This window comes from Phaseolus vulgaris, chromosome 8, assembly GCF_000499845.2.
Source record: "Phaseolus vulgaris cultivar G19833 chromosome 8, P. vulgaris v2.0, whole genome shotgun sequence".
Lineage (NCBI taxonomy): Eukaryota > Viridiplantae > Streptophyta > Magnoliopsida > Fabales > Fabaceae > Phaseolus > Phaseolus vulgaris.
In genome coordinates this window covers 62583626-62721905 of record NC_023752.2, presented here as the reverse complement: position 1 = coordinate 62721905, position 138280 = coordinate 62583626, and the positions used below count along the sequence as shown (strand labels likewise).

General features: G+C 32.1%; 23 protein-coding genes across 33 annotated transcripts in view; 13 read left to right on the top strand and 10 right to left on the bottom strand.

Annotated features, from left to right (window-relative positions):
* The window catches only part of LOC137825873 (protein ACTIVITY OF BC1 COMPLEX KINASE 7, chloroplastic-like), a 7769-nt gene extending 2339 nt beyond the window's left edge, over nt 1-5430 (top strand). The window contains exons 4-18 of the mRNA XM_068631671.1: nt 390-515; nt 734-821; nt 1416-1509; nt 1842-1935; nt 2024-2078; nt 2243-2334; nt 2477-2647; nt 3113-3169; nt 3254-3337; nt 3670-3754; nt 3836-3897; nt 3983-4057; nt 4619-4723; nt 4884-5025; nt 5107-5430. Of these exons, the coding sequence (XP_068487772.1) occupies nt 390-515; nt 734-821; nt 1416-1509; nt 1842-1935; nt 2024-2078; nt 2243-2334; nt 2477-2647; nt 3113-3169; nt 3254-3337; nt 3670-3754; nt 3836-3897; nt 3983-4057; nt 4619-4723; nt 4884-5025; nt 5107-5180 (1404 nt within the window). The 3' untranslated portion in view covers nt 5181-5430. The remainder of the gene's footprint in view (nt 1-389; nt 516-733; nt 822-1415; nt 1510-1841; nt 1936-2023; nt 2079-2242; nt 2335-2476; nt 2648-3112; nt 3170-3253; nt 3338-3669; nt 3755-3835; nt 3898-3982; nt 4058-4618; nt 4724-4883; nt 5026-5106) is intronic.
* Nucleotides 5431-8261: 2831 nt separating this feature from the next.
* Nucleotides 8262-12806, top strand: LOC137825872 (acetyl-CoA acetyltransferase 2). The gene is made up of 13 exons (XM_068631670.1): nt 8262-8451; nt 8831-8896; nt 9108-9206; nt 9282-9455; nt 9546-9651; nt 9731-9869; nt 9952-10095; nt 10459-10544; nt 11212-11311; nt 11461-11571; nt 11654-11695; nt 12029-12115; nt 12509-12806. The coding sequence occupies exons 2-13, from the start codon at nt 8851-8853 to the stop codon at nt 12596-12598; spliced, it is 1224 nt and encodes a 407-aa protein (XP_068487771.1). The 5' UTR covers nt 8262-8451; nt 8831-8850; the 3' UTR covers nt 12599-12806.
* Nucleotides 12807-14792: 1986 nt separating this feature from the next.
* On the top strand, nt 14793-17206 carry LOC137823530 (mitochondrial import inner membrane translocase subunit TIM10). Of its 2 annotated transcripts, none has more exons than XM_068628717.1 (6): nt 14793-14898; nt 15999-16046; nt 16223-16275; nt 16406-16444; nt 16641-16710; nt 16950-17206. In XM_068628717.1, the coding sequence occupies exons 2-6, from the start codon at nt 16005-16007 to the stop codon at nt 16998-17000; spliced, it is 255 nt and encodes an 84-aa protein (XP_068484818.1). In that variant the 5' UTR covers nt 14793-14898; nt 15999-16004; the 3' UTR covers nt 17001-17206. The 2 variants fall into 2 exon arrangements, with proteins under 2 accessions (XP_068484818.1, XP_068484819.1); XM_068628718.1 differs by having other exon boundaries at nt 14864-14994.
* Nucleotides 17207-18211: 1005 nt separating this feature from the next.
* On the top strand, nt 18212-18690 carry LOC137823529 (uncharacterized). The gene has a single exon (XM_068628716.1). The coding sequence runs from the start codon at nt 18212-18214 to the stop codon at nt 18419-18421; it is 210 nt and encodes a 69-aa protein (XP_068484817.1). The 3' UTR covers nt 18422-18690.
* A 250-nt stretch (nt 18691-18940) lies between these two features.
* On the top strand, nt 18941-21213 carry LOC137823528 (protein NOI4-like). Its single transcript, XM_068628715.1, has 3 exons — nt 18941-19517; nt 19622-19810; nt 20862-21213. Exons 1-3 carry the CDS (start codon nt 19512-19514, stop codon nt 20901-20903), a joined length of 237 nt encoding a protein of 78 aa, XP_068484816.1. The 5' UTR covers nt 18941-19511; the 3' UTR covers nt 20904-21213.
* Nucleotides 21214-21796: 583 nt separating this feature from the next.
* On the bottom strand, nt 21797-24368 carry LOC137823527 (transmembrane emp24 domain-containing protein p24beta2). The gene is made up of 5 exons (XM_068628713.1): nt 24232-24368; nt 23937-24149; nt 22503-22689; nt 22260-22367; nt 21797-22101 (listed from the first exon to the last, which is right to left on the bottom strand). Exons 2-5 carry the CDS (start codon nt 24147-24149, stop codon nt 21968-21970), a joined length of 642 nt encoding a protein of 213 aa, XP_068484814.1. The 5' UTR covers nt 24232-24368; the 3' UTR covers nt 21797-21967.
* Nucleotides 24369-31046: 6678 nt separating this feature from the next.
* On the top strand, nt 31047-35423 carry LOC137827231 (uncharacterized). Its single transcript, XM_068633489.1, has 7 exons — nt 31047-32443; nt 33222-33338; nt 34125-34303; nt 34387-34480; nt 34558-34635; nt 34887-34988; nt 35103-35423. The coding sequence occupies exons 1-7, from the start codon at nt 31961-31963 to the stop codon at nt 35235-35237; spliced, it is 1188 nt and encodes a 395-aa protein (XP_068489590.1). The 5' UTR covers nt 31047-31960; the 3' UTR covers nt 35238-35423.
* Nucleotides 35424-36789: 1366 nt separating this feature from the next.
* On the bottom strand, nt 36790-42021 carry LOC137827230 (fimbrin-5). Of its 2 annotated transcripts, none has more exons than XM_068633487.1 (15): nt 41728-42021; nt 41444-41572; nt 41182-41352; nt 40605-40843; nt 40343-40514; nt 40191-40229; nt 39967-40035; nt 39726-39842; nt 39180-39391; nt 38895-39053; nt 38557-38756; nt 38150-38307; nt 37792-37888; nt 37552-37643; nt 36790-37228 (listed from the first exon to the last, which is right to left on the bottom strand). In XM_068633487.1, exons 2-15 carry the CDS (start codon nt 41528-41530, stop codon nt 37070-37072), a joined length of 1971 nt encoding a protein of 656 aa, XP_068489588.1. In that variant the 5' UTR covers nt 41531-41572; nt 41728-42021; the 3' UTR covers nt 36790-37069. The 2 variants fall into 2 exon arrangements, with proteins under 2 accessions (XP_068489588.1, XP_068489589.1); XM_068633488.1 differs by having other exon boundaries at nt 41444-41561; nt 41728-41950.
* Nucleotides 42022-45718: 3697 nt separating this feature from the next.
* Nucleotides 45719-48080, bottom strand: LOC137823737 (fasciclin-like arabinogalactan protein 7). Of its 2 annotated transcripts, none has more exons than XM_068628986.1 (2): nt 47748-48080; nt 45719-46796 (listed from the first exon to the last, which is right to left on the bottom strand). In XM_068628986.1, the coding sequence occupies exon 2, from the start codon at nt 46741-46743 to the stop codon at nt 45970-45972; it is 774 nt and encodes a 257-aa protein (XP_068485087.1). In that variant the 5' UTR covers nt 46744-46796; nt 47748-48080; the 3' UTR covers nt 45719-45969. The 2 variants fall into 2 exon arrangements, with proteins under 2 accessions (XP_068485087.1, XP_068485088.1); XM_068628987.1 differs by having other exon boundaries at nt 47634-47836.
* Nucleotides 48081-52426: 4346 nt separating this feature from the next.
* Nucleotides 52427-54726, bottom strand: LOC137824465 (rho GDP-dissociation inhibitor 1). The gene is made up of 5 exons (XM_068630116.1): nt 54073-54726; nt 53904-53970; nt 53239-53457; nt 53041-53165; nt 52427-52724 (listed from the first exon to the last, which is right to left on the bottom strand). Exons 1-5 carry the CDS (start codon nt 54271-54273, stop codon nt 52653-52655), a joined length of 684 nt encoding a protein of 227 aa, XP_068486217.1. The 5' UTR covers nt 54274-54726; the 3' UTR covers nt 52427-52652.
* A 3477-nt stretch (nt 54727-58203) lies between these two features.
* LOC137826453 (major latex allergen Hev b 5-like) lies at nt 58204-59954 on the top strand. The gene is made up of 2 exons (XM_068632421.1): nt 58204-58434; nt 59036-59954. Exons 1-2 carry the CDS (start codon nt 58234-58236, stop codon nt 59594-59596), a joined length of 762 nt encoding a protein of 253 aa, XP_068488522.1. The 5' UTR covers nt 58204-58233; the 3' UTR covers nt 59597-59954.
* A 769-nt stretch (nt 59955-60723) lies between these two features.
* LOC137826525 (uncharacterized) lies at nt 60724-63325 on the top strand. Its single transcript, XM_068632515.1, has 4 exons — nt 60724-61037; nt 61829-61910; nt 62426-62584; nt 62966-63325. The coding sequence occupies exons 1-4, from the start codon at nt 60858-60860 to the stop codon at nt 63028-63030; spliced, it is 486 nt and encodes a 161-aa protein (XP_068488616.1). The 5' UTR covers nt 60724-60857; the 3' UTR covers nt 63031-63325.
* Nucleotides 63326-69533: 6208 nt separating this feature from the next.
* LOC137826452 (NAD(P)H-dependent 6'-deoxychalcone synthase-like) lies at nt 69534-71101 on the top strand. The gene is made up of 3 exons (XM_068632420.1): nt 69534-69954; nt 70251-70494; nt 70586-71101. The coding sequence occupies exons 1-3, from the start codon at nt 69635-69637 to the stop codon at nt 70964-70966; spliced, it is 945 nt and encodes a 314-aa protein (XP_068488521.1). The 5' UTR covers nt 69534-69634; the 3' UTR covers nt 70967-71101.
* Nucleotides 71102-75396: 4295 nt separating this feature from the next.
* On the top strand, nt 75397-77285 carry LOC137826451 (NAD(P)H-dependent 6'-deoxychalcone synthase). Its single transcript, XM_068632419.1, has 3 exons — nt 75397-75909; nt 76403-76646; nt 76747-77285. The coding sequence occupies exons 1-3, from the start codon at nt 75590-75592 to the stop codon at nt 77125-77127; spliced, it is 945 nt and encodes a 314-aa protein (XP_068488520.1). The 5' UTR covers nt 75397-75589; the 3' UTR covers nt 77128-77285.
* An 821-nt stretch (nt 77286-78106) lies between these two features.
* LOC137826450 (nuclear pore complex protein NUP96) lies at nt 78107-84496 on the bottom strand. 4 transcript variants are annotated; one of them, XM_068632415.1, is made up of 6 exons: nt 84406-84496; nt 81396-83961; nt 80610-80733; nt 79561-79709; nt 79005-79102; nt 78107-78623 (listed from the first exon to the last, which is right to left on the bottom strand). In XM_068632415.1, the coding sequence occupies exons 2-6, from the start codon at nt 83895-83897 to the stop codon at nt 78428-78430; spliced, it is 3069 nt and encodes a 1022-aa protein (XP_068488516.1). In that variant the 5' UTR covers nt 83898-83961; nt 84406-84496; the 3' UTR covers nt 78107-78427. The 4 variants fall into 4 exon arrangements, with proteins under 4 accessions (XP_068488516.1, XP_068488515.1, XP_068488517.1 ...); XM_068632414.1 differs by having other exon boundaries at nt 84422-84496; XM_068632416.1 differs by having other exon boundaries at nt 84261-84448.
* Nucleotides 84497-85127: 631 nt separating this feature from the next.
* Nucleotides 85128-89963, top strand: LOC137824098 (uncharacterized WD repeat-containing protein C17D11.16-like). Its single transcript, XM_068629555.1, has 16 exons — nt 85128-85394; nt 85477-85631; nt 85721-85800; nt 85872-85967; nt 86085-86208; nt 86687-86745; nt 86842-86907; nt 87328-87398; nt 87739-87835; nt 88241-88315; nt 88506-88604; nt 88900-89043; nt 89133-89162; nt 89247-89309; nt 89417-89494; nt 89585-89963. Exons 1-16 carry the CDS (start codon nt 85279-85281, stop codon nt 89663-89665), a joined length of 1434 nt encoding a protein of 477 aa, XP_068485656.1. The 5' UTR covers nt 85128-85278; the 3' UTR covers nt 89666-89963.
* An 839-nt stretch (nt 89964-90802) lies between these two features.
* On the bottom strand, nt 90803-92608 carry LOC137825459 (polygalacturonase-like). The gene is made up of 5 exons (XM_068631122.1): nt 92507-92608; nt 92191-92416; nt 91803-91888; nt 91170-91688; nt 90803-91021 (listed from the first exon to the last, which is right to left on the bottom strand). Exons 1-5 carry the CDS (start codon nt 92606-92608, stop codon nt 90803-90805), a joined length of 1152 nt encoding a protein of 383 aa, XP_068487223.1.
* Nucleotides 92609-107547: 14939 nt separating this feature from the next.
* LOC137826391 (uncharacterized) lies at nt 107548-108749 on the bottom strand. The gene is made up of 2 exons (XM_068632349.1): nt 108623-108749; nt 107548-108057 (listed from the first exon to the last, which is right to left on the bottom strand). The coding sequence occupies exon 2, from the start codon at nt 108053-108055 to the stop codon at nt 107711-107713; it is 345 nt and encodes a 114-aa protein (XP_068488450.1). The 5' UTR covers nt 108056-108057; nt 108623-108749; the 3' UTR covers nt 107548-107710.
* A 2016-nt stretch (nt 108750-110765) lies between these two features.
* LOC137826554 (putative MO25-like protein At5g47540) lies at nt 110766-114147 on the top strand. The gene is made up of 11 exons (XM_068632556.1): nt 110766-110946; nt 111107-111268; nt 111446-111564; nt 111656-111733; nt 111880-111973; nt 112488-112547; nt 113024-113092; nt 113382-113480; nt 113569-113613; nt 113706-113808; nt 113893-114147. The coding sequence occupies exons 1-11, from the start codon at nt 110824-110826 to the stop codon at nt 114000-114002; spliced, it is 1062 nt and encodes a 353-aa protein (XP_068488657.1). The 5' UTR covers nt 110766-110823; the 3' UTR covers nt 114003-114147.
* Nucleotides 114148-114534: 387 nt separating this feature from the next.
* LOC137826553 (cytochrome b561 and DOMON domain-containing protein At2g04850) lies at nt 114535-116454 on the top strand. Its single transcript, XM_068632555.1, has 2 exons — nt 114535-115469; nt 115836-116454. Exons 1-2 carry the CDS (start codon nt 114722-114724, stop codon nt 116288-116290), a joined length of 1203 nt encoding a protein of 400 aa, XP_068488656.1. The 5' UTR covers nt 114535-114721; the 3' UTR covers nt 116291-116454.
* A 2595-nt stretch (nt 116455-119049) lies between these two features.
* Nucleotides 119050-124008, bottom strand: LOC137823979 (heterogeneous nuclear ribonucleoprotein 1). Of its 3 annotated transcripts, none has more exons than XM_068629381.1 (5): nt 123686-124008; nt 123456-123579; nt 122869-123095; nt 121366-122569; nt 119050-119609 (listed from the first exon to the last, which is right to left on the bottom strand). In XM_068629381.1, exons 3-5 carry the CDS (start codon nt 123088-123090, stop codon nt 119596-119598), a joined length of 1440 nt encoding a protein of 479 aa, XP_068485482.1. In that variant the 5' UTR covers nt 123091-123095; nt 123456-123579; nt 123686-124008; the 3' UTR covers nt 119050-119595. The 3 variants fall into 3 exon arrangements, with proteins under 3 accessions (XP_068485482.1, XP_068485483.1, XP_068485484.1); XM_068629382.1 differs by having other exon boundaries at nt 122869-123252; nt 123686-123940; XM_068629383.1 differs by having other exon boundaries at nt 122869-123200; nt 123686-123940.
* A 5855-nt stretch (nt 124009-129863) lies between these two features.
* Nucleotides 129864-133213, bottom strand: LOC137826902 (BTB/POZ domain-containing protein At5g48130). The gene is made up of 4 exons (XM_068633058.1): nt 132816-133213; nt 132473-132542; nt 131146-132297; nt 129864-130630 (listed from the first exon to the last, which is right to left on the bottom strand). Exons 1-4 carry the CDS (start codon nt 132908-132910, stop codon nt 129938-129940), a joined length of 2010 nt encoding a protein of 669 aa, XP_068489159.1. The 5' UTR covers nt 132911-133213; the 3' UTR covers nt 129864-129937.
* Nucleotides 133214-135628: 2415 nt separating this feature from the next.
* On the bottom strand, nt 135629-138011 carry LOC137826276 (probable serine/threonine-protein kinase WNK11). 3 transcript variants are annotated; one of them, XM_068632183.1, is made up of 4 exons: nt 137574-138011; nt 136849-137376; nt 136308-136374; nt 135629-136145 (listed from the first exon to the last, which is right to left on the bottom strand). In XM_068632183.1, the coding sequence occupies exons 2-4, from the start codon at nt 137350-137352 to the stop codon at nt 135823-135825; spliced, it is 894 nt and encodes a 297-aa protein (XP_068488284.1). In that variant the 5' UTR covers nt 137353-137376; nt 137574-138011; the 3' UTR covers nt 135629-135822. The 3 variants fall into 3 exon arrangements, with proteins under 3 accessions (XP_068488284.1, XP_068488286.1, XP_068488285.1); XM_068632185.1 differs by having other exon boundaries at nt 136849-137366; XM_068632184.1 differs by having other exon boundaries at nt 136849-137371; nt 137574-138008.
* Nucleotides 138012-138280: the final 269 nt, after the last annotated feature.

Below are 138280 nucleotides of genomic sequence, written 5' to 3'. Positions count from 1 at the left end.
TGACTATTATCCTCGAGAGAAACAAATATTGTAATCCTATTTCACAGTGGAGACATTTTCTAAATTATGTTTCGTGGGTTTTATTTCTCAACTAGAGAAGGTTTTCCCACATTAAAATTCTCTCGTTGTCATTATTCTCTTTTATTCTATTTTCTTCTATTTGCTCATTGCTTCTGCAAGTGCTTTGTTTTGTATCTACATTAAAGAGGGAGAATTAGTTATGATTTTCCGAACAAAAGTGCTACATTTTGATGTCAGGTTTGACATTACTATAATAAAGAGTGTTTTTGAAAATTATCTCACTAAATAGATTGAATCTAATAAGATTTATTTATATTTTGGAGTAGTATACAAAGAGTTTTATTTAATAACAGTATAACATTGTACAGGACATGGTTCCTGCCTTCTCTCCAAAGAAAGCAAGAAAATTTATTGAGAGTGAATTGGGAGCTCCCATTGACATGTTATTTAAAGAGTTTGAAGATCGACCAATTGCTGCTGCTAGTCTCGGGCAGGTGTTTGATTCTACTCCTGCAGATTTATATTTTGGTTAAACTAAAAAATTGTCATACACTTCATATTACTCATTTTGATTCGTACATAAAAAATACAAATATCCATTATTATCTCAAACTAGAACGTTTCTTCCATCTTGTAGCTAAACTGATGAGCTTTTAAATTACTGTTGTTATTAATATTGTAACATCAATTTTTGTGCCACATGAGTTTGTAGGTTCATCGTGCTATTCTGCATAATGGAGAAAAAGTAGTGGTCAAAGTTCAAAGGCCAGGTCTGAAGAAGCTTTTTGACATTGATTTGAGTAAGTTGTGGCCATTTTGTTTCTGCCATTAACAACACCTTGAGGTTTTGATTAAGAGGTGGACTTTAAGTCTAACTCAACCTCTAGAGAGTAGCATGATAAGCACAACAAACAATCGTTAGGATAAACTCAAAATGATTTTGATATCAAAGTGGACTTTAGGCCTAATTCAACCTCATAAAACCATCTTATAATGTGAGGTTTGCATCCACTTATATATTATGAAATGTCTTAATCTTTAGTCGATGTGAGATCTCCAACAATGTTACCAACTATCAATAATTAATCCAAAAGCCTGGACTGTTAGGCGCAGACTTTACCGTTTGGTATCAAAGACTTTGATTTCATTGCTTCTACTCGCTTTCAATGTATTCCTAAAAAATTGGTTGAAGTGTAAGTAAACTCTACAAATACTAATCTATTATAATTTTGGTTCTATATATATGATAGATGTGGAATCTGCAACAGTATTTGTTTGACACACTTCTTTGTTTGAAGACACTCTAAGCTGAATAAGGGTATATAAAGTTTAAGGATTACAATTTAGTGAATTATTTTGTTTGTGATTCTCACATGTTTGCTTGCTCTATCCAGAAAACTTAAAGCTGATTGCAGAGTATTTCCAGAGAAATGAAACTTTCGGGGGTCCACTTAGAGATTGGATTGGAATATATGAGGAATGTGCAACGTAAGTAATAAGCGTGCAAGTATACTGTTATGGAGATTTCGTGCAGTAAAGCATATGTTAAACTGTGTTCATTGCATTTCAGTAATTTCACCTTCTATTCATTACTATATCTTCCAATGTTTCCTATAATTTATAGTGTTTCTGTTTGAGAACTCACCTTATAAACCGGTTTTATAAGGTTGAATTAGGTTTAAAGTTCATTTTCTGATATGGTATCAGAATCATCTAGAATTTATCGTTGATCACTCTATCGGATCACTCACTATATAGTCTCAAGTACGATAGTTAAACTTAAAGTTCACTTGTTAATAGTTTCATATTCCATTTTGCAGTATTCTGTATCAAGAAATTGATTATATAAATGAAGGAAAGAATGCTGACAGGTTCCGACGAGATTTTAGAAACATAAAGTGGGTTCGAATTCCTGTAAGTTTCTTGCCTGTGAAAAATTTTAATGTCTAATAATTCTATTTTATTTTTAATTTTGACCACATCTCCATTTCTTTTGTTGTAGTTGGTATATTGGGATTATACTGCCTTAAAGGTGTTGACCATGGAGTATGTACCAGGTTTTCATCTTCACTAATGCATGTTCCCTTGTTTCTCTTTTTATGACATTGGTGTTAAGAGAGTTATGCATGAGAACTTGTTGGATACACGTCAATTAGAGATTAGAACATTTCATAATATCTTATAAGTCGGTTTTATAAAGTTGAGTTAAATTTTATGACAGGTATCAAAATAGACCAGGTGGATACATTAACTTCGCGTGGTTATGATCGATTACGAATCTCTTCACGTGCTACTGAGGCATACCTGATTCAGGTGCACAATCTAATAGTAACATCTGCTATGTTGAATATGGTTTTCTTTTTGGTTACTCTTTCTCTAGAAGATAGGTGTTGCTAGCACTCATGTAACTGAAAACATTGAGTTAATAAACTGTCACTTTGTTTTTGTCTTACAGATATTGAGAACAGGTTTCTTTCATGCGGATCCTCATCCTGGAAATCTTGCAATTGATGTGGACGAAGCAATTATTTATTATGACTTTGGCATGATGGGAGAGATCAAATCTTTTAACCGAGAGAGACTGCTTGAACTTTTCTATGCTATGTATGAAAAGGATGCCAAAAAGGTCTTCATTTTGTACTACCCTTGGATAATTTAAATTTAGAACATTGTTTTTTCCTAAAAACTAACAAGAAATCACAACTTGCTATCATGATAAGCTCTTTTGATAGAGTGTTGATATCCATTTGTTTAATTTTCTGATGACTTTGCCTCAATGGCTTAAAATGACTCTTTCTTGCCTCCACCTAGAAAAGATACTCTGATGCTCAAGTCAGTAAGAACATAAAAATATAGTGATTATAATGTAAAATATGAGTTGGAATTACTCCCTGTGAGTTGTTGTTCTCATGTTGTTGTTATGTCTCAGAGTTGTTCCTCTTGTCTGAGTTCTAATTGTATTTGCTTTGAATACAACTACAAATTTCAATCCAGCTAACCAGTGATTATCTACAGCATAAAGGAATTTGCGATTGGCATAACTTTAACTGAGAAACTTTACTATCCATCTTCACACTTCACAATGATGCAGGTTATGCAACGCCTTATAGAGCTGGGAGCCCTCCAACCTACTGGGGACCTGTCTTCAGTAAGAATGTGAACTACTTGCTGTTCAAATATTCCAATTCTTGTCTTCACACTTGGCTTCATAAATGATAAGTTTGCCTTCCAGGTGAGGAGATCTGTGCAATTTTTCCTTGACCATTTGCAAAGCCAGGCACCAGATCAGCAGCAGACCCTTTCTGCAATTGGGGAGGTTGGTCAACATTGTTATATTTGATCAGTGAATTCATAATATTTTGGCTGTTTGTTTCAATGGAGTGAAACCATGGATATAAGCTGAAGATGGATCATTATTGTTTTTCACTTGGTTACAACAAATTATCTAGAGAATCTTCAGTCCACAAGTTATTATTTATTAAGAACTGTACTATGCCTAACTCAACCTCATAAAACCGACTTATGAGATAAAGTTTGCATCCACTTAAATATTATGAAATCTTACCTCATAAGTCAATTTTAGTTTTATGAGATTGAGTTAGACTTAAAAGTTCATTTCTTAATATTATTCAATGTTTTCTGTGTCAGGATTTATTTGCAATAGCACAAGACCAGCCATTCCGTTTTCCATCTACCTTTGCCTTTGTTCTGAGGGCGTTTTCAACACTTGAAGGTGTGCACTTCCCAAAGAGCTTATTTTCAAAACATCAACTTAAAGTAAGTTTCAGTAATGATTCTTTCATTTTTCTGACAGGTATAGGTTACACACTCAATCCAAATTTCTCCTTTGCAAATATTGCTGCACCCTATGCACAGGTTCAAAGTTCAGATACTCCATGAACAATTATTGTTCTCATACTGCATTAAAATGCAGTGCTCACACTTTCTTCCTACGTTACAGGAACTTTTAGATATAAGGCAAAAACAGATTACTGCGCCACAGCTTGTGGAGGAGATAAGAAAGCAAGCAGATGATGTACCACACCCCTATAGTTTCTTTATAGTTTTTTTTTCTACCATGATTTTACACTTACTGTCTATGAGGCTTAGACAAGCCTCTTAAATGGCGTGTCTGTGTCGGATACGCGTATCGGATACTGACACTCGTAAGATACTCGTAGGACACTTATCCATGAAGTGTCTAATTCAAAAAATATTTGTGAGATTTCTAACAATTCTAGTACGATTTTAACACAATCTTAAAAACGAATACATCAATTTTCTAAGAACTTAAACATATTGTATAAATTTTTATTATGATTATAAAAATACAGAACAAATCAGTAATCAAAAACATCTTTCTATTAAAAAAAAACTGAAACATACTTGTACACATAAATCTTTATTGTCAATTTATATCATATTTATATACATATTGTATAAACTATATAATATATAGATATGTGTCTCAGTATCCTACATTTTAAAGATTATACGTATCTTTGTGTTCGTATTTGTGTCCTATCAGTATATGTAGCTTATGACATTGTGCAGTGTGCTTTCACTTGAATTGATATCCCTGGTGCAATGCTTTTAGGCTAGATCCTATACCATGTCAATGCCATACAGAGTCCAAAGAATAGAAGAGTTTACAAAGCAACTTGAAGCAGGGGATCTAAAACTTCGAGTCCGAGTGCTAGAGGTCAGTTTATTCACTTTTTGTTACATTATTTATATAGCTTTTCTCATTCTAAAATGACTTATAGTAGTTTCACACTATCACAAAGTTTTCTCTGGTGTTAACAAAAGGGACTAGAACATAACTTTTATGAACTGTGAGATCATTGAACTTGTTTTGGTAGTCTGAAAGAGCTGCAAGAAAAGCAACAACTCTACAAATGGCAACAATGTATACTGTATTAGGAGGAACTCTGCTAAATCTTGGTATCACTATGAGCAACCAAGGCAATGCAGCTATGGGAAATGGCTCTTTCATTGCTGCAGGTGATTGTGTTATGAAGCTTATTGTGGAATCATGTTCAAATTTCTTCATATGGCTGATAGGTGCAGCATTTGAATGTGCAGGTATTTTTATGACACTGTTTGTGAGATCCATGCAAAGGGTAAAGATGCTTGATAAGTTTGAAGAAATGATATAAAATTGCTTACCATTAAATTCCATTCTTTTAGGCTTGTGTAAACTTCCCCTCGTCTCCATTTTCTTACATGTAAACATTCAGTTTTTTTCTTTTAACTACACAAACGTATTGCAAACTTCACGATATCGGACACACCTCTTAAATGGTGTGTTCGTGTCGGACATAAGTATTGGAAACGATACTCGTACGACACTTGTAAAACATAGATCAGTGAAGTATCAAATTTAAAAAATATTTGTTGGATTTCTAACCATTCTAATACGGTTCTAAGACAATTTAAAAAAAAATACATTAATTTTCTAAACATTCAAATTTACTGTATAAATTTTTATTATGATTATAAAAATAAGGAACAAATCCTTTTGAACCATTCATGAGAAACATTTGCTAAAAAAACTGAAATATACTTATGCACATAAATTTTTATTGTCAATTTATATAATTAATAATTATATAATATATAGATTCGTATATTCGTGTCCTACATTTTAGTAATTATACGTATATTTATGTTTGTGTCCATGTCGTATCCATGTTTATACTACAGAGATGATGATTATGCCAAGCAAATAATTTAATAGCTAAAACAAAAAAATAAATCTCACCAGATCAATTTTGTAAAGTTAACTTAAGTATATTAAGATGATTCTAAAGGTATTTAGAGTTTAATTTTATCAAATTCATTAAAAATGTGTTGAGAAATATATATTGACTATAATATAAAAGTAAATGTAAATATAATTTTACTGTGAGATTGAATTACTCTTAAATTTCACTTTGTTAGTATAATAAATTTATTTATAATTTTTCTTTCAAACCCAATAATCTGATAGAAAAAATCATTTTTAACTAAACAAATTTTGTTTTCATTACAATTCTCACCTATTTCTCCTATGTCGTTTCTAATCCACCTATTACTTGTCTCTTGTGGAAAGAAAAATCAAGAAAAAGACGTATATATGGTTGGCAAATAATATTATTAATTATTTATTGACTTAAGAAACTCCTATTTAATGTAATATACTACATTAAATGACTAATGCATTAATTCTTTATTGACTTAATGCAGAATAATACAGTATTAAGAACTCGTGGTGATATATCTTTTCAATCAAGGCATTTTTATTTATTTTACTTAATTTAATATTTGAGTTGTTCATCATAAGCTTACAGTGCTATGAACACCTTCCAAATAGGGAGAATATGATATAAAAAATTATTACTTTTTTTTGTTAAAAGGAATATTATTTTTGTTTCCTATTTAAAGGTATTATGTAATTCTTGTTTATTAAACATTTTTAACAAAAATACATTCCATTTCTTGGTTCTAATTTATCATATTTTTTTAAAAAAAATCACTTTTATAGTTTAACCACGAATCCTACAATTAGCATAGAGAACTATTAGAGGTAGATTTGGAGAGACTTCGAGAAAACCAAGCTTTAATCGAATGAATACTTTAAAGAATTGCAGTCAAACTTGTTTAGAAAACACGAGCTTAGTTTACCTGCATAAATTTTTTCGATACTCAAATTAGTAAGAGTTAGAAAACTTTTTAAAAATATTTGATGAGTAATAAAAGAGCAGATGAGTGAGAACAATTATATACTCGTCTAAGTTAATATTCAAAGATAAATTGTTATCTAGCTTATTAAGAATAGGAAAGAAGATACATTTATTATGCAATTTTTAAGGTTTATTCGTCTCGATTCCCCGATTCCTTTTTGAAAATTAGAACATTTAGTTTATTATAACAAAATCAATTTTCATGTTATTTCGAATTATTCAAATTCGTATATACTTGGAAGTACATCTATCATTAACTCAAATATTTCAAAACTCTACCAATTTTAAAAGCAAAAGATTATACAAATAACATTAAACACTATTTAAAAAATAATAATTGTAATGTCTCCATCAATGTAGAAGAGGGATAGAACATCTAAAAGGTTGTTAGAAATTAGTTAGGTAGGTGAAGTAAAATGCATTGGCTGAGGGCGTTGGATGCTACGCTCAACTATACACTTCATAATCAATTTATTTTGTACACTATCCTCCATGCACATCTATAGACATGCATGCATGTTCTTTAAACTAAATCTTTATTATTTTTGTTAGAAATAAAATTTTATCAAATTTTATGCATTTTCAAGAAGTTAAGATAGATTAATTTTAATAGAATATTATGCGGATAAAAGAAAATTGTTTAATTTATTGGTAGCTGAATGTGAGGTGGCACGTGTGTCTTTACATGACATTAAAAAAGTAATAAATGTGCATGGCATGGAACGCATGCTAAATTTTATTATTCAAAAATAGTCTTTAATTTATCACACTATCTAAATCATTCTTCAATGCTAAATTACCTTCAATTAATTATTTTTAAGAGACCATTATTGTAATTGTGTTTATTTTTCATGTCTATAAGATGATATTGTCCTAATTAAAAAAAATATCAAAATTAATGTTGTATCAAAACATTTTCACACATTCTAATCATCATGTTATCTAACACTTATTGAACGAAATTGGAACCAAAAGAACGATTGTCCTTCTTTTCGGTCAGTTGGTCTACTATTTCCTCCTTCTTTGCTCCTCCCACCTCTCCACTTCTCGTCTCTGCAAACTCCGAGCTTGAACGGTACATGCAAAAGGCAAAGATTTAGGCGTTCGATACTTGGTACTATTAGTACTGAATGACGACGCACTTGATTCTTGGAATGTGTGCTTATTTGTATGATTATTATAGAACATTTGTTATTAGATTAGATTAAATATTTGAATCGTGATCTAATATTTGATTACTGATTAATTTCACTAATCTTTTATTTGAATATAATGATTCTGATAGATATATCGATTGGTCGACCTAATCGATAGAATAATAATGAGTTATTTGGATTTCTATCATCTAAAGTAATCATCCATAACTTAACACACTCTCTTAATGAATTTTTATATTATTAATTTATGAATAGTTCTTTGAAAATTTATTATACTAACAATTAATTTGAGTTAGTAATAATAAAATAATAATAATAATCAATAGTACAAAATTTCACCTAACAAACCCATGGAGTTGAAGTAGATGAATGAGAAAGTTGATGCCCAGCAAAACGTTGAGATGCATTGAAAGGCGCGTGTAACTCGTGGCCTCCTCCACCACGCCATATATAAGCACTCGCATCACCCATTTTCATTCGCTCTTCTTCACTCCTCTTTCGTCTTCTCTCACTCTTTCTTCTTCACCAACAACACATCGCAGTCAAAGGTACCTCTTCCAACCTTTCTTTCCTCAATTTTCCTCAGATCCGCACTTCGCTTACCATATTTGATGCATGCATCACCGTTTATCTGTTTCCTCATCGTTTGTTATTCACTCCCAATTCTCTCCTAGATCTCCATTTTCCCCTCGCTTCCTCTTCATCGTCATTGCATTTTGTTTGCTTAATCTCGCTTTGCTTTCTTGTGTTTTCCAATTTCTGAATTGTTCAATGTTAAGAGGTTAATTTGTGCCATGATATATCATTTCTGATGATTCTTGATTCTTGCATCCACCTCACTTGAATTCGGTTTTCAAATATTATGTATGTATGTTCGTTTACTAATTAGGCCTGAATCTCTGTGTATTTAATGTTTTTGGATTGCAGATTTTATTTTTCATCAATCAATGGCGCCAGCAGCTGCAGCATCTTCAGATGATATAAAACCCAGAGGTCGTTCATCAAATATTTTGGATTATATGCACTTTCGAAATAGAGTATATTGATGTTTCACGGTGTTTATATACGCTTTATTTGACCTTGTTAAGTTTTTTTTCTGTATAACCGTTCATTTCGTCCGTCAGGCACAATCATAAAGAAAATAATTAAAGCATTAAGTTTCATATATTTTCGTTAGTTGATCTCTTATGTTTGATTTCTATAGATGTTTGCATTGTTGGTGTTGCTCGTACCCCGATGGGGGGATTTCTTGGTACTCTGTCATCTCTATCTGCCACCAAACTAGGCTCCATAGCTATTGAAGGTAAAGCCTATTTCAGTGCTCATTACATTGCATATGAAACTTAGTATGTTTACATGTTTTTTTATTGATATGCAGCTGCTCTTAAAAGGGCCAATGTTGATCCATCCCTTGTGGAGGAAGTAATTTTTGGGAATGTTCTTAGTGCTAATTTGGGGCAAGCTCCTGCAAGACAAGCTGCTCTCGGAGCAGGAATACCTAATTCAGTGGTCTGCACTACTGTTAACAAAGTTTGTGCATCAGGAATGAAAGGTGGGCTTATTATTAAGAGGATTCTATTTGTTTCATTATATGTTTTTAAGATATAGAAAAGGGATATTAAATTTGTTCTGGTTATTGCAGCTGCAATGCTTGCAGCACAGAGTATTCAATTAGGCACAAACAATGTCGTTGTGGCTGGTGGTATGGAATGCATGTCTAATGTACCTAAGTACCTGGCTGAAGCAAGGTCAATATTGAATTTGATTTGACATTCTTTAAGATTGGTTCTAGTTGTGGCAGAAACTGATTCAATAGTAAAACTTCAGGAAAGGATCGCGCCTTGGACATGATTCACTTGTTGATGGGATGTTGAAAGATGGGTTGTGGGATGTCTATAAGGATGTTGGGATGGGAGTGTGTGCTGAGCTATGTGCAGATAACCATTCATTAACAAGAGAAGACCAGGTATTTAGGATTATCTTTTTTAGAAAGATTTTCGCAGGATTATTGTAATAAATTTTTTTGATGTCTCTGTATTTCCCCTCAGGACAACTATGCGATTCAGAGTTTTGAACGTGGAATTGCTGCCCAAGAAAGTGGTGCCTTTAAATGGGAAATTGTTCCCGTTGAAGTCTCCGGTGGAAGGGGAAAACCTTCAACAGTTGTTGATAGGGATGAAGGCATAGGAAAGGTAACCACATAAATCAGTTGAATCACGGTAATAATTGTATGAATAGGTTAGCCAACAAAAGCACTTGTTTACCCATTAATATTTGCCAGTTTCATGAGTATCAAATATGTTAGAAGGCTATAGGTATCTAAGCACGGGTTATGTGGATATTGGATAATATTGTGAATATGTCCATGTCTATTAAGGGAAACAATTAATCAGGAGTTGGGATTGGAATTTATAGTTTTTTTTCTGTTCTCATAAACAACAATTTTATGCAACTTCTAGCTGCAAATTTAGTAAGTTTATAGTCAATAAATTTTTTTATACTCGCCGTGGAATGCAAGTCAATATATTGTTATATTTTTCCTTTTCCTATGCCAGTTTGATGCTGCCAAGTTACGCAAACTTCGTCCAAGTTTCAAGGAGACTGGAGGTTCTGTTACTGCTGGCAATGCTTCCAGCATAAGGTTAATATATCATCAAAAATAGCTCAATTTTTTCATGCATAACGATTTCTAGTTGAATCCTCTTTTCAGTTATTTATTGTTATAAAATAATAAATTTATTATATATATATGTATGTATATATATATGTGTGTGTGTGTGTGTGTGTATGTATGGTGGGAGAGGAGACTTTTTTATGTGTGACTGAAAGGGATAAGTACTCACCATTAGATGTTATTATGAATGATAAAAGTTTGTGAGTAGTTTTAAACAGTCAAATGACTTTTTTAATTGGCTATGTGAACTTAAAAAACTTTTAATATTGACCATCCATATATGGTTGTATGGTCCAAATTAGCTTATCTTATTCTTATAAAAAAAATGGATTTTCCACTATATAAATCTCTTATATGCATGCTGGCTCAGGGTGTAGTTTGGGGGAAAAAAATGCTTGTAAATCTGCCACGTGTTCCTGGTAGTATAGATAGCAAAGAATGTCATAGGAAGACAAGTTTTTTTTCCTATATTATGTTTGAGCCACAAGTGATTCAGTTAGAGTTGTATTTATAACATATTTAATATTTTATATGTTTCTTTGAGTGTTCATTTATCATTAATTTAATCAAATGATAATTAACACCAATCATTAGTTTAATATTTTAATGCAAATGAAAATGCTCTTTCTAACAGTGATGGTGCTGCTGCACTAGTTTTGGTGAGTGGAGAGATGGCAGTGAAGCTTGGGCTTCAAGTTCTAGCAAAAATCACTGGATTTGCTGATGCTGCTCAGGTACATAAAAATATTTTAAATATGAACTACATCTTCAGACCATAAGAAATAAGAAATAGAAAAAATCATATTGGTATTCACATGATTTCTAGTATTTGGTATTATATTATTAGTATAATTTCATACTTATATGAGGTTTGGCTGTGCAGGAACCGGAGTTATTTACAACGGCTCCATCCCTTGCCATTCCCAAAGCCATTTCCAATGCAGGGTTGGAGGCTTCCCAAATTGACTTTTATGAAATTAATGAAGCCTTTGCGGTAGGATTTAATGCGGAATTATTGTAGTACTTTTTCAATTCATGATGCCATGGATTTTAACTGTTCATATTACTGTCTGTAGGTTGTGGCTCTTGCAAACCAAAAACTTCTTGGACTAAATTCGGTAAGTTCTTCTCCGTGTCATCGAGTGAAAGTTGTAATCCTTTAGTGTATGTGTAATAAACTATTTCCACTTCACTGTCTTGAAGAGTGGATGCTATTGTAGAGTGCAGAGCATGTTACAATTTGTCTATAATCCATCATTTAACATCACCGTGGCCATTAATGGCCGTATCCTTAATTATCTTAAAGAGTGCATGCAGTCGTAGGTTCCAAACCCATCTTTGTACAGAACATGTTGGATGTTTTTTCTAAAATCTATTATTTAACGTCACCGCTCATTAATGGCTGTTCCCTTCCATTTATTCCTTTTACTCAAGTAACTATTATTTTGCAGGAAAAAGTAAATGTACATGGTGGAGCCGTTGCACTGGGCCATCCTCTTGGTTGCAGTGGTGCTCGCATTCTGGTCACACTCTTGGGGGTACATGTTCTGTTCAAAACTTATTATTTTACAATTTATAATAGCGTGTTTGCTATGCGTTTGAAGAAAAAATTCTATCTTAGCGCTCCTCTTAAATTCTTTGTTTAATTATTTAAATCGATATGCTCAATTATTCAAAAAAGTTAATAATTTAGAAAATAATAGCAACGTGATCATTTGTCCTTTTTTATTCTATTTTTTGAATAAATTACATTGGCAATCTAGTGAGAGTAGCATATTACGAGACTGAAATGAACAGATCTTGATCATCTTAGATTTTTTTTAAGTGATGGTGTCCTATCTAACTTATAATTCTGAGCATCTATGTATGGCCTTTCCATAATATTGAATGTTCCTTTTGGATTCAGTTAATCTAAAAGTTATGACCTGCAGGTACTGAAGCAGAAGAATGGGAAGTATGGAGTGGGTGGCATTTGCAATGGAGGAGGTGGTGCATCTGCCCTTGTTGTTGAGCTTCTGTAATTTTTCATGTTCCCTAAATGTTGTTTCAGAGTCAGCCTTCCTTTAGCACCCTACATGCATATTTCAAATGTATTACAAGGACCAGACTTGAAGGGTGGACACAAATTTAGCCACATATTTGTTAGGTTTTAATCTTAGATACTGTGAAACTGAAGTTTTCTTAGTATCCAAGTTGACCATTAAGCAATAAAAAAAAGGCTTTCTGTTATATGTTACTGGCGTACTTTGATTTATGGTTTTGACTTAGTGAATCATTTCAACCCTCTTATTCCAACCACAACATTACACAAATTCTTGTTGTGCTTGCTCTTGTGTTTGCCACTTTATTATCAATGTGGTTATTGTTGGATAAAGCTGATCCAAATCAGTATTCAGACTATGATTTTTTAAATATATATATACTAATCAATCAGCGTTTTATATGGTTTTTATTGCACTCATGATTTTCAGTACAAATTTTCTTTTAAGTTGTATCTTGAAGACACTGGGAAACAACACCATCAAACTTAATTGAAGAAGCACAAAAGACGCAGAAACTGCAAAACCTTACTTCTAAAAACTACAATAACTGATCTATTATTTTTTATCTAAGAAGGAAGAATGTAAAAAAAAAACATAAATTAATGAACTATGTTTATTCTTGTTAGATTATAGTATAAAATTATATAGTTATTTTCCTATTTTCATTTTATAATTATTAAAATATAAATTAATCATTTTGATCTTTATATAATTAAAATTATAAGAACAATTAAAATCACAAATGTCTTAGAATTTAATTTGATTTTTAAATATAATTTAATGGCACAAATGACTCCAAACTCATGCTAATAATGTATTTTCAACTTAGTTCGGTGAAATGTAAATCCTTTTTAGAAAATGAGTAGTTAATCGAGCAATAAACATAACTTGATTTTCTATAACTGAGATCAAAGAGAAGTATAATAGAAATATTATATTTATAAGTGTATTTGATAAAAAAAAATAGTAAAGACGGAATATTTTTCATGGGATCCACCAAAAAATATTATTCTTAAAGTGGAATGAAATATGATGAAATATCTCTTTATTATATTTTCCCCTTACTTGTTTATTTCACTCCTCCTATCCAATCCAATGATCATGGTTGATAGTGAAATAGCATGGGATCACCTCCGTTTTTTCACATAAAAATACGTGTTCTTTTATTCATCACCACATATCCAATCATAAACAAAAATAATAAAATATGTTTATCCAATCATATATGTATGCATATAAAATAATACATTAAAAATTATAATAAATAGTTGTACGAAATTGTTATTGTGTAGGCCAGAAATGTTATATCTTCATAGTTGCACGTATTCTTGGGTCCTTTTTGGCTTCTAATAATCTTCTATCTCAATTTTTCGATACTCAAGTTAGTATTCGATAATAGAGATAATAAATGTTAATGAATGTTAATGTGTATTTTGATTTGACATTGATCAACCTATTTATAAATATACATTGGATTCTTATGTTAGTGGGCCTAAATTAACAAAATATCATAATTAATCTTAAATTAGTTTCACATACTTTAAATTGCCAAGATGAACGCAACTATAGTAATTAATCACTACATTATTTCAGAGTATGTTCTCTCATGCTTAGGACATCTAGGTCGTGTAAACTTAACAAGTTTTACTTAGAGAGATTTTAATGACTTCTTCCATCGAGGTCGACACATATTTTTTTACAAGTAAATTTACTATTTTTATAATGTCAAAATAGAATTGCATAATGTTTAGACTTGTCTTATTTTGTTTTCTATGATTAAAGAGTTTGGTTGATGAGATCATTTCTCATATTTCTTTTTTATATATTGAATAGAGGCAAGATACCAAAACTTCTCATACCCTCCACATATAAATCATGGATATTATTTGGATGAGAAATTGTAAATAGAAAATAAAAAATATAATTTGTAAAAAAATTTAAAGTTTGAAAGCTTAATTTGTTTATGGTGTAAAAGTATTATTTCTGAAGGAAAATTATTAATTTAATAATTTTTAGAGTTATATATAACTTTTGATAGGATGATTTAAAAATAAATATATATAATAAATTTATAATTAAATGACATAAAAAATATTAAAATAATAATATTATGAATTATAATATAAAAATGTGAATTGTAAATATATAATTCCTATTTCTGAATTTAAAAATTAAGGTATGATTGTTATTTGGGTAATTTAGTTTAAAATGTGATATGCTGTACCCCTTCTCCTTTAGAAAGATCGAACCCTACCCTAGCCGCGTTTCTTCATCAACTAGTACGTTTCTCTCTCTCTCTTTTCCTTCTTTCTCAACTCAAATTTCTTACAAACCTACGGGATTTGGGATTCAAGCCCGAATCGTTTTGTTGTGTTGTGAGTTTTATTGTTTTCTACATTTAGTCCAATAAGAATCTCCCTTACACACTGCTATTTTTCTGAATTTTGTGTCACTTAATCACCTCTGCATGTGCTTAACTTGTTACGATTTTAATGATTATAGTTTTGAAATAGTGTCTATGATAATGGAGTTGTATGATTTCCCCAAGTTAATTTGAAGTTAGTTGGGGATTTTAGCCACTAAATTGGGTTGCTCACACGAGCTTTGGTCATTGATCTTTTTGAAAACCTATTTATTTCATTCACATTGTTTCTGTTGGACTAAATTTCGCATATAGGCTACACCGTGTAAGATTGAAATAACCCATTGTTCAGAGAATTCCGCTTTTTATCTAGAGATGTCATTTTTTGTTCTGTGAATCGTAGGGAGGAGGGGAGAGAGATTTGGCTGGTTGCAGATTTATGCTTATACTTGAGACTGGTCATTATAATTGATGTGAACCACAAGAAGGATTAAATTGATTAGAAACCTGGGAAATTTTTGGACTTCGTAGGTAGTAGAAGCATGGGGTATACGGACTTACAGAGAAAAATCATTTGATGAAGTGATGAACGAATCTAGCTGAACATTATGACCATGATTTGTTTGTTTCTCAATCATGTTGTTCCAAGGGATTTGTAGTTAGGGTTTTAAGGAATTCTACATGTTATGTAGTTCAGTGTTCTTTTATTTGGTTTATTCTGCAAACTTTTACCCCAAAATTTAGACATGAGTTTCTCTCAGCATCTGTTGATCCAGTTCATATACTTTTGGTTCTCGAATTATTCAAATCTTAGTGTACAAGGATCGCCTGTGTGCTTCTTAACATGACTTGTATGAAATATAATAAGACTATTCTGGGTGAACATGATGCATCATGCATAAATTTGGTTAGAAATAAATAGAGGACATTTTGTTTGGTTGTAAATGGTTGCAATTAGAAATAACGAAATCTACATCAACACCAATCCAATTCTAATAGTCGGTTATCTTATTTCAGGCTACAATGGCTGCCAATATCTCACCTTCTGCCTTTGAAAAAGAACAGGTAGGTATTCCTTTCTATTCCTCCAATTTTGGAAAAACTAATCTGGTTATTGATGTTGTTACCTGATAATTTGAAAATGATTTCAACTTTAACTTTGTGTTTTTTTGGAATTATTTGATTATTTAGTTTTTCTTGTTTTTTGATGTGTTTCAATGATTCGTGTGATAATGAAACAGATATTTGGAATGGCTGAAAAGGAGATGGAGTATAGGGTCGAATTATTCAACAAGTAGGTTTCCCTGTTCTTGCTCGCCTTGATAGTTTTGCTGTTATCAGCAAGTATAACGTAGAGTCTAGCTGCTTTTTGTTTGAGAAGATTTATTTCATTTGGCTAACGCTTTGGTATTTTTACTATTCAGGATGACCCAGACCTGTTTCAAAAAGTGTGTTGACAATAGGTGGGGAAACTCTTGTCTAATTTTATTAACTGCTTGAGAAACTGTCATGTTTGATGCTCTTCAAATGCCATCCAGTCCAGTCCTGACAATTTGGAAATTACTCTCTGATTTCTCAGTTATCCGCTGTTGCATTCTTTTGATGATGGCTCAATGTGAATGTTATTATAATATTTGTTTTAACACCTTTTCTTCTCAGGTACAAGGAGTCTGAGCTAAATATGGGTGAAAATAGTTGCATTGACCGATGTGTTTCAAAATACTGGCATGTAAGATTTTGCTTATCACTGACACTTTTTTGAGTTGTCTGTGACCTGTTTCTTTTTTTCTCGTCAAACTTAATATTATGCTATAAGATATTTTTCTCATAGGATGTTTTATGATGAAATCTTAGTGGGGTAAGGCAAATAAAGTGTTTGTGGGTGATGGAATTTCTGGCTTCAAAATGGTTTTTGCTTTAGATGTAATAGGAAACTGCAAATAGTGATTGTCTGTTTTGTCTAAGCAGGTGAATAATCTAGTTGGTCAGCTGCTTGGTTCTGGGAAGCCTCCGATGTAATCCAAGTCTATGGTGTTTTCTTTTGCGAGTGAGCTACATGTAGGCATCAATTGCAAAACATAAATTTAATACTTTTGCAAGTTTTTTTTGTCCATGACTATTTTTAGGTCAATCTGCTTTGTTAAGAGAAAGATTGATTAGCTTTTGAGTTGAGATAGCCATTGGTGAACAATAAAAATAATTTATAGTTCATTTTTTGTTTCTAATTTATGTCTTTTTGGTTCTACCCTTAATTTATCAGTGTTTTTCTATTACATTTGTTTCAACTTATCATCTTGCAACAGCATTGATCTTTCTCCCCATGCGACATTTGCAGTTTTTCGTTTTCATTTTTAAACAATTTTTTCGAATAAATCTAATTTCTTCGAATATAAGTTCATTGTCATATTTTTTTATAATTTAAAAAATATACATTATATAACAAACTTAAAACTATACAGTCAACTAAAAAATATAGTTCTTAATTTATTATTTTATAAATTGTTTAAATTAAAATTCAAATATAATTAACAACTAATGTATGATTAGTCTGAAAATATGTGTAAATTAAATTGTAAAAAATGGAATGACAAGTTACTTGCCGATTTATCTGATACAATTGAAGAGGATTAAATTTTAAATTTAAGTTATATAAATTTTAAGTTATTTAGACACCTTATATTGATTGAGTACGCATTATTCTATCATAAAATGCTCATTTATCAGTGTTACGTTAGATATAAGAAACAAGAAAGAAAAAAATGTTCAAAAAACAGGGAGAGAAGAGAAGAGAAAATAAGTACAAATACATTTTCAGGTGCTTTGAATTAAATGCGAAAAATATAATAAAAAAAGTTAAGTTATACATCTAATTGTTTGGTTGAATAAAATAATAAAGAAAGTGTGTCTCTAAATAATAAACCTTTGGAGTGAGAGCTAATTTATATTAGAATCTATATATTATATTAAGAGTTGTTAAACTATATTTATTTTTATAGTAAAGACAAAAGTGAAGTGGAAGAGAGAGAGGGGTAGTGTTGTAGGGACAGAAAGGTATCCGTTGGAAAATTGAACGTTAAGGGGTTCATGACAGAACAGAAGAGAATCCAATACCAGAGCCACTTGTATGAATAAATGCTCCCTCTTATTCCTTCTCCACTCAACTCAACAACACTTCATTTTTTACTCTCACCCTCTCAATTCAGAAAACAAGAAGAAGAAGAATATCAAAGATGGGCATGGTGGTGGTGATCTCTCTCCCTTTCATAATCTTCTGCTTCATTCTTGGCTTTGGATGTTACTTCTTTGGAAGAGCAAGAGGAAGAAGAGACATGCAGACCAACCCTCAAGTTTATGGCATGCCAGCTCCACCACCAGGTGCTTCTGCTTCTGCTGCCAATCTTGATTCCCACTCCAAGCCAGACAACACTCATAATGTTTGACTCAGATTCCACACACATCGATTAGAGATCAGAGTCTTTTGCAGTTATATTTACACGTCTTTTGCAGTTATATCTGCAAATCTCTTTCATAAACCAGTTTTATGAGATTGAGTTAAATTTAAAGTTTACTACACAACATACCATTTCAGCTTCTCTCTTCTATTGCAAAAATATACCTCATATGTATCTTCTTTACTTTGCTTTCCTTTTTCTCTCTGTGTTGTTGTTGTTTCCATCTTCAAACATCAATCAACTTTCCTTTTGTTTCATTATCTAAATTCAATTTTCTAGTTCAGTCAGAGCCCTGTGGTATTAGTTTTGCATTATACAATGTGCCTTTACCATGTTGCCAATTCTTCAAGCAGATCCATTCTTTGTTAACACTGCAGATCTATTGAACACCTGACAAGAAAAAAAAAAGGTAAAAGAAAAGAATCATAAATGTGATGGGTGATTCATATTATGTAATCAGAAGAAAAAAAATTAAAATTTCGTAAATATATATGATTAAGAGTTGGATTCCTAATTCGTATATGTAAAAAACACATGGGATCCAATTTCTATGGATCAAATTCCCATGCTTAATGTGAATCATTTATGAAGTTATTATTAATTTAAGATCCCACAAAAAAACATTAAATACTTTTTTAAATTACTGTTCTAATTAATTTAAATATTATTTTTTTGTGAAAAATGGTTTAAAAAAATACAAGAGGTTTCTTTCTTGTTAACAATGTAAAACTAACTAGAATGATGAACATTATCATCATAAATCTTTAGAATTAACTAAAAAATAATTTAAAAAATATAATCTATATTAAGAGGAAGATTTTGATGGTTGAGCGTGGTTGGCTGAAAATGGTGGAAATGTAGGCCTCACAAATTTGATTGACATTGGCCCAATCTCTCTGTTTCCTTTCAGTTGCTCTGTTTCTCTGTTTTTCTGATTCTTTCTTCTTTCTTCTTTCTCCTTGGAAACTCAATATCAAGGAAAAGAAGAAGGTTGAATCAACAACACTACATTGCATCAAATATATATAAATATATTCAGTTCAAGGTCCCATCCATCCTCCAACTTCATCTATCGACCATGGCGGTAACTATGCAACCCAATTTCATCTCCTTTTTTGTTACATTTCAATTTCAATTTCAATTTCAATTTGATTATGAACATGAATTGCAATGCATAATTATGAACAGGAGAAGGGTAGAACATTGCCTAAGTTTGGGGAATGGGATGTGAGTGATCCATCATCAGGTGCTGATTTCTCAGTAATCTTCAACAAAGCCAGGACCGAGAGGAAGCAATGTGCTAAGGTCCACTTACCCCCTACTGCTTGCAATTCACCACAATACAACCCTCAACTCGCTCTTCGCAAGTCCCATTATGTAAGTTTTTTTCTTTTCTTTACTTTTATGCATTAATGATTCAAGTTGGTATCTACTTAGCATAGACACTGACATACGTATCATCTCTAAAATGTATGACATAGGTACACAAATCTATATATTATATAATTATTAATTATATAAATTGACAATAAAAATTTATGTGCACAAGTGTGTTTCAGTTTTTCTTTTAGTAGAAATATATTTTTATGACGGGTTCAAAAATATTTGTTTCTTATTTTTATAATCATAATAAATAAGTTTGAGTTATTAAAAAATTAATGTATTTCTCATTTTTTAAATTGTGTTAGAATTGTGCTAGAATTGTCAGAAATTCAAATTGGACACTTCACCGGTACGTGTCTGACAAGTGTCGGTATCCGATACATGTATTCGACACGGACACACCATTTAAGAGGCGAATGAAAGCCTCATAGGTTGGTATGCATGCATTGGTAGAAATTTAACCGTTTGTGTCATCGTCCTATTCTCAAATGGGGACACCCTCTTGAATCATAGAAAACTACTTTCATGTCTTTTGTTTATGTTTATGCTTGATTAGGAGGAACTGGTATCTGTTCAAGTAAGGTCTCGTTGAAACCATAATATAATATATTTGAAAATTTTGGATTTTGATAGAGCTATACATCCATGTAACACTGACACCAATCTAGGGTGATAATGAGACGATGTTGTTACATTTAATTTGATGCGTTGTGATTCTATGTTTGGATTATTCTCTTCTTAATGCAATAAAAGATACTCGATAAAAAGATACATAGTTGCATTTGATCCTTTGTTCCATACAGTTGTTGTTTTTATTTCTGCAATTGTAAATTGATGTGCTCTTGTATCTTGTTATGATATGTTATTGTAGCTAATATGTTGGTTGGATACTCAGCTGATTAGGTGATGAAAATTTTGTGTTGGATTATTTGTATAAGGATTGAGATACTCCTGAAGTGTCTCATTTTATTTTATTTGTTTTTGCTGATAAATAAAAACAGTTTCTTTGTGAGTACTAACTTCTGAATAAAATTATTTTTTGCAGAAAAGATGGCTCTGCTGCATAAAGGTATCTGCTGAGCCCTGAGGGAAATCTTGAGCTTCATTTAAGCTATGATGGGTCCTGCTGAAATCTTAGATATATATATACGTAGTGTAGATTTGGGCTTGATTAGGAAACAAATATAGCATGATACATGCAATTTCTGGGGTTTCTTAATGTTCAAAACTAGTTGGTTTCACACCTCATTCACTCCACAATTTTTCATTTAATTCAAGTTTCCCTCCATTGTTTATAAACAGGAACTTGATATTTGATGTAACTGTTCTGATTAGTGGACTTCGCTTGCATCGTTGTCAAATGGAAAACAAATCATAATAACACAACAATTCAAGAACTTCATTTGTGTTTTAGACAGTTTCATTCACACAAAAGTAGAGATGAGCAAAATGAATAATCCTTTTCTGAAATCTGAAAATCGATTGTACCCTTATGCAGATCATGGTCAACAACCAATTTTCCTACGTTCTATTGAAAAATACGTACATCCAAGGGGATTTATACTGAAAGTGTGTTTACATTAAGAAAGATATACCTATCCTCAGTTAAAATTAAATGTACATGGTAATTTGATCCAAAATGAGAAATAATGCCCCTTGACACATACTTTATCAATTTATACAATAGTGAAAGTTTCTGCCGTGTTATTGAAGTTGGTATGACACTGATACAACACGAACACGAAAATACCTATAATTTCTAAAATATAAGACACGAAAACATTTAGGTACATAAGTATGTTAAATTTTTTTGAATGGTTCCAAAAGATTTGTTCTTTATTTTTGTAATTTATACAATACGTTTGAGTTTATAGAAAATTAACGTATGATGTGAGGTTAGCACTGCAAACCTGCCACAAAGTACATAACAAATTCTCTAACGCCGTAGCAGCTTAAGCAGGGTAAATAAAGTGAAAAGTATGCCAACTGAAATGAACTATAATTAACATTAAACAACATCTTTCCACATGTATTATGAGCAGAGGTGAACAACTAGTTATATAAATATCCATGTGATGAAAACAGAAGAAGAAAAAGGTTGAAATATCATTCTCGTCTGTACTGTTACAGGTTCTCAAACATTTGGAAGCTCTAAACTCTTGAGGTACCCAATTTTCTTTCAAACAATCGCTGTAGAAGGTACACTTGGAGCGCACTAGCCCCAATCAGTGCAGCTGATTCAAAAATTGCCTTGTGTATTGCTCTTCTGCTCATTGCATCGTTCACTGCATACATAAAAACAATATTTTTATACAAGATTGCATACAAAAACAAGGTTTTTATCTTTTAACACAAGCATATCTTTAACTGATGAACATAAAAATTGTATTCAGAGAAACTGTGAATAGTAAGATAAACATAAAATTAAACCTAAAATAATTACCTATTGCTTGGCGATCAGTCTGAGCCTCTAACCAGTGCTGTTCAAACTGAATGTTGTATAGAGCTTCCTCCAACTTCCCTATCTGCTCCAGCAAAGGGGTAAAATGCTCTGCAAAGACAGTCACAAAAGTTTCAATAAAAATTCTCTCATTGTATAGACTTTCCATGCAGCTTAAACATCAATGTTTTACACTAAAAAATAGAGAAGAGCAAATATAAGTGGACTTCATAGAAGAGGCATTACCATCTTTTGCATGTTGCTCAAAGTAAGAGAAGTGACCGACATGTACATCAAAATCGACAGTTTCGTGATAAGGAGACTTGTTGGTGAAGCAGAACTTATGGACCCCTGATTTGTGAGCCACAAAGTCAAATTTGTCACTGGTCTTGTCCCGGAAATCATGAATTTGCTCACCAGAAGGTCCCTTTACCTAAAATTCATAAATTGTGGTGCAATGAGATTACAACGTATGATTGTGTTGGGTACGAAGGAAAAGGATAATTTCAAAGAAAGGTTATTCCTATCAATTGTGTATGCAGAATGTGGATTTGTACAGCTGCTGGAGATATATTCAAAGATTGTAGCACAAAAATACAAATATAGATGTTTAATGTGGGCCATTTATTGTTAGAATTTTAAGTGTGTTGGGTCCTATATTGAATAGGAATGAGCTTGAATTGCAGTATATAAGAAAGAAGACTCACATACCCATTGTCTTAAGGTTTTGGATTGAAAGTTTCTTATATAGAATGTTTATGGCTCAATCGTGCCGAATCTCCAGTCTCACATACTCATTGTCTTAAGGTTTTTGGTTGTAGCTTTCTTATATGAAATGCTCATGACTAACTGGTGTTGAAAATCACTGGCGTTTACCCTCAAAAGAACGGTATTGATATATAATTGTAAATGTAAAAGGTGATACATATAAACAGCTACATACAATTCACAACATCTCTGTAACTACAAGTACTCGTTCTTACTAAATTTTTAAAAAAAATAACTGTTTTTGCTCAGTGAATCATCTCCTAACAGTCGATAAAACTTGTTGCTTCATTAGGTGTTTTACCATGAGAACATTCTTGCCATAACACCCTCCAAACACTTCAGCATGGGCAGTGAGTAAAAGTGTTCAGAATGGGGTGTACGTTTAACAACAGATACCAAGATCTAGAAACAAATGAAGTTTCATGGTTGTGGTGAAGCACAGAAATCCCTCTACTAAACATCAATCAAAATAATCTCGGACTTTATTTATTTCTGTGATGTTCCGAGACCAATTTGAAGGACTTTTTAATATTTGAGAAAACTACCAAGCATGATTTCTAACACTTGGGAAATTACCTAGATAGAATTCATTTTTCTGTATTACGAATCATGTAGTAGAGAGAGTAATATTTCAAGGATGAACTTGATGGCTGTTCAAATATAAAACCCTAAACCAATTTTTTTGGTTTAAACTTTGCATTCAAGTGCCTACGGTTCTATTCCCTTCCCTGAACAGAACTTCGAAACAAAATCCCATCAATTATAAATAGCAAATAGCGAATATGAACACCCCATAGAAACGCCGAGTAATTGCGATTCTAATTAAGAGTTACGAAACACAAAATTAAGGTAAAACAAAACAATATAAAAGGAGATCGAAAGAGAGGGAAAAAGAACAAAAAAAAAACATACCACGAGATCGACACCTTCGTCGCCGTAATGCCAGGGAGAATCAGCCTTAATTACAACGAAAGAGACATGAACAGTGTCACCCTCGTACTTGACATCATGGGAGAAACACTCATCTCTGTCTATCACAAATCGAATACCCTCTGACCTCTGTAACTTCCCCAATGCCCCAATTAACACCAACACCAAAGCAAGCCGCAACGATGATAATCTCATCTGCCAAATAATCGGTTAATTCAGATACTCATCTCAAAATCACGGATCCACAGAATCATAACATCATAACACACGCAAATACCTTTGTCACTGTCTCTTCTCGGAAATTTGACGAAGAAAAATATGAAACACGACACAGTCGCTGATTTTTAATATGAACTCAGTGCTTGCTGAAACTAGAAACGGCGTCGTTCTACAACCTTCCGCTTTTTCCACGTGTCTATATGTGTTTGGAGAGTTCTGGTCACTCATCCAATAAAATCTCGACACGTAAGATATGTTTCAAACTCGGCCTCGTGTGCAAACAAAACCAACCTAAGATGAGTTCGGACTCTCACCAATTTTGTTCAGATATAATAATAATAATAATAATAATAATATGAATAATAACAATTACTTTATCAGTGTAAACGAAGAAAAATAAATATTTTAATTCTTTCACTCCAAATAAAAGTAACTATTTTAAAATCACTTTTAAACAAAATAATTCAATTTTCACAATGATTTCAAATACGTTTATTATATATTTGAATTGTTCATATTGAACTTGTATTGAATCTTAATTTATCAAAATCAAATCAAATAAGATTATTAAAAGAGGTAAACAAAATTATAATTTTAATTATGTGTTCATGAAATATAAATATACTTACAGTATTTTGATATATTTAGATTTTATCTTATAGTTATTTCTAACATAAACTAACAAACAAATATATAAGACCTAATAAACTTGCTTATCTTTAAATAATTTAGTGACAACAATATAATACCATACCATAATCAATTAAAGGATAATTCTTATTGTTTTATAAATTATTTCTAAAAAATAAAATGTCTTAAATAAGAAGATCGAAGAATTTATATAATATATGGAGTGGCACTTTTCTCAATATTAGTATTTACACTCATTCACTATACTCTAATATATATCGATTGTTCTGGGAATGCTCGAAATATACAAATTATCTTATTTTATTCATTTTTATTTTAATAAATATGTAATAAAGTAAATATTTTTTTATCAAATATTTATCAATTCTATAACTAATCGCAGACTATCTTCTAACAATATTTTATAACTTATTTGATGATAAAATAAGCATTCTGAAATTTTAAGATTTAAATTCAATTTCGGACAAAGACGAAATCATAGATGTTTTAGGAGGACAACGACATTGCCGATAATTCACTATTTTTTCAACATAATATATATCTTATTTCAATTATTTTCGTTTTCAATAATTAAAATAATATTATTCAAGTGATAAATTATTAAATAGTTTAACATTGTCTAATTATTAAAGTAAAATTGCACTATTAATGTCAATTATAAAAATGAAAATTATGGTATTATTCTAAGGTGGTGCGTGAAGAAAACATTGAGGTGCAAGAAGAAATTACCCCCACTTGATAATTATTCTTTCGGCCTGGGGGAGCCACACTGGCAATATACGTATGTTTTCATTTTGGGCCTCTGCATTCTGCACCCTCATAAATTCAAATTGCACCCCTACGAAAAGATAAAATTGCCCCTATTTTACATGTTAAATTCTGAAACAAGCTTTTTAGAAAGACTTTTTCAAAATATATTTTTCAAAATACATGAAATAATGTCTTCTAAAATAACTTTTTCAGAACAAATTCTCAAAAAACAGATTTTTTTTTTCTAAAACGTATATGATAATTTCAAAATGAACTTTTCAGAATCTTATTCTTCCCGTGAAGGATGAAGAATGGAGAGCGGTGGCTGCCACGAAATACATGAGATAATATTTTAATCTCTTTCTCTGGGTGCAATTAGTAACTATGGGGTGCAGGAAGTAAAAGTGTTGTAAACCATTTCATACCACCAAATATTGTTATTTTTGTGTAAATGAATATCAAAATGTTGTATTTCACTCTGTTTTATTTTGTTGGTGAAGGTATTTTCTACACGTGGCATTTCACTCACGAATGAAAGAGGAATTTCACTATTTCTGTAATAGTAATAGTAATGGCATTATTGCAGCACATATTTGTGTGGATATGAAAAGTGTAGCATGTTTTACAATTATATTTATTTATTTATTTCTCCAGTGAAAACTATGTCGTATACAGTAATTAAAGCACCTTTCAGATTCATCATCATTCAAACACAATGAACAAATGCCAAAAAGGAATACCATACTACTGTTTTCACAATACTTTAAGCAGCTATTTATTGTTTTAGAAATTCGTACTTGTATTGCTAATGTGTTGGTTCTCATTTCTACTTCAAGTCTCTTATTGGTGTTCGATTAAAGTTTAATATGAAAAAGGTATTTGGACGATCAAATTAATATTTTAGGTTAAAAGTATATAGTGAGGACTAATTAAAACGTATCTTCCTTACTATTTGTAAAGGGTTTATTTATAATGTTGGGTCATATACTCTTGTTGTGATGATGGGTCAAATTTATCAAATATGAGTGTCGACTGATTTCTATGAACATTTTCTGATTTATAGAGATTTATATTTAGAGGATATTTTTAATAAATCTATGTTAGCTTATTTATTGGAAGTGTTACCTAGATTCGATGGGATATGATATTATTTCACAGTGAGTTTTCACAATTGTCATCACTGTTATTTATTAAGTGTCTTAAATGTATTTTGATACAGTTAGTCGATATCGAAATAAAGTGACTAGCTGGTCTGATACCGATCGGTAAAAAAAAAACTATGTTTGTATGATATATAAGAGTAAACTAAGTTAACTTATATTAAAAAAATAATAAATTTAACCTAATTCATTTAAGACTATACCAGGTTAGATTATATCTAATAAAAAATTTATAAAGTTAACCCAATAAAAAAATCATTGAATTGGATAATAAATATACTAAAATTCAAGGTGTACACACTAGTAAGCTAAGTTCCTATTCTTTAATTATAGAGAATATTTAAAAGCACGAGTAAGATCTTATTTTTAAAGGATCCATTTTCTTCTTCTTTTTTATAAATAGGCTACTTATCTTAATTTTCTAACTTTTATAATTCACGTGAATCTAAATATACAAAAATGGTTAAAGAAACATTAAAGTGAATAGAAAAAAAAAATTTATGAATCATATAATTGATTTCACATGGTAATACATAATTTTGTCATTGTTTTTTCAAAACATAAAATATCTTAACTTATTATAATTTGTTTTATTTATTTTTTCTCGTAGCTTTTTGATGAGTTTTGATAGCGAGATTTTCTTAAATAAAATAATAATAATAATGACATAACACGTGAAGGTGAATGGTCGTTATCTTTGTGCCAAAGGAAGTAGGTTGGTATCATCACTCTTTACTTGTTTCTTTTATTTGTTTTTTCTCTTCCTTTTTCCATAACATTTTTTCTTCTTTCCTCCTATTAATATATTCAGAGTTAAAACCAATATCTCACTAATGTTTATTTATTTTAATTCAAGTTACTAATTAATACTGAAATTTTTCATAAGTATTCTTGGAGAGAAAAAAGTTAATTTGTTTTTACAAATTAAAATTATTTAATCTAAATTCTTAAAATTTATTTTCTAACCTATGAATAGGTTGATTTTAATTTATATAGAAGTTTATTTTACTTTTTGATATTTTTTTTTAAATCCAGTATTACATAAGAAATAAAATAAATACTGATTAATCATTCTTATTACTAAATGTAATTTACAAATATAAAAAATTGCGTGGATGAAATGAAATGGCCATGAACCGGTGAAGAACGGCTTTTTTTTTTATTCCAGAAGAAAGTGGGTCCCATATCCACGTCAACCGGCCGGTTCGGCCCAATGTAGAAACGGAGCCGGCCCATGTAACAAGAACGAACACAATTACATAATTTTTAGCTTAATTTATATAAATAAGTTTATATTGGTAACCTATAAAGCTCATATACTTCTCTCGAATGATGTATCTGTATTAGACACACGTATTGGATATCGACATTTGTACAATATTTGTAAGACGCGTACGAGTATCGGTGAAATGTTAAATTAAAAAAATATTTGTTGGATTTCTTACAATTCTAGTACGATTCGAATAAAATTTAAAAAAGAAAAAATACATTAATTTTCTAAAGATTCAAACTTATTGTATATGTTTTTATTGTAATTAAAGAAACAAGAAAAAAAAAAAAATTGAACCAGTCATGAGAAACATTTTCCTATTACAAAATTTTTTTGAAACATACTTATGAATATAAATATTTATTATCAATTTATATAATTTATAATTATGCAATATATAAATTCGTATCTCTATCTCTGTATACTACATTTTAGAGATTATATGTATCTTCATATCCGTGTATGTATGGTATCAATGTTCGTGCATGTGTTATACAACTGTTAATCAATAAAAAAAACATTGTTAATATAATTAATAACTAAAATATATGATATATAATAATTTATGATTGAATAACGTATACAATCTCCATAATTTTATATTATAATTTAAATATTATGTCCTTATAGGTAAAACAAATAGAATGAGGTTGCTTGAAACTTTTTGAGGCTTATCCATAACTTTGAGAATAAGAATAGTCTCAACCACAGGTGATTTCTTTCTTCCATTTGGCGCTAGTGAAATGATGGGCCAACCTAATGGGCCCAAATGGGCCCCACGTTATGTGAGTTTTGCTCAAATCCAAACAATCATTTTGTGGGCCACACAAAACAATAACATAACTGCAAAACAAATGTCAACAAAAAACGTGTCTTCACCATCTCCTTTTAAAAATTTCCTTTCACTTTTACCAATTAATATGATTGCACAAATAAATCAAATGCGAGAAAAGCATTAGAATTTTATTTTTTTTTGGGTAAAATAAAAACTTTTTTCTGAAAACACAAATCATGATGAAGAGAAACCATTAGACGAAGCAAAGTAGACAGAAGAAACGGCACCATTACAAAAATTACCTTTTGCTTTATAAAATATGTATTATTAAATGTTGTACTTATAAATGGGATTTAAAATAAATTAGGTTGGATTTGATTCATTTATTTGAAAAATAAAATTCACTGAAAATGGTTAGTAACATAACCATTTATTTATTCCAAATTTTCTATACATAATTGAATATATTTAGTTAACATTTTAGTTAAGAGACATGTCTCATTCTTAAAACATACAAATAAACTAGCAAAAGTGATTTATAGTCTTAGTTTGTGTCTCACAAATCGGTCTTATTTTCTTTTAACCTAGGTAGTTTGTTTTTGTTTCTTACTCGCATTTAACTTTCATGAGTATTCGTCTAATTCCATGAATCCAGTAACCTCGTTCCTATCTGGAAGTAAATACAAGTTCTTATAAATATCGTGGTTGGAAATAAGTCACTCAACAATATTACTGGACTCGGACTCGGTCCATGATCATAAAATTCCTAACCTTTGACGTAAACCAATAAGACTTTGAAAGCTCATAAATAGTCTATCTTGTAACAGATCAATCCATGATCCCACAGTCTCCAGTCTCTAACATAAGTTAATAGAACTTAAAAAGTACGATGATCATTTATCTTGTATAAGATCGGTCACTCAGTCCATAAATATAATATTACACATAAATAGAATATTAAAAATCATACACTTGTGTAGACGTTTGATTGCTAATGTTTTTTGTTTTCATTTTTTTAATTTGATCATCAGCAGCAGAGTCATTGGCACGACTTACTGTGGCACTATAAAAAATTGAAAAGATTTTGTTGACACTCTGCACGTTCTGGGAAATCGTATTGAGCAATCCTTGTAACGTGATGCATTCAAATTTTGAACTATTCCTTCTTACTAATCATCCTTTTGACTTTATAATTAAAACTAATTGCTCATAACTGCACCCTTATTTTAATTATTGTTACTTTCACCACAACCTAATTTCAATTAATTACTTATATTCACTCAATTTTACTTTTATTCCAATTTAAATTTAAATTTATAAACGTTATAATACATTCAAACTTCACTTTCATTCTTTAATTCCTCTTAATACAACACCCCAAAATCTCACTCACATAACTAATCTTTCTTCATTTATAAACTAATTTAATAGTTGTCACCGAATAAATTGATTGCACTATAACTCCATTAAGACATTTTCTTATAAACTCTTCAAAAATAAAAAAGATAAAGAGTTTTTTCATTAATTATATGATGATAGCAATGTTTTTACAATTTTTTTTCTATCACAAGGATAATTTTTTCTTATATTTCTTTATAATTGATGTCCATGTTCCTAACTTTTTTGAATTTGCTCCAACAGAGATTTCTGAATAAATAAAGTAATTTCGCAATTTAAAAACGTGGTTACGTTTATCATCCTTGAATATTTCAACTTTATAGCTTTAAATATATTTTTGTAAAGACTAATTTATAAATTTGACACAACTTGAAAGGTTCTTAAAATGTTTTTTTTACTATCAATACATTGATTTGAGTTGAAACTTCTCCAAAAAAATAATGTCATATTTGATAGACAATATCATTTATAACATGATGATAAGTTAAACAAAACAGAAAAAAGAAACATCATTAAATATACTTAGGTTTAAATAGATTTCCCACAAATACACTATCATTACTCCATTTGAGATATATAAGTATTTAAATTTTTAATTTCACTACAGAAAGAATTGATTATATATATATATATATATATATGTATATCTTTCTACAAATCCTTATATTTTCTTGAGAAAAAATTAATAAAAAATGCATTGAATTGCCTGAATTACAATATATACGTTCAATACTTACCATAAAAAATAAAAAATATCAGAAAGAATTCAGAACTATTGATTTAATATTAAAAAAAATCAAAAATTAAAGAGGATAAAATTATGCAACAGAGGTATAAGAAAAAGACACTAGACATTATCTCCAAAATTTGAAAAGTGTGCCAGAGTCACTGAACTTGTTTAAACCTTTTTTTTTTTCATTAATTATGCATTTTAGTCCATTCACCCTAATGAACATCTTGAACGTTATAATAATTTTTTTTAAAAATTTTATAATAAATATAATATATGAAAATGGTGAAATTGAAATGAGTGAGAAAAAAGATGAAAGAAGAGAAAGATCGGTTGTAGCAGAGGAGGAGGCGAGAGGCAGTGTCCCTATTTCTCCGTTCTGTTTTTACATTCTTTCTATGCAAATATTCTTCCTAAATTCCAGCCTTTTTTTCTTCTTCCTGTTTTTATAGTCCATTCCTTTGTTCATCTTCTTACCCATTTCAGGAACTCACTTTTTCTCATCCTTTCTCTCTCTATCTTGCATTCATCTTAAAGGATTTCAAGTTTTTTTTTTTCATTTTTTTCCCTTTTTTTTGATTTTTTTTTTCTATTTTCTTTCCGACCTGGTTCTCATCTTATCCCTTTTGCTTGAATATTCAAACCCCTTTTTTTTTTCTGTCCACAATTCACGTTTATTGTGTGTTTTTGATAGATTCACCCGAGATATTTGAGCTAGGTACATCAAAGTGTCAGGCTTTCTCCAGGATGCAGAAAGGGTCTTTCAAAGTTTTTCCCTTTGGTTATGATTTCTGACTCAAACCCCTCTTTCCCCAAATCTTGTTGCACCCATTTTGTTCGGACAACTTTGCGGCTTCTCCTCACCTAATCTCGATTACCCAGGTCCTTGGAATGGACCATTTCACGGTTTCAGACTAGTGGGTGATTTTCTTATTTGACAAGGTCCTTCCTTTTCCCAATTCATAAGACAACCGATTCTGAACACCGAAGCAAAGCCAAGCCAAGCCCAGCCCCTTTGTTGTGGCCATCTTTCTTGATCTGACACAGGAAAAAATGTACGGGACCAAAAGCAAAATTGACCTTGCCTTTGAGTACCAATCTCAGGTTGCAGTTTTGAGGCCCAGCATCCATTCCAGGAGGGCAAATCTGACTGTGAAATTCCAAGACCTTTATGGATTCACTGTGGAAGGGAATGTGGATGATGTGAATGTGTTGAATGAGGTAAGGGAGAAGGTGAGGCAACAGGGAAGAGTTTGGTGGGCATTGGAGGCCAGCAAGGGGGCGAATTGGTATCTGCACACTACCATCGGGCAAGGCAGTGCCCTCACGTCCTCCTTGAAATTCTCAGCTATGACTAATGCTATCACGTTGAAGAAGTTGATCAGGAAGGGGATACCCCCAGTTCTTAGGCCTAAGATTTGGTTTTCCTTGTCAGGGGCAGCCAAGAAAAAGTCCACCGTGCCTGACAGTTATTATGATGATTTGACCAAAGCAGTGGATGGGAAGGTCACCCCTGCTACACGACAGATAGATCATGTGAGGAGCTCACCCCTTTCTTTTTATGATCATCACACACAGTTGGGTTTGGTTTTGAATTTGATTACAAGTTTCTTTATTATGGTTCTGGGCATCATCGTCCTTCTGGCTTGTTTGGTTGCCTTTTATTTGACAAGTGCCTGCAGCTGTGTGGATCATTTTCAAATGAATTTGATGGACTTTGCTGTGTCTTCATAAGAAAATTTCAGACAAATTTGCTGCAGATTTAGATGAATGATTGTCTATGTTGCTTTTGTGTTTTTCCCCTATGAGTAAAATTTATTATTTATTGAGGATATTGAGAGGTAAGGAAGATCTGTAGGAATTGAAGCATTTGTTAGCCCGATGTTTGTAACCTTTACAATTATAGGATCCTTGAGCCCTATTGGTATATCCCATTTCAATAATTTACATGTGGATGTTGTATAAGGATAGCATACCCCTCAGGAGTGCACAAAATTTAGATGAGGCAAAATGAAGCTTTGAGTAAACTCTGATCAGAAAGAGATGGGAATTTGTGTGATCCTTGGTAGTCAAAGATTAGAGATGAAGTTTGTGTAGGGCTGTAATTTGTTGGGAGGTGGATGCTGTTTATCTACTTAATAAACAATGTGCAGTTCATGGTTTTGGAAACACAGCTTTCATCAGGGTGTTGGATGCTATCCTTAAAATGATGTTTGATTATTGATTTTTGTGTGAAATAATTTGAACATGTCCACTGCTTATGATGCTCATTACATTTATTCTGTTTCTAATAATTTCATAAGCATGTTTGCAGGACCTACCACGAACCTTCCCTGGCCACCCGTGGCTGGACACTCCTGAGGGGCATGCTACTCTCAGGCGTGTTCTTGTTGCTTATTCCTTCAGGGATTCTGATGTTGGGTATTGTCAGGTGGGTTTGCTCTGTTCTTTCTTTTGAAGTAGTTTCTCTCTTCTCAGTGCATGAAAGACAAAAATCTGACTTGTTATGAATATAAATTTGATATTACCTACCTTTGTATGTGGCTTCCTTTTTCATTCAATAAATGCTTCTCGATTTGAACAAAAACCGTTTCTTTTGTTCTTTTTCTCCGTGATTAGATGTGATATGTTCACAAATTAGCAACATGCTGGTTGAATATTCTTTTGTTCCCTCTCAACCCTCACTCTTGTAAATTAACGACATGGTGTGACTGAAGCAGGTATTAGTTTCTATGTTGTTCCTACATTTATTTTTCTCAACTGCTTCAGCCACTGTATTTTATGTCTTGAAAATTTCAAGGTAGGTGTTGTAGCCAAGAGGGATGCCTCTCAATCTATAGCATATAGTTTAACCAGAAACAATGGTTTCCAGCTCGAATAGTCTCCCTTCTCCCTTATACTAGGTCCTTCCTTGTATCTAGTATTCTTTCCAACTCTTATTCCATCATTATTCTCTATGCCGCATATCCAACCAATTATCTTCATTAACGCCCTCTCTTCTTTAAGAAGAGTAAATGAGATCCCTTCCATTAACTCTATAGATCGGCTTCCGAGCCGTTTCACTCTATTATCGAGATTGGCCCATGACCTCATAGTAGGTAAAACATAGCACCACGAAGTTTCTTCATAACACTTTTTACTTGAAAATTAAAAATATTGAATGCATACTTGGGTAAATATTTTATCAATTGCTAACTCTACTACATTACTGCTGCAGGGATTAAACTACGTTGCAGCATTGTTGTTGCTTGTCATGAAGACAGAAGAAGATGCATTTTGGATGCTTGCTGTCTTGTTGGAAAATGTCCTGGTTAATGACTGTTACACAAACAACTTGTCAGGATGCCATGTGGAACAAAGAGTGTTCAAAGATTTACTAGCTAAAAAGTGTCCAAGGTATTTGTATATGATGTTTTAACTGTGTATCATACATGTTTGATTCCTAGCACCTTCTGAAAACCGCAGTAATGGAAATGCAGGATTGCGAGTCATTTAGAATCTTTGGAATTCGATGTTTCCCTTGTTGCCACCGAGTGGTTCCTCTGCCTCTTCTCCAAAAGCCTGCCTTCCGAGGTTAGAATAATGGGGCAATAAATTCTACATCAAAATGTTAAATTGTTCCTCATATTAATACTTCCTCCATGAATCAGACAACTCTTCGAGTGTGGGATGTTATCTTCTATGAGGGTGCCAAGGTTATATTTAACGTGGCCCTAGCGATCTTTAAGGTACCACTATCGTAGCCCTTTTGTTTTTTTTTTATATAAAAACTTTCATGTTAGACATTACTGGGAAACTTGACATTTCAGCTAGGCTGACACCTTAAGTAAGAACAATCATCTGTCATCACATGAAAAAAATATTATTTAAAAAAAGAAAATATTGTAGCCCTTTTGTTCTTTCTTGATTTTTTTATCGAAATATAAAGAATATGGTACATTGGAAAGGATGTTTCAACAATGGTGAGTCTCAATTGCAGATGAAGGAAAATGAGTTGAGTCTAACCCATCATGTTGGCGAAGTGATCAACATTCTGCAGATGACCACTCATCACCTATTTGATCCAGACGATCTATTGACAGTAAGACAAGTTTTACTATCTCCACTGAATGGTTTGCATGTTTTCAGAAGAAGGGAAACCTTCAAGGAAGATTCACACAAAGGTTGTTGAATGAAAGTTTGATTGTGGTTGCAGGTGGCATTTGATAAGATTGGATCAATGACAACAAACACAATATCTAAGCAAAGGAAGAAACAAGAACCTGAAGTGATGAAGGAGCTTGATCAGAGGATTAGACGGTTAAATTCCCTTAGAGCGAGTGACAAATAGCATTAGCTTTGTTGTCTTTCGTGTTTTTTTTTTTGGTACCTTTGTTTTTCTAATTTAATCTCAAATGGTATCGCCCTCGGGGCATCATGACACAAGCCCTGTTCAATTTCAGGTTGTTTGTAGATCATAAGTGTAAATTTTGATATGGACATCATAATATATTAATTAATCTTGTAATTTCTATCACCATCAAAGTTCACCCCTCTTCAGTTATATTATTCTCTAATAATTGAATTATGTTATTTAGATTAAATTAAGGATGGTGGTGTTTCCTATATTACAAAAATCATCTTATGGACTATTATTGATTAAGCTCTTTGTTTAATCAGAATGTTTTATTAAAGGGATTAGTTTCATCAAGTTGAATGCGTTTTCTTGCACAGGAGAAAAAGAACTATCAAATTTCCTGAGTTAGCAACGTTGAATAGGAGTGAATGAATGAATATTAAAAGCTATATAGCATGAATGAATATTCAAAAAAATCATTCTTAAATTTATATAATAAATTAAGTTTTTAAAAAATCAATGTATTTATTTTTTTAAAATTTATTAGAGTTATGTTAGAATTGTCAGAAATCTAACAAATATTTTTTAAATTTGACATTTCATCATATTCTATACGTATTATACGAGTGTTAGTATCTGACATGTACACACCATTTAAGAGACATGTAACACACTATTTAAGAGACATGTTTGAGCTTTCTAGATTAAAAGTATTTTATTATTACGGCTTGTATGAATAAATGCATTCACGTGGTTCATGTTGTTTGCCATCTTCTGATTCAATTTCTTTCTACTTCTTAATTCTGGACAATCAAATTGCCTAGTTCATATTCAAATATTGATATTTGTTCTACCCACTCCTTAAGAAAGATTTCACATTCAAATATTCTAAATCTAAAATCTTATTTAAAGGGTAATCCTAATAATAATAATACAAATAAAATTTTGTATGGTGGAGTCGATTGCAACTTTTTATCTAATGATGAGTTGATAAGCAAAGATGGACTACCATGGGATGAATTTGAATGAAGACATTAATTTGTTCATTTTCTTTTTTGGAGTCTGCGTCTCTGCGAATTTACAACTATATATGTTCATGTGTTTGGTTCAACAATCAACATCGATTAAGTACTTGTGTTCATAATGACGGTCGATGAAAATTGCAAAGATCAACTAAAAAAAGGTACCCTATTTGTGTTCTTCTAATAATATAGCTTTAGAACATTTTACTCACCAACTTTTTTATTAATGGCAAACAAGTTCAGAGGAAATATGTCCTGTCTTATGAAACACGTCATTTTTATAACTTTAAAAACTAAAAAAACACAAATAAAATAAAGATTTGAAAAGAATTAAAATTTCGTGGTACTGAAATTTAAATTTTGTCATTAAAAATAAAATTATGCTGAAACTTATTATATCAACTAAATACGTTAATATTATGGAAGGGGAAAACGATTGGAGACAAAAGATTCGCATTAGTAAAATAAAGCGCATAAATAATCACTGGTTCCTTGAATCCGTATCTGCATGCAAGCATTAAAAATAATGTTAAATTTGGACGGAAAACAAAACGATGCCTTCCTCCCATATTATTATTGGGAAATCTTGCATGCAATTTTCATCAAAGAATATGCCTAAGTACAAAATAATCTAAAATAAGAATTTACAAGATCCTTATTATCTGTGGTTTTTCATAATAAACAATAAGCTTTCTTTGGAACAGGGAACCAAGAGGTTGGCATCTTCTTTTAGTTCTATAAACAAAATTGTGTTTTGTGTCCACTCATTCTCCATTGGATATGGTTTTCTTCAACCTTTCTGACTTAGGGAGTGCTGGCATTCTCCGAAGCAGTATCATCCTTTTCGTTTTCACTTTCCGCCGGAGTTACAGGTGCTGATTCACGGTGGAAGTGTTCTTCAGGTTTCTTCAGGCTCCAGTACATTATGCTAGCAGCTAAAATGAGTATCATCTTCTGGTTCACCTGTCAAGGTTAAATGCAAGATAAAGGAGAGTTGGACATCAAATTTCTTAGCCAAATAAAGGACAGATAAAATGTCTGGTGGAATAGGTAAGCACTAATATAACAAATATGCAAGATTTACTAATATCCAGTGTTGTGTTGAGTGTAACAGACTTAGCTCATAGTTTATATTATTCTGTTATTATGTGATCGATTCTGTTATTATTTTCATCTATAAAAGAATAATAACAGGAAACAGCAACCTATTAAATCAAAACTGCCCTTTTCACAGGCAATTGGCATAATTACTGGCAAAATTATGTTTAAAACATCTAGGAACTTACCTCTATTATGTCTTCAGGTAACAGAAAAATGGAACACCCAAGTTTTCGGGCAACACTGATTATATATGTTGCATTCAACTTCTTATCTTCATCTGCAATTCAAGACAGAATAATTTAAAATTTCCAATTTTTGCCATAAGGTAAAATATTCTCTTCACATTAATATCAAATATAATGATTGATGAGAAATTAAAGAGTTCTAGACAGAATTCTAGAAGCATAAATTCTCAGTCGGAATACCAGTTTCCCCTTTAGTAACAAGACTCCAGTTGACAACCCTTGGCTCCACAGCACTCAAAAGCTCAAGGAAGAACACGCCACTGGAAAGATTCTTATCCTGGTGAAGCAGAATACATAAACATTAACAATGAACTGTAGTCCAAATCAAAGCAACCATCGAACACATTGTTCCTTCATAAAAACTGAACAATCTTTTTTTCATTCGAAAGCCTTGTAAAATTACTTCTAATACTATTGATAACAGATTCCTGTGATTTCGCAACAAACATGAGCAGTACAAACAAATGTAAAATTAATAGTACCAAGAATTGTATAATCACACACCCACACACATAACTCTCAATAGATGGTTCTATACCTTGAAACTGTCCATTTGGGAAGTTCTTCCTGCTTTTTTCACTTTATTGTTTGCCCAGTTTAGAATATCAGCATCGGTAATCTCTTTGCCTTGGGAGTGAGATCGCAAATTTCTCAGAAGTTGAAGCATAGTAAACCTCATTAGCTGCCACAAAAATGCTGGGGACAAAAAAAAAGGAGATGAATATTCCCTATACATATAATTAGGCAGATTTTGAACAAAATAATGACAAATCAAAATGTTAGAATATCAGTATAAAGTAATGAATATACCCAAAAAAATACCCGATGAATGATGACAGAACAGAATTCAAGCAGATGTTAAAAGATAGGAAACCCACTACACAATTATAAATTGTTCTCTACCTATAAGAAATCATCACAAAACAGGGATAAAATGACACTCACCCAGTAAGAGCTTCTTATTCCCTTGTACAATATCATTGCCAGCAACATTCACTAATGAAAAGTTTAGGTCCTTCCCAATCTTTATAACTTGGTTGCAATTCTCAACTTTTCTGAATGGCATCTTAATTGGAGGCTTTGTGGCCAGCTTCCAATTGACAGATCCTGGTGAAACCTTGTCAAGAACTTCTAATAGAACCCATCTGCATAAAAGGAAATAAGGACAATCACAATCGATAAAGGTTAAAGAAAATATTAAAAGATGACATAAGTTGAAAACAGAAATGATACTAAAACAGAAGACGCAGATGGTGAGCCAACTGAACAATGGAAAAACTTGCCCATTTCTGACATCCTCAAAAACATTATTGACATAAGTGGCAATTCCAAGACTGTTAATCCATAGTCTGAAGCATCGTTCTTCCCGAGATGTCTCTGCATCATCAGTCATCATCTCAGCAAAGGACATCTTCTGACTGTCAACTGTTGTAAGACCATTCCTACAAAAGTACAAGTAAAAGAGATATTGGATTTGGTTAAATGAAACTTACAATCTGAATCAGTTCTTATTGCATGAATTTTCAATGAAATCGTTAGCATATTGCAACCTCTTTAACTAACCATACCTATGCTGGAAAATTTGAGCAACAAATGCAAGATTAAGATTAGGTGATCCCTCCACTATGTCCTTTGGAGTGAGGTATCTCTTGCAATCTAATCTCTCTGCCTGCTCAAGAACCATGTTAGCCCTTTCTGTTGGATCACTTGTGGTTAGGGCAGATGGGCCAGCCACTTCTGGGGCAAGAGCATTAAGCAAGTAAGCATAAGCCTCTCCATCCTGCAAAAAGAAGATATTGTATATATGATAGACACATGCAACTTATAATCATATTATATCTCTCTATGAAAATATCTGCCAGGCACGTAAAAAAACTAGCCACAGAATGATTCAGCAATTGACATGATGTAGAGCAGTACAGTGATTCTTTTCCTTGAAAACTAGTCTATGGTTGTCAAGGCCAACAGCAAGAAGGTCTGCAGTTTCTTTACTGATTTAAAAGGCATAAAATAAAGGCAGTGTTGGGTATAAGAAAAGGTTCCTAACAAGGAATACTGGATAACAATTGTACTAGAGTAAGTCAGCATGCAAAGTTAATAAGAATTTCCCTCACCTTTAGGTCAGAAGAGAAGTTTGTAACTTCTTTCTCATATCCAGCTTTCTTCAAGTGGAAATTCATCCATTTCAGTAAAACCTTTTCGGGTGCTAAACTGATAAGCTCCTCCACCTCCTGCCAGCATGTTACAATATAATACAGTGGGTTATTTCAATCACATTTCTGACATGTAAAGGAAAGAAAAAACCATTGTACTTTGTAAACTACAAATAAAAGGAACAATATTATCCAGTATCACCTTGTCATCTTCCACTAATTCCACAAGTTGAGGAGTTTTCTTCAGATTGAGATCAGCTAACAGTTGAATCTAATGTTGCCACCATAATGAAAAGTCAAACAAACAAAAAGGATAGCATAAGTTTACACGTGTTACCAATGAATAATAATCAACTCATTATGGTGTCAACCTCCTTATCTGAGTTCCATATTAAGGAAGGAGGGGGACATGTTTCAGTAGTTTACCTTAAGTACTTGTGAAATCAGACCAAGTAGCAGATGGGGCTACAAATAATCAAACAGGAAAATTTTAAAAAATAAAATGAGTTAAAGTCTGTCGAATGAAATAAAGGAATCTGGAAACATGAAGAGAAGGGAAAAAGAAGGATTAACCCTACTCTTCCTTCAACTAGATCCTGTGTACCAATATTGACCACTGTGCACCCAATAGCCTTGGCTGAATTCAGGCCAAGGGTATGGTTCTCATTCCTTTCCCATGGATTAAGAATTTTTTTTGTGTTAATAGCTCGCTCATCTATGGTCCCAGGAACAGCAACATTAATAAGCTTGCTGGAGCAATAAAATAAACAACGAAGTCAGGGTGGAAGAAAGGGGAGATAATTTGCTTTAAATGAGCTGATATTGATGAACGAACACTACCATAGAAGGACTCCATCTTTTGCAAGATCAAACAATGCATCTGTTGATGGATCAATTGGAAGAAACTGACCCAGGAATTTATCTTCAGCCAAGCAGTTGTTAATATGTGCGACATAAGAAGCTTTCTCGGATTCATTAATTGCATGATGAACAGTTGTTGTAGCTGCCTTCAAAAATGAAGAAGAACTTCTTGTACCACCATCTTTAGCTATTGCTTGGGCATGCAGATTTAAATGCACCTGTCATTCAATGTCCCTGATTAAATTGCTATGTCCAATGTAAATATAAATATAATTAATACCTACAAAATTACTCATAAACAAATTAGTATATACCAGCTCACGCAGATATTTAAAATTAAAACAAAACAAAATCACAACTTCGTGTCATGTTAAGTGCACATACACGAAGAGGCAATTTGAACATCAAATGACATTGTAACGTTTATTATCCAAAAATTTCTTTGAGAAAGCAATCAAAAGGTCATTCTTACAAACATGTAGAAACTAAATTAAGAAACACATGAACATGTAGGAGCATAGCCTTTAACTTTTCCGGAGGCAAAATAAAAACTCACCCTTAAGAAGGACTCGAAATCAATTTCTTCATCCATGTTGCCATACGACTCTGCCAAAGAAGCTTTAATCTCATCCTCGGTGAAGATTTCAGAAAAAGTCTTCAATTTCTTAAAAATAGATGGCAAATCTCCGACAGTAACACGTCCCGATTGAGTCCTTTCCGACACATACTAAACGAACGCAATACACAGAAGGCGCGTTTGAGTCCGAGATTGCGGTTTCGACGAAAAACAACAGAAGAAGGAAGAAAATACAACAGACCTTGGATTTGAGGGTTCGAAGTTCGACTTGAGTGAACTGGCTCTGAAGCTCTTGATCAGAAACAAGGACGCCGACGAAACTAGACATGTTTGACTATGTTGGAGAAAAACAATAAACACTGGAATAACACTGACACAAAACACACGAAATGAAACGTTCATTAGCCAATATAGATACCGCATTCGGAATCCAATGAAATATGCGTGAATATCCAATCACACGGATCCAAGGGGAGATTACGACAACACAGGAAACGATTGAGAAATGAGAATTGAGAAAAGTACCTTAGAGAGTCAGAAAAGGAGAGAGAGATTCGAAGGTTTCGTCATCGTTTTGGTTTCTTTCTTCTTCTTCTTCTTCTTCAGACAGAGAGAGAGAGAGAGAGAGAGAAAGAGAGGTGTTTGTTTGAATGCGCGAAAGAGGAAATGGGGTGGGGAGAAAAAAACGTGTTGGCGAAAGGACCCGCGAAGACAAAGGGAATGGAACGCAAATAATCAAATCAAACGTTACGATGCTTTTCTATTTCCCTCAATATTAAACAACAGTGACACCTGGCATCACTTCACACTCCTCTTTTCTTCACTTTCTTCCTCTTTTGGTTCTTTTCTTTTGTCGCTTTTCTACTACTTTTTTTCCCTCAAAGAAAATCAATTATACACCTTTTTCAAATTTTAAATAATGCTAAACAATTATTTTAATTCATCTCTTTTATTAACAAATTAATCTTCCTACAATAAATTAATATTGAAATGGATTATAAAAAATAGTATTATTTTCGGACGGGTTGTAATCTATGAGGATCAGACACTTCTCTTAAATGGGCGTATCCGTGTCGGACACACGTCGACACTCGTAGGACATTTATCAGTGAAGTGTTCAATTCAAACAATATTTGTTGGATTTTTGAAAATTCTAGCACGGTTTTAATACAATTTTAAAAAGTATAAATACAATAATTTTCTAAAAACTCAAATTTATTGTATAAATTTTTATTATGATTATAAATATAAGGAACAAATTCTTTTGAACCAGTTATGAAAAATATATTCATGCTCCCAAAAGAATCTGAAACATACTTTTACACATAAATATTTATTTTCAATTTATATAATATATAGATTTGTGTCCCCGTGTCCTACATTTTAGAAATTATACGTATCTCCGTGTCCGTATCCGTGTCGTGTCAGTGTTCAAACAAATTATTGTCTTTCTTTATTGTCGATTGGTAGGTCTATTTTTCCTTCTAAAATGGTCACCTTGTCCTTCTTGCACTTCTCCACTTTTCGTCTTCGTGAACTCTCGGTTTGGATGATACATGCAAAAGTCACTTAGACGCTCAAACAAAAATGCGGTGTTCGACACTCGTTGTTATTAACATGGGATAATAAAGTACCTGATTTTTTTGAATTTGTGTCTATTTATATGGGTCTGATTAGGAATTTTGGTCATGATCAAAAGTATATTACCTAATGTTTAATCACTGATTAGTTTCGTTAATATTTTGTTTGAACTTAAGGGTTTTGGTTATGTCGGTCAGTCTTGACTGGATGTCGAAATTCCAGGTGTCATACGGACCCAACAGATACAAGTACTTTTTAGTATTTATTTGTTAAAAATAATAAAAAATAATACCTACGTGTCATTATAAAAATTAAAAATAAAAAGTATAACCTCCTCGTACGACATTTATTCCTGCTTTCCTTGAGATATACTCCAACGCTTAACAATTCACAGGTTTGTCTTTGAGAACAAGGTATCAAATGTCTATTTATCCAAAAACAAAAACCAAAAGAAAACTTGTTAGAATATATGTTTCCGAAAAGTACATATAAACATAAACAACAATTCGAAACTTTTTTTTTTTTTTAATGTGATGTTAAACTAGAAGCATGTTATAGTTAGGGAATGAAGATAGTGAAAAAATAAAATTGCAGAACTTAGTGATACCTTATGGTCCATCCCTTACTTTCACACGCAATCTGCTTTCGCATTAACTCTAACCGACCAATGCTAACATTAAAAACACCGATTATTTTAAAATATTGTTTCAATATTTTTTTTTTTCGTAGTCCTTCAAATTAACATTTAACTTTTTACGTGTAAAATGGATTGGATAATGTTTACGATACAGGTAACATATACCCTAATATGAACACTCATACGATATGAATATGGACACAGAGATATGGACACAGAGATACATATAATTTTTAAAATGTAGAATATGTCACACTAATTAATATATTATATAATTATGAATTATATAAATTTATAATAAAGATTTATGTACATTCAGTTTTTTGTTATAGCATACAGATGTTTCTCATAGCTGGTTCAAAAAAATATTTGTTTCTTATTTTTATAATCATAATAAATTTTTATATAATAAATTTAAGTTTTTAGAAAATTAATGTATTTTTTTCTTTTTAAAATAGTGTTAGAACCGTGTTAAAATTGCAAAAATTCAACAATTTTTTTTTAATTGGATATTTCACTGATACGTGTCTTACAAGTGTCGTGAGCTTAACTTAATTTTAATTCTGGCATTAATGTTTGACTAAAATCTAAACAATGTTAGAATTATTATTATATATTTATTAGTTTAATAGAAGAAAAAAAAGTAGAAAAGAAAATTATATATTTTATTAATCAATAATTATTACACACTTACATTATTAAGTATTATATTTATATAGTACATAAAAAAATAAAAATAAAAAATAACAAAAAATAATATAATTATATTTAAAAATTTAAATATTATATGAAATCGTATTTATCATATAATATTGATAGAAATTATTATTTTTAGATTGTTATGGGTTACTTCTTCTTACACCAACTTGATACTTAGTCAATATTCCTCCACGAATCACAAAGACTATATTTTTTAGGATGTAAATTAGATTTAAATTTATTCTATTGGTGTTTTTCACAGTAATTTTTGAGTCGATATGTATAATTATTATTTTTTATCATTGACACTCATAAAGACCCCAAAATGAGACCAAAGACATCATTATATGCAACACAACACAGTTCAAACAAACCCCTTGTGCAATCTTCAAAGAGTATAAAGGAATACAAATTTCAAAATTAAGTCACCAAAAAACTACATTAAATTTCACCTCAACAAGTGTATTCATGAAGAAAGCTCAACGCATGCTGTTATAGCCTTTCATCATCAACCTTGATTATTTTTATTCAGAGTTTGAGTCACCTCTCATATGGTATTAACATGTTATTGAATTTGTGTAGACCTGAATATTAAGAAGTAGAGTTGAACTATATATTTTCGATAATGATCTAATAGAATAGAAAGTGATTGTATAAGTCTGATAAATTCTGATTATGATAAATTTAAAATAATTATGATATCATATTAAGAAGTGAACTTTAAATTTAACTTAATTTTATAAAATTAATAGAGGTACCCGTAAAAGACACTCTGACGTTAAAATCAGACTTCGACACTCAGCACCCAATGTATTTAGTACTATATGAATGATTGAAATTTGTATTTATTTATATAATTTATTATGGACCTTTTATTATTGGATCTGACTAAGAATTAAATCTACAATATATATTATTTAATGTTTGATCTTTGATTAGTCTCATTAACCATTTGTTTGTGGATAATTACTTGGTTGATTTTGACCGGGTTTTAGACTTCGAATCAATCGTACCGATCCGATGTGTATAAAATTTACATTTATTTATACGTTATAAAATATCATAATCTTTAATCAATATATCATAATCTTATAATCTTTATAATTTTTATTCTATGTGTAATTTTAAAAAAAATTATAGAAAGTAACCACTTTCTTATTATCTTTGTAATTATTTTGAAGATGACATTGCAAAGATCTGTTGGCCAAGATTACTTCAGCATCTCATAATCATCAAAAGCTTTCTTTTTCGTCACGGAACTATCAACTTTAATCAATGATATTTACTAAACCCAGCAGGGCAAGTTTGCAACGGAAAATTTTACTTGCTATGCATTTTTTATTCTTTAATGGGCCAATCGCAACGCAGCTGATAGCTGTGAAGGACCAAAAACAAATGCTATTAATATCATCAGTTATTGTTTAACAAAACCGCATCTCTTGTCACATGCCACAAAGATAGCAAAAATTCATGGTCTTCACCAGCTGGAAAATTTCTTCATTTTTAATCCAGTTTCTTATACAAAAGTTACAAAAATTGTAAATCAAAGTATCATTTTCCTTCTTGTAAATCGGCCAATTCATTATCATTTTCAGGGAATAGACTTTAACTTGAAGTGATGGCATTAAAACTCTCCAAAAAAGGTATACAGGGATAACATAACAACCACATAACATGACAACCACATGCTATGAGATTTGAAAAAAAAAAGTATAATAGCAGAAATCACATTCATACAGATATTGAATAACACTTATGTTCAAAAAAAATGGATTCAAATCAAAGCAAGTGCACCAAATGTAGATACATAAACATAATCTAAATTAAATATTCAATTGGGAAGAGTCTCATCAGAAGAGCACCAGCACACCAAAAGATGCCAAGACAAGGTTGGCCCAGATTCCATAGCTGATGAGCTTGTGAGAAGAGGAGCCATCATGTGTAGAAGATGGAGAGGATGCTTTGCTATCTGCACTGTGTTCAGTGGGAGAATCTGCAGCTGGGGCAACATCAGGAGTTGGTGCTGGAGCAGGTGCTGGAGGTATATCAGTGCCAAAAATGGCCTCAGGAAGTAGCACCTTGTCAACTTGGTATATAGCAACAGGATCTGTGGCATGAACAGCACTGCTCACCTTGGTTTTTGACCATCCTGAACTAATCAGCACTGTCCCAGAATTATCAGTGAAATTCAAAGTGTAATCCCCTCCAGCAAATGTGGGAGTAGAGCTGGTTTCACTGAGATTTTTGAAGTCAGACAGAGAATAGAAATGTGGCAAGGCATGGAAGAGGATCACTTGCTTTATCTCCTCAGACTTGAGTTTTGATAGAGAAGATTTCTTTGCAGATGTGAAGGCACTGTCCTTAGGAACAAAGATGGTGATTCCTTCTTCAGTGTTGTTGGCTTGGTTTTGGAAAGTGTCAATCACTTTGGTGGATTCCAGGTATCCAAGGAAGGTGTGAAATGGACCAGCAACACTGAGCAACTCAGTGAGGTTCACAAAATCTGGTGCTGGTGCTGGTGCTGGAGTTGGGGTCAGTGATGATGAAGGACTTGCAGTTTTGGCAAATGCTGTAGTGAGAAGCAGCATAATGTTGCTGACAATGAAAAGCATAGAAAACTCCATATTTTCCTTCTGGTTTATCCTCCCCTTGCAATATCAATAGTCTCTCCAAATTCCTGTGAGAAAAAAAAAGCTCCACAGTAGTTAGAACTTAGATCTCATCTCAACAAAACCTACCCCACCTTTTGCAAAAGTCAAATAATGCAGCTAAAAATGAACACCAAGTTCAAACTCAATCTCCAATAAATAAACATTATAAACAATCATAAACCCTTTAATTTTTACCACCAAACCTTCTCTTTACATCTCACTGAAAAGTTGTGTATAGCTTACTAATAATAGCTAGAGTAATGGCTGCAGCCAGATCTTACAAAAGTTAACATACACGAACAAAAAGAAAAAACTCAACAGAATATGAAATGCACAAGATCTAGAAATGCAAATTGAACCAGAATGAGCAGAGGGAATTTCAGATCGGACCATGACATGTACCATCGAGGAACACTTAAAATGTGCTACTTTTGCTTCACAACAGTGAAAAATGTGAAATTTAGGACAGCATGCGAGTCCCAGAAGAGTAAAATTCTGAATGCTAAATTCAAGATCGAGACCCTAGTGAAATAACAGTTGAAAGATTTTATCTTTCTTTAAAAAAAACATCATGGCCCCAATGGCAAAGTGAACGAATCCTTTAGAAAGTTCCGAACTTGGTGAATGTAGGTGAGTTAGGGAAGTGAAGTACACAGTGGCAGAGTTCAAATCATTTCATGAACCCCATAGGGGAATGAGACAGATCTAGAGTAGCTGATCCAAAATCAGAAGCACCCACTTGACAAAAATGACATTCAGATGTGAAAAGCAAGAAAAGCTAAAAACTTTGCACCAAACCATTAATTGAGAAGAACAAAATTAAAGCAAAGGCATGAATGACAGTGAGATTGAAGAGCACAGACCTGAAAGAAGAGGAATTGAGAGAGAAAGAGAGAGAGAGAGAGAGAATGTGAAGAAGGACGAAGAATGAGAGATGGAGAGAAAGGGTATATAAAGATGGAATGGAGGGTACATACCAGCTGGAAGGGAAGATGGAGAGAGAGAGAGAGAGAGAGGGTATAGTGATTCTGTTCTACTTCTTCTTCTTCTTCTTCTTCAACTTGTTGAAGTTCTACTTGTTGTGTGAAGATATAATATACTATAATGGAAAATGCATATCTGGAACACACTTTTTGTAGGCTTGGATGGTGCCCTTTCTATATCTGCTTTAACTAATTACTTCCTTAGCCCATCATAGACCAACCTTGCACTCTACCCCACCATTTTCCATCTCCCCATTTTTTCATCTTCCTAACCGACACACATAATGCTTCCTACATTATTTATTTACATCACCAAATATGAAGCTGACATTTAGCCATACCAATGCTATACTCATATCTCACCATGTTCATCACACATCCTATCATATCTTCCACTTTTTTTTACTAAATTATGTTTCTGTTTGCCCATCAATTCTTTTATCAATTCTAATTATAGTTGCTTATACTGTTCGATTATAATGCTAATAAATCATACTATTCATGTATTCATGTATTAAGAAATATATACTGCGTATACAACACGAACACAAAAATATGTATAATCTCTAAAATGGAGGACACGAAATACGAATTTATATATTGTATAATTATGAATTATATAAATCAATAATAAATATTTATGTGCATAAATATGTTTTGATTTTTTTTACAGAAAGATGTTTGTCATTACTAGTTTAAAATGATTTGTTTTTATTTTATTTTTATAATCATAATAAAATTGTATACAATGAATTTTTAGAAGATTAATGTATTTCTTCTTTTTAAAATTATGAGTGTCAGTGTCTGATACGTGTATCCAATATATATACATCATTTAAGAAACGGGTCGAGCCTCATAACATATATATATATACAAATCTCATTTTATAAATCGATTTGATAAGATTTGATTAAATTTAAAGTTCACTAATTAACTTCACAACTAATTTTAGTTCATACTTCTTATTTTTTAAATTATTGTGGTGACATGTAATAGTTTCACAAACGAGAAAAATATAATTTGTTTTTAACAACCTAGTCTTACTATATATCATATATGTATGTGTATATATCATGAGTAACATACATACATGCATAGTTTAAGCAAAAGAAAATAAAGTGATATGGTTTATGGCACTACATAGCACTCATATAAAAAGTTAGTGTATATTGGAAGAAGTTGAGGTGGGTTGAAAAAATGTGTATCCATCACAAATCTAAATAAGACAAACACAATACCTAGTTGCCAACAAAACTACATCCTACACCTTGCAACACCACAAGCCAAAGTTAGATGAAGAAATATGGTGAGATCTTCCAACCCTTTCAATATCCTTTCTTCTACACAATCTAACATCAAAACTTTCATGGTGTGATGTAAAAAATATACATAACAAAATATTTTATTCATATTTCATTAATGGATAACCAAAATTCTAAGAGACATAAAAAAAAAATATAATTTTGTGAAATTAAACACATTAACAATTAAAACATTTCTTTTATTTGCTTATTATTTTCACAAATGTCCATTTTGTATTTACACCAAAAAAGAAAAATTAGTTATGATTTTCCCAACAGTAAGAATTAATTATAATTTTTTTCAATACATTATTAATTTTTAATAGAATTACCAATGGGTTAGATTTAATTATGTAAAATCACCACAAAATATAGATGTGTATAACATTACAAAACACAAAATTGTATAATATATAGTGAATTAACTAAATAAAGATTTTTAATAATTGAGTTGTATTGATTGTCTTTTAACAAAAAGAAGTAACGTGAATGAAGTTACAATATAATTGTATAATTTATACTATTAAGTAAGAAAGAACTATACTCATGACTCTCTACCTGATAATATATCGTATTAATTTATAATAAAGGTTTTTCATTACATGTTACTTTTGTTTTTCTCCTATTTAAGAATGATAATGTTAATTAATTTTTTAATTGGGAATTTATTTATCAAATTTAGTTGGACGCATATAATGTTAACACCATTATTTTAATTTGTATATTGTAATTTATACAAGTGGCACGAGTAATTGTAGAATTTACAATAATTTTGTTATTTGTTAAACTAAGTGGGTCTCATGATTTGTTTCGTATCATTTTGTTAAAAAAAATGATTACATAGAAATTGAATGAATAATATTGCTTTTAAGGGACTTCATCTTACTTTTTAATAATGTGAAATAAAACTATTTAATTTTATAAAATATATTTGTCAAATCAAATATACGAGGTGTAGTTTGATTATTCTATAAATATAGTTATATATTGCTAAAAATCAAGATCAAAATAATTTATATATTTATTTTTTTAATATATTTTTTAAAGATAAAATTATGATGAAATACAATACATACATTTCTAATAAAACACAGATCAACCGATAAAAGATTCCAGAACAGAATAACTTTGTTTCTACTGAGTTTTTTACGATATAAAATAAACTTTTTAAATGCAACAACCTTATTATCTAAATTGTACCAAAAATGTGTGCTAAATAGTATTAATAAAGCATGCTATAGTATATTATGTGTATCTTGATTACAACTTCCAAAAAAAAGCAATCTCTTATTAGTTTATCTTAGTAAATACGTTACAATTATAGGATTTATTAATTAATTAGTACACAAGACTTTCATTACTAGGGAAGATATGAAGGTAAGTTTGATTTTATTTTTTTTAGATTATTTTCATTTCATTATTCTTTAAACTTATTAACTCTTCAGACTCTCATGTTTTGAGCCACCTTCAAATATATATGTCTTATTCTTTAAAATATAACACGTTTCCATTTTGTGGCTATAAAGTACCTATAATTTTTTTATGATAATAGAATACATGTAACTTTTTATCATAATAAAGTACATATAACGTTTAAATGATAAGTTTAAGTAAATATATTTTGTTAATTGAAAATACTACTTAAAATTTAGGTTTATTACTCAAACTTTAGTCGATTATCTTTATATGACAATTTACATTATGGATGTTGGGAAATAAAGATTATGTAATGTGCAACTTTGTTGGATAGAGTGTTTATTGTGATGTAAAAAGCTATAATTAATAATTATTTAAGAGTTTAGTAATTAGAGATGGATATTTGAGTTTAAATTTAAGCTATACATATAAACCTCAGTCCACAGTATATATGGACTTTCATTTTTATTTCTTTTCTTCCTCATCCTTACAATTATCTTTCGTACTCCACAATTTTTAAAATGACAAATTCACATTTTTTTTAAAAATATTTTTTGATATTATATTGTGTGGTCATGGAAAAAGGAACATCTTCGGTAAATTTCAAAAAGCTTTTTAAGTTTCATTGACTTACGTCAGAGGTTAGGAAATTGTGTTTTCATGGACCAAGTTCAGTAGTGTTTTGAGCGAATCACTCTCGATCTTGACATTTACGAGATCTATATACTCTGAATGAAAAATAGGGTGAAGAACATTAAAGTTGACAGATATGCAAGATTAAAATCATCATTATTATTAAATATGATTAAAAAATAAAAAAAGCTAGATTAAAATAAAATGCAATGTGAATAAAAAAATAACATTGTTTATAGAATTAGAAACAATTGTTTTTGAGTTAATTGTTTGTTGTAATAAGAAAATATCTTTTGAGTAAAACATATATGTTTTGAATAAGTTGGCTAATTTAGGGTTCATTCATAGAGAATCATTTCATTGGTATAATAGACTTCCATCTAGTCTGTTATTAGAATTCTTTATGAATAACTATAGTCTACTTATGTATCGTTTTTGTTAACATGTGGGTTTTGGTCTAGTCCCCCCATATTTTTGTATTTTCTTTCTTTTTCTTTTTTTTAATAATACTTTTTTCATGTGATGACAGATGATTGTTGTTAATTGAGGTATCAGCCTTGCTGAGAAGTCAAGTTGCATTGTGATACCTAACATGACAACTTTTATATATAAAAAAAAAACATATATGTTTTGAAAATTTTTTAGAACACTATTTTTTAAATTTCCAGAATAGGATTTTTATAATAAAAGTTTTGAAATGGAATTTTTAAAATAAGATTTTCAAAACTGGATTGATAATGATAAAACCCATGAAATAAACTTTTATACAATGGATATAACATATTTTGGAATGAGTTTTCGTGAATGTGCAACAGCGGGGGTGAGAGAATATTTTAATATTTTTATGTTAGTACGAGGGGTGCAAGAAGCAATTTGCACAATTCACTGGTTAAACAGGATTAGCCTCCTGAGACAGTAAATTATCCACACCTCTAACCCAAATATATTTTATAATTTTTCGTATTTAGTGTTAAAATTAAAATAAACTGATTGATTAGGCTTACGTGATTACAGAGGGATATGACTTTGTTTTAATTTTTCAATACACTAATATATTTACCAAACCATTATTAAATTCATTTCTCAGAGGCTAAAATGTTAGAAATATCTAAGTATTTAATTTTTATTTATTAAAAATAGATTTATTGTATTTGGATAATTATTGTATTACATGATAAAAAATCTCATATAATATTTTAGATTTTCACTAAAGTAGTTACAACTCATAAAACAATTACAATTCAAACTCTAAATATGTTTTTAATAGTTGCACCCTTGGATAAAAGATGAAAGACTATAAAACAATTGAACAAGCAAAAGATAAAATAAAATTAAGGCATGTTTATTGGGAAAGTTACAAAAGAATGCTCTCTCTTTGTGTGTTTTTAGTTGAATACAAAAAAATATTTGAGTACAAACAAAATTCCAGTAACTACCATATATATGAATGTCTTAAGTCAATAGAATAAAGATAAAAATAAAATTATATTTGACTAAATGCAGAAGAGTTACTATTGCAGAAGCAAATTGGGTAGATTGGCACCATGTTCAAGCCCATTCCTTCCTAATATCAAAAGTATAGTTGATCTCCAAATAGCACTTGTTGTCATCATCAAGAAACTGCAAAAGAAAAAAATATGATTCATCATCATAAAACACTAGAAAGAAAAATCTAGAAATATTGTTATCTGTCTATGAGGCTGAGACATGCATCTTAAATGACATGTTCGTGTCGGACACGTATCGAATACTGACATTCATAAGACATTTATCATTTTGAATCAATAATGAGAAACATCTTTCTGCTACATAGTTCTATGTGCACTTTAAGTCTAATTTAACATCATAAAATCGATTTATAAATAAGGTTAGCAGTCACTTGTATACTATGAAATGTCTTAATTCTGAGTCGATGTGGGATGTGAAATAATATTACCTTTGATCTTGCAGAATATGATCCTCTTGCAAATAGTCCAGAGGGTGTGGTTTCTTCAGGCATCTCATGTGTGTAAGCTTCTGGTTGAGGGCTGAAAGTTCCAAGCATCTCTTTTGAGCTATCCACTGAAATTAGAATGATGATTGTAAGAGAGTTATTTGAGTTTAAATAGGAATGGATTGGGCAAAAGATAATTACCCTTCACACCAGTCTTCCAAACAGTATTAGTGTATTTGAAGCCAGACACAATGTTATTGTTCACTTGGAAGGTGAATTTCAATCGATAGTGACTACCTTCTTTTAGAGTGAACCATAAACCCTTTGGATTCCCATCTTCAGGAATGGGAAGAACAATGTCATCTCTCTCAGGAGAGACTATAGATAAGCTAGTGATTTTCACTTCAGGGTCCAAAATTTCTGGAAATAAAGATCAAGTCACATAATCTATTTAAACACTTCAAAAAACTGATATACGTTCGGACACTCCTCTTAAATGACGTGTCCGTGTCGGACACAAGTATCGAACATCGACACTCGTAGAATACATAATCGATGAAGTGTGTCAAATTCAAAAAATATTTGTTAAATTTTTGACAATTTTAACACGAGTCTAAAGCAGTTTTAAAAAAAAGAAATACATTAAGATTATACGTATCTTTGTGTTTGTGTCATATCAGTGTCTGTGTTAGTGTTTGTCCAACATAGGATATACCTAACCATACTCTAACATGTTACTGACTATTATAACAGTTATCTCATAAGCCATAAAAAAATGATTCTAACTAGCCTTTGGGTACTCGGATTTGAAAATGAAAATGATTCTTAGATACCCTTTGGAAAGATTAATTAAGAGATTAAAAAACCTGCAACATTGTTCACATCTACACTTCCAAGGAGTTGTTCCTTCCATCTCCTTAAACTCTCATCATCCTAATTGAACCACAGAAACCAACCAAAGAAGGTGAATTAACTGATAAACAAAACACAGGACATTAGTTGGGAATCTTAAGGTTAATTTGACAGAAACAAAACCTTATCTTTCTCAAGGTGTTCTTTAAGAGTGCACTGAGGACCCAATTGAATCTTGGAAGCAAGTTCCTCCTCATCTTCTTCAGTTGCATAGATTGAAGCCTCACTGGTTTGCCTGCTCACATGCTCATCTTCACTTTTGTGATTTTCATGATCTGTTGCCTCACTTTTCTCCCCAGCTTCTTTGTTTTCATCAAACCCCATCTTCTTGGAACTTGATTCAGCTCCAACAGGGAAGGTGGTTAACTCATCAACCGTCACAACGAACAATGATAGTGAACAAAATCCCACTAAACAAATGGGATAGAGAAAATGCAGATTACCCAATTCAACAATGCAAAAAAGTTTTGAAGGAATCAGTGAAACTGAAAAAAACAATTATAGTTTGCATCTCCCAAAACCCAAAAATGATCATTAACTATAAGCAAAAAGGGAAAGAGAGACAAAGGAAAAATGACACATTTGTCTGCTACCGTGGTTTTTTTTGTGGTAAGATGGTCAATAATTCAGGAGCAAAGAGAAATTTATGGGTAATTTTAGGAAATGTTCATGTGGTGATCCGAAATCTTTGTCTTGTTTTTGTTCTCAAGCATTTGCATTGCTATTTTTCTTGAGAGAGAATCACGGGTTGGTTAAAACCTTCATTCTGCAACAGACACTCATCTTAGGATTTACTTCAAATTATAAAATGTTTTTTTTTTACATATTCTATTTCATTGAATGAGTTCCATTCACCTCTTTGTCACACCATTCAAATTGTAGTTAAATTTATAGAGTCATAAATTATATAAAAAAAGTGATAGAAAATTATCTATGAAAATGATTTTACAATTTATTAATTGATAGATCTTTTGTAGAGTTAATAGAAAACGAAGTTTCTAGGATAGTATATGCCTTAATTTTTAAAGTGCAAATATAATTTGTTCGAATTTTCTATCGATATTTGTGTGATTTTATATCAATGGATATTGGGCTTATCCAAAATTAAGAGTTTTTAATGCTGTCTACACCACTTTTTCTTACACTACCCACTTATTCTTCATGAAAATTTGTTTTTGTGTGATATATATATAGTTATGTTGTAATACTTCTGAAACAAGTTTTTGTAATTTGTTTCTCTTTATACCATGGAAAAAAATGTAGTGTAGAAATACATTCCATAACTAGTTTTAATTTAATAATACATTAGAATATAACTACATCTAGTTTTTGTAAAATTTGTGTTAAAGTTGAGGGAAAGTGATATTTGGAGAATATAAAAATAATTTAAAAGGAGAAGTGTGAAGAATAAAATTATTACTTTCCAAAAAATTGTTTCAAAACTGCACTACAAATTGAGTTTCCACTAAATCTGCAAAAGAGAAACAAAAAATGAAAGTGTGAAGAGCAAAATGACTGCTTCTTCCTGCACCTCCATACCTTCTGGTGCCACCCCTATAAATTTTTCTTATTTCAAAAATACCCTTTTCAATATTCCGGATTACATAATCTGGAAGTCTTTTTCTAGATTCAGAATTAGCTTCCGGATTATGTAATCCAGAAGTCTTTTGTGATTAGCTTCCGGATTATATAATCCGGAAGTCTTTTCTATACATAAGATTAGCTTCCGGATTATGTAATCCGAAAGTCTTTTTTTCAGATGTGTTATTAGCTTCCGGATTACATAATCCAGAAGTCTTTTCTAAATATAAAATTGACTTCCGGATTATGTAATCTGGAATTTATCCGGATTACATAATCCATAGGCTTATCATTTCAAATCCAAGGGGGTGAAAAAAAAATGGTATTTTCATATTTAGTATGGGGTGACACAAGAAGGTATGGAGGTGTAGGAAGAAAGAGTCATATCATAGACTTTTTGGGGAAAGAGATAGCAAGACGACCCCATTAAATTGCGTTGAGTTATGAAAAAGGCTCAAAAGCTGTAGGGAAATTAACTGAAATTAATAGAAACACCTCCTTTTTTTACGTCTACACCTCCTTTTTAACTTTAATTTGGAAATTTGGAATCAAGCAACTCTTCAATAACACCTTTTAGGCAGTGTATTTTATTAAACTCTTTAACTATATTAATAAAACTAAATAAAAAATTAAAAATGTCTGAGGATAAGATATAAAATAACACATGTTCTCGAACGGGTTTGGGGATCTGGAGAAGACACTCCAACGCTCAAGTTAGTGAGGTATCGACAGCATTCGACTATCAGAGTACTGTAGATAATGACATACATTTCTCTTTGAAATACGTACTATTTATATTACCTCAATGGACATTCGTTGTTGGGTCATATTAGGGGATTACAACACCTATAAAAATTATCTTCTTTCTTAATCATAGATTGTTTCGTAATATTTTTTTTTATAAAATCTTCATATTTGACATCACTATACAACTTGATATTTTCGATTGAATCGTAACGAAAGAGCAGGTATTATTGCACCTTTTCATGCCCTGAACAAACACATTTGGCAATAATTATTTTTTATGTGTCTGTTTCCAGTTTTACAGCTACAAGAGGCACTGTTATGTATGTGTTGTTAGGTAAATAATTCCAATGTGAAAGATGATGTGATGCACAAATTTTAATTCCTAGGCCTCATCATTCTATTTTGGAACCAGTAGGATCCACAATTCCACACTGTTTCTGAGGGATTCTTGTCACAGTTCTTCCTCATGCTTCAGATCTCCAATTTTTAAATTTTGTTTCTAGGGTTCATGACTTCATTTCACATTTCATACAAAATTAACACACATTTTTTTACCCATAGCCCAACAGTGCAATATGAAACACAACAGAACATGTCAATGGTGGCATGATTCATAGACTTTGATTTTACAATTGTAGTCTCATCTCATCACATCAAAATCAAAAGGAGAAACAATGGTCGGTGCGTGATTTCCACGTGGCACGCAGCGATTGGGTATAAGTACGGTACCAGATGTGAATCTCCTGGCAGGGCCCACTAACATGGGCCCAAGGCCCACCAGCCGACCAAGGCCCACATTGTTTAGGTGAACGACGGTTTGTTGCTTTACCTGCGTCAGGGTCTGATCTGGAGCCATTCTCCATTTATTTATTTTATTTGTTTGTTTGGGATCCATCAATGGAACATTTCATTTCACTGCATCCAAAATCACAGAATTCTAACCATTTTTTTCTGTAATCTATCTTTTTGATTCAATAAAGTGTTTATGGTGATGAATTGAAAAGTTATGACAGCAATTTTTTTGCATTATAGAATAAAGAGATGAAAATCACACATGGGGTAAGAGTTTAATTGAATCCTTTTATTTAAATAATCTATCTTCAAACTAATAATTGTAAGAATCAATCCAAGTAGTGTACTGATATACCATGTCATGAAAATTTTCTAAGAAAACGAACTACTGAAAAAAAAATAATATAAAAATAAGTGTTTTTAGACAATAGTCGTGACGATCTTAGACCTAAAACATTCAATCTTAGACCTAAAACATTCAGTATAACCAATAATAAATGTCCTTTTAATTAGTGTGTGATCCGTCTTCTTCCTTTGTCTTCTTTTATATATATATATTGTTATCGCTAATTATTAGAGATTTTCTTGATTTAGTGTAATGGAATAAAAACCCTTTAATACCAAGATCTACATCCTTCTACACGCTACCTTGGACTCGATCCAAAATTCTAGAATCTCGTAATCTCATACATAAGCAAATGAGACTAAAAAGTTGATTATTCCTTTTACATGCTACCTTGGACTCGATCCAAAATTCTACGTCCCGTAACCTCATGCATAAGCTAATGAGACTAAAAAGCTGATTACTTGTTAATCTCCAAACGACCACATAACCCTCTTTCGGACTCGACCCAAGACTCTACACTTAAAAAAAAATGTAATTTACTGATAAATTAGTTAAAAGAAGCATATGTTAAGTTTTTATTACTATTATTATTTTACCACTAAATCAGTGTGTATGAATTTGATAGTTCACCCTGTAAATCCGACTGCACAAAGCACAGAAACTTAGAAAGAAAAGAATGATGATCTCAATGAAAATCGTTCTCCATTATTCAGCTTCTCAGTTGAGAGATCCGAAAGAAGCATTATAAAATAATAATATAACCTCATCTCTAAGCCTTTGTCACCATTATTGCCAAACATGCTTAGTAACATTGAGTGATGGAGGGTCAAATCCCAAGATTCTTCAACTGTCCCCACCTCTCCCTTTCTTCCATCTACTACACCCCTTTATGTCTATATAAGCCACTCTTAATGCTCATTTCTTTTCATCAAAACCTTACCCTTCTTCTATACCACTCTCAACTTTCCTCCTTCTCAATCACTTCCACATTCTCTCCTATTCCAATGGCCACTGTTGAGGTAACTCTACTAAATACTTCCTTGCTTATCTTCTTTTGGCATTACTTCATTTGTTTTCAGTTTCATCATCATATATTTATACTCCTTCTGTTCTTACTTCTATGTTATCTTAAGCAGGAAACTATTATTCACTTCTTTAGCTTTCATTATTCCAATGATCATTTTTTTTTCTGATAGCAGCCACTTGGGATCTTATCAATGTATAAATAACTCTGTCAAAAGAGATTGAAGTATGAGAAAATTATACAGAAAAGTATGAAGTAGTTTAAATGCAAATTACAATTTGTTTGTCATTACAGACAAAGAAGCCTCTGCTATCAGTCATATGAATCATATTTGTTAGAGTATTAATATGAAGAGAAAGATGAATCTATATTAATCTAGCAGCTTTGTTACTCCATCCATGTAGTGTATTTTGCAAGAATTATGAGAAGGGTACATTAACCAATGGTTACTAAGAAAAAAAGAGCAAGAAGTGTTGAAACTCCACTTCCACCACCTTATTATGTTTTTCTTTTCTCAGCAACAAAGTTGAAGTTAGGATTCTAATGAACAAAATATGAATTTTCATCTGAATATTTCTTTAAATTGGAATTTTTAGGTTGTATCAGCAAAGGTTGCCCTCCCTGAGGACAAGATAGAGGCATCGTTGAAGGGGGAGGAGGAAAAGAAAGAAGAAATTGCTGCGACTCCAACACCAACACCAGCACCAGAACCAGAGTCTGTCACTGAGCAAACCAACGAGGAAACTACAGAGGCCCCAGAAGCTGCAGCTTCAGAAGACAAGCCCTCGGTTGAAGTTGAGACTAAAGAAGTGGCAGAAGAGGTTGTGTCTGAGACTGCCACGGAAGAGCCAACAGTTGAGAAGACAGAAGAGGAAATTTCCGAGACAGAAGCTGCTGAGGAAGCAAAAGAAAATGCTGATCCTGTTGAGGTGAAAACAGCAGAAGCAGCAGAAGAAGCTGTGGCAGAGACCCAGAAAGAAGATGCTGTTAAAGAAGAGAAAGAAATAGCTAAGGAAGAGGTAAACACAGAAACCCCAGAAGAGAAAAGTGAGGTGGAGAAGGTTGAGACAGAAGGGTCAGATGAAAAGAAAGAGGAGGAAGTGATCGCAGAAGGTGATGAGAAGAGCGAGGAGGGTCCAACTGAGAAGACTGAGTAAAGAAAATGTGCAGTTTATGAGAGTGATTGCATTATGTGTCGTTGGTTGTTGCATGTGTTTGTTTTGTTTGCTTAGTGGTATAATAAAAATGTGTAGCTAAATAGGAAGAATGGAGGGATGTGAGAGGAGGTACTTGAGTTCAGAAATGCCAACAACTTCGTACTCAAACCACATGACATGTGCATCAGTTGTACTCTTTGGATCTGTTTATGTACTCTATGCGGGAATTAGTGTGTGGCTCTCCATTCAAGGTAGTACAAGTACGAATGAATGAAGTCTGTTATGGTCCTTGTGTCATTCTGCATGCAGCAGGATAACTTTGTTTGATCAAATAAATACGTACATTATTAGTATCTTATATTACATTGTGTTGCCAATTCAGTGTTTCTTTTCCATTCTCCTTAATCAACCAAAGTTGTGATTCTGGGATGTTTTCTCATTGTTCCATACCACCTATCACATAATTTAGGAGATAATTTAGGAGTTAAGATCAAAGATAATATATATATTTATTCCTTCTTCAATACATGAAGACAATTTTTAAGGATAAAACTGTGATAAAACACTGATCTCTGGTTAATATTTCAGATCCTATCTCTCAGACTTGAGATTAGAACATTTGGAGAAACTACCATCTGCATTTTTCTCTTGTAATGCACAAATGTGGTGTATAGATCATACTATGTGTTATAACAAAAATGATGTATACTAATGACAGAACAACACACAATATTAAAGAGAGATCTATGAATAATGACATTAATCATATGATGATTTACATTAACATCTTTCTTAAAGGTTATATATGTGCAACTCTTTTTCATTTGCATATTTTTTAATTTATTAGTTTTTATTTAGTAAGGGATAACACAAGAAAAAATAGATTAAAAGGGTGAAAACGAAGAATTAATTTATAAAATAACAATTTAAACGAAATCTATACACCTTTATACGAATTTTAGCGTTAAAAAAATAATAAAATGACAAATATTCTTATCATTGAAGTATTTTTTTTTTAATTTTAAAGAAAGTGTAAAACCAAAAATTCTAAAATATTTGCATATAACTAATTTAAATAAACAAAAAGTAGAAGTTATTTATTTTTAGAAAAAAGAATAAATTAAAGTGATATTTGGACATGCAATTTGAGGCAGTAAAAGCTGCAACGGATAGAGTTGAATTGAGCACTTGAGTTTAGCGATGTGGGATGTGTCTATGATCTATGTAAGAGTTTGGCATTGGTAGTTATTTTGGGGAAAAGATGGTATCGTTGTTTTGGAACTCAGCAATGGTGAGAGGCAGAGATGAAGTGTATGTAGCTGCAATGCCTCTAAGGGCTACAAAGGGACCACCCCAGTTGCTTCTGTCTGCTGCTTACTCCCTCAATTTCTGGGATTTGCAGCATTTCATGGTCATCATCAAACCTTCTTCACCTTCTCAGGTCAATTTCCTTTCTTCTTCGTATTTTCATTTCCTTCCTAGTACTCAGTAATTACCCTTCAATTCATGAGATGAATGTTATTCATATTTAATAATTTCCTTGCTGATTGATATGTTATTATTATTATTCAAATGGGTTTTCATCTCATAGTATATTTCAAACTTTGAACATTGCAAAGTCTCACTTTTTTCAAAATAAAATTGAACCTGTTATGGAATGGGTTGTAACCAAGAGAAGGATATCTCCGAGGTTGGTCGGTTTACCTTTCTTCACTTCAATTCAAATGATCTCTTCTTCGTACTCTTCTCGCTCCTCTACTACTTGTCTTCGTGATATCCGGATTCGGATAGTAACTGCAAAAGACGTTCCGACATTCAAGTAAGACTTTGGTGTTTGAGACTCGATTCTATTATTACTGAATGATGATCTACCTGATTCTTGGAATCTCTGTTTATTTATATGATATCATGAGTCCTTTGTTATTGGGCCGGATTAAAGATATGGTTCGTGGTTAAGAATGTGTTATCTAGTGCTTGATCATTATTAATCTCATTATTCCTTTTTGGATGTGATGGTTTCGGTCAAAGTATTGGGCTTTCGGGCTTTCACTCAGTCGTACGGACCAACCGGTACAAAACCAGTCTTTTGTAGTTTGTTTAATTTGATTTACTGCTTATTGGGAATAGAAACATTGGCTTCTTTTTGTTTCAGTAATTTAATATCACCAATGACTGCCATTTTGTTCAAGCTTGAGTTCTAAGCTAGTCACAAAAATGATAATGCCTTTTCAGGTTCTGGTGTTTGATTTTCAGCCCAAAGATCCCGAAGATTTATATGTGGCTTTAGCAGCTATGTATGGTAGAGCAGTGCCAGGTGAGATTAGTTACCTAGATTACAAGTCAATTATTGGATTTAAAAGTTTGCATACCATATGGAACTCTCAATTAGGCCCTTTTGTGTTATTGCTGCTATTCTAGATTGTGACTGCAGTTGGGCAATCATATAAAAAAAATCACAATCTGAATATCTTAACGATGATGAAAGATGTTGTTATCTGAATATATGAACTTTTATGTTATTTATATAGTTTCCTTGTAGCCTCTGTTATCATCAGTGAAAGCATATGATCAAATCTGCTGTCATAGCATTTCAGAGGAAAATTTTCAATGTGCTGTTGCTATTGTGGGAGCTTCAGCATCAAGAATTTGATTCCTGGTGCATTTAGTTCTTCTAAGATGACATTATGATGCCAACCTTTTGTCATAGCAAACTTGACCATTTTGGACCGATTTATTTGTGACAGCTTTTTGAACTTTCTGATTGGATTTTATCTCCATAAATGTTGTTATATTACCTTAATAAAATCATGAACTCTGTTCTATTCCTAGGTGTTGTTCTGGCGAGGAAGTTACAAAAGTTGCCAAAAAACAAATGCTGGCTTGTTGGATATTCAACTGAGGATGCAGTGGAAAAAGCAAGAGAATTCAACAAAAAATGGGAAACTGATTTGAGAATTGGCCTGCACGATTGTCGCGATTATACCAACAGTAAGAATTTATTCAGTGATGGACCTTATGTTGTATATGCCCTTTTGTGGAAAGAACTTTTAGCTGCCCTGCATGTTTGCATAATTACTACTTTAGTACTCTATCTATCTTGGAAATCATGAATTATATTTGTTCTTACTATGGACTAGACTGAATATCTCATAGCGAGTATCTGATAATCTTCTGCTGCTATTCGTCTGTTAGACTCAGGTATTTGCAAAGATATTTCGACGCTAGTCAGTTTCATTATGAAATTGTGTTAAACTTATATGATCGATTTACAAATTCTATCATGCAGTATTGTTTACTATATTGTTGTTTACTATATTGGTTTTGTTTAATTTTACCATGAGGTATTGAACTTTTGTGGTGAATTCAAAGGTTTGGTTAAGCAACTCACTGGTGAAAAAGATGTGCTGGAACGTCTGAGAAACATTGGTGGTTAGAGGGAATTCATTGTCTTGCTAGATGATCAAAGCTATGCTTTCAACTTTTTCTTATCACCTTCATTGCTTCACTTGGAATGATTAAACAGTAAACATTAAACCCTAAACATTATTTGAGTTCTAAAGAAATAATACCTATTCATTTGTAGATAACTTAGAGTGGTGATAGATTATGAGAACTATCACGTTGTGGTTGTTGTATTATAGTTAAATATACTGTACCAGAGAATGACAATATTTATCTTGAACTTCATTTTGTAAAATGAATGAAATCTACACTTCAATGTTAAAATAATATGATGACTTAATAAAGTTGCAATCAATTATCCACAAATGTGGGCCATTTTAATTATTGGGTTTCTTTTGCTTTAAGCGCCCCTGTTTCACACATGCACCTCTCGGTACAAATAATTTAAATTAGAGAAACCGTGGCCCATCTTGCTGGCGCGGCAGTTTTACTGTTTGACACCCCTTCTTTTCATTTAAAATCCCCATCCCCGCGCTTCACTATTTGCACTACACTTTCAATATATACACCACTTTTACCAAATAAACCTGAGTCTATTCTGCTGGTCCAGTAGTTTTCCTATTCGCCATAGTCAAATTAATATCCACACCACCTCTTACCTAAATATTTTTAAAATTTGGAATAATTGTATGTTTAGGGTTTAGGGTTACTTTACTCAATATTCCTTCTTTATAAAAACATAAAATCCAAAAGAATATAAATATAGAAAAAGTCCATCTCACACTAACACCTACTCAAATAGTTTAATCTTAGAATTGTGTAAACCTGATTTATGAAAATATGTAGATAAAAATTCAAAAAATTCTCTTCATGCATTTTGTTTATATTTGTCGAAAAAAATAATATTTTAATAAATCACACTTATTTTACATATTTAATTAAACATAGTCGTTGTAGAGTTGTTAATACTTTTTCTACATATAATCGACTTCTGAAACTCAAATCTAATTTGCTTATCATCTTCTTAATTTTTTCATAATTTTTTACAATAAACTATAGTAACGACTTCATCTCTTTATTTTTATTTTACATAAATTTTTTTATTCATGTTCGTAACGTGACTTTGTTTCTGACATGAGTATATTAAAAATCTCTTATTATCTAAAGTTGTGTGATAAAAGTATAATATATAACTCAAGAATAAATATGTTTTTAGAACATGATCCAATAGTTTTCCTGCAAAGATTTTCCACAGTAGTTGTTTTTTGAAAAGTAAGAAAGTCATAGCATTAACTTTTCGACTTGGTGTTTGATAGAGAATAGACTTACTAATGCTTACTTAAACTCAGTTTAATAGTCAAGCCACGGGTACTATACTATTTAGTCAACATCTCGTGCTTTTACTTCAATATATTATATTTCCTACACATTCTTATAACTTTATTAATCTTTATATTATTATTACAGAAAAATATTCAGGATTAATAAAGTGGTTAATTATATCTTAACATATACTTTTTTTAATATTTAAATTCCATATAAAACAATCAATCTCCAGATCGAACAAAAAACTATTACACAACTTACAAAGAAAATCAAAATTATGGATGAAAACTGAATTTTGGATTCAAGTTTGTCCAACTTCCATGATATTTCTTCTTGTCACTTTCAATCTTTAAATGGTATGTTTTTCTTTATTTTTATGCTGAGTTTTATTCTGTTTTGATTTTTATGTCGATCAATGATAAAGTGAGACATGTACTAATATATAGTAAAAAAGGTTAAAATGTTTGAATGATTGAGAATCAATGATAAAGTGAGACATGTACTAATATATAGTAAAAAAGGTTAAAATGTTCGAATGATTGAGAAGACTTAATGACTCTTTTAATATAAACACAATTTGTAAATTCACAATTAACCGTCATTAAGTCAGTTTAGTGATAAGTCGTGATTAAGGTATGATTGACCACTCTTTTGGATCCACGAGCAAGTCCATGAAAACTGAGATCCATCCAAAATGTATAAATATCATAGGAGACTCAGCGTCAAAAGTAATTTTTCTATCTCGACTCACCTGCACATTGTACTCAGACTAACTTGATCGTCAGAGTGCCTTTGCAGATTCCTCCACTCATCTCTGTGAAAGGAAGAATCGATTGAAGACCATCGCACTTGAAGACCATGAAGACGAGGAAAAAAAAAAATCACTATAGAAGGAACTCAACCTTATAAGAACATGATAAATTAGGATGATGGTAATTGTTTTAATTAGGTTCAAAATGATAATCATATCTTATCATTTAATTCAAATTTGAATTCAATCCTATCAAAATTTAAAACAAGTAAACAAAATTTAAAAAACATTAATATAAAGTCGGATTGGAACTATTCTAAGCATAATTAAAAAAAATCAGATTTAGTTTTAAATTAAAGTCCAAATGAACTTTATATAGCAAATAGTAGGGTGAAGTTAAGTTATGATAATCTATGTTGATAAATTAATACATGTAATTAATTAAAATACATCCTAATCTTAACCAATTAAACAAAGAACTTCATAAGTTGTATCAAAATCAATAAAAAATTCCAATGAGTGTTCTTAAATTAAAGGTGACCGACACTTCTTTAAACAGTGTTCATAATGTTTTTTGTGTGTTTTAAATGCAATTCACAGGCTGTAAGTCGTATAAAGGACAACCTTTTCCTCTTTTATCAATTTTTTAGTCAGACTTGTGCTAAACCATACCAATCACCTTAATTATTTTGAAAAAAAATATATTAATAATTTTTTTAAATAAAAATTTAATAATTATACAATTTGACATCTCGGTTAGTTTCAAATCCATTATTCATTACTTTCTTTCTAAAATCATGTTGTCTTAGAATTTTTAGTTTAATTTGTTGGTGTTAATGTAATCTTTTTATTGAAATTTTATATCTCGTTTTATATTTCTTTTGTGCTGTGTGTTTACATTTTGTTTTTAGAAATTTTATTTCCACTTTTTTTAAAGGATAAGTAAGTAAATATATCTTATTTGAATTTTTTTTTTTAAACTTATTTTTAGGTGTTAATATTTTGTTGTGTGCATGTAATATGTACACAAAAAGTTTTGTTTTATGGAGTATGATGAAGAGTGTTTTGTTTTTTTCATTTTTAAGTGGTGATGATTGTTTATGGTGATTGTTTTTGGTGGTTGGTGATGAACATTGATAATTGGGATAAAGCTTATAGTTACAAACCTAAAAAAATAACTTAAAAGGTGAAAAAATGGAATTTAAAGCTAAAAAAAATATGTTTTCGTAAACGTTAAATATAACGATTTTTTTTGTCAACTTTCACACATGTGGATGAAGAAGAATGAAAATGTTATAACTGAAAAAACAAAAATATACCACTGAAGATAAATAAGTGGATGCAGCAACTACTGATGTTATTTAAAAATGTAAGTTTATGACTCATTTAAATTTTTTAAAATGATTAAAATAACTTTTTTACTATTAATATGAAGGTGCAAGACAAATATATGGAGGTTGAGGAAGAATTTGGCTTACATTTAAGCTTACCAATGTTTTAAAAATCAATAATTTTTCTAAATACACCCCAGTGAGGGGCCACACATCTAAAAATTAAAATCAGAGTTGGTATGGATTATAACACAATATTATGACGTTGCTGTGAAGAAGAAGCACGTTGGTGTTGTATATATTTAATATTTAATATTTAAAAAGTCTTAATTGTAATTTGGTAGCTAATAAAGTAGATATTTTTTAAATATAAAAATATATTATAAGCGCAACAATTCAAAGATAATCCAATAAAGTATATTAGTCAATGAGAAATATCCATAAAGTTTAACCAAAGTCATTATTTATCACCTAATAAGAACAATCCTTGATTTCCATTATTATCTACGAAAATTGATTTTAATGTTTTATATTATTGGTGTATTTATTAAGTTACATTACCACATTAAAATTATATTCATTATCGTTATTGTACTAATATTTTTTTTTATCAGCAATAAATAATGAAAAAAAATTATTACATTCAAACAGAAGATTAACAAGACTAATCAGTGGTCAATCATTAGGTAATACACTTCTAATCATGATCTAAATCCCTAATCCGATTCAATGATAATAATATAAATAGGCACAAATTTCAAGAATCAGATACGTCACCATCCAGTATCGAACATCGAAATCCCACTTGAGTGTTGGAGTGCCTTTTGTAGGTATCATCCAGAGTGTGGAGTTCACGAAGACGAGGAATATAGTAACTAAAGGAGAGCACGAAGGTCGCTTTGAGAAGAGGAAAGAAAGAGTAGACCGACCGAGAAGGAAAAACAATCATTCTCTTGACTCCAACCCGTTTGAGAAAAATTACAATTTTAAAACAAACCAATAAATTAATCTCATATGTAAATTTGTATCTCAATAATAATGTAAAAAAAAAATATACATATATATATATATATATATATATATACTTCTCATATATATATATATAGTTTGAAGATATTAATGAAAATGAAAAAATGATCTTACATATATGTATAAGTTGGAAAATTAAACAAGACCATTGTGAATTTTATAGAAAGGGTTGGTTGAATAGAAAAGCATAAAGATTGACTGATTCAACAAAAAATATTAGCCCTTATCTTAAAATATTGTTTTGGTGCCAGAATCATGCAACCTAGCTACCCACTATTTCAACACTATAATAGGTGACGTTTATAAAGGTTAAGTAGGTAACTGTCAATTTACACCATTTTTCTTCCTCATATTATCATACGTGTAATTTAATTTCGTTAAACATTCAATAAAATGCATCTATAAAACCTTTTAATTTCACACTAATTTCATTTTTTTCTTATATTTTAAAAAATATTTCATTAATATACTCATTAACCATCAATAAATTATATATATTTTCGTGTGTTATACATGCAACAAATCTACTTTTTTCTTGACAGCCCTTAATTGTTAAGCAGCTACAATAATCACTACTATATAAAAAAATATGTAATCTAATTCTAGTATTATTTTCTCATTTTCAGTCATCTATTAATATTTGGATTACACCTTAATCTAGTTAATGAGTAATTTTCACTTCACTAAAAGATTAAATTATATAAAAAATTTAAACACGTGTAATATTTCTAAAATATCCTTGACGATATTTATAATTCTCTTTATTTTTCAAATTCAAATTTCCTTTGAAATTAACCATGTTAAAAAATAAATGGGGCAGGTTTGCCTTTTTTTTATGTATATTAACATGACAAACAATAAAAAACATTGAAATACACCAATGTGTTTTAACCTGTAAAAAAATATTAAGCTTACTTTTAATATACTTCATATCCCACTAAGAAAATCAAGTGGTAGTAGGAGAATTTAGATAGTTTTACTCCACTGTCTTATTAGTTTTTTTCTCCTTTTTTAACTCTCTAAATATTTATGATAGGTCCATGTTAAACATACGTATCTGTCACCGACACTCGTAGGAGATACATCAGTGAAGTGTTCAATTTAAAAAATATTTGTTAAATTTTTGATAATACGATTCTAACACAATTCTAAAAAAGAGAAATATATTAATTTTTTAAAAATTTAAATTTATTGTAAATTTTTTTATTATAATTATAAAAATAAAGAACAAATCATTTTGAACAAGATGAAAAACATCTTTCTACTTAAAAAAAAGAACTAAAACATATTTATATACATAAATATATCATATATTCTAAAAATTATACGTATTTTTATATTTGTGTTCGTGATCGTATTCGTGTATATCACTGTGTTCGTATCTGTGTTTGTAACTATGTCCATCGTATAAATGTTAGCGTCTATATTAGACATTGAAATATTTTTCTCTCATCAATTATTCTAAAATTTGTAGACACTCGATCGAATTTATCTGACGCGATCATCTTATCCTGTTACTAAAAATCAAAATCACGATATTTTATTGAAAGTAAAAGCAAATAACATTAGGTCTGAAAGATATTTTTCTGAATTTCGAAGATTACCTACGACCAAAACTGGTCACAACAAACACAGGAATTAAAAAACTTCCAAGCCGCCAAAGAAAATCATAAGAAAACAAAAACGGAAAGAGAATAACTCAGAGAATGGTGTAGGAAAAACAAAACAACAAAAGCTTCTTTAACTCACCATCCCAACCCAACAACCATCGATATTATTTTACACATGTAGTGGAAGATGTTACTGTCAGAGAACAAATTTCAATGAAGTGTGTCTGAGAAAGACATCTATGTTTAATAACCAGAGGAACTTGGAGTGAAATTGATGTTCCCTACCACAAATACTTATAAATTTGAAAAAGGAAACTTTTCATCCCAATTTAACTGACAAATTCATTGGTTTTTCATTAAAATAAGAATATAATGGAAGTTGGCAGAGCCAAGCTTCACCCACCTAACACCAACTTCAATATTCCAAGCTAATCTGCCCAAAAAGTTGGAATACATGTAACACTTTTTGCAGTATAAAAAGGTACCACCTTATAGTTAAGATCATCACCTTCCACCAACTAGTGCAGTGTAGTAGTGGTGATTCTTGATTACACTACAGTACTGTATTAGTAAACTAGCACTTGCTACAATGGTTGCTATTGAAATCCCAACACTGGTGCTGCCAAATTCCTCTTCCCAGCAGAGGGTGCCTGTGGTTGGAATGGGGTCTGCACCAGATTTCACTTGTAAGAAAGACACAAAAGATGCCATCATTGAGGCCATAAAGCAGGGCTACAGACACTTTGACACTGCTGCTGCTTATGGCTCTGAGCAAGCTCTTGGAGAAGCCCTCAAAGAAGCAGTTCAACTTGGTCTTGTCTCTCGTCAAGATCTCTTTGTCACTTCCAAACTTTGGGTCACTGATAATCACCCTCATCTTGTTGTTTCAGCCTTGTGCAAATCACTTAGGTATGCGAACCTCATCTTATAAACCGGTTTTATAAAGTTGAATTAGACTTAAATACATTTTTTAATAGGTTATCAGAATCATTTCAAATCTATTTTAATAATGATTTATTAGGTTTATCAGGTTATTAAGTTACACTTAAAAGTTTATTTCTTAATATTTTATAACAAACATTATATAAAAGCTCTTATGTAATTATAACAAAAGTTTATATACGTAATTCAACTAGTAACTTGTTTTGCTTCAGATTAACATGCTTTTCAAATAACTTTACCAACACTAACTTTTTGGTTTGCAGAACTCTTCAACTAGAGTATCTTGATCTCTATCTCATTCACTGGCCCATCAGTTCTCAGCCGGGGAAATTCTCATTTCCAATTGAGGTTGAAGATCTCTTGCCTTTTGATGTGAAGGGTGTGTGGGAAGCCATGGAAGAGTGCCAAAAACTTGGTCTCACACGAGCCATTGGTGTGAGCAACTTTTCTGTGAAGAAACTTGAGAAATTGTTGTCTGTTGCTACCATCCGTCCTGTGGTGAATCAAGTAATAATCTTGTTTGTGTTGTTTTTGTTTATGTGAAATGGTTCTTGATAAGATGAATTAATGTTTATTTGTAATTCAACAACTATTTCAGGTGGAGATGAATCTTGCATGGCAACAGAAGAAGCTGAGAGAGTTCTGCAGTGCAAATGGGATAGTGATAACTGCATTCTCTCCTCTGAGGAAAGGTGCAAGCAAGGGTCCAAATGAAGTGATGGAGAATGATGTTCTGAAAGAGATTGCAGATGCTCATGGAAAGTCCATAGCTCAAATTTGTCTGAGATGGTTGTATGAAGAAGGAGTGACTTTCGTGCCTAAGAGCTACGATAAGGGAAGGATGAATCAAAATCTGCAGATATTTAACTGGACATTGACAGAGAAAGATCATGAGAAAATAAGTGAAATATATCAGAATCGTTTGATCAATGGACCCACAAAACCCCAACTCAATGATCTTTGGGATGATGAAATATAAACTACAACTCTCAGACGTTGAATTTGTCTTCGATTGGAATTTAAACTTCATGTTGCTTTTGAACTTTGAATGAACTTTTGTCATTTTGTTTTCTGAAGAAATGAAACTATATATGGACTCATTTCTACATAATATGTTTTTCTTTTTCTCAAATGTATTCTCATTCTACTAAAATACAATTATACATTTGAAAAAAATGTTGTGATGGATTTAAAAATAAATAAATAATAAAAAATAAATTTAGAATTAAATAATATAAAAGAATTAAAATAATAATATTGAGATTTATAGTATAAAAAATTAAGTTTTGAAGGTTAATAGGTTTATGAGAGTAAAATACAATATATGGGTAAGTGGTAAAGCCTATTATAAATAAATTATTACTAAATTAATATTATATTATTACTTTTCAACCATTCACGTCCCTACAAATATCACCTTGTAAACAGTGACGAGTAAAATAATGGTTGACTCATAAGTAATTGTTTCATTGGTTTAGGAAAGTAAATAATAAATAAATAAATAGATAGTAGGTATATTACAAGAAAATTATTAAATAAAAATTAATTTTAAATATTAAAATAATTAAGTATTATTTGATTAAATTAAAAATATTTTATAAATTAAAAAATTATTGATATTTAAAGTACTTTTTACTATTAATAAAAATATTTTATAAAATAATTTTTATATTAATATTTAATCATTATCTACTAAAGTTTTAACTACTTAATATTTTATATTTTAAATTAGTTCTTATTAATTTTTTAAAAATTAATTTAAAATTTAAAATATTAATCACTAAAACTTAAATAATTAATTTAAATATAAATTTAAAAATCATTTTATAATAACCTTTATATGTCTTTGTCATAAAACAACGTGTTTTTGAAAAAACTATTGAAAAGCTGAAATTTTTGTATGGAGCTGTGTGCTCAGAGAAGATTAACTTTGAATTTATTTAAATATCGAACCGAAAGTTCATCTACAAAATATTTTTTTTATGCTAAAGTTAGAGATTATATAAAAAATATATAGAGTTACTATGAGTGATGACATTATAATACTTTGATTGAGATCTTTTTATTATTATTGAATTTTTTATCATAAATATATAATAAAATAATAAACTCGAATTCTTATCTTCGAATATATTAAAAATAAAATGAATTTATTCTATGTGATGGAGTTGTTATTATAATATTTTATTTAATGATGCAAAAACTTTTAAAACTTATCGAGACATAACACAGTAAAGCTTGACCAGCAGAAAGAGTTATTAACATTTGACTAATAATAACTTGTGTTTGATAACAATTTTTTTTTCTTTGAATTTACCAAATGAAGAATTAATATGTTTTTGTTAGACAAAAAGAATAGAAATTAGTGGTATAATTACATAAAATTAATCAATATTCAATTACTTTTAAAAAAAGAGAACTAAATAAGTTAAAAACTAATAAAAAATTATTTTTTATTAATCTAAAATGATTAATAATAATGATGAATATGAACATTATCAACCTTATCATATGACCGAACAATTTTCAAGAACTTAGTCAACTTTTGAGGCCCCATGAACATTGAATTCTTAACAAAAATCTTGAATAGCTATAGGAAAAAGAAACTCCTAAAAAAAAAACACGAAAATCAAGACAATAAAATATGAAAAATAAAAAATATCTATAATTTATATAATTAATTACTCATAATTTATATTTTAAACTCAAATTATTATTATTTAAAATAAATTTACATAATTAAATATAATATAATATGAAAAAATAATATTTAATAAATAAAACTAAACGTTAAATAAATTTATGTTAAAAAATATAATTATTAATTAATTATAATAATTAATAAAAATTATAATTATAAATAACAATAAAAAATAAAACAAACGTGTGACTATTATAAAATATAATAAATAACTGCTATTACTTGAGTTTAATCTGATAAAAGTTGTGATAAACTAATATAATATAATATATTAATACACCAATGCTTTAGCTTTTATAGATGTGATATAACTTTTACAGTGTTTTGCTTTAACACTTTATTTATACTTTTAATAATTTATACATATTCAGAATTCTTTTATACTTTTAATGTGATCTGAAATATGATAATTTGTAAATAATTATATCTCTCATCTGTTTAGCACAGATACTGATACGATACGAATACAGACACAGAGATACATATAATATCTAAAATGAAGGATATAGGGATACAAATCTATATATCATATAATTTTGAATTATATAAATTCAAAATAAATATTTATGTGCAAAAGTATGTTTTAGATTCTTTTGACAACAGTAGGAAGATATTTTTCATGACTGGTTCAAAAGAATTTGTTTCTTATTTTTATAATCATAATAAAAATTTATAAAATAAATTTGAGTTTTTAGAAAATTATTGTATTTATACATTTTAAAATTGTGTTAGAACCGTGCTAGAATTTTCAAAAATTCAACAAATATTTTTTGAATTGAACACTTCACCGATGAGTATCCTATGAGTACGAGTGTCGACACCGATACATGTGTCTGACATGGATACGTCATTTAAAAGAAGTGTCTAAGTCTCGTAGTCTATGATATTAAATTAAATATGTTGAAGATATTAACGAAACAGAACAAGAATTAAAAACAAATACACATACGATGAAAATTATTGCTATATTAAATTAAATGCAAGTTCAATAACCATCTTCGTATTTAAAGGTGATAATTTTTTTTAAAACAAAAGAAAATAAAAATATATAAGAAATAGTTCCAAAAATCGTTGTCATAAGTGGTAAAAGAAATTCTAAAGCATGTGCATCACTTTGACTGGCAAATGTTGACTCCAAATTTCTTCTTCAACAGGTTCACTCACTAAATCAAAAATGTATTTGAATAAATGCTACAATCCAATTTTTTCCATCTGCTCTATAAATGTGTGGAAATTTCAGCAATTACTGTTTAAAATGCACGTGTCATTGTTAGAGAGAGTAAATTCTTTAAAATGACATAATATTTATATTTTACTGTTTAAATATATAAATATTAAAAAATAATAATTAGAGATGTAGTACCAGAAAATTATGAAATAGAAACAAATTTTAGAGAAAAAAAATAATTAGTAGAGATTGAGATTTTCTTTTTTAGTTTCTAAATTAATTTCTGAGTTAGATAGTTTCTAAATTGTTAATTAGTTACTAAAGTTTTAACTACCAATTACTTTAGATTCTAAATCTGGTAGCAAAATTTTTGGTAGCTAGATACCAATTTAGAAACTATTTAATAATAATAGAAATTAATTTAAAAATTAAAATATTTTTTTTTAATATTAATTTTTACTTAATGATTTTTTTTTTTAGTGTGTGATGTAATATTCATTTGATCCTATATTTGATCTTTTACGCATTTAACACATGAGTGCCACCAAAGTTGTAATGTTGTATGATTCATCATGCTTTGATAACACGTAATGAACTCATAAAAAAAGATGAATCATGAACTGAACTTGCTGAGACAGATTCAAAGAATCATGTAAAAGCTTACTTTTCTGCATTCACAATACTTTTTCCAAAACAAGCAAATGTAAAATTGTACCTAAAATAGTACCTGAGACTCAAACTCACCTTATTGTTAACATGTCGGTGATTTTTTTTTCTTCCTTTTTAAGTTTTTTTTATCGATATTCAATCAAAGTGCATATGAAAAAAACACTTCGACAATCAAATAAGTATCCGACAATCAAATAAATATCCTAGGTAAAGAATAAATATTGATAATTGATTAAAACGTACTTTACTTTTTTTATAAGATTTATTTACAGTGTTAGACTATAAATCTTTACTATAATGAATCGGATTTTAGTTGGGCATGATGATCCGTAATTAATCGAGAAATATATTAGTATATAGACATTTTAAATATCTAAACAATATTTTCACCATCTTTCAATTACTCAACATATTCATCAGTAACATGTTTGTGGTGTATATCTTTGTCGGTCTCTTACATTAGATAAAATAACAAATGAATGTTACAGATCACTATACACATAATGGCATATCGAAGTTTATAAATTATGTTTTAGGTGGAGTTTCAACCACCAAGATCGTGGATACAAGATTTCCTCCAATTTTTTTAGACAAGTTCTCAATCATTGATCAGTTTCATGCAAAAGATGAAAAAAATACACAATAACAGGACCCTCTGCAGTTATTTATAATTAAAAGGGTTCATGATTAAGATACCATGGAAAATTATTGTGTAGTTGAAGATAACTTTTGTTTTAATGCAATTGAATATTATTATTTCATCATATTCAAATTGATGATGACAATAGACAGACATTGATCCAAAATGGTATAGAACACAAGTCAACTACTGTTGAATAAAATAAGAATGAAATGAATGGAGGTAGATCTCACCTTAACTCACCTAACCTCAAATTGCAGACATTTCAAAGGTGGAATTCAAAGACAATAGAAGCAGATGAAGACACCAATTTTGTTGTATAAAAGGGAGACCACCACCCCAGTAGTTCCATCAACTGCAACAAGTAGTGTTACATTACACTAAAACTACAAAAAACTATACTAGTAAATTAGCACTTGCTACAATGGTTGCTGTTGAAATCCCCACAGTGGTGCTGCCAAATTCCTCTTCCCAGCAGAGGGTGCCAGTGGTTGGAATGGGGTCTGCACCAGATTTCACTTGTAAGAAAGACACAAAAGAGGCAATCATTGAGGCCATAAAGCAGGGTTACAGACACTTTGACACTGCTGCTGCTTATGGCTCTGAGCAAGCTCTTGGAGAAGCTCTCAAAGAAGCAGTAGACCTTGGCCTTGTCTCTCGTCAAGATCTCTTTGTCACTTCCAAACTTTGGGTCACTGACAATCATCCTCATCTTGTTGTTTCAGCCTTGCGCAAATCACTCAGGTCATTCAACTCAATTTATGTCCATTTTTAAAAAACTGCATGTTTGATATCGAGTAAAGATTTGAACATTTCGTATTATATAAATTTTTTTGTATTATATAAATGCAAACTTTACTTTATAAACCAGTTTTATGATATTGAGTTAAGCTTAAAGATTGTTCCGTAATACGGTAGCAGAACCATTTTGAATTTATCTTAATGATAATTTGTTAGACTTATCAAGTTATGAAATTGAATTAGACTTAAAATTCACTTTTTAATACTTAATAATAATAAGCAGCAAGTGGGTATAAATTATGAAAATATAAAAAAATATACTGATAAAATGAATTAAATCCTAAACCCTAAACTATAACAAAAGTTTATATCCTAAACCCTAAACTATAACAAAAGTTTATGTAGATAATTTAACTAGTAACTTGTTTTGCTTCAGATTAACATGCTTTTCAAATACCATAGACAATTTGACCAACACTAACTTTTTGGTGTGCAGAACTCTTCAACTAGAGTATCTTGATCTCTATCTCATTCACTGGCCCATCAGTTCTCAGCCTGGGAAATTCTCATTTCCAATTGAGGTTGAAGATCTCTTGCCTTTTGATGTGAAGGGTGTGTGGGAAGCCATGGAAGAGTGCCAAAAACTTGGCCTTACACGAGCTATTGGTGTTAGCAACTTTTCTGTGAAGAAACTTGAGAATTTGTTGTCTGTTGCTACCATCCTTCCTGTGGTGAATCAAGTAATAATCTTGTTTGTGTTGTTTTAGTTTTCATTTGTTTATGTGAATTGTTCCTGATAAGATGAATTAATATTTATTTGTAATTCAACAACTATTTCAGGTGGAGATGAATCTTGCATGGCAACAGAAGAAGCTGAGAGAGTTCTGCAATGCAAATGGGATAGTGATAACTGCATTCTCTCCTCTGAGGAAAGGTGCAAGCAAGGGTCCAAATGAAGTGATGGAGAATGATGTTCTGAAAGAGATTGCAGATGCTCATGGAAAGTCCATAGCTCAAATTTGTCTGAGATGGTTGTATGAAGAAGGAGTGACTTTCGTGCCTAAGAGCTATGATAAGGGAAGGATGAATCAAAATCTGCAGATATTTAACTGGACATTGACAGAGGAAGATCATAACAAAATAAGTCAAATCAATCAGAATCGTTTAATAAATGGACCTACCAAACCACAACTCAATGATCTCTGGGATGATGAAATATAAACTACATATTATTGTTCTTGTTGTTTGAAATATGTAATAATTTGCACTTTGTAATCCATGTCTGTGGGACCTAAAATGAAGAACTTTCCAACAATCTCAATGTACTTGTGTTTTGAGGTTAAAATAATTGATTATACTTCTTATTTTATGTTGCATAATTTATTCTCTCCTATTTATTCCCTACTGTCTCCTCATTTAATGTATTTATTTTTGTTGTTGATAAAAAAAATTCTCTCTTATTCATTTAATTTCTTATCAAGCTAAAATGTATTAATTAAATATATTATTTAGAAAAACAAATAAATAAAAAAAGAAGATAGCAAAAATAATACACATCAAATGGTTATTTAAATTTATTAAATTATTGGAGTACGAGATTATGATTGATCTATCCTTTGACACGCGTCCAAGGTGGGACATCACCCACGTGTCTCCCACCATTGAAGAGGAAATAGTAACCGTTAGATTTGTTTGTTCCAAAAAAATCAATGTTCTATGCAGAATTAATCATCGAAATGGAAAATATGGATCAACTTCCTCCTAAATTTTCTCGATCCATCTTCCTCGTCAACACTGGTAAGTGGAGGTGTTTAAAATCAAATCAAATTGTTTTGAAAAGATGACCAAAATCCAAAAATCATATATTTTTAATTATGGCGTGGTTTGATTTTCAGTTTATATTGTGAAAACTAAACCAAACTGTACACTATGCTTATATGGAATTAGTTACAATTTTATGTTTTAGTTAAATTATAAGTAAAATTAATATATAATATATAATATAAAAACAAAAAACTCAATCTTCTCTTATACTATTGAATCATCAGATTGAATTTAGAATCCAATAAACGATCATATCAAAAATTCAAACCAAAAAATCTAATGTAATTTATAATGGTATAGTTTCATATATTTCAGGCTTGCAAACGATACTAACATTTGGCTTGTGTTAATATTTTCCTAAAAAATTGGCACGTAATTTGAAATTTAGAATACACAATCCCCAATTTATTCCATTTCAAAACTCAGTTGTATGACATCAGGTCATTGTAGAAATTCATTAGACAACAGACAACAGACAACAACAAAACCGTATCCCATCCATACTTATCACTTGGCATACAGACAAAATTAATTAATGTGATTTAGCGGCATCTCATGATTGCCATACAAGACCAAGATAAAAAAAAAATGCACAAATCTCATGAATCATATGCAGATAAAAAACCTGCCTTGCAGACACATCGAAGTTCTATTTTCTCTTGGACTTATATCTGACAGTAAATGGTAAATTGTGGAATTACGTAGATATCTCTGAGAGGTAGGTGGTAAAAAGATCCACTGCATCCTGCAAGTGACCAGAGCGTTGGTCTTCTGGAATGGGAGCACTGAAAGCAGTGTCAAAGCAGTTAAATTGCTCATCACGGGTTGCACCCTCACCTACAGCTGATAGCAGCAAATCACATATCTCGCCTGCCATTCTTGAATACACCACCCTACAAAATCAGTAGAAAACGTGAATATGGCAAACAAAACGGGTCTCTTAATGGATGGTCAATCACACGGTAAATACGGTCAGCTAATAAAATAGTGTCAAAAATACAGGTGCTGAATTTGATTGGGTTAAAGACGTGGCTTGAATGATGTAAAACTAGCTTCAATAACACTAGCAACTAGAGTAAAACTGCAAATATATTACTGTGTTATCATATTTTGTTTCTTAATCTTTATAAGTTTGGTGGCCAACAAAAAAACAGTTTTGGATACGTATATTAGTCAATCTATAAAATTAGAAACAGAGCTGTACGAACTAAAAACAGGTAAAGAAGCAGTTACTGCAAACATTTTTCCATGCACCGAAAGGAAAACGTATATACCTTGCATCAACAGGTAGTCTGCCACCCCAAACGTTCAGGGATTCATTTAGCTGACTGACAAAATCCTGACAAGCAGCATTTTTACTTTCAAGAGAATCCTGAAACAAGAAATTATACGATTTTAATTGGGTCCTAATCTCTAGAAATTGAGACCACAATGTGAATATTCCCTCTCCTGATCTAGCTAACAACATAACCAAATACAAATAGAAAATATGACAAGCATGTCAACCTCTTCCATAACAACCTTGTTTCATGAACCATACTTAACACAGACAGGAAAAATTCACAACAGTTACCTAACTTCATAAATAATGTTTTAAAGCCTACTAGAAGATTGTCCCATGTAATGATTGCAATTAGAAGTATTTCAAATGACAGGGTAACAGGCATTATTGTCTTCTGAACCACTGTAGAAATTCATACCATTGCAATACATGGTTCAAGCTCAGGATCAAATAAATTAACTTTTAGTTACACTTTACAATCAAACTATGACAGAATCAAGTAACAACCATTATTCACATAAATGATGATGGGGATGATATTCACATACCAATTTGGTCATGGAATTGGTATCACCCTGAAGTGAGTTTCTCATCAAATAAAATGAAATATAAATTCCAGCTCCCAACTCCCAGTTTTCAATTTCCGATTTATGGTCCTCCATGGAAGTTGCTATACTCCATATCTCAGCATGTTTTGCTGCACAAGATATAAAATAAGTTATCATGATACACTTATCTGAAATTAAGAGGATTAAATACAATCATTTTCTGCTATTGAAAAGAAATACAGTAATAAAACAATTTCCATCAATTTTAAGTAGTGATGATACAGGAACGGGACCAACCACATCCTAATGAATTTTCATGTAGTTTTTGCAGAGTTTTTTTTTTTTGGTGAGAACAAATATTATTTCGTACTTCAAGGTTTTCCAGAGTTACAACTTTGTAATTCTAGGGTCAGATGATATCTGGGCCCTCTCTTACTGCTTTTTAGCTTTTATCCTGAGTCAATTGGTACGCAAACCAAATACAATAGCTATCAATCACACCAAGAAGCACAGCAGTATTAGATTAGGTGTTATTTATGCTTGAAGATTACATGTATGGATTACATGCTTCAAAGTGAAAACATTGTTTAAGAGGATGCTTGGAGAATCAAGACAACCCACGTGATCTTGTGGGTATTCCAGAAAGTAGCCTAGAGTTTGAAATTGTCTTAAAGCAGAACTGATTAAGAGTTCAGAAGGAAGACTGTTTCAATTTAATTGGTCAACAAATATACTGGTGTTTTAAAGGCCCATACCTTAGATGCCGAACCTCTTTTAAAGCATATAATTTAAAATGGAAAACCCATGACACAATTGGAGTATCATTTTTTATCAATTAGGAAGAACTGTCAGTGCAGCAATGACCTAATGGGCATTTATGTGAAGTTCAGATAATTGATAATTCTAGCCTTTGTATGATTCACAAAAGTTGCAAAAGATTATTAGTAAAAGCTCTAAACAAAATGCCAGAAGTAATCAGAAAAAAAAGACGAGTCATTTACAAGAATTTAGTAGTGCTTTTTACCAAGCAAGATACACACACAACTTACATTGCAAGAATAACCTATGAGCAACTGATGTTACAAAAATAGTATGAGCTTTCTGCCAATATGCACACTGAAGAAATTGCTCAAGGGCTTTTGAGTGATCCCCATTGTAATTATAATAAATTGCCTGCACCACCACAACAAAAACATTCAGAAAACAACAAGAGTCACTTAAAGAAATACAAAACCTTTCAACATTTAAAGCATTAGCATAATCCATTAATCAGTAAAGAATACCAGGACAATGATTTCATTCAGTTTTAGTCATATATTGATCATAACAAGTGCCCGTATGAATCTAATAAACAGTTTTTGTCCTTTAACAAATATAAATCCTATAGGTTCTAAAACTCTAGCCAAGTGAAAATGTCATATATATACAAAGTGAATTAATAATATCATCAGAATATGCAGTATGCTTGCATAATGGAGCAAGAAGGGATGGAATAATAATATAGGAACAGGATGAAACTCCAAATCTCCAATACCCTTTGAGTTCCCTACCATTCCACCTTAATTTTCGGGGAACACAAATTGTGTTATTTTGGAGAAATGATGGGAATGGTACCCTGATGTACTGTTCCACTCCAATCAGATTTTAAACTCCCACAAACACGAACTTATTCTCTTTCACCTAATCCTTTAGATTCCCATCATTATCTATCATCCAAACATAGTACAAGAGATAGGTGAAATTGAAAGGGCACTGCAACACATTATGCATGCACGCCACCACTGCTAATTCTTCATTTGTAAAATAATAAAGAAATAAGAAAATATGGTACATACCAAAGCCTCGTGCATCCAGTCTGTGGGAATGCCCAAGTCCTCAATGAACTGTTGCTGAGATTCGTCTGAACTCCAAGTTTCACAGTATTGGAACAATATTTCCCTAATCAAATTTACATGAAGATATGGATAATCTTCCCGAAGGGGCAAGTGAAGGACCACATATATGGCCCAATGACATTTTCCTAAGCACAATAGCTGAGACACAAATGACATGTCTAGAATATGAAGATCGTTAGAACTGATAACACCCACAGCTTCCAAGACTGCACGTTGATGCCAAATCATATGATAATCAAGTGGATCTGGGGAGGAAGAGAATGCACTAAACATAGCCTTCAGAAAGCTGAATTTTGTCTCTTCATTAGCATGAAGAAGCATTAGATAAAATGAAATGTCAAAGTGCTTATCCGAGTTCCAACTGATAGTCTCTTCTAATGTTCCTTCATCAATAAAAAGGGGAACAGGATATGGAGCTGTTCCTTCATCAAGAAAATGCTTGTAAGTCTGAAAAGCAATGGGTAACGAAGTGTTTGGTGGTAATTTGTACCACATTAATAAACCTACGAACCTCCTCCAGTCAATTTTGACATCATGCAATGCATCATGAATATTCCCTGCAAGCAATTCATAGAGTCTCAATCTGTCCTCTTCAATAAAACTAAAATCCAGCCCTTTACTTCTCCAAACATCAAGTTGTCTTGCTATATCAGAGCGATTCACAGTAGAACCACCAGCCTCACTTAATAAACAAGCCAATCTCACATCTCCTTTGGACACAGCCAGTTGTACTGCCTCATCCAGTTGCCTCCCAGTCAAGAGTACAAAAATATGTTGCAGATAATCAGAATCATTTAGAGAGCTTATTTGATTTTGAACATGATAGGAAACACTCTCTCGCAACCAATAACTAAACTCTGCCCTCCTTATTAGAGGGAGAGCTTCTCGGTCAACATCTTGAGAAATTTCCTTCATATCCTGCATCATATCTTCCTCATTGTCAGCACCCAAAGATTCTACTTGACCTTTTTCTTCTCTATCAGAAAAAAGAACTCTAATTAATTCCCAGGTCATTACTTGGTGCGTCAGACCCAAACGAGTAGAGGAAGATAACCCAGGAACACTCAGTTGGCTTTCAATAAGATCACAGTACTGACGAGAAATCTCAGACAGGATCGTTCGATTAGCTTCAAGCTTTTGAAGTTTCAACCTGCAGGGACCAATTTCAACTTCTTTCATCACATGGTTCATTCCTTTGTGAAACTCTAATGGAGATACCAAAGCATGTTCAATAAGTTCCTCACTCACTTTTTTATTTTCATCCCTGACCACATTATCAAAAGCAACTTTCTCCAAATTGACAACAGATGATAACAGCCTGTGATCACCATTGCTTCCTACAGGTGCACCAGAGTGCACAAGAATGCCATTGGGTCCCCACCCAACTCGAAATGACTTACCCATAAATAAGCCAGCATCAACTATATTGTGAGCATAGTTTCCAGATACTGGAGTTTCATGTTTGAGATCTAGATTAAAACCTTGCGATTTAACTGTCCTAAGAGGCATGCCCTTATGCTGCTGAACCATCAAAATGCCTCCAGGAGAATTTGAATCAAAATTACCATGTTTATACTCAAGTAATGGAAATGGAGTTTTTCTTGCAACTGGTGGGGTGGACCGATGGTTAACTACTTGAGCAGAACTTTGTAAAGGCCGTACATACTGCTTGTCAGAAGATGATTTGCGACTTAAGTCTTCTACCTCTTCATCATCTGGAAACATCAATAATCTCATTTCTCGCATTTTAACAGGATCAAGCCTAAGATGAGAAGGAAGAGAATGAGAAAGCTCAACTTCATTGGTATTTGATGGCGATTCTTTCTCAACATCATACACCTCAGCATCATCCATAACGATGTCCTCCTCATCATCATCTCCAAACCCAAATCTGCTGAAGTGTTCAACTAAAAATTTCCACTCACCAGTCACTAAATCAAAGGAAATAAATTGCGCTTCCTGTCTCTCTGTAATTTGTTTTAATTTGTTAACTATAACAGCTTCCTTCCCCTCCTTAGACTTCAGTATTTCACCGTCCACTACCAAAACCACTTCAGCTGCCTTGTTAAGGCCCTGACCAACTGCAGGCTTATCATTTTCATCACTGTATACAACTATCTCGTGCCTACGAAACTTCACAATTTCATCTATACGTAACCCCCTCACATCAGTTTCATTAAGATACCTGACATATCCATAGCCAAATCTTCCAACAGTGAAATCAGAAACACGGCCGCAATAACCAGGTTCCACAAGCTCCCTGGCCACCAATTCCTTCAGAGATGGTTTAGTATAATAACCGCTCGAGTTCAAGATAGGCAAAAAAGCTTCAGTTTCTGTCATGACATCAACGGACGGAGCAATGCAGCCTTTGTAAACCCTTCTTCTCTTACAAGTATGCAGACCAAATGAATCAGTGACACCTCCAACGTCACATTCCATCACAAACTCAGGTCAAAGCAAAATCTACACATTGAAATTTGAACGCAATTCCCTGCCGTATTCTCTACACCAAAAAAAAAAAAAAAAAGATAGAATAAGCACACTGCAAGGTGAACTGAATATGCCATGTGAAACCATCCCGAAGCAAGCAAATAATAGCAGAAAAAGTATGAATTATACAGGTATCAATCAATTTACCTACCTCTTAGGTTAACTTCCAAAACGTATCAGAAGATATAGAAGAAAAGAAAATATGCAATTCAGCTACACTACACAACAGAGGTATTCACATTTGATGAATAAATTTGAATTTAAGAACATGAAAAACACGGATTGTTTGATTCAGCAGCTATCTAGATCAACCTTAGTGAAAGTGCGGCACAGCATGTAGAAGCGAAGAAACAGAACGAAAGGAAAAACCTAATGGAGTTAAGCAACGCGTCGCTGTGAGCACAGTGCGCAAAGAAAAAGAGAGAAAAAAAAATGAAGAAGAGTGAAGTTGAGTTACTCTGAGATGAACTCACGTTGCAGTAGGAGCAGTAGTCAGCAGCAACCACGCCTGAGAGGGGAGAGAGGGAGTGGTTTAGCGGGATTGGGATGGAAAATTCAAGTTGGGCCTAGTTTTAATATTGTTAAGAATACCTTGGGCTTTCTTTCTGCACCTCCACGCGTTTCTTCCTGCACCTCAACGCTTTTCTTCCTGCACCCCATGCCTCAAGAGTATCTAAATTACCTTTGATATTTTTTATTGTTTTTTTAAATTTAAAATATGAAGCCTTTTACACTCTCTCCAGTTCCTATTTTACTCTCCTCCTTCTTCAAATTTATAGATAAAATATATTGACATAATAGAAATATTTGGGGTTTCTTTCTACACCTCCATGTGTTTCTTCTTACCATCCTCACATGTAATATATGTTCTAAAAAGTTTATTTTGAAATTTATATTTCAAAAAACTTGTTGTAGAATATATTTCATGCATTTTAAAATTTTTATTCTGAAAATTTTATTCATAAAAATCTTATTCTGTTTTGGAAGACGTGTCCCAAAATGTATATAATGAATTTCAATGTTTTAATAAAAAAATTTCTGGAACAGATAATCCAGAAGTCACTTTAAATAAGGGTAGAATAATAATTTTAAAAATTGTGGGGTGCAGGAAGTAAAAGGCGAATAATGGATGCAGGAAGAGTAGCCTACTATAAAGAAGATTGGGCCGTTATTGGGCCTAGGCTAATGAAATTTGCACCGCTAAAGGGTTGTTCTTCTCCTTCTTCACCTTCTGTTTCCTTTTCCTATAAACCCTCTGGAGTAGCAAAACCAGTGGCTGCTGCTGTGCATTCATTCGGTTGCGTTGCGTCGCGTCGTCTCTGAAACGAAAATGATTTCTGCGATATCGTGGGTGCCGAAAGGGATTTCGAGGTCGGAGCCTGTCGTCGCTGATCCTCCTAACGAAGAGGAAATTCAAGAACTCATAGCCAACCACAAAACCCCAAGGTCCTTTACGTTCCAACAAAATTATCAAATCTCATTCATATATAAACCCTAACATTCACTTTTTAATTTCATTTATGTACAGTGACGACAGTGACAATGAAGACGCCAACGACGAAGTGGTGGCGAAGGCATTAACGGTGGCGGATGCAGTTGGCAAAGCCTCCACCGGAAACTGTGACGATATAACCGCTGGCTTAAAGGAACTTGACATGGACCGTTACGATGAAGAAGACGAAGGTGTGTATCTTTCTATCATCATGTAACTCTATGCTCTTCTATGTGATTATTGATCCCTTGTATCCATGTTCCTACTATGCTTTGTTTAGGAGTTGAGTTATTCAGTTCCGGAATTGGTGATCTTTATTATCCGAGTAACGAAATGGATCCTTATATCAACGATGCGAAAGTAAGTTTCAACACTTGGTCGCTTTATGAGCATGGTATTTCTTATAACCGTACGTTGTTGTTATGCTTCAGGATGATGATTCCGATGAACTCGAAGACATGATTATTAATCCAACTGATTCTGTCATTGTTTATGCTAGTACTGAAGATGATGTGAGTCATCTTGAGGTGAGTTCAATGTTTTTTGGCAAGTGAAGTCGAGTCATGGTATATTACACTGACACTCCTCTACTCTGTTTACTGTTCAAAAGGTATATTTACCACACTTTGCTTTCTGTACTCCAGGTTTGGGTACTCGAGGATGCAGATTCCAATGAAAGGAACCTCTATTCTCACCATTGTATCCTTATTCCAGCGTTTCCACTCTGCACAGCTTGGCTCGATTGTCCTCTTAAAGGAGGAGAAAGAGGTTTAAACCATTGGTCCTTTGCACGATATCTCTCGTGTGTATATTTGTGTTGATCAAATTGTTTGATTTTTTGTTTTGTGCAATTCAACTTTTCCCCTTCCCCAGTTTACAACACTTACTTGAATTGAAGGACTTCTAGAAAAGTGAAAATATAAAAAGTCTGAAGAAAAACTTGTAAACCATCTTAATTATACGATTTGATGATTCTACCTCCATTTTAGCATGCTGAAAACATGAACAGTTCATATTTCATCCAAAGGTGAATTGAATAAGTTGTAGTTAAACGTTAAATTTCATCACAAAATAGTGAGAAGTTATGTTAACTTCTCTTGTGTGGCTATTAAGTTTTTTTTTCAAGGTTTGGATTACCCGAAATCACCACCTTTTGTGATTTCTGATTAGAAATACTAGAAACCTGTTTGATATCTTTTTATTTATTTATTAATATGAGCTTAATATAATTTCATTGTGGTCACAGGAAACTTCATAGCTGTGGGTTCAATGGAACCTTCCATAGAAATTTGGGACCTTGACGTTGTAGGTGCATTGAGTACATAAATTTAACTGTGCTGTCATTTACAAAAATAGAAATATTTTTTTGCCGGATGCCTTGTAATTTTCCATTGTTCTCAGATTGATGCGGTGCAGCCATGTGTGGTTTTGGGTGGATTTAAAGAGAAAAAGAAAAAGGGAAAAAAGGTTTGTTCTACATTCTTGTTAATTTCAATCCCCTTAGAATCACGTGATTACCAAAGTTTGTGCTTTCAAGTCATTGTTGATATTCCAAGCCTTAGCAATTCATTGCGTGTGTAATGGTTTTCATAAAACTTAATTGACTATGTCTTTTTGTGATTCATGAATTTTATAACTTTTATTGGGGATTGTGAATAGCCTTTAGTAGGATTGAAATTACAGAGGTCTTTGTGCATACGAGGATTGAAGCAACAACTGTCAATCCATATTTTTGCCTTGGATCTGATAGAAAACCCTTTTTATCATTATTTTCTTTTAAAGTTCACATTTTTTAATCAAATATGTTTGGCCATTTCTTATTGAAATCTAATTTCCAGCTTTCATAAGCATTTCATTTTCTTATTCTTTAAACTGTTTTGTCAGCAGAAATCAATCAAATACAAAGATGGCAGTCATACTGACTCGGTACTTGGTCTTGCTTGGAACAAGGTGTACAGGTTTGTAGAATTAAAACTGAATTCTGCTTTTGTCTCCTTTGCTTGATGCTTTCTTGTATCTGTGTGTGTGTATAGAGAGAGAGAGAGATTAAGTTGCTTCAAGAATGTCTCAAAAGAACTACTCTTCATCCTCACTATTTGTTGAATCTAACAGTTAAAGGTGAGTTACTTGTTAAAACCATTATTTAAGCAAACTAAAGGGTGAGGATGGGGGATAACTCTCTTAGATATACGCTTGGAATAACTTGATCCTTTCTTATATATACACTCACACACACACATCTATGTATTTTTTTTACTCATCTTTGATACCTCTTTTGACATTTATTCTTTAAAAAAGGAATATACTAGCGAGTGCCAGTGCTGACAAGCAAGTAAAGATTTGGGATGTGGTTACTGGGAAGTGTGATATCACAATGGAGCATCACTCGGACAAGGCAAGAAATTAGCTAGAATATAATTTATTTTTTATCATAAGGTCAATACATTTTATCGATGGAATGACCTTTTGTTCTTCATGCTGACACACTCTTGTGTAATTATAATATAATATAGAACTTTATGATTTAAATCATTATGTACTAAGATGAAACAATTATGATATTATAGAACTTTGAATTAAACAATTTATTCAAAGCAGATATTTGTAGGTACGAAAATTTTTTATAAGTCTTTCCCGTTGCTTTCTTGATCAATGCTCCCCATTTTGTTCGCAAGGGAAGAAATTTGTCTCTTAGTTGAATCATTGAATGCACTTTTTTTAATCGCTAGTTACTACTTTAAAATGAGTCAATACATTTCCTGATGTCTATTATTTATCTCTTGTTCATTTATCATTATAGGTTCAAGCAGTTGATTGGAATCATCATGCACCACAGGTTCTTCTTAGTGGTTCGTTTGATCATACTGTCGTCTTGGTAATTATCCAATATTCCTCGGTTACTCAGCATTTCTCTATTTTCCTCTGCCGTTGATTGCTTATTATACTGTGATCTTTGGTTGTATAGTTATGTGCTGAAGGAGGGCATTGTATCTGAACCTTGAAATTTGGTTCTTTCGTTCAAAATTTGTTTAGCTACATAACGTTTATATCTATTACATTTTCAGAAAGATGGAAGGATACCAACACATTCTGGCTATAAGTGGTCAGTCACAGCAGATGTAGAGAGCTTGGCATGGGATCCGCACACTGAGCACTCTTTTGTGGTGTGTTAATAGTTATTTCTAAGGCCGGAGTACTAACATTACATCTTTTTTATAAAACATGTTTTTGATAAAAAACATACGAGCTCTTTTTTGCATTTTTGATAAAATATTTGCTAACATTCTTTAGCTACTAACTTTCAAGTGTGTGTGTATGATTATTTAATTTATATTAACCAAAAAAGGGTTTTGGGGGTGGAAGAGGGGCCAATTCTTATTCTGTTGGATCAAATTTCAGTTTTTATGTTGCGGATGAACAAGTATTACTTAACTAATAGTGATTTAATTGTAATGTTAGGTGAGTCTTGAAGATGGTACTGTCAAGGGTTTTGATATTCGGGCGGCCAAATCTGATTCCTCATCCGACCTGAGTTCAACTTTTACACTTCATGCACATGACAAACCTGTTTCCTCAGTATCCTATAATCCATTAGCACCTAACGTATGTGTCTTTTTTAACATTTTGTTTTGGTGACCAATGATCATGTATTTTAGTTTAACTGTGCCATGTTGAACAACTTTTTCATGCAGCTTCTTGCCACTGGATCGACGGACAAAACGGTAATAATGAAGTCAATTTTGTTAGTGTCCTGTACACTTTGCTGATTGGAAATCCTCTTATCTAGCACCTATTATTTGTCACAGGTAAAACTTTGGGATTTGTCGAACAACCAACCCTCCTGCGTAGCATCTAAAGCTCCGAAAGCTGTACGCTTTTTTTTTTTCACTCTTTTCTGATGGGAAAGTTTCTATTAATCATAATATATATATTAATTTGGAACTGATGAGTTCTCCTTTTAATGGTGTTTGTTTAGGGGGCTATCTTTAAAATTTCTTTCTCAGAGGACAATCCCTTCTTGTTGGCTATAGGAGGCTCAAAGGGTAAATTGGAAGTAAGTGAAAAGGGGCGATGAACAATACTTTCTTGCATATTTTTTTCTCTGATTCTGTGTGAAATAACTGTTGTAACTTATGATATGTAGTTATGGGACACCTTTTCTGAGTCTGGCGTCTCTCGAAAATACGGCAACTACAAAAACAATAGATCGCAGTCTGGGACTTAAGATCATGTTGAGTTTGTCTTCCTTCATCTACTGCTCAAGCTATGTTGCACAAATCAATTTTGGGATTCACTGCAAGAAGTGTTCTTATATTTTATATTATTGTTTTTTGTACCCTAGTAACATGATTTGAACTAACCGATATGAATGGGTTCGATGTAATTTTATTAATTGATTCCAACACTTCATTGTTTTTAGTTTGAAGTTTTTTTGTCGTTGTTGAGAAAAGCCCAATAGAAATTACAAAGACATGCTATGTTTTACTTTTCGTTTTGATAATGTACATATAAATTATCGTTTATGCAAATTCTTGCGATGAAATAATATTGGATTGAATGTTCGCATTTGCATAATGACATATTATAGGTTAAAAAAGTAATTAACATTTGTTATGTTTAAAAATAACATTAACAGAGACACAACAAAAATTCTTATAAAAATAGCAACTAAAAGGAAAGTTTATATAAAATAAAAAACTGTATATGATTTAATGACTTAATATTTAATTAAAATATATAATCTAGTAGTCCCTTTAATTTTTACATATATTTTAATTTTTTTTATGAATTTAAATAAAAGAAATAAATTTCTTTGACATTCTGTCGGAAAAATAAGGTGATTCTTTATTATTTTCTTTAGTAATTGATCAAATTTATAAAATTTGGTACTTTGAGAGCGTGGCCTCATCTTTCTCTTTTCTATAAATTTACTTTTCACATGTTAGCCCTTTATTGAACATTTGATGTACACTTTTAAAAAAACTCCAAACTTATTGTAACTGAAATATTCAGTTATAAGTTTTTAATGCTTTCGTTTTATTTGTTCAATCAATATTATCTGTAAACCTCTCGTTAGTACGTTAATGACTTTTTTTTTCATTATTATCTAAACATACGTTATATTTTCTTAGGCCATTGAACATTATATTTTACGAGTGAGCAGATTAATCTTATTCCAAATTTTCTTAATTGAATTATCTTAATAATTTATGTCAATATCTTTTAAATCTTAATGAATACTGCAATTATAATCTTAAATAATTGTTTCTGGTAAGTTCAACATCTATTTTTGAGACAAATTGTTACTTCTCGATACATTTTTTTTTAAAAACAATGTCAACATTATGTCAACCCAATTCTCTTAAGCTGAACATTTAGGAGCTTTCCCTGTAATTTTGGGTTTGACATTAACACATTTAGCAACTATGGGAGCTCCATTGTATGTAAGAGAAACCTCACTTAGTTCCACACCCTCACATGGTACACTTCTGCTACATATAAGAGTTACTCCTTCCTTGCTTCTTGAAGTGCCCTTAATATTCTTGAAGGTAACCTTGCTTATCTTTATTTTTGATGGATTCTAAGTCATTGCAACCATACACACACAAATCAAAAAGACACTAAAAGATCAGTGACTTAATTCAAATAATATCAATTCTAGTATGACAACAACACAAATGGTAATGAATAAAGACATCTAAACTAACTTTTGATTAAAAAATATGTACCTCTTTTGAGCATTGATTCCAAGGACAATACTCCTGGTCTATGATCACTGGATGCAAGACATTAACCATAGTAAAATCTTCAAAATGCATGTTAGTAACAGTAGTAACCACTGCAGTGTTAGGCCAAGTTTTGATCCTTACACCATTATCTGTTCCTGTCATAGTGCAGTTCTTGACTAAAAGATTTTCCACAGGCTCTTCTCCTGCATACTTGCCAAGGCTTCCAACACTGATGCCATGACCAGGTCCACACTTCACATTTTTGATGATTACTTCTCTACTTCCATCCCCCAATGAAACACAGTCATCTCCAGTAGCAATGTTGGAGTTAAGAACTTTCACATTAGTTGATCTTCCAATGTGAATTCCATCAGTGTTGATGCTGGTTTCTGGAGCACTGATGTGGAAGTTATCAAATGTGAAGTTGTTGCATCCCAAAACATTCACATGAAAGTTTTTGCTGTCCTTAGAAGTTACACCTCGAACTATGGAATTGTTAAGAAAATTGAAGCCAAAATTCTGCATACATTTTAGTTACAAGAGACTCAACTCATTAGCATCATTTAGAAGAAAGCTAGTGCTAAAAATTTGAGAATAATTGGCATTGTACATGTTCATGTACAATTTATTTACCATGGAATTCCTCTTACAATTTTGGTGTGTTCTGCAGTTGTTATGCTTCCAAGCAATTGCACCTTTGCCATCAAAGGTACCTTTACCTGATTTTTTTTTTAATAAATAAAATAAAATCAAGTATTTTATGGCTGTCCAAACCCTTATACAAATAATCTTAACACAAACTTCTTATCTCCAAACCAGTGGAGGATCCAATAAACATTACAAGATATCAGTTACATTAACATACCATAACAAGATATACCTTTACCTGATAAGGTGAAGTGTCTAAACCCTTATACAAATAATCTCAACACAAACTTCTTATTTCCAAACCAATTGAGGATCCAACTGACATGACAACATATCAGTTACATTAACATGCCATATCAAAATATACCTTTACCTGATAAGGTGAAAGAGTCAACATATTCAATTTTGATCCATTCATAAGCATCCTTGAGTGCATAGGGATCAGCTGGTGCTTGAATTGTGCCATCAACCTGAATTTCAACAGAGGCTTTGCAAGGACCTTTCACATTTACTGCATTCATCTTGTATTCTCCACTTGATATAAGAATTTTGCTTGCACTTGTTGATGCACATGCTTCTTTCCAAGCTTTTGTGAAAGCCTTGAGACAACACAAATTTCAAATAAAAACTAGTAATAATAACATGGAATCTTCAATATCTTATAGCTAAATTTAGCAGTAGTGTTTTACCTGTGTTATATCTTTGTTTCTGCCAAATTTTTTAATATCAATGACTGTTGATTGAGCTGTGCAAGAAATAGTCAACAATAAGAATAAAACATTGGCTACCATGTTGTTGTTGTTGTTGCTGAACTCTGTTTCCTTGTATTCTTTACTTTTGACAGATGAATTTTGTTAAGGAAATTTGGGGAACACTATTTGTATTGCAAACTTCTAGTAATCTTGTTCTTGTAGTTCATCTCTGATTATAAATAACAATTAATTATAATTTAATGAACTTTTGTAACCTATATGCTCTGCATTTCTTGAACTTAAATAATTTAATGCTTCTGTAATGATATTATTATTATTATTAATATTAATATATAATAATAATATTATTATTACAGTTAAAAATAATAATAATGTTATTAATAATATTAATATTAATCTATAATATAATATATCAAGAAGATTCCTCTATGTTTATATTTTTTTCCAATTTTATCCTTTGTGATTATAAAATATGAAAAATTTGAATTTTAAAAAAAAACTAGAAAACGAATTTTAAGCAAAAATTTGAATTTGAAAAAAAAAACTAACAATATATAATATATAAAGAGAATTTCTCTCTTATATGTACACATTTCTTTTTCCAATTTTATTCTTTATGATATTAAAATATGACAAATTGAAAATTTAAAAAAATTTAGAAAACATAATTTTTTTAATATAAGAGATGAAAAAAATAATGAAAATACATTTATCATACATAATTTCTTCTGTATACCTATCATTCTATTCTTTTGTATTTACTATATAATAAAGATTAATCATTCAGACATTTGCCTACACAATAGTTAATTGTCATATTAGTTGTTATAATAATAATAATCTTTTATGCAAATCAAATTTTTTGCATTTATATAATTTTTATAATTTATTCAATTTTTTTTATCATAAATTATATATTATTAATTTATCATATATACATTAAATTAGTTTTTTAAAACTCAAAAAATTATGGAGAGGGAAGGCTCTAAATTATGTTTCTACTTAAATAATAAAAATTTACTCAATAATTTCATAAATACAAATATATGCATTAATAAAAAAAATTACTTTTTTAGTCTTCCACTTAAAACTTAAAGAAGGATTTATAATTACAAGAGCATAATATTGTAAATTCATATTTTCTTCTTTAGAACATATATACATAAAATATATGTTATAATTACTTTTGTAAATTTAAATATATTAATTATTTTTTTTTATAAATTTATAGTATAATAATGTGATTTGATTATGGACATGTCTTCTTAGCTGGGTGCAACATCATATGAGAGTATTTGTGTGATTTTTTTAATACAATATGGATCTAGAATAAAATTGCAAAAAATAGATTCAAAATAAAATTGCAGAAAAAATGACGAAATTTCAAAATTTTTGAAAAAGGATAGTCATGGTTTGCACAAAATTTTTGAAGTTTTTTCCAATAATAATTTATGAATATCGACAGAATTTGAAACAAAAACATGATAAATTTCAGGTCAACAAATGAGTATTCAACTAGGAAAAAAATCAAATAGTTTCACATACAAACAAATCTTTTTTGCTATACCAGTGATGAATAAAATATTTATTGTAAATCTTGTGGGACCAATTTGAAACTTAAATCTCATCCAAAACACAATAAACACAATAACGAATCTCTGGAAAAAATTTCAGACCAAAACACCAAAGGAATAAGGTGTAATACGTATGAGGCCGAGAGAGAACAAAACTAGTTTTTCGAGACCAATATGTCCTGAATTTTTTTCCCTACATCTCCTTTTGTGATTTGATTATGATCGTGCCTCCTTAGCTGGGTGCAAACAACATACGAAAGTACTTGTGTGAATTTTTTCAGATTTTTTAAGCGCAATACGGACCCGGAAAAAAATTGCAGAAAGTAGGGCGAAATTTCACAAGTTTTGCTAGAGGATAGCCTTGGTTTGCACAAAATTTCTGAAAAAATCTCCCGAAATGGTTTTTCCCTGAAATTCCGCGTAAGAATCTCCACTGAGTTTGGGATAAAACGCGACAGATTTCAGGTCAAACGGATGAGTATTCACCCAGGAAAAAAATCAAACAGCATCACACACAAGCGAACCTTCCTTTCAGCCCGGACACTGACGAATAAAAGATTTATTGCGAATCTTGTAGGACGAGTCTGGGGCTCAAATCTCAGCCAAAACTCAGTAGACACAATGAAGAATGAATGGTAAAAATTTCAGACCAAAATACCCAAGGGGTAAAGCGCAGTAAGTCCCAGACCGAGAGTGAACAAAACCGATTTTCCGAAAACAAAACGTCCTGGCTTTTCTTCCCCGTATCATCTTTCTGTGATTTGTTTACGGCCGTGCCTCCTCACCTGGGTGCAAACAACATACGAAAGTACTTTTGTGAATTTTTTCAGCGCAATACGGACGCGAAATTTTTTTTTTCAGAAAGTAGGGCGAAATTTCACAAGTTTTGCTAGAGGATAGCCTTGGTTTGCACAAAATTTCTGCAAAATCTCCCGAAATGGTTTTTCCTAAAATTCCACGTAAGAATCTCCACTGAGTCTAGGACAAAACGCGACAAATTTCAGGTCAAACGGATAAGTATTCACCCAGGAAAAAAATCAAACAGTTTCACACAGAAGCGAACCTCCTTTCAGCCCGGACACTGATGAATAAAAAATTTATTGCGAATCTTGTGGGATGATTCTGGGGCTCAAATCTCAGCCAAAACTCAGTAGACACAATGACGAATGTCTGGTAAAAATTTCAGACCAAAATACCCAAGGGGTAAGGCGCAGTAAGTCCTAGACCGAGAGTGAACAAAACGATTTTCCGAAAACAAAACGTCCTGGCTTTTCTTCCCCGTATCTTCTTTCTGTGATTTGTTTATGGTCGTGCCTCCTCACTTGGGTGCAAACAACATACGAAAGTACTTGTGCGAATTTTTTCAGCGCAATTCGGACGCGAAATTTTTTTTTTCAGAAAGTAGGGTGAAATTTCACAAGATTTGCTTGAGGATAGCCTTGGTTTGCAGAAAATTTCTGAAAAAATCTCCCGAAATGGTTTTTTCCTGAAATTCCGCGTAAGAATCTCCACTGAGTCTGGGACAAAACGCGACAGATTTCAGGTCAAACGGATGAATATTCACCCAGGAAAAAAATCAAACAGTTTCACACACAAGCGAACCTCCTTTCAGCCCGGACACTGATGAATAAAAAATTTATTGCGAATCTTGTGGGATGAGTCTGGGGCTCAAATCTCAGCCAAAACTCAGTAGACACAATGAAAAATGTTTGGTAAAAATTTCAGACCAAAATACCCAAGGGGAAAGGCGCAGTAAGTCCCAGACCGAGAGTGAACAAAACCGGTTTTCCGAAAACAAAACGTCCTGGCTTTTCTTCCCCGTATCTTCTTTCTGTGATTTTTTTATGGCCGTGCCTCCTCACCTTGGTGCAAACAACATACGAAAGTACTTGTGCGAATTTTTTCAGATTTTTTAAGCGCAATACGGACCCGGAAAAAAATTGCAGAAAGTAGGGCGAAATTTCACAAGTTTTGCTAGAGGATAGCCTTGGTTTGCACAAAATTTCTGAAAAAATCTCCCGAAATGGTTTTTCCTGAAATTCCGCGTAAGAATCTCCACTGAGTTTGGGTCAAAACGCGACAGATTTCAGGTCAAATGGATGAGTATTCACCCAGGAAAAGAAATCAAACAGTTTCACACACAAGCGAACCTCATTTCAGCCCGTACACTGATGAATAAAAAATTTATTGCGAATGTTGTGGGACGATTCTGGGGCTCAAATCTCAGCCAAAACTCAGTAGACACAATGACGAATGTCTGGTCAAAATTTCAGACCAAAATACCCAAGGGGTAAGGCGCAGTAAGTCCCAGACCGAGAGTGAACAAAACCGATTTTCCGAAAACAAAACGTCCTCGCTTTTCTTCCCCGTATCTTCTTTCTGTGATTTGTTTATGGTCGTGCCTCCTCACCTGGGTGCAAACAACATACGAAAGTAGTTGTGCGAATTTTTTCAACGCAATACGGACGCGGAATTTTTTTTTCAGAAAGTAGGGCGAAATTTCACAAGTTTTGCTAGAGGATAGCCTTGGTTTGCACAAAATTTCTGAAAAAATCTCCCGAAATCGTTTTTCCTGAAATTTCGCGTAAGAATCTCCACTGAGTTTGGGTCAAAACGCGACAGATTTCAGGTCAAACGGATGAGTATTCACCCAGGAAAAAAATAAAACATTTTCACACAGAAGCGAATCTCCTTTCAGCCCGGACACTGATGAAAAATTTTTTTATTGCGGACCTTGTGGGACGTGTCTGGGGCTCAAATCTCAGCCAAAACTCAATAGACACAATGACGAATGTCTGGTAAAAATTTCAGTGCAAATTACCCAAGGGGTAAGCCCCAGTAAGTCCCAGACCGAGAGTGAACAAAACCGATTTTCCGAAAACAAAACGTCCTGGCTTTTCTTTCCCGTATCTTCTTTCTGTGATTTGTTTATGGCCGTCCCTCCTCACCTGGATATAGACAACATACGAAAGTACTTGTGTGAATTTTTTCAGCGCAATACGGAAGCGAATTTTTTTTTTCAGAAAGTAGGGCGAAATTTCACAAGTTTTGCTAGAGGATAACCTTGGTTTGCACAAAATTTCAGAAAAAATCTCCCGAAATGGGTTTTTCCTAAAATTCCGCGTAAGAATCTCCACTGAGTTTGGGACAAAACGCGACAGATTTCAGGTCAAACGGATGAGTATTCACCCAGGAAAAAAATCAAACAGTTTCACACACAAGCGAATCTCCTTTCAGCCCGGACACTGATGAATAACAAATTTATTGCGAATCTTGTGGGATGAGTCTGGGGATCAAATCTTAGCCAAAACTCAGTAGACACAATGACGAATGTCTGGTCAAAATTTCAGACCAAAATACCCAAGGGGTAAGGCGCAGTAAGTCCCAGACCGAGAGTGAACAAAACCTTTTTTCCGAAAACAAAATGTCCTGGCTTTTCTTCCCCGTATCTTCTTTCTGTGATTTGTTTATGGCCCTGCCTCCTCATCTTGGTGCAAACAACATACAAAAGTACTTGTGCGAATTTTTTCAGCGCAATACGGACGCGAAATTTTTTTTTTTCAGAAAGTAGGGTGAAATTTCACAAGTTTTGCTAGAGGATAGCCTTGATTTGCACAAAATTTCTGAAAAAATCTTCAGAAATAGTTTTTTCCTGAAATTCAGCGTAAGAATCTCCATTGAGTTTGGGACAAAACGCGACAGATTTCAGGTCAAACGGATGAGTATTCACCCAGGAAAAAAATCAAACAGTTTCACACACATGCAAACCTCATGTCAGCCCGGACACTGGTGAATTAAAAATTTATTGCGAATCTTGTGGGACGAGTCTGGGGATCAAATCTCAACCAAAACTCAATAGACACAATGACGAATGTCTGGTAAAAATTTCAGACCAAAATACCCAAGGGGTAAGGCGCAGTAAGTCCCAGACCGAGAGTGAACAAAACCGGTTTTCCGAAAACAAAACGTCCTGGCTTTTCTTCCCCGTACCTTCTTTCCGTGATTTGTTCATGGCCATGCGTCCTCACCTGGGTGCAAACAACATAAGAAAGTACTTGTGCGAATCTTTTCAGCGCAATACGGACGCAGAATTTTTTTTTCAGAAAGTAGGGCGAAATTTCACAAGTTTTGCTAGAGGATAGCCTTGATTTGTACAAAATTTATGAAAAAATCTCCCGAAATGGTTTTTTCCTGAAATTCCGCGTAAGAATCTCCACTGAGTTTGGGACAAAACGCGACAGATTTCAGGTCAAACGGATGAGCATGCACAAAGGAAAAAAATCAAACAGTTTTACACAGAAGCGAACCTTCCTTTCAGCCCGGACACTGTTGAATAAAAAATTTATTGTGAATCTTGTGGGACGAGTCTGGGGCTCTAATCTCAGCCAGAACTCTGTAGACACAATGACGAATGTCTGGTAAAAATTTCAGACCAAAATACCCAAGGGGTAAGGCGCAGTAAGTCCCAGACCGAGAGTGAACAAAACCGATTTTCCGAAAACAAAACGTCCTGTCTTTTCTTCCCCGTATCTTCTTTCTGTGATTTGTTTATGGCCGTGCCTTCTCACCTGGGTGCAAACAACATACGAAAGTACTTGTGAGAATTTTTTCAGCGCAATACGGACGCCGAAAAAAATTTCATAAAGTAGGGCGAAATTTCACAAGTTTTGCTAGAAGATAGCCTTGGTTTGCACAAAATTTCTGAAAAAATCTCCCGAAATGGTTTTTTCCTGAAATTCCGCGTAAGAATCTCCACTGAGTTTGGGAAAAAACGCGACAGATTTCCGGTCAAAATGATTAGTATTCACCCAGGAAAAAAATGAAACAGTTTGACACACAAGCGAACCTTCCTTTCAGCCCGGACACTGATGAATAAAAAATTTATTGCGAATCTTGTGAGAGGAGTCTGGGGCTCAAATCTCAGCCAAAACTCAGTAGACACAATGACGAATGTCTGGTAAAAATTTCAGACCAAAATATCCAAGGGGTAAGGCGCAGTAAGTCCCAGACCGAGAGTGAACAAAACCGGTTTTGTGACAACAAAACGTCCTAGCTTTTCATCCCTGTATCTTCTTTCTGTGATTTATTTATGACCGTGCCTCCTCACCTGGGTGCAAACAACATACGAAAGTACTTGTGCGAATTTTTTCAGCACAATTCGGACGCGAAATTTTTTTTTCAAAAGTAGGGCGAAATTTCACAAGTTTTGCTAGAGGAGATAACCTTGGTTTGCACAAAATTTTTGTAAAAATCTCTTGAAATGGTTTTTTCCTGAAATTCCGCGTAAGAATCTCCACTGAGTTTGGGACAAAACGCGACAGATTTCAGGTCAAACGGATGAGTATTCACCCAAGAAAAAAATCAAACAGTTTCACACACAAGTGAATCTCCTTTCAGCCCGGACACTGATGAAAAAAAAATTTATTGCGGACCTTGTGGGACGTGTCTGGGGCTCAAATCTCAGCCAAAACTCAGTAGACACAATGACGAATGTCTGGTAAAAATTTCAGAGCAAATTACCCAAGGGGTAAACCCTAGTAAGTCCCAGACCGAGAGTGAACAAAACCGATTTTCCGAAAACAAAACGTCCTGGCTTTTCTTTCCCGTATCTTCTTTCTGTTATTTGTTTATGGCCGTGCCTCCTCACCTGGATGCAGACAACATACGAAAGTACTTGTGTGAATTTTTTCAGCGCAATACGGAAGCGAATTTTTTTTTTCAGAAAGTAGGGCGAAATTTCACAAGTTTTGCTAGAGGATAACCTTGGTTTGCACAAAATTTCAGAAAAAATCTCCCGAAATGGTTTTTTCCTAAAATTCCGCGTAAGAATCTCCACTGAGTTTGGGACAAAACGCGACAGATTTCAGGTCAAACGGATGAGTATTCACCCAGGAAAAAAATCAAACAGTTTCACACACAAGCGAATCTCCTTTCAGCCCGGACACTGATGAATAACAAATTTATTGCGAATCCTCTGGGACGAGTCTTGGGCTCAAATCTCAGGCAAAACTCATTAGACACAATGACGAATGTCTGGTAAAAATTTCAGACCAAAATACCAAAGGGGAAAGGCGCAGTAAGTCCCAGACCGAGAGTGAACAAAACCGGTTTTCCGAAAACAAAACGTCCTGGCTTTTCTTCCCCGTATCTTCTTTCTGTGATTTGTTTATGGCCGTGCCTCCTCACCTTGGTGCAAACAACATACGAAAGTACTTGTGCGAATTTTTTCAGCGCAATACGGACGCAAATTTTTTTTTTTCAGAAAGTAGGGCGAAATTTCACAAGTTTTGCTAGAGGATAGCCTTGATTTGCACAAAATTTCTGAAAAAATCTTCAGAAATAGTTTTTTCCTGAAATTCAGCGTAAGAATCTCCATTGAGTTTGGGACAAAACGCGACAGATTTCAGGTCAAACGGATGAGTATTCACCCAGGAAAAAAATCAAACAGTTTCACACACAAGCGAATCTCCTTTCAACCCGGACACTGATGAATAACAAATTTATTGCGAATCTTGTGGGACGAGTCTGGGGATCAAATCTCAGCCAAAACTCAATAGACACAATGACGAATGTCTGGTAAAAATTTCAAACCAAAATACCCAAGGGGTAAGGCGCAGTAAGTCCCAGACCGAGAGTGAACAAAACCTTTTTTCCGAAAACAAAACGTCCTGGCTTTTCTTCCCCGTATCTTCTTTCTGTGATTTCTTGATGGTCGTGCCTCCTCACCTGGGTGCAAACAACATACGAAAGTACTTGTGCGAATTCTTTCAGCGCAATACGGACGCGAAATTTTTTTTTTTCAGAAAGTAGGGCGAGATTTCACAAGTTTTGCCAGAAGATAGCCTTTGTTTGCACAAAATTTTTGAAAAAATCTCCCGAAATGGTTTTTTCCTGAAATTTCGCGTAAGAATATTCACTAAGTTTTGGAAAAACGCGACAGATTTCAGGTCAAACGGATGAGTATTCACCCAGGAAATAAATCAAACAAGTTCACAAACAAGCGAACCTTCCTTTCTACCCAGACACTGATGAATAAAAAATTTATTGCGAATCTTGTGGGACGAGTCTGGGGCTCAAATCTCAGCCAAAACTCAGTAGACACAATGACGAATGTCTGGTAAATATTTCAGACCAAAATACCCAAGGGGTAAGGCGCAGTAAGTCCCACACCGAGAGTGAACAAAACCTGTTTTTCGAAAAAAAAAACGACCTGGCTTTTCTTCCCCGTATCTTCTTTCTGTTATTTGTTTATGGCCGTGCCTCCTCACCTGGGTGCAAACAACATAAGAAAGTACTTGTGCGAATTTTTTCAGCGCAATACGGACGCAAAATTTTTTTTTCAGAAAGTAGGGCAAAATTTCACAAGTTTATCTAGAGGATAGCCTTGGTTTGCACAAAATATGTGAAAAAATCTCCCGAAATGGTTTTTTCCTGAAATTCCGCGTAACAATCTCCACTGAGTTTGGGACAAAACGCGACAGATTTCAGGTCAAACGGATGAGTATTCACCCAGGAAAAAAATCAAACAGTTTCACACACAAGCGAACCTTCCTTTCAGCCTGGATACTGATGAATAAAAAATTTATTGCGAATCTTGTGGGACGAGTCGGGGAATCAAATCTCAGCCAAAACTCAGTAGACACAATGACGAATATCTGGTAAAAATTTCAGACTAAAATACCCAACGGGTAAGGCGCAGTAAGTCCCACACCGAGAGTGAACAAAACCTGTTTTCTGAGAAAAAAAACGACCTGGCTTTTCTTCCCCGTATCTTCTTTCTGTGATTTGTTTATGGTCGTGCCTCCTCACCTGGGTGCAAACAACATAAGAAAGTACTTGTGCGAATTTTTTCAGCGCAATACGGACGCGAATTTCTTTTTTCAGAAAGTAGGGCGAAATTTCACAAGTTTTGCTAGAGCATAGCCTTGGTTTGCACAAAATTTCTGAAAAAAAACTCCCGAAATGGGTTTTTCCTGAAATTCCGCGTAAGAATCTCCACTGAGTTTGGGACAAAACGCGAAAGATTTCAGGTCAAACGGATGAGTATTCACCCAGAAAAAAAATCAAACAGTTTCACACACAAGCGAACCTTCCTTTCAGCCCGGATACTGATGAATAAAAAATTTATTGCGAATCTTGTAGGACGAGTCTGGGGCTCAAATCTCATTCAAAACTCAGTAGACACAATGACGAATGTCTGGTAAAAATTTCAGACCAAAATACCCAAGGGGTAAGGCGCAGTAAGTCCCAGACCGAGAGTGAACAAAACCTTTTTTCCGAAAACAAAACGTCCTGACTTTTCTTCCCCGTATCTTCTTTCTGTGATTTGTTTATGGCTGTGCCTCCTCACCTGGGTGGAAACAACATAAGAAAGTACTTGTGCGAATTTTTTCAGCGCAATACGGACGCAAAAATTTTTCTTCAAAAAGTAGGGCGAAATTTCACAAGTTTTGCTGAAGGATTGCCTTGGTTTGCACAAAATTTCTGAAAAAATCTCCCGAAATGGTTTTTTCCTGAAATTCCGCGTAAGAATCTTCACTGAGTTTTGGACAAAACGCGACAGATTTCAGGTCAAACGGATGAGTATTCACCCAGGAAAAAAATCAAACAGCATCACACACAAGCGAACCTTCCTTTCAGCCCGGACACTGACGAATAAAAGATTTATTGCGAATCTTGTAGGACGAGTCTGGGGCTCAAATCTCAGCCAAAACTCAGTAGACACAATGAAGAATGTCTGGTAAAAATTTCAGACCAAAATACCCAAGGGGTAAGGCGCAGTAAGTCCCAGACCGAGAGTGAACAAAACCGATTTTCCGAAAACAAAACGTCCTGGCTTTTCTTCCCCGTATCATCTTTCTGTGATTTGTTTACGGCCCTGCCTCCTCACCTGGGTGCAAAAAACATACGAAAGTACTTTTGCGAATTTTTTCAGCGCAATACGGACGCGAAATTTTTTTTTTTTCAGAAAGTAGGGCGAAATTTCACAAGTTTTGCTAGAGGATAGCCTTGGTTTGCAAAAAATTTCTGAAAAAAGCTCCCGAAATAGTTTTTTATTGAAATTCCGCGTAAGAATCTCCACTGAGTTTGGGACAAAACGCGACAGATTTCAGGTCAAACGGATGAGTATTCACCCAGGAAATAAATCAAACAGTTTCACACACAAGCGAACCTTCCTTTCAGCCCGGACACTGATGAATAAAAAATTTATTGCGAATCTTGTGGGACGAGTCTGGGGCTCAAATCTCACCCAAAACTCAGTAAACACAATGACGAATGTCTGGTAAAAATTTCAGACCAAAATACTTAAGGGGTAAGGCGCAGTAAGTCCCAGACCGAGAGTGAACAAAACCGGTTTTCCGAAAGTAAAACGTCCTGACTTTTCTTCCCCGTATCTTCTTTTTGTGATTTGTTTATGGACGTGCCTCCTCACCTGGGTGCAAACAACATACGAAAGTACTTGTGCGAATTCTTTCAGCGCAATACGGACGCAGAAAAAAATTTCAGAAAGTAGGGCGAAATTTCACAAGTTTTGCTAGAGGATAGCCTTGGTTTGCAAAAAATTTCTGAAAATTCTCCCGAAATGGTTTTATCTTGAAATTCCGCGTAAGAATCTCCACTGAGTTTGGGACAAAATGCGACAGATTTCAGGTCAAACGGATGAGTATTCACCCAGGATAAAAATCAAACAGTTTCACACACAAGCGAACCTTCCTTTCAGCCCGGACACTGATGAATAAAAAATTTATTGCGAATTCTCTGGGACGAGTCTGGGGCTCAAATCTCAGCCAAAACTCAGTAGACACAATGACGAATGTCTGGTAAAAATTTCAGACCTAAATACTCAAGGGGTAAGGCGTAGTAAGTCCCAGACCGAGAGTGAACAAAACTGGTTTTCCAAAAACAAAACGTCCTGGCTTTTCTTCCCCGTATCTTCTTTCTGTGATTTGTTTATGGACGTGCCTCCTAACCTGGGTGCAAACAACATACGAAAGTTAGGAACTCGACTGGATTTGGGACAAAACGCAAGAAATTTCAGGTCAAACGGATGAGTATTCACTTAGGAAAAAAATCAAATAGTTTGACATTCAAACGAACCTTCCTTTCGGCCCTGACAGTGATGAATAAAAAATTTATTGCAAATTCTGTGGGACATATTTGGGGCTCTAATCTTAGCCAAAACTCAATAGACACAATGACGAATATGTGGTAAAAATTTCAGACCAAAATACCCAAGGAGTAACGAATAGTAAGTCCCAGATCGAGAGTGAACAAAACTGGTTTTCCGAAAACAAAACGTCCTGGGTTTTCTTCCCTATATCTTTTTTTTGTGATTTGTTGATAGATGTGCCTCCTGACCTGGGAGCAAACAACATATGAAAGTACTGGTGAGAATTTTTTCAACACAATACGAACCCAGAATAAAATTACAGAAAGTATGACGAAATTTTACAAGTTTTGGTAGAGAATAGCCTTGGTTTTCAATAAAATTTCTGAAAAATTCTCCCAAAATAGTTTTTTCCTGAAATTTCACGTAAGAATCTCGACTGAATTTGGGCAAAACGCGACAAATTTCAGGTCAAACGGATGAGTATTCACCTAGAAAAAAATCAAACAATTTCGCACACAAACTAACCTTCCTTTCTAACAATTGTCTTAAATTATTATTAATAAGAAATTTATTAATTGTAATATTTTTTTTATAATTATTTTTATTTATTAATAATTTTATCATAATAATTATTATTATTATTATTAGTATCATTATTAAATTAATGTTATTTTAAATGTGATATAAGTGATTATTTATTATTAAATCAAAGTATTTTCCATAAGATATATTTTCCTCGTTAAACCACGTCATTTCTTCTGTAATAGTTATCTTATTTCTTTCTTATTCATAATCCTCCAAAAAAATTACCAATTTAAATTAAATCTTAAATTTTGTGTCGCTATACCAAATTTTGGAATATAGTTTATTCATTTTAATTTAAATGTGATTTTTCAATTTTAATACATCAGGTATCGATGGATGCATGCATGAAATATATATATATATATATATATATATATATATATCATGAATGAGAAGATTAATTTTAAGTGGATAATTAATATTTTAATATTATGTAACTACGTAAAATATCGTATAACTTTTAACAGTCTTCTTAACATATAGAGATCATGTTAAAAAAGTAAGTTTAAAATATTTTAATTTATTCTAATAGTTTATGTTTTTGATCCAATGGTTGAAACACATGTCTTATTTATTGTATAAGGAAATAATATATTTTGTATTAACAATCAAGACATCTCTTATTATACATTTCTTAAATATGTAATTTCACCATTACTTATTACAAATTATGTTGTTCCTATGTATTTTATTTTGTAGAACTAATTATATTTAAGAAAAATCTTGCAGTATGCCTTTCTCCACGACACATGGTTTAATTAGATGGAACGTTGAATGCTGTTTAATTTAAATTATTGACACTTGACTGGTGTGATCCTTTAAAGTCTTAAGATTATTTAATCGATTCATTCAATAAAGGATAAGAAAATAAAAACATTTTTTGTATTAAAATTGATTTCAATGTGTTAAATTTGATACATTATAACATTGCTTAAGTATTGGCATGTTTTTTCAGTTTTAGTTTGATAATATTTTTTCTAATTATATGGCTATTTATTTTAACCATAATTTTATTAATATTAATTGAACTATTTACTTATAATAATATCACTTATCACTACTGCTGCAACAACAATATCAACAATATAGGCTCAAACACTCCTCTTAAATAATGTATCCATGTCAAATTCACGTATTGGACATCAACACTCGTAGAACACGTATCGATGAAGTGTCCAATTCAAAAAATAATTGTTTTATTTTTTATAATTCTAGCACGATTCTAACAAAATTTTAAAAAAGAGAAATATATTAATTTTTTAAAAACTCAAACTTATTGTATAAATTTTTAGTATGATTATAAAAATAAGGAACAAATCATTTTGAACCAGCCATGAAAAATATCTTTCTACTAGAAAAAAAAAACGGACATACTTGTGTACATAAATTTTTGTTGTCAATTTATATAATTCATAATTATATAATATATAAATTTGTGTCCTCGTGTCGTACATTTTAAAGATTATACGTATTCGTGTCATATATCAGTGTCTTTGCTGCATCACCTAGTTTTACAGTCTGCACCAGTTGCTAACATTGCAAATTTTGATTCAAGAGGGAACCTAAAGAAGCTTACTACTAGTATGTAAGTACATACATCAGTAGGTGTTAACAATAGCAATATTAACTGGGTATGTTTGTGTTTAACATGTAATTTTTCAAGAACATTTAATGGTGATACAGCTACTCTATATGTATAGGATAGCTAACAATCTTCATATATGAATAATCTTGCCAGGGATTCAGTTCCTAACTACGTGTATGAAGAAAACTATATTAAGAGAAACAAAATTTGAATTGGTGATCTCTAACTATAGAAAAAAATTAATCTCCTATCATCAGCTGGGGGATATCTAAAAAATAATGTATCAAGATTCCACTAGTAGAAATCAAGCATGGTGACCCCGATAACAGGTAGTTCGCCATGGTACTTGACCAACTTCCTATACCAATGCAAAGGTCTTGGCACCTGACTCGCAGCTCTTATTTTTTAATGGTATTGAATAAAGGGTGTCTTGAATATAGGGTTTGTAACTGCAGGATTGTTGTTTTGCTAGTTTTAAGTGTGTGCCTAATTTACCATTGTTGATATTTTATGTACTGTTTGAATGAATAGCATCCTGTATGGTGGTGTAAGTGCATTGGGCAAGTCCAATGAATGGTCTGCTGGCAAATGAAAAAAGAATGCAGGGGAGGAGTTGACTATGAAACATGATATTGATTCCATTATACACGTAGCTATCTGTTTTTGTTTTTCCATTTTACATTCCAAATCTCCCTGTAATGTGTTCTAATAAACTTACCTTTGGGTTTAAGTAGGTCCAAGTAGCAGAAGAGCACTGCAACATCTTGCTGCAGAACATCTAGGTGTTAAGATCTAAACAAGAGCACTGCCCTGGTTAATCAATGTCTATCTGCTATTTTGGTGAGTGGATCACAGTTGATATATCCCTTAAAAGTAATTTTACGGTCTTAAGCAAAAGATACTAACTGTGCTTGGATTGGCATTGGAAACTGGGAAATGAATAAAATAAATCATACACACTCAACGTGTTTGTACTTCAGCTACCAATGACCATTGAGACATGGATTGGCATGGGAAACTGGAAAATGAATAAAAGCAAACTACTCCAATGTGTTAGTATTTCAGCTAGAAATGCTTCAATGCACGTCCATCTGACCTTCCTCTCACATGTTTTTCAGTTCAACTGACTTAGAATATATGCAAGCAATAAAACAAACACATATGCACATCAACACTCGTCTTATTTCTCAAAACGTAATTAACTAAGGTCATAGTGAAATATGTTCAATGATAACTTCCTGTTATGATGACAACTTAAGAATAAAAAGGAAAATAAGATCCAAACAGGACGGTCTCTGAGGTATAATTGAACACGCAATCATGACTCAAAGCAACTTAACACCAACATCCCTAAGAGAATCAATAACCGCTTTAACCTTACCATGATATTTCTGTTCTCTCTTCAAGTGAACAGAAACAGCAGGAATGTCCTTGAGCAAAAGGCGTTCGGCCAGTATCTTCCCAATCTTTGCAGCTGCAGCCACATCGCGAGTAGTTCCCAAGCTTGATCGCAAGGCTTTCTCCTGTGAGCTTGCAGAAGAGGCTACAGTAGCAGTTGGGGTGTGAATCACCTGGGCACTCACATACTTGTTGGTAAAATGCATCTTCAGAACATAAGGTTTGAGAAAATTTATAATCCTGGGAGGCCTCACTGGGGGTGGTATAACCATATCTGTTTCAAAAGATAACCCTAGCTAATATAAGCATAAAATTTATAATAAAAAAACACTTTTTTGTGTCAGTTTTTCGCATAACAAATATAACTCAAGAAACCAACACCCATAAAAAATTATCAACTCTCAGCCACATTCGAATGTTGTATATGAAACAAGAAACCAAGCATTTCAATGTATCCACAAAATACAAGTTCATTTCATGGTTTGAATATCTGGCAAATGCAGAATTCAAAATATCAACTAAATATAAACTTTTCCCCCTTTCAACCTCCGTCCATTCCCAAAAATTTGCGAGATAAAAGAGCAACAGAAAAAGGAAGGTAGGAGACGAACTTGAGGCAGTGTGCTAAAGATGAGGAACCCACAAGCGAAGCCAAAAACATTTAAACGTAAAAAATGAAAAGAAGCAATTTCTCTGAAAATATTGCATTGGGAACTTTGATCAAACAGTTGAAAGGCATAGTACTGGGTATTGCTTAACGGGTTAAACAACAATTAGAAGAAATTGAAGCAGACCAGTAACACAAAATTTGAATTGAAAAGGAAAACGTAGAAACATACCTGAGGGGTGAGATTAATCAGATCCAAGTAAGAGACTTTAACAAAACACACAACACAAAAGTAAGAGTCAATTACCCTCGCTCGCGCTCTCAAACTAAATCCCTTCTTTTAATTCTTTGTGTTTTATATTCAAATTGGGAGATTTTTTTTTCAAAAAAATAAATACTCAATTCGTTTAAAGTATTTAAAATAGCGTAAATAATAATAATTTAAATATTCCATTTGTAGTTAAAAGAAGCATCACAGGAAAATGATCATAATAAAAATAAACATTATATATAATATAAAAACAATAATATTTTTTTTAAAAAAATTATCTTTACATAATTCAAATGTAGTTTTGTTCGTGATATATTAAATATATTTCTTTAGTAAATAAAATGTTTAGATTTTGATTATAATAATTTTTTTCTTTATTCTTCATTTCTCTTAAATTGGAAAGAGCTGTTGTTGTTCTCTAGTACATGTCCACCATAAGCATATAAAAGATATTTTATACTTTTAGAAACTATTACATAAAGTAAAGGTAATACCAATAAAAAACTTACATAAGTACACATAGTTATATTTAATCTAAATATATCAAAACAATATGGAAAATCCAACAAAAAAACTAATAAGAAAATCTTAGTTATCTTCATGATTAATCAAAACAATCACACAAAATAGTAAATTACTTAAAATTAGAAAAAAAATTAAATGAACAATAATAATAATAATAAATATGTGTTTTAATACAATTAAATATTCAATATATTATATCTCAAATATCTACTTCCAATAAACTTAAAAACACATATTAAATAACAGACCATTTATTTCAAAAAAAAAAATCATAATATTAATTATATCTTATTATAAACTAACATCTAACTCAATCGAAGTTTTAAATCATCCTCACATTTCAAGAATCATATTAAGATGAGTTTATAACAATTGAAATGCATACATCATACTAAGTTTTGATCGCAAAATCTCTATCAACTTCTCACTCATTGATATCTTAATTTATGTTATTTAAATTATTCATAAATCAAATAATCTTTATAATATAACATGTTTTTTTTATTTAATATTGAAAAATACATAAATTCAATACAACATCCTCAAATATGTGACTTAATCAATTATAATTCAATTTATATCAACGGTTATTTCAATAATCTAAATACACACAATAATATGTAATTTAAACATTAAAATCTTAAATTAAAAATAATGCATAATAAAATATTAAAATTTGATCACGACTTTGACTAAAATAATGTTGAAAAAATATTATTTTAGATTGTTTTAGTAGAAATGTTTAACTTGAACAAAAATTAGGAAGAATCCAAACATTCAAACAAACATAAAACCTAACAAAATAATCATAAAACTTAAACAAAGCTTATAATTCAAATCTAGCTATTCTCAACCATTTTAATATAATTATGGCACTAGTATATGCATAATGTAAAATTCATAATATCAACCATTTGATTTAGATTCAATTCTCATCACAACTCAATTTCAAAGAACCAATTAGAGCATTAACTTATTTTACAAAACTTCCTAATCAGAATAATCTCTCCATAATTTTTTTGTAATTATACTGATGAAAATTTCTGACGACAAATATTCACTACAAGTTGACTATGTTCATTGATAAGACGAGGAGAAATTATTATTTACACGAATGATAAAAAAAATAATATTAATAATAAGAAGTGAAAGATAATGAAGAATAATGAGTTAAGAAAAAGAAAAAATTTAGTGTATTGAGACACGTGTCTTATCTGTTAGTTATGTTACATATAATGTTAATATAGTTAATATCGTTTGTAAAGGTTGAGATATTTTTAAAGGGTTTTGTTTTTATTTATTTATTTTTCAATGATAAAAAAAAAAGTGTAGTGAGAGGAAAAAAAGGGATGCTAGAAGTTTGCAGAAACAGAACATCTCTTCCTAATTATTATTACTTTCTATTTTCTGTTTTATTATTAATAATAATATAATAATATTATTATGATTTATTAATTTTCTCTACCTGTCAACAACTAACCTTCGTTTTCTGATGCCCAAAATAACGGTTTCACACATTCTACGCACGTACACAACATGCATGATAATAACATACTCCCTTCCCTCATTTCTCATGCAAAACCCTAATTCACATTAACAAATTCAAATCATTCAATCAATTTCATCAATTAAGAAAAATGAAGAAAGCCCTGTTCAAGCAAAAGCCCAAAACACCAGTGGAGCTCGTGCGCCATGCCCGAGAACTCATCATCTTCGTCGACTCCAAAACCTGCACGCGCGAAAGTAAACGCGAAGAAAAGGTAATTTCATTTCCGAATTTCGTGCCTTCTCCATATTCAACGTTCTTAATTTCGTTGTGCTTCTCATCATTGCGAAAAATTACAGACACTTCAGAATTTGCAATGTTGTGACGAAAACGATGCTGCGTTTTTTAAATTATGTGTTTGAAATGTGTTGCAGCTGTCAGATCTGAGCAAAACGATACTGGAGATACGAACGGTTCTGTACGGAAACGGTGAATCAGAGCCAAATCCCGACGCGTGCGCTCACATCACTCGCGAGTTTTTCAGAGACGATACGTTTCGGATTTTCATCCTCTATCTGGCAAAACTCAAACTCGGGGTAGCCATTTTTTTCACATTTTATGATTTTTCGTATTTTGATTCGTGTTTTGAGCTTATGGTATTGCTGGATGGTTTTTTCGGATCGGAGATTTAACGGAATTCTGTTCAATAAGGTTGAGGTATTCTGAAATATTTCTTTTTTTTTTCCTAAATTTGTAAAAATTGATTTATATAGGCTCGTCAAGATGCAACGCATGTAATTGCGAACTTGCAGCGGCAACGAGTTAATTCGCAACTAATTGCTTCTCAGTACCTGGAAAAAAACTTGGATCTTGTGGACATGCTCATATGCGGGTACCAATTCTTCAATCCACATTCAATTTTTTTTAAATTATGGTTTTGCGCGTTGGATAAATGGTTGATTGGCGAAACTTGATTTGATTAGTTACGACAATGAGTGTGACGTTGCTTTGACGTTTGGTGCGGTTGCAAGGGAGTGCATACGCCACCAGAGTGTAGCAAGGTACGAATTCCAATTCTTTGTTAATTAATTTTATACCTTTCCGGAGATTAAAAATATATAGCGAAGGATCATACATGGATGAACTTGAAATTTTACTTTCCTTTCCTCTTGTAAATTCTCACAAGTTTTATTTATGTTTTTTTCAGACATGTGTTGGAATCAGATAATATGAAGAAGTTCTTTGACTACATTCAACTACCAAATTTTGAGATAGCATCCGATGCTGTTGCCACTTTTAAAGTATGTTTATCATATCATATTTTTCAATTTTCGTCACCAAAATTCTACACATTTTTACTATTAAACTTTCATATTTATATATTTTTTTTGTCTGTTAAACGAATTTTTCATATTTCATAGAATTCCTTTAGTAAATTTTCTATAAACTTTTTCTTACAATTTTTTTCTTAAATTTTCAAAATTTCTGGAAACATTTACAGAAATAAAATATAAAAGATTCCGATAATGTTCCATGTTTATGATAAGTAGGCAGTAATATTTTGACAGCTACAATTAGGTACAGACAACTTATATAATAATTATAAATTATTTCTGAATTTGGAACTTTTAATGATTATTACTTTTTATACAGACAGGTTTGGGCAGCTAAAATCGTGTTAAAACTAGAAATCTGGTTTTAATTAAAATGTTGTTATATCATACGTTGCTACTGTATACGACTATTTTGCTCTTACGACAAATTCATTATAATGATGATAATGAACTTGATCCATTTCCCTGACTCATAACACAGGAGTTATTGACAAGACATAAATCTACAGTTGCTGAATTTCTTTCAAAAAATTATGACTGGGTAAGTCCGCTATACAAGTTTACAAATTCATTAGAATTTATGTAAGGCACAGGGTACATGTTTTTATCGTCTGCAAATATTAGACAATTTAAAAGCAATCAAAGAGGGATAGAATTTTCCCCTATTACTGTTTTATCATCCAACATGCATGTGAATTAAAAGTTTAGTTAATAACTTCAACCTGATTTACAAAGCTTCCATTGTCATGAGTTCGTGGCATTCTCGGTGGAATGTTAAGGTTCTGCACTTTGTAGTTGATGTCAACATGCGTGATTGTAAGGCATATGAGCCAAAAATTAATTCACTTGAAGTCTACATGACTAAATGAAGTCATTTTCTTTTCACTGTCAACAAATTTATTATACCATGAGTAATTTGGTTGTTTTTATCCAAAATTTCAGTAGCTTTTTAAGTTATATGTTTTCATCAACATTTTAAGAAGTATCAGTTAAACCGTTTTACTCTCTGCCTGTCAGTTCTTCAAAGAGTACAACTATCGGTTGCTTGAATCCACCAGTTATTTCACAAGACGGTACGCTATCAAGGTAAATTTCTTCTGTGATTCATTCCTTAAGTCCCAAGTTCATTTACCTCGAGCCATTTTTTTTGGTTTGTATTTGAAAGAACATCAATTGTCCATTTTAATGGTTTGCACCAGTCACAAACTTTTTTACCCATTTGCACAATTGTAATAATCTTGTATACATGAACAAATTTGAGTTCATTTCGATAAATAATTTAATTATACAATGAGAATTAAGCATAAATCATAACCAGTTTACTACGTGTTAAATTCGGGACTGTCCTAATCATGGTATATGAAATATGTTACAGTTATTGGGGGATATGTTATTGGATCGCTCGAATGCTGCTGTAATGGTTCGGTATGTGAGCTCGTTGGATAATATGAGGATCCTCATGAACCTCCTAAGAGTATGCTTTCTCCGATACTCAGATTAATTTTTCAGACCTGCAAACCCAAAATAAAACTACTTATTATTTTTGTTTTCTCAATTTGCAGGATTCAAACAAGACAATTCAATTGGACACCTTCCACGTTTTCAAGGTGTGGAATGGAGTTATTTATATTCATTTATTTGATATCTTAATTCTAAATGGAGCTTTGAATTTAATTACTGTAGTTTCTGGTATTGACAGCTATTTGTTGCAAATCAAAATAAGCCTCCTGAAGTTGTGAACATCCTTGTCACAAATAAACACAAGCTTTTGCAATTTTTGGAAAACTTCAATTGCGACAAAGGTATAAAGATCTTGCATCACTTCAATGTATGGTGTTTCTAATTTGAATTGGTGAGGCAAGTTAACTCTGTACTTAATATTTCAGCGGACGACCATTTTCAAGCAGATAAACAACAAGTAATTAGCGAGATAATCACCCTTCAATACAAGGATCATCCATGCACATCTTTGGACAATTGTGAAGTTCCATGTTGAATACTTCATCTTCTGCTTTCTCCAAGTCCCACATTTCTCTTGTGAAGTTTCTTTGTGTCGTGGTTCTTTTTTTTACCACATGTGATATTCATTTGGGAGAATTAAATATAACTTCAACGTAAATAGAAGATTGGATTTTGTCTAACTTATTATTTGAATTTCTTGTTTAATTTTTATCTTCTGTTATATTTATATTAAGCATTTTAACTTTGTATATATTGAGCATTTTAAAATTATACCACATAATTTGGTTTTACCTGTAAGCTTAGTATAAAAGATGATTTCATTTGCTTAAAACAAACTTGATGGTAAGTCAAATTTTCTGAAGTTGAATGATTATTGCATAGCTTCAAAGCCAAGCACAGTATGCAGAGATGAATCTACCGTATATCGTGAAGACAACGACTACAATCAAAATGGTCGACATCATAATATCTGGTTTGATACTATTTATCACAAATTTTAAAACCAATCACAATGTCCCATTTCTACCAAACGCACATATATATACACAACATTCTCTTCCCTTCAAAGTCAAGGAAAAAGAAAGTAAGCAGCACTAACGTTTTGCACTTATTACGTGCTCAAAATCCATAATGGCACCCTTAACACATCATTACAAAACACAGCATTGTTACCAAAAGAACTCAGCCATGAACCATTAACTCTCTCCCTATCCATCACTCATTCACTCCAATTCTCCCTCCATCAACGCCACCATGCTTTTTCTCTACCTCTCCCTTCTATGTTGCCTTCCCCACATTGCATTCTCATCCCACTGCACAGTCGAAACAGCCACCAAAACGTTCCAAAAATGCATGAACCTCCCAACCCAACAAGCCTCCATAGCATGGACCTTCCACCCTCACAACTCAACCTTGGAACTTGTCTTCTTTGGAAGCTTCATTTCACCTTCTGGGTGGGTTGGCTGGGGCATAAACCCCACATCACCTGAAATGACAGGAACACGTGCATTAATAGCCTTCCCGGACCCAAATTCAGGCCAAATAGTGCTTCTACCTTACATCTTAGACCCCACAGTGAAGCTTCAAAAATCTCCACTGCTCTCTCGCCCTCTTGACATCCACCTCCTCTCCTCCACCGCCGCCATGTACGGCGGCAAAATGGCCACCGTGCACAACGGCGCCGGCATCCAAATCTACGGCACCATGAAACTGCAAACCAACAAAACGAAGATCCACCTTGTTTGGAACAGGGGACTCTACGTGCAGGGCTACTCGCCCACCATTCATCCGACCACTTCCACCGACCTGTCTTCCATTGCCACCTTTGACGTGCTGTCGGGATCCTCTGCTCCTCAGCACACGGATCTGACTATGCTGAGAGTGATCCATGGCACCCTTAACGCCATCTCCTGGGGCATTCTCTTACCCATCGGAGCCATCACCGCCCGCTACCTCCGCCACATTCAAGCACTCGGACCTGCATGGTTCTATGCTCATGCAGGTCATCCTTACTATCATTCTTCCATTTCAATTCCACCATTCACATTTTAAATTTTACCATTCTCTTTTTCAAACAACCTTAAAATGATTCTTACATAGCCACCTATATTCTAGTACACCAAGACATAAATATAGAAACAACTTAAGAGTGCAAATATGACTACCTTTATTGGAAGGATTCAAAAGTATTTTTTGTGCACAGTTTTTTTCGTTGCAATTCTGAATTTTGTACACTACAACCTTAACTTGAACACCCATTTGCATTTCATGTTTCTTTTTATGTTGGTTTATCACAAAAACACGTTTGATGGAGAAATGCATGCACAATGAGAATTAACGTGGAGTGAGAATAATATGCATGATGCAGGAGTCCAACTGTTTGGTTTCGTTCTGGGAACTGTGGGGTTCGCCATAGGAATCCGGCTGGGGCAACTGTCGCCGGGAGTGGAGTATAGCCTTCACCGGAAGCTCGGAATCGCAGTGTTTTGCCTGGGGGCGTTGCAGAGTCTGGCACTGTTGTTCAGGCCAAACGCAAGGAACAAGTTCAGAAAGTACTGGAAATCGTACCACCACTTTGTAGGGTACTCGTGCGTGGTGCTTGGGTTTGTGAATGTGTTTCAAGGATTTGAGGTGATGGGAGCCAGCAGGTCCTACGCCAAGCTCGTATACTGCCTTGGCCTCTCCACTCTCATTGGTGTCTGCATTGCTTTGGAGGTCAATTCTTGGGTTGTTTTCTGCAGAAAATCCAAGGAAGATAAGATGAGAAGAGAAGGGTTCATTGCAGCTTCTGACAAAGGAACTTCAAGTGCCATTCACAATTAACTTTCTTCTTCTTCTTCAACCTTTTACTGATTTTTGTATCCAAACCCAATTATTTTGAATCATACATATATATATATACATACCTTTGTCACCTTCTATTTGATTGATGGTATCAATCAGGTTTTTTATTGAAAAATGATACATGTACAATTTGCTTCACTATACAACCATTTTTCTTTCTCTAAAATTTCTATTTTTTTATGAAATCACAAAAGTACCTTTTTTTATATCATTAATTAAGGATTGTAAATTAATTTTTTTTTACTATTGTGATGTAAATTTTTTTTTATTCAAGAAATTGGGGAAGACATTTTTTAAGAAAGGCAATGATACATAAACAATCCAAAATTTTTATACAACCACATTACAACTCTCACTACTATTATTTTAATATTTTTTCATATTATTTAATTATAAATTTACCCTTTATTATATATATTTATTTCTAAATTCATCACATAAAAAAATATATACTAACTTTTTGAAGTTTTCAACCTATATTTTTCTTATACTATTTATGATTTATGACATGTAAGAGTAAAATCGTACCAAAATCAAGATTTTGGAAACGTAAGATAAAATTGTGTTGAAATAACACAATGATTTTAGACACGTCAATATAAAATTGTTAAAGTAATATAATTTTTTGACACGTTAAAAGGAAGATTTGCCACCATTTTTTTGTAATTTTTTAAACTTAATTCGTGTTATATTTATGTGTATAAAAAGTAGGATTTGATTTCTACGTTAATTCAACACAAATCAATTAACAATTGATGATAAAAAAAAAAAAACTGCTTTTACTAATTAATGTGAGTTAGTATAATTTTTTTTCACAATTTTTTTTAACAGAAAAAATAATAATAAAAAGAATCATGTTCAACTCGTAAACAAATTATGAAATGTATTATCAGAAAGGAGCTCAAAATTATTAACCCTTACATATCACATTTATGTGTGCGTTTATATGTATAAATGTTTTATAATAACTTATTATATTAGTTTCTTTCAAAATAAATTATTTGTTAAATTAATTATATCATCTGTTATTGTGTGTCAAGAACCAAGCTATGTATAAGTACTCGTCACGTTACTGCTACACACAATTGTATTAATGAATTATATAACATACATATTTAAATAAAAAAATTAAAATATATATCCATATTGGTTTTCTTCGATAAATCATCATTAAAAGAATTTCAACCAATTAGTTATTGCTTTTTAAGAGTAATTTTACTGTATAATATCAAAACCATTTTAAAATTTAAAATAAACTTTCTTATAATCAATTCTTATATTGTAATAAAATTATACATCTTGCCACTCAATTAGTATCATTTCTTAAATTTTACTATGCATTTTTTTCTCATACATTTTATCATTGGATTTTTCACTTTTTGTGTGTGTGTATTTTACTAATATATTAGAGATATAAAAATTGCCAACAAGTTTTAATAAATTAGCGTTTTATTATTATTATTATTATCTTTTCTTGCAAAACCACATTGTTTTTTATTACCAATATGATAGTAAAATGTGTAAAAATTTAGAAAGTATGATAACAAAATGTATGAAAAAACGTGAATGATAAAATATGTAAAAAAAATGAAAACTAAACAAAAGTGCAAAATATATAATAAATTAGTGACCAAGTACCACAAAGAATAATAAAAAGACTGAATTTTTTTTAAAGGGTAAATATTAATAGTTAATATGTTAGTTTTTTTGTGAATAGATTCAAATTCTCTTGTTCACTTTTACCTCTAATACAAGTTAACCTAATATCTAGAAAAGCAGTACCAACCATGTCAATTCTTTTCCTTTGGAACTTGTATTTTATTCGATATTCGTTGCTCCCCACTATCCAATTTCGTGCCTTTTTTTTATTTCAGAACAGATTTATAAAGAAATAGGGAAATGAAAGGAAATGGTGTGCATGCAAATATAGAAATTAGATAAATGAAAAACGTGGGTAGGAGTAAGGGAGAAGAAAATTGGAGTTACTAATATAGAAGGTTTTCACTTTATTCCACTCCATCTCTTTAATATTACTTTCAAAATCACCCAACACAAATGCCACCATAAATCTTTCTTTAACTTTTCCTCATAAATATGTATATGTTTTCAACTATGCTTTAGAATAAAGTTTTTGTTTGACATGCAACACTAGATTCTCACAAAGTCTTCTGCTTTTTCAGTTGATAATCTCTCACAAAGTCTTCTGCTTTTTCAGTTGATAATCTCTCACAAAGTCTTCTGCTTTTTCAGTTGATAATCTCGTATAAACTAAATATTAAGATATTTCATCTTTATAAGTGGTGCAATCCTCCCCTTATAAACCGATTTTATAAAATTGAATTAGATTTAAAGTTCACTTCTTAATATGGTATCAAGGCAATTTTCGAGTCTATCTTAGCAAGTATTTATTGGACTAATCAAGTCACCCGCTAGGATCATTATCGAACCCCTCATAATATGTTGTCTCACGCACGAGTTGTCATTCTCAGCATGAGGGATGTGTTGAAAATCTCACATCAACTATAGATTGGGACATTTCATTCTTTATAAGTAGATGTAAATCTCACTTCATAAGTCAGATTTATGAAGTTGGTTTTATGATGTTGAGTTAGAGTTAAAATCTAATTCATAATATTCATGTCTCTCCTCTCCATTAAGTGAGTCAAAAGCTATAAAATGGTCCATAAAATTTGGAAAATGGAGAAAAATAAAAGCATTTATGAGATGTGGCTTGAATGTGTAGCATAAAATATTCCCCTTTAGAAAAGAATCAGAGCATATGGTAACTTATTCACGGGACCCTAGATGGGTATCCCTTCAATGTTTTCACACTAGTAATAAACAAAAACCTCAGATACAATCTGCTAAAACCAAACCAAAATGATGGATGAAGAAACAAACAATTCCAACTTTTGCAAGACATCAAAGACAAAAAAAATCTACCCCAAAAAAAGGAAAAAAAAAATGCTGTCCATCTTTTTATATTGCTGCCTCACAAGTGGTGCATGATACACTTCTGCTATATCCCGCAATCAGATTTTACATCTCACTCAAATCCCAAAACCTAAACAGTAACTCAAAAAACTCAAGCCTTAACATTCCCTTGTAATCTATCTCTATATCTGACTGAACCCTCAAAACAGGTACTCCAGTTAGCTCTAGAAAACCAAACATCTTGCTTCTTAAACCCAAATACAGTAACAACAGTGGTGTGCAAAATTCACAATTCACCTGCTTCACTGGATTATCTTCACCTACAAGTTCGTGTCATCAAATTCATCTTCCTATGTCGCGATTCCTGAAGCAGAAGACACAAGTTTGTCAGTGTTGGCATACAAAATGAATCATTGAAAGGACACATCACAAGTAAAATGTATCATCAAACTTAATAACCATCCACTTTATAAGTCCATGTGAAAAAATGGAGCATTGAAAAAAGTAGTGAATTGTAACCAAGTTTTACTGAAAGACAAATTCATATCAGACCCTGAACTTCTGAGTTACTTACCAAGACTTGAGGAATTGAGATTATATGTTAGAAGAAAGTCTCAACTAAGTATAACGTAACATAAAGAAAAAATAATGTAGAACAGATTCTCCACTGCTAGAAAGAACTTGGATTATAGCAGCCCTCTTGACTATTGAACACCAGAATTTAGGTGAGAAGGATCAAAGTAGAGCACCAGGAGAATAAGAGACAACAAAGCATTCAATTCCCATAAGGAAATGTATTGCACGCAACAGAATGTTAACAGTCCTGATTGCATACTCAAAAATCTAAACACATTCAGCAAAACAATCAAAATCAATCAGACGACTCAGAAGAAAAGGACATCGAAGAACTGGTTCTGGTCTGATGTTTAACATGGCATCTATGACGTCTAAAAGACAGTTTCAAGTTTTGTGAAAGACATACATGAAAGATGAAGCCAATACTGTTGAAAAGAGCCCAGAATATCTATTTATTTTATCTATCTATATCTATGTGTGTTTCTGCAACAAATTCTGATCCCAAATAAAAGGTCAGATTGTGCCCAAGCAATGCTAATCAAAAGTCAGATTATGGAATAATGACAACCATATTTCTATGAAGCTTAACATTACTTGTCTCAGTAATAGCCATCTTTCTGTTTGAAGCTTACTTTAAGATATGTATGGGACCTCTCAATTTTCACAGCCTAAAAGTTATACTTCCTACAAAACTAGGATAAAAAACCATATAAATATGTTGGGGAAATCCCTTCACACACAAAATAGATCACAAGGAGAAATAGAAAAAGGCACAAATTTTACGTAGTTTAACAACTCTTGCCTAAATTTATGGGAACATCTCAACAAATATTCACTGTCCCAAATCAAATTACAAGTTCTATAAACAAACCTATTAAAACCGTCCCATTACAACACGCACTCTCACTTTGGGTGGTAACCCCCTTCTCTAGGCTAGTTAGTTTTCTCGCATCACAAGGACCCCTTATATAATAAAGGTTCATGATTCCATTCATAAATGCCACTTAAACATTAACTATTCCACCACCTCTTCACCTACTTTCACATTATGTTAACGAGATTTTCCAAGAGTCAAGATACATTCACCACCTCTTATGAGGACATCACCTATGACAATGTCATCAAAATTTTGGCATCCCAATGACATTATGGCTGCCTAAAGATGTACTCGTGTAACAGAGATGTTAAGAATGGGACAAAAGTATACTGAACTCAAACATGGATAACTCTATAAATAGTAAGTGCACCTCCTTTCCATAGGAATAACAACTTAATAAAATAATGATCGTCATTGGATGTCATTAGAAACTGTTCTTAGAAACAAGACCTAACTATATAAATCTAAGTAAAAGAGAAAAGCAAAAAAATCTACTTGAAAAAATAGACAAAGAACTGATTACAATTTACAAGTGTTCCATAATAATAGTAAACTTAGCAAAGAAAAAATACATTAGTCAAAGATCAATGAAATAAGGTGCTGACATTCACTCAAAATCCAAAATATCAATAAGAAAAAAATTGTCAACAAAAATTGTAACTCTTACCCCTATTTGGCTGCCTCTTATTAACAGTATAACCACCAACATAACCTGGAGAATTCTTGGTAGAAACATCAGAAGCTGCTCCACCAAGTCCATAACCAAAGGGACCAGATCCATCCCTCTCGGAATTTGAAGAGCGCCAAGTGGGGTCCCCATAAACCGAACTATTATTGTAAAAGTCTGCAAAAGCCCCATCAACACCACCATTTGATGCAGAGTACGAAGATGTTGGTGCAAAAGCAGTACCAGTATTTCTTCCATAACCTCCAGTCCCCAAACCATAATTATTGTCACCACTTCCATATCCCAGGTTGCCACTACTTTGTGACATGTTGTTCCCTCCTCCCTGTCCAGAAATTGCGGAAGAACCACCCCAGTTGACTCCAGTGTTGCCAAATGTATTCCCACCAATACTTCCACTCCCTGATCCAATGTACGCATTGGAATTTGCAGAATTTGTCCCATAACTAAGGCCACCATTACCCCACAAATTTCGAGTCACAGAACTAAAGAAAGAATTGTTTCCACCATTGCCACTTTCAAATCCAACAGGACTGCCAAACCTGTTGGAGCTGCCAATAAAATAAGGATTTACTCCCCGCCCATAGCTAAGATTGCTGTTGAAATTTGCATTCCCCCCAAATCCAGCATTCAAACCAGGCTCAAAATTCATGCTCATTCCATAACCTGATCCAAATGGAGCAAATCCACTTCGACCACTGGCAACAGGACTGAATCTACCATCCGCTCGAAGTCCATAGCCCCCAAGAGAACTTGGACTATACCCCTGAGTGAAGCCATTTAAGAAACTATTAACCCTACTAAGACCATAGTTATATCCACCGAGTGGGGTACGGCTTGGTCCTGGTGATAATTCCTTAGGAACTGCTCGCTTGACCTCAACCATTTTACCATTCAATTCATGAAATGTCTTTAGTAAGACCTTGTCAACAGCTTCCTCAGAATCATAAGTGATAAATCCAAAACCTCTTGGCCTCTGAGTGTTGTGATCATACATAACTACAACATCTGTTATAGTCCCAAACTGATCAAAGTACTTCTTGAAATCGCTCTCCGTCACTGTTGATGCTAAACCTCCAACAAATATCTTTCTAGTGCGACCTGGACCAGGTGAACCATGGATGCTGCCACTGTTTCTATTCAATATGTTCTGATCATCCCTGGGAACAGCTTTCTTTGCCTCAACCTAGAGATAGAAGAAACAGTATTGAGTATGACCATAGATCAGAAAATAAAAAAGTTTTGAAGATCTATAATCCTTACAACAGATGCTTAGAGAAGGGAACAACAATAACAAAAAAAAATATTTTACTCCTCCATTGTAAAATCTAGATAAGAAATTTTGAGATAGTGAATCCAGCAAATTTAGCTAATCAGGGTACATTTCGATAAATAAAAAATGCTACCTTCCGATGTTTCATAATTCAAAAAGTGAACCTTAATCTCAAAAATGCAACTTAAAAGGGGGGAAATAACAAGAATTACCATCCTTCCGTCAATGTTGTGCTTCTCTTTTATGACTATTTCAGCGACAGCAGGGTCGGAAAAAACAACAAAACCAAATCCTCTGGCTCTACCTGTTGTCCGATCCTTCATTATCACTGCTTCCACAACCTCCCCATAAGTACTGAAATACTCCCTGAGTCGCTCCTCATTTGTGTCCCATGATATGCCACCAATAAATAACTTGCCATTATCTGATTGCATTTTATCTACAAGCAAAAGACACTTCATCCAATAAGCATTTCAGCTCAAAACTTACAAATGCAAGTGGAAGCAGCAGCATTGGAAATGGACAAAGCACCCTTCTTTAGCACCTAACCATAGGGTATAAGAAAAGGCATGTTCCTGACGGATCCAATCAAATTCCTTACACAACAACAGGCAAAAGCATAATTTTGATATCCTTTTTTTACTCACAAAACAATAAACAAAAAAAAATCCTAGCTGGGATGAAATGCAAATAAATCCGGGTAGGATAAAATCAAAGCATGATAGCATTATCCTTCATCAAATTGTTCAAATACAAATAGTCCCCAGCATAACAAAAACAGAAGCATTACAAACAATACCTTAAATTTAGACAAACTGAGAGACTGTATTAACGATGCAAAAATAGATATTGTCGGATTCAGTTACAAAACATCGGATCCTTCATCAACAATCATCAAGCTGCGAATCAAAGGCTAAGCAATCCTGGAAAAAAAAAAAACCCACAAAAAAATTTCAATAATGAAAGATCCAAAGGCAGACCCAATTGAAGAAAGATCAAAACTTCAATCGAGATTCCTGCGAAACCCACCGATTGAAGGCGACCCAGATGGCAAATCTTAAGATCTGAGGGGAGGCACAATGAGAATAAGAACAGAGGGCAGGTTCATTATCTGGCTATGCCTCCCCACCCTTGTTTTCCTTCTTCTTTTTCAATTATTAATAATTTGATTAACAAATGAAAATTGAGTTGCTAAACCGATTGCAAAATTTTATAAAGAAAACAAAAATTTGGAGAGAGAAAGAGAAAAACACATCGGAAGTTTATATGGAGAAAGCCGAGAGAGAAGCTGCGAGATGTGGTATGACCATTATATAGGGCCTCTGCAAATCAAAGATCATCATTTTCTTTCTTTTTCTCTTTTTTTTTTCTTCCCTATTTATTATTTTTTTTCCCACTTTTATTTCAAACAAATTAGTAAAAATGGGAATCTAGTATTTCTTTTCACTTCATCCTCTTTCAATAAAACTATATTTTAAATTATAAAGTAATTTTTTTTCTTTTGGTCTGACTGCTTTTTCAATTTATATGATTGATCGATTGACTGAATCTCCATGTATAAGTAGATATTTTTAATATTAATATAATGTTAACAATTTTTTTAAAAAAATTAATTTATTTGGATTAGAATTTTAAAAGACTGTTTTATGTTAAAAAAAATTGTAAATTTAAAATACTATATGAGGATAATGGCTTGTAAAAATGTTTTAAAAGTTGTTATCAAGATTTTATATTTGAATTTCAAAGTTATTTCAATTTTTATTGAATATTTGAAATTGCCCATGAAATAACTTTATAAATTTTTCAAAATTTGAAAGTTAGAAGTTAGAATAAAAAAATGCAACAAAAACTAATGTTTAAATTAAAAAATAAAATTAATACTATTTTTTAATCTCTAATGATTGATTATGGTTTCTCCTTTGCCCTTTCCTTTATTAATTTGTTGTGAATCCTCATTTGAATTTCTAATCAATTACTTCGTAATAATAGTTCTTATATTGATAAAGAAATCAATTAACGATGATACTTATCATAAATAATATTATTTGCAGATAGAATTTTTTAATTTAGTTTTTAAAATTTCTTCATAAAGAAAAAAATACACACAATATAAGGCCATTTAAAACAGAAAAAATAGTGATCAACATCAATGTTGTAATGACATAAAAAAAACACAATAAGAAATATGTTCATATGTAATCAATCAACTTACAAAACCCTGAATATACTATATAAAGTAAAAGACTATTTTTATGTGTTTTATCTACTATTAAAAAATGGCCAAATTTACAAGTGAAAATGCAGTTTGATCCATGACATTTTAGCTCATTCTTATTTTTATTTAATTAAAATATGGCAAACTCTACAAATTTTAAAATGCTACAATTATCTTCCATCATTTTATTTGACATTAGGAGGTTCCAAGAGTGTCTATGGGTGGTGGTGGAGGCAATATTTTGGATGCAATTAGATATGTGAAAGTCGTTTGTGTATAAGTTTGGATATGATGTTTGAGGTAAATAGGTGTGTTTAAATAAAGTGTTGGAAAGAAACTACAGAAGAATATTGATTTGAATATCGGAGTTTGGATAAATATTACAAATGCAACTATTCATAATTGTTAATGTAAATGTTGTATTGAATTTTGGATAAAACTATGTGGAATGAGTAAAATCTGGGGATCTGCATCCAAAAAATAATTTAGTTTGGTGAGTGACTTTCAGATGACGATATTCATAATTGAGTTGGTTGGTTGGGTTAAGATTTATGGATGCAGGGATGTGGAAATCAAATTGGTCTATCCGGATGAGGTTATCCGGAACATATTATACATTTATTATTGATATGAATACATGGAATGAGTGAATAGCCAAACTTGTTCCGCCATAAGAAATTTGTAATCAAAGTAGCATCAAACTCATATTTCTTCAACAAATGTGTCTCCAAATAATCATCACTTATAAGCACTATAACTTGTCGCAAAATTACCACAACATACCTCAAAAAGATACACAAATGTTACTAGCCACTTAAAATGTAAAATGATTCGTCAAGACTCTACAATTATCAACAACTATCATCCAAACTCCCGCTACACATTATTATAAACCCCAAATTCAAATTCATTTAGGGCAAATTAGTAAAATCAATTTATTTATTGAATGCATGAAGTTGATTTGGTGTAAGGAGATTTTGTTCAATAACATAATAAAGTGATTGATTTATTTAAATTTTATTAGCTAGAGAGGATAAAAGAAAATAGAGAGAAGAACACATATTTTTTTTGTTGTTTTGGTGGAAAGATATGTCTAAAGTTGGAATAGAACAGGTAAAAATAATTAAAATATATGGTTTCCTTCGAATTATTCGGGTCTACATTAAATTGGATCTACAAAACCTTATCTAATATCTCATTCAATAATAACATTTGTCACTTGGTTTGGTTTGCTTTAGTTTTTCATTTAAAAGTTGTATGAACTAAACATGGATTAAATTTTAATTTAATAGAAAATCTCAACTAAATAAAACTAATATTTTATCATTTAGGTTATATTGATTTTAACAGATTTTATTATTGTAAAATAATTAAACATTTATTATAAAAAATACTTAAATATTTTATAATAAAGGTCATCGCATAAAATGATACATTATAATTTTTTTTATAACTAGTTTAATATCTATAGTTTTAAATTATTTCTTATAATTATAAAACAATTAGTATAATAATTTAAAATCATAATGCAAGTTTATTATCATATTTTGATAAACAAAAATATATTTCACTTAAAAATCTTCAAAATATGCATTTATGTCAAGAATATTAACTGCTTATTACTTAAATTTAAACATATAATGTTGTATTTAAGTATAATAAATAGTTTAATTATTATTTTTAAATTCAAAATATAAGCATTAAATAAAAAAAATCTACAAGTTTTAGTTTTTTGGATTTTCGATTATTATTTTTGGAATTGATTCGATTTTAATCACTCTTATAAATTAACCTAACCTATATTTAAACTAATTGTATCATGTTATGTTCACATTGAATATAAATGATTCCAAAAAAAGTTAAGAAAAGAAAATAAGAATATTTAATCATCGTTTGGTGTTGAAGGTTTTTTCTTTAGTTTAGTTGTTTACTTTCAAGGATAATTAATAATATAATACTATCAAAATTACACCCTTTAAAAGATCTCTACGTTTCTCATTTATTTATACTCTATCAAACAAATCATATTTATTTATTATTATTATTTTCATTTTTTTTATTGTTATTTATACTCTATCAAACAATTAAAAGTGCATCATGTCATAAATAATAAGAACATAAAGTATATTACATATTTCGTTTGATAGAAGATAGACAAATATTATCATAAGTGAAGAGAAATCAATAATGCATTTACACTTCAACATAAAAACACTTATTATTGTATAATATTTTTTCAAAACATAAAAAAAGGTTGTTTTAAATTTAAATAATTATTTTATTTTATTTTTATGATGATTAATTTTAAATTTATTGATTTTTCACGTCAATATACTCTAATATATAAATATTATAAACCACATATATTAAATTTAAAAAAATATATTCTTAGTATTCTCAAGCTTTACTAATAAATTAAGAGACAAATTTTTGACAAATTACAAAATGTAATCATCATCAACAAAACTAAACGGTCAACATGTTTCACGAATTTTTTACGAGAATTTCACTTACTTTTCTTTTAGGTTATTTCCTCTAGATTTAAAATAAATATTTATATTTTTTAATAAAATGATATTTATATTTTATTTAGTTTTTAAAAGATACTAATCTTCATAGTATTTTTATTAAATAACACCTAACTTTCTTATATTTTTTATTTAAAAATATTACATTGATTAAATTTTAAATAAAAAGTATAAAAAGTAAAATTTTGAAATATAGAATTATATAGTTTTTAAGAATAGAAGGAAATATTATTATTTAAAAATCGTAAAAAAAATAACAATTATTATTTTATTAAAAACATAAAATATAAATATATATGTTTTAAAAGAAACTTAATCCGAAATCGTTCCCTCCCTTAATGAAAATCAAATGAAATAAAAATCCCTGTTAAAAAAATTAGGGTTATTTAAATAATGTTATACCTACCTGTTTTTTTTCTTGATGAGCCAGCAAAAGATATATATATATATATATATATATATATATATATATATATATTATATATATATATTTCCTTGCTTTGCATTACCAAATGTGTTGTCATGCAGAAAGATGATAACAATGGAAATTGAAAAGGTCATAGTTGACTTTCTTGTAATATGAACGGATTATATTTTTTCTAGAGTGAAAAGATGATATATATATATATATATTCATTTGATATGGGTAAATTAATCACATGCCATGAAGGAGTTTTTTGTTGCAGTGATGAAATAAACGGTGTCCATCAATTCAGATTATCATATTTGTAGGGTGGACATAACATGCAAGCAAATCAGAAACAGAGAATATAAGAATATATTGGAAACAAAAGAAATTGAGAATACCTTAAAGTGAGAAAACTCATAAAAGTATTCAGCATTAAAAAAATATGCAGAATGTAACTTTTGGTTGTGTGATGCCTGCGTTTTCTGTTCAATCATGAAGCTTGCAAGGTGGAACAATGAAAGGAATTATTCCTTGAAAAGTTACACTTGATTACTCTATTTGTATAGATAAAGTGAGTCCAGATAATATCATTGTATAATTGTTAACGTGTTAGTATTCGATAATTCTTTTACTCTTTAATATTTTAAGTGAGTATGAAGGTGCGATTTAAGGTCAATTTTTATGATGAAAAAAATTCTCTAAAGTGTCTAATAAATTGGTTTGGCCAAATCTGTGAGAAACTGAAAGTACACACTATGAATGAAGTTCGGTGATATTAACTTTTTGGTTATAATGCAGTAATGTACCGTTTCATATTGTAGTGATACTTGTGGTTCTTGGCCAAATTGCCATTGTACTAGTGTTTTGTTCTAGTGTTGCAGATAAGATCTATAACTAAATTTGTATTTATACTCTTTTGGAATTCAGAACGAGAATGAATATTTTGACAATTTAAGAGACAATTTTTGTCTGTTAGGATTTTTTTTTGTATGTTGCAATCTTATCAAGAATCCATCAATTCTTGTGATGATTATTTTTAGCCTTTATCAAACTTTGTTTGTGGTGCCTTACTCTATTCGGGTTTCATTGTTACTATTTTTAATTGATTGTATTTTAAATGCCCAATTCTGCTCTTAGTTTTATGTGATTGACACCAAGTAATTAAAAGTTAGTCATGGTGGACTGTTAAATGGATGAATCAGTCTGAGGAACCTGTTACAATAATATCAGTTAAGTACCTAAGCCAAGCTGAACTTTGTTACGTTAGTATCAGTTTTGCAAGTTATTTAGCCTAAGTTCCATGAGTCACAATCAAACTTGAAATGTTATAACTATTTTTTGCATAATCAAACAATATGCCGTATGTGTGTGATTAAACCATTCAGGTGAAGCTTTGGCTCATTGCTTCACATTACACCACTTGCTGATACTGTAACTAAGTTGACAGGCAGTAATGAATTATGAAGCAAACGTGCTTGACAAAATGACAGACAAAACTGATTTGAATAGTGGGTTGATGTCTACATGCCTGTCAGTGTCAACCACCATCACTATGTCATTGTCCAATATGCAAATCATGCAACGAAACTGCAGGTATTGTGGAATCTCACATGGCTTAGTTATGTCAATATTTTTATTTATTTATAGATGTAATGGTTGAGTTTCTTCCTGATCCTATCATGTCAAGTTAAACAAAGAGTGTTCTATACTCATATGACTAGCTGAAGCGTTCTGAACCCCAATCATTTTGTCAACTCTCCAGAATTCAATACCTTTGTATGATTTTCATAAACATATTGGAATAAAAAGTAGAGCATTTTATAGTATATAAAGTGACTGAAAACCTCACTTTTTTAAGTCAGTTTTATGAGATTGAGTTAGATTTAAAGTCCATTTCATTCTATATGTTATATGTTATGAATGTTAAGGAAGCATAGTAGCCTATTGAATTGCAATTAGTACTTTCTTTGTTAGTTCCTTTTCTGTCTTCTCTCACTCCCTCTTTTCCTTGTTACTTGTTTTTGTCAATGAAATATGATAAAAGGAAAAAGAGAATTGAGTCTGCAACTTTGCATTGATTTTTCTTATCCACATTCAAACACATCAACAGTTAAGTTCACATGCTACATTTACTTGGACAGTTGACTAGGAGTTCCCGGTTTTCTCTTCAGTTTCCAACTTCCAAACAAAGTTATGCGGTGAAAGACCTTGAGTAGCCTGCTGGCATACCTTCTTTGTGAAGCAAAATTTACAGAACTGATGCAACTAGTAGCTTGTCCAATTGGGTTCCTCCTTTTGCTCAGTGATCGAGTTTCTAAGCCACAAGGCTTCATCTTCTGGCTTTTGACCAAATTTGGTTCTGCTTTTGTCACAATGTTGTGCAATTGAAGGCTTCTTTTCAAGGACATGACTTCTTGTTCTAGATTTTGAATCCTGAAGCTTGTGGACTCATATTCAGTGGTTGAGAACTTGAAATTCTGCATCACATTGTCCTTCTGCAGAAGGAAGCTTAAGGGCCTGCTGCTCAGCTCAGGTTTATCAGTGTATGGACTCTCTCCTAGATTCTGACTTGCAGAATATGGACACCTAGAGCTTGATAGGCTTCCTGATATGTCTCCACAATGTGCATATCTAAATGAATCTGAGCATTCTTTGAAGGCTTTGTGTGTGTTCAGTTGTTGAAGAAAAAGTGCTTGGACAATTAGACGTAGAGGCATCAATTCGTTTTGGACAGCTTCAATGCATGCCTCTTGTGATAATCTTTGACAGTCCAGATACTTGCACACTGCTACCTTATCGTCTTCAGATATACCCGGATGTGTCTATACAGTGAAAAAACTAAACATGTTAAAGCTGAAATTGTTTTTTCTTTGTTAATGATTTCCTTTTGTTTTTGGTATAAGATGGTGTTGGAGATCTCACTCAAATAGTATATATGTAGGTGCAAACCTCACTTCATAAGAAGTGGATTTTAAGTCTAACTCAATCTCATAAAACTAACTTATAAAGTGAGGTTTGCACCCACTTATTTACTATCTAAATGTCTTAATCTCTAGTCGACGTGGGATTTCCAATAGATGGGTAATGTACTATGATTAACTTTGCAAAGCCTGCAAATAGTATTTACTCATTATTTCTCCTTTTGCGAGGATCATGATTATTGTATCATTCTAGTTAATCATTCAGTTAGACCACCTGGTAGAGTCCTTAACATTCATTATAATATTCTTCCTAAACAGATAGTGATATTGGCATGTGTAATGAACTAGGCAATGTAGTTGAACTCAGATGTGACCTTTTTTAAGAAACTTTTGAGGAATGCTGAAAGCTTGCTTACCTTGAGAAAGCTGTTGGTTGTTTTGTAAAGTGGGTGATGGTTCTGTCTATAAGATGGTGGTACTCTTTCAATGAGTTCCATGAATCTCTTCGGTTCCATATCTGAATCTGCTGCTACATTGAATAGATATGCATCCCACAGTTCTGCAACCCTGAAACTGCTAGCTTCTGGGGCATGGTTTACATGTGAGTTAGATGCTACATATGCTGAAATTATGCTTTCCATAGTCTCCAACTCCATGCTAGAGGACTTCAACTCTGCTCCACTTTCTGGAAGAAGAAAATCCTCCACTTGGGAGAAGTGCAGAAGTGATGTAATCTGTTCTTCTAACTTTGCCTTGCTTTCAGTCCTCAACCCCAACTCAAGAGATCTAGAAAGCAAGGCAAAATAAAACCCCACTGGAATAACTTTTCTGGCCTTATCCCCCACTGGAAGAAGATCAACAACACCTTGTAGAATCACTGAAGCTTTGCTATTCATGTCACCTTCTCCAATCTCATCACAGGAACTCTCCCAAAATTGGCGAGTTTTCTTAGAGAACACCCATTTATTTGCATAGAAGACAATGATTGGACTCACATACTTCTCCTTCATTCCTTGTTTCCTTAAAGATCCTATAACCCTTTTGAAAAAGTCAAAGGGTAGAGCAATCAGATCCCTCATCCACAGGTCCTGGCTCAAAACATCCTTCATTATTTCACAGCTCCAAGCTTGAGAAGCCAACTCCTCCACTGTCACAACTGGGGTGTCTCTTCTTCTCTCTGGATCAAGCACCTCCATGCATGCCATGAAGGCAAGAGATTCAATGCAGCGACTCACTATTAACAGATATTCAGAACAAGGAAGCAGCATCTGGCACCTCTGAAGTGCAATAAGGGTGTCATCCCAACTTTGCAACACCACCTGATTCAGATAAAGATCAAACCTTTCACAAAGGTTGCCCGAACAATGATCTTCGGTCATTTCAAGAAACTCTGCTGCACACCTGAGTGCCACAACATTAAAAGGGTCAATCATGGTGGAGGATCCATAGATGAACATTGCTATCATCTCAAAGGTTTCTGGTCCTCCAGGAAATGTTTCCGGAAGCTCAACCTCAGATGTATCGCTCAACTGCTTCTTGAAGTATCCACTCTTCGAAGTCAAAGGAAACTGCAATAAACACAACATTCAAAGTCTTAGTCTCTTTTGTATATGGGTTGGATCCCTTTCTTTCTTATGTATATATTATTTCCTGTTGATAAAAAAAAAACATAACATTCAAATAATATAATTAAGGCAGTTTGCTATGTGAAACATTGTTGGATTCCAATTCTGTCAAACTCACTTTATGCAGGTTGAACATCTTGTCTTTAACTCGAACACGGACAGAAACAGGTAAACCAGTCTGTTGGCTCCTGTGACAAAAAATCGAAGTGCATGAGACAAACTGCAGGCATATAACAACACGTGGAAATGGAATGATCCATCTGTTGGGAAAATCAGAACTAATTCTCCCTTTGGTGTATATATAAAATCAGCATTTGAGGAAGCAATAATAAGATTAAAGAAAATAGAGGAAAAGAGAATAAGTTCTGATTTTTAGAACAGTGGTATCAAAGCTTGATTCTGATACAAGATGGAAGAGTTCATTACTCGTGTCAACACCATGATATGTGTACATATCTTACCACGTGATGACCTTGATCTTGAGCAAGGCTCCAATGTTAGGTGAAGAGAAAGGACTTGAAGAAACAGAATAATCTTTTGGACTCACAACCTCCATTGTTGGTGCTACTGCTCACAATGGCTGCTACCTATTATAGCTGTAACTGAACAAAAACATGTGATTCTGAGTCCTTAATTATCTGTTGAGGAACTGGAGCAGCAGCATTCAGATGTCAAAGAAATAGTGATGAATGGAAGTGAGATTTGAGGAGTTTATCCCCAAGACATTATTGCAAGCATGTACTGTACTATTTTGGTGCAGTCAAAGTCAACATGCACACGAGTGAAACTAGAAATCCAAATTTTAAGGCTTAAAAAACGTTCTTGAATGTTGGGAACTTGAATTCTTGGGCTGCAACTTGCGGCCTCGGCCAATAGAATATGGTGACTTATAAGGGTAACCATGTTACAAATTTAAAAGACAAATTCTATCATACCTTATATACTCTATATAGAACCAACACGGATATAGAAATACCTATAATCTTTAAAATGTAGAGCACGAGACACGAATTTATGTTTTATATAATTATGAATTATATAAATTAACAATAAAGAGATTTATGTGCACAAGTATGTTTCAATTTTTTTGTAGCAGATAGATGTTTCTCATAACTGGTTCAAAATAATTTGTTACTTGTCTTTACAATCATAATAAAATTAATGTATTTCACATTATTAAAATGTGTTGGAATTGTTAGAAATCCAACAAATATTTTTTGAATTAGACATTCTAGCACTACGTGTTCTACAAGTGTCGTACGAATGTCGTGTCCGATACGAACACATTTTTTAAGAGACGTGTCCGAACTTCGTTGATTAAAATAGTATTGCCTCATATACACTGTAAAAAAAAGAGTACTTTTGTAATTTTATCTGATGTTATTTTAGCATATTGAACATAATATCCAAGGGTTAGAAGTTTTGAGGGTGGATTGTTTTTGTGAAGATGAGGCCTTAATTGATGGGAGGAAACAGTTTACAGAAGTTACGTTGGATTTGGTTTAGGTTTGATAAAGAAGGTACAAAAGGGTTTACTGGGAAAGAGAAATGTAGGTATGAAATAAATGGGGAATTGAAAAGATTGGATTAAAAAAAGAGAAAGGGAAGAAGATGGTTAAGTGCATCTCAAGTTTTGTGCTTCCTTGGTAACGCCCAAGACGGCACGGCTACTCAAAATTGGGATGCATGCTTCGGTTATTGGGTTTTCCTTGCTTTCAACCCTCCCAATATTTTACCTTTTCACACCCTTTCAAAACTACATCATCTCTTGCAAAATACCACATTCTTTTGGCTTTTCTTTTATTTAATCATGATATAATTTAGTTTAATTTTACCTTTTCATATAGGATCTTCTGATAAGTTTTAACAAACTCTCAAAAAAGTGGATTTTAATTCATTTTTATAAATAAATTTTCCACTCATTTATATATTATTAAATATCTTTATTTTTAGTTAAATTATAAAAAAATAAATAAAAAATGAGTTGTGGAAATGACACAAGGTACAAACCTTTTGAGGTTGTCACAGCTGGGACTATATTGTTATTGTAGTGTTTTCTGCACACGTGTGCTTGTTTATTTTCATATTGATGAAGCTTTTTATTATTAATAAACAAATCTTGATTTGTGTTTTGTTGTGAGGTTAATACCTTGTTAAGCTTTTCTCTTAGGTGTCATTGTTGATGGCTTGGTTATTTTGTTGGGGTGATTTATGCACAAAGGTAGTAATTAAACTCCAATGAAGAAGAATTGAAGGTGTAATTATATCATAATTTGTTAAGCATACAATTATTTAAGGCATAATTATCCTCTTTGTTAATGAGTGGGTGGGTTGTATTGAAAAGTGGTTATTGCATGTGTATGATTCTCATGGTGTTTTTAATATAATTGAGTCTTACATCAAAGAGGTTGGCAATTTGATGAAGCTGTTTATATTTTGGTTTTCTATTCTTAGAAATGAAGCAATCATTTACTAAAGCTGTTCATACATGCACAACTCTAAGTTTTAATTAATATACTACATCTCTCCTCTCTCTCTCTCTTCTCTATTTTTGTAATTTGAACTGTGTATGACATTTCAACTGTTGTTCCTTTGCAACTTACTTATATTTGTATTTTTATATACCAAATAGTTGAAGGAGATTTGTGCTTCTAAAATTTGGTTAAATAGATATTTTTCTGGAAGAATTTTAAATTTAAAAGGAAAAATATATACTTTAAATTCCATTGGAAATCCCAATAGATAAAGACCAATTTACATATAAAAGTGGGGATAATTCTTACATTTCTAGGAAATTTTGTGGATGAGTTAAATTTAAAGTTATTTTTTTAACATGCTTGTATATACGTCTTGGATTATTTTACCTAAATAATTGAATGAATTGATCATTAATTTTAATTTTTGAATAATTGATTTTTTTATAAAGATAAAGTTATTGTGTGTTTTCTAGCCACTTTTTATTTTCCATGGGGATGTTGTGTATTTGTGTGTCCACTCTTTTATCATTTTTTTCAAAGTGTGAGAACAATGGGTCCATTTTATGTTTTTAATTAGTTAGTCCACTTTGACCATTGAACTATATTTTTAAAAAATAAAAATATATTTTTTATAGTATATTATTTAAAAAATATACATACCTAATAGTATTATTATTTAGATAATAATATGTAGGTACAGCTCAAGAAGTTAAGATTAGCTAGACGCAACCAATTTGATGAGAACAACATTGAAGCAGATAAAACAGAATATGGAAGAAATAAATGAGAGAATCAGCTGAAAAATGTACAAGTGGGTTGATGATTGGAACTTTCAGTGCACTGAGGAAGTTCTGTACAATACAGATATGGTGAACCTGCACCAGAAATGCATCTAGGAACCAATTATAGGAATATACTTTGATTGGAAGTAAAAAGCAGTTGAATTGGAGAAAAGGATGAAACAATGAACTCTGTGATGAAGGTAAGGGTATCAATTTATGGGCGTTGATTCTTCATCATCGTTGAGTTCATAAAAGAAAGGATCCTTAAGGAGATCCGTGGCAGAAGGTCTTGCCCTTGGCTGTGCTATGCACTTCTCAATGAATTCCTTCACCTCAGGTTCTGTCACTTTGCTCAAGGCCTGAGGCTTAATTCCCTTGGTCACCTTTTTGTATATCTTGGCCACACTGTCACATTCGCTGTAGGGTATCTCCATTGTAACCATTTCAAGCAAACACATTCCAAAAGAGTATATGTCCACCATCTCAGTGTAATCTTCCTCATACAGCTCCGGTGCCATGTATTCAGGCGTCCCTAAAATAGAAAGAAAATTATATTTTGACAATCTGAGAATTATAACAATTCTTGATGTGATGTGTTTATAAATAAATATATGTATTAAAAGGTAAGTTTGAAACTAAATGATATGAAAAAAGTGATTGGATAAAGAATGTGAGTTTTCAATATTATCATTACCCAAAATAGAATGTGCAGCATGGTTCCGTCCCACTATTGCAGCCAATCCAAGATCACCAATTTTCACCTACAAAAACCCAAGATAAAAAACCAAGGATCTGTTCATTTTCATTCTCACATTCTAGTTTCAAAAGCTACTTTCTGAAACAATTTCACAATATTTAGTAATCAATTTCGCATCCAAAGTCTATTCAGTTTTTAAAAATTGTCTCTTAAACAAGTATTCTAAAGTTAGATAACAAGAAATTAATTTGCATTTTCTTCTTCTGTTCTCGTTTTGTTAACATCTTTAATTCTAACAGTCTGTTCTATATGTATGGATAACCTTGTTTGATCACCTTTTGAAAATAGAATGCATCTTAAATTTAAAATATCTAAGCTGGGAAGGCAAACATGCACATAAATTAAAACTTGTTAAATCAGGAAAAGTAAACTTAACATGTGAAAAAGAAAAGAACTGCATGAGTTTGTAATGACAGTGTTGCATTTCTTTATATGATTTCAGTAGCATGAGAATGAACAATAAACAAAAGCAAATAACCTGGCCAATGTTGCCGTTAACAAAGATGTTGCTGCAGTTGAGATCCCTGTGAATGATGCATGGGTCATGAGTATGAAGATACTCCAACCCCTCAAGGACCTGTTTGGACCACTTCTTGAATGCCTTAATGGAGACATGGCGGTGCTTCCTGCGGTAATCCCTGAGGTTCCCGGAAGTGCAAATCTCAGTGATGAAATTGATGTTGTGGCGTTCCTCATCCTTCCAAACACTGTAACAGACGATGATGTACTTGTTGCTGAGGGTTCTGAGCAACTCAACCTCAGAATGAAGACGGTTGATGAGAACAGGATCTTCGCTGAAATTCCTGAGCCGAACCTGATTCCACGCCACCTCAATTCCTTCCTCCTGATCAAAAGCTCTGTAAACCTTCTTCACAGCTCCACAGCCGAGAAGATCGTTATAACGCCCAAACCTTCCCGTCGGATCAACCTCCACGAACGCTTCCACTTCGGCGTCGCAACTGTTCGACTTCTCCGCAGGCATTTTCAATCTCTCTCCTACACTAAACTAAACAAATTGAAAAAAATAATCATGAAACCGCATTATTATTACACCATTGGTTCCATAATTTTGAACAACCCTACTTTTTCGCCCTCTGTTTGTTGATTACATCATTTTTTTCTTGTATTGTTACAATTTCTGCTACTGCTGTGCATGAAATTTAAAATAGAACAGCGAATTTAGGCGGAAATTGGAAAGGTTACCTTAACAGGAAGCGATAGGAGAAATGCGAATTGAAGGTGTGAAATGGAGGTGTGGAGATTAAATAGGTGAGAGAAGATGGTGGTGGAATTTGTTAGAAGTGGAAACGAATGGATGAGGTGGCAGTGTGACACGAAATGGTAATCTGAAGAGAATCACTGCATCTGGATTGTGAAGGTGTTTTTCTTACATTCACGAGAAGAATGGGGAAAGAGTGGTGCACTCAGTGGTAAAGTTTTTCAGGCGAAGCCCGTGCTCGAGTACCTACAAATTACCAACACTCTCTCTCATTTTCTCGGTCTTTCAAACATTGGCTCAACAACCGCTTAATAATGCTTTTGCAAATATCACTGCCTCACCATTCTTCCAAATAATCTGTCTTCAAATACCACTCGCCCTATGTGTAATCTTTTTCTCAGATATGTAGCATAAACACCAGTGATACAACAACATCAACATGAAAATATATATAATATTTAAAATGGAAAATACAAAAAAATATAGATACAACTGTTATATAATTATAAATTTATATAATTATATAAATTGACAAATAAAAATTTATATTTAAAAATATGTTTCAATTTAAAAATATATTTTTCATGTTGAAAAAATTAAATCCTTATTTCTATAATTATAATAAAAGTTTATAAAATAAATTTAAATTTTTAGATAATTAATGCATTTTTTCCTTTAGATCAATACTAGA

Bases quoted from the DNA above. Each gene is read 5' to 3' on its own strand.
- LOC137827231 (XM_068633489.1), top strand. From the start codon at position 31,961: ATGTACGGGACCAAAAGCAAAATTGACCTTGCCTTTGAGTACCAATCT. The intron at 32,444-33,221 runs GTGAGGAGCTCA...GCATGTTTGCAG, and splicing joins CTACACGACAGATAGATCAT to GACCTACCACGAACCTTCCC. The intron at 34,636-34,886 runs GTACCACTATCG...TCTCAATTGCAG, and splicing joins TGGCCCTAGCGATCTTTAAG to ATGAAGGAAAATGAGTTGAG.
- LOC137826451 (XM_068632419.1), top strand. From the start codon at position 75,590: ATGGTTGCTGTTGAAATCCCCACAGTGGTGCTGCCAAATTCCTCTTCC. The intron at 75,910-76,402 runs GTCATTCAACTC...TTTGGTGTGCAG, and splicing joins GCCTTGCGCAAATCACTCAG to AACTCTTCAACTAGAGTATC. The intron at 76,647-76,746 runs GTAATAATCTTG...CAACTATTTCAG, and splicing joins TCCTTCCTGTGGTGAATCAA to GTGGAGATGAATCTTGCATG.
- LOC137826276 (XM_068632183.1), bottom strand. From the start codon at position 137,352: ATGCCTGCGGAGAAGTCGAACAGTTGCGACGCCGAAGTGGAAGCGTTC. The intron at 136,375-136,848 runs GTTATTTGCTTT...GGGTTTTTGTAG, and splicing joins TTAACGGCAACATTGGCCAG to GTGAAAATTGGTGATCTTGG. The intron at 136,146-136,307 runs GTAATGATAATA...TTTCTATTTTAG, and splicing joins TGCTGCACATTCTATTTTGG to GGACGCCTGAATACATGGCA.
- LOC137823979 (XM_068629382.1), bottom strand. From the start codon at position 123,117: ATGAAGTGTCTTTTGCTTGTAGATAAAATGCAATCAGATAATGGCAAG. The intron at 122,570-122,868 runs GTAATTCTTGTT...TTCTATCTCTAG, and splicing joins ACAACATTGACGGAAGGATG to GTTGAGGCAAAGAAAGCTGT.
- LOC137825459 (XM_068631122.1), bottom strand. From the start codon at position 92,608: ATGGTAGCCAATGTTTTATTCTTATTGTTGACTATTTCTTGCACAGCT. The intron at 92,417-92,506 runs GTAAAACACTAC...TGTTGTCTCAAG, and splicing joins GAAACAAAGATATAACACAG to GCTTTCACAAAAGCTTGGAA. The intron at 91,689-91,802 runs GTAAATAAATTG...AAATGTATGCAG, and splicing joins ATTGTAAGAGGAATTCCATG to AATTTTGGCTTCAATTTTCT.
- LOC137826553 (XM_068632555.1), top strand. From the start codon at position 114,722: ATGCTTTTTCTCTACCTCTCCCTTCTATGTTGCCTTCCCCACATTGCA. The intron at 115,470-115,835 runs GTCATCCTTACT...TGCATGATGCAG, and splicing joins ATGGTTCTATGCTCATGCAG to GAGTCCAACTGTTTGGTTTC.
- LOC137827230 (XM_068633487.1), bottom strand. From the start codon at position 41,530: ATGTCTAGTTTCGTCGGCGTCCTTGTTTCTGATCAAGAGCTTCAGAGC. The intron at 40,230-40,342 runs GTAGGGTTAATC...GATTATTTGTAG, and splicing joins AGGATCTAGTTGAAGGAAGA to CCCCATCTGCTACTTGGTCT. The intron at 37,229-37,551 runs GTAAGTTCCTAG...TAACCTTGACAG, and splicing joins TACCTGAAGACATAATAGAG to GTGAACCAGAAGATGATACT.
- LOC137823528 (XM_068628715.1), top strand. The intron at 19,811-20,861 runs GTAAGTTTTTTT...TATTTTTTGCAG, and splicing joins CTCTTCGCAAGTCCCATTAT to AAAAGATGGCTCTGCTGCAT.
- LOC137826391 (XM_068632349.1), bottom strand. From the start codon at position 108,055: ATGGTTATACCACCCCCAGTGAGGCCTCCCAGGATTATAAATTTTCTC.
- LOC137823529 (XM_068628716.1), top strand. From the start codon at position 18,212: ATGGGCATGGTGGTGGTGATCTCTCTCCCTTTCATAATCTTCTGCTTC.
- LOC137826525 (XM_068632515.1), top strand. From the start codon at position 60,858: ATGGTATCGTTGTTTTGGAACTCAGCAATGGTGAGAGGCAGAGATGAA. The intron at 61,038-61,828 runs GTCAATTTCCTT...ATGCCTTTTCAG, and splicing joins AACCTTCTTCACCTTCTCAG to GTTCTGGTGTTTGATTTTCA. The intron at 62,585-62,965 runs GTAAGAATTTAT...GTGAATTCAAAG, and splicing joins TTGTCGCGATTATACCAACA to GTTTGGTTAAGCAACTCACT.
- LOC137823737 (XM_068628986.1), bottom strand. From the start codon at position 46,743: ATGGAGTTTTCTATGCTTTTCATTGTCAGCAACATTATGCTGCTTCTC.
- LOC137826452 (XM_068632420.1), top strand. From the start codon at position 69,635: ATGGTTGCTATTGAAATCCCAACACTGGTGCTGCCAAATTCCTCTTCC. The intron at 69,955-70,250 runs GTATGCGAACCT...TTTGGTTTGCAG, and splicing joins GCCTTGTGCAAATCACTTAG to AACTCTTCAACTAGAGTATC. The intron at 70,495-70,585 runs GTAATAATCTTG...CAACTATTTCAG, and splicing joins TCCGTCCTGTGGTGAATCAA to GTGGAGATGAATCTTGCATG.
- LOC137823530 (XM_068628717.1), top strand. From the start codon at position 16,005: ATGGCTGCCAATATCTCACCTTCTGCCTTTGAAAAAGAACAG. The intron at 16,445-16,640 runs GTGGGGAAACTC...TTTTCTTCTCAG, and splicing joins AAAAAGTGTGTTGACAATAG to GTACAAGGAGTCTGAGCTAA. The intron at 16,711-16,949 runs GTAAGATTTTGC...TTGTCTAAGCAG, and splicing joins GTGTTTCAAAATACTGGCAT to GTGAATAATCTAGTTGGTCA.
- LOC137823527 (XM_068628713.1), bottom strand. From the start codon at position 24,149: ATGAGATTATCATCGTTGCGGCTTGCTTTGGTGTTGGTGTTAATTGGG. The intron at 22,690-23,936 runs GTATGTTTTTTT...TATGAATTTTAG, and splicing joins ACGAAGGTGTCGATCTCGTG to GTAAAGGGACCTTCTGGTGA. The intron at 22,102-22,259 runs GTAATTATTTTA...TTATGTATGCAG, and splicing joins GACTGATCGCCAAGCAATAG to TGAACGATGCAATGAGCAGA.
- LOC137826902 (XM_068633058.1), bottom strand. From the start codon at position 132,910: ATGGAGGTTGTGAGTCCAAAAGATTATTCTGTTTCTTCAAGTCCTTTC. The intron at 132,543-132,815 runs GTAAGATATGTA...TTTTTGTCACAG, and splicing joins AAGATCAAGGTCATCACGTG to GAGCCAACAGACTGGTTTAC. The intron at 132,298-132,472 runs GTGAGTTTGACA...TGTTTATTGCAG, and splicing joins AGATGTTCAACCTGCATAAA to TTTCCTTTGACTTCGAAGAG.
- LOC137826554 (XM_068632556.1), top strand. From the start codon at position 110,824: ATGAAGAAAGCCCTGTTCAAGCAAAAGCCCAAAACACCAGTGGAGCTC. The intron at 111,565-111,655 runs GTACCAATTCTT...TGATTTGATTAG, and splicing joins GTGGACATGCTCATATGCGG to TTACGACAATGAGTGTGACG. The intron at 113,614-113,705 runs GTGTGGAATGGA...TGGTATTGACAG, and splicing joins ACACCTTCCACGTTTTCAAG to CTATTTGTTGCAAATCAAAA.
- LOC137826453 (XM_068632421.1), top strand. From the start codon at position 58,234: ATGGAGGGTCAAATCCCAAGATTCTTCAACTGTCCCCACCTCTCCCTT. The intron at 58,435-59,035 runs GTAACTCTACTA...TGGAATTTTTAG, and splicing joins TTCCAATGGCCACTGTTGAG to GTTGTATCAGCAAAGGTTGC.
- LOC137824465 (XM_068630116.1), bottom strand. From the start codon at position 54,273: ATGGGGTTTGATGAAAACAAAGAAGCTGGGGAGAAAAGTGAGGCAACA. The intron at 53,458-53,903 runs GTTTTTTAATCT...CTTTATTTCCAG, and splicing joins AGATGTGAACAATGTTGCAG to AAATTTTGGACCCTGAAGTG. The intron at 52,725-53,040 runs GTAATATTATTT...TTTCTTTTGCAG, and splicing joins CATATTCTGCAAGATCAAAG to TTTCTTGATGATGACAACAA.
- LOC137826450 (XM_068632415.1), bottom strand. From the start codon at position 83,897: ATGGAATGTGACGTTGGAGGTGTCACTGATTCATTTGGTCTGCATACT. The intron at 79,710-80,609 runs GTAAGTTGTGTG...TATCTTGTGCAG, and splicing joins TCATAGGTTATTCTTGCAAT to CAAAACATGCTGAGATATGG. The intron at 79,103-79,560 runs GTATGTGAATAT...TTCTTGTTTCAG, and splicing joins CCAATTCCATGACCAAATTG to GATTCTCTTGAAAGTAAAAA.
- LOC137824098 (XM_068629555.1), top strand. From the start codon at position 85,279: ATGATTTCTGCGATATCGTGGGTGCCGAAAGGGATTTCGAGGTCGGAG. The intron at 86,209-86,686 runs GTTTAAACCATT...TTGTGGTCACAG, and splicing joins TCTTAAAGGAGGAGAAAGAG to GAAACTTCATAGCTGTGGGT. The intron at 88,316-88,505 runs GTAATTATCCAA...TTACATTTTCAG, and splicing joins TTGATCATACTGTCGTCTTG to AAAGATGGAAGGATACCAAC.
- LOC137825872 (XM_068631670.1), top strand. From the start codon at position 8,851: ATGGCGCCAGCAGCTGCAGCATCTTCAGATGATATAAAACCCAGAG. The intron at 9,207-9,281 runs GTAAAGCCTATT...ATTGATATGCAG, and splicing joins AGGCTCCATAGCTATTGAAG to CTGCTCTTAAAAGGGCCAAT. The intron at 10,545-11,211 runs GTTAATATATCA...TCTTTCTAACAG, and splicing joins GGCAATGCTTCCAGCATAAG to TGATGGTGCTGCTGCACTAG.